The sequence below is a fragment of the Panthera leo genome, chromosome D2, assembly GCF_018350215.1.
Source record: "Panthera leo isolate Ple1 chromosome D2, P.leo_Ple1_pat1.1, whole genome shotgun sequence".
NCBI lineage: Eukaryota > Metazoa > Chordata > Mammalia > Carnivora > Felidae > Panthera > Panthera leo.
Window position 1 is genome coordinate 6,311,196 of NC_056689.1, and position 144,179 is coordinate 6,455,374.

At 43.5% G+C, this 144,179-nt stretch overlaps 1 protein-coding gene and 1 non-coding gene across 2 annotated transcripts; both read left to right on the forward strand.

Annotated features, from left to right (window-relative positions):
• Positions 1–36,842: 36,842 nt before the first annotated feature.
• On the forward strand, positions 36,843–113,749 carry A1CF (APOBEC1 complementation factor). The gene is given in 13 exon segments (XM_042908198.1): positions 36,843–36,875; positions 62,572–62,715; positions 78,717–78,851; positions 80,736–80,866; positions 86,208–86,266; positions 86,269–86,445; positions 91,583–91,747; positions 98,665–98,762; positions 104,304–104,577; positions 106,522–106,727; positions 109,109–109,245; positions 110,201–110,343; positions 113,527–113,749. Coding segments are annotated over 12 exon segments (1,776 nt in total). The 5' UTR covers positions 36,843–36,875; positions 62,572–62,616; the 3' UTR covers positions 113,679–113,749.
• LOC122202852 lies at positions 103,850–103,956 on the forward strand. Its single transcript, XR_006194908.1, has one exon. It is a non-coding gene; the product is annotated as a U6 spliceosomal RNA (small nuclear RNA).
• Positions 113,750–144,179: the final 30,430 nt, after the last annotated feature.

Sequence of the window (144,179 nt, forward strand, 5' to 3'; positions counted from 1 at the left end):
GGGCATCTTTGGGGCCATTATTCAAAGCCTACCACAAAGTGGTCGTGCGTGACTTCTTCGAGGGGTGGGTAGTTTAGTTAATAGTATTGTAGCAGCATCTATTTCCCCATTTTGATGATTACATTAAGACTATGTAGGGGTGCCTGTGTGGCTCAGTGGGTTAAGCATCCAACACTCGGTTTCAGCTTAGGTCATGATCTCATGGTTCGTGGGATGGAGCCCCGTGTCGGGCTCTGCACTGACAGCATGGAGCCTGCTTGGGATTCTCTCTCTCTCCCTCTCTCTCTCTCTCTCAAAATAAATAAACTTAAAAAAAAGATTATGTAAACTGTTAGCATCAGGAGAAGCTGGATGAGGGGTACACGGGAACTCTGGTTCGGGTAACATCTCTGTAAATCTAAAATTAGTGGGAAAACCGAAAAGTATCATGCAGGATATAAACAACAACGGCAACAACAAAGATTTTCCTATGAACAACAAAGATCCTCAGGTCCCTCCCATGGGGACGGAATCCCATCTCCAAAGGCAGAGCCTAAGAATCTGTGACTGAGACCATCGTCTGATCCTGCTTCACAGCCAAGTCTGAGAAGTGCTTGTTTGAGACGCAGCCAGTAGGACTCCAAAGGCGGTTCACTGTCAGCTACGTCACCTGCCATCTTTCAGGAGTGTAAATTCTCAGGCCAGCCCCAGACCGACTAGTCAGAACCTCTCCTGGGCACGGGGTCTGGGAATCTTGTGTTTCAACACAGGCCCCAGGTGATTCTTTCCCATGGTAGGCATGCTTTGATAGGCACCTGATTGCACACTCTTTTTTTAAATTTTTTAATGTTTATTTTTTGAGAGACAGAGAGACAGAGCAGGACTGGGGGAGGAGCAGAGAGAGAGACCCAGAATCCGAAACAGGCTCCAGGCTCTGAACTGTCAGCGCAGAGCCTGACGCGGGGCTCAAACCCACGATCCGTGAGAGATCATGAGCTGAGCCGAAGTCGGCCGCTCAACGGACTGAGCCATCCAGGCGGAGGCCCCCTGACTGCACACTTTGAAACGGCGGAACGAAACTGTTATTATTATCGCCAGTCACTTCTAGCCTGAGATAACTGAGGATCGGTTCAACAAAATACCGAATGTAAGAGAGCAAACTATGCCAAAACCGGAACAAAAGTTCCAGGCTCAACTGAAACCCTCATCAAATTGTCTTTTAAATCTGATAGTTTAAGTTTAGAGCATTAAAGCCTTTCCCAAAATGAAAATATGTTACTCTGCATGAATAAGTCATTAAGATGAGCCAGTTACGTTCATTAATTAAACATGAATGAGGTCACCTGTTGGAACCAGACTTGAAGAAATGAGACTCCGAATAGTAGGTCTGACAGCCAGAGGGAAATTGGACACCACAGGCAGGGGATATACTGACCCAACCAGGTATTTCTAAACTATCAATCCGAACACACCTTCCTTCAAGTATTTATTCTATTGTCTGTATAAGCATACGCACACTTCTCAGATATAACTTCCCAAGAATGAGATCCAGACAACACGATAATCCTACTTACGGAGGAAGAGACAAGGAGCAGTTCATACGTGCACCGGAAGGAAGAGCCTATTCCCACTCCAAATCCTCTGCCGACTTCTGGGGCCCAACGCAACCAAAGAGCAAGAGACTAAAAGGATATTGGTGGGGGCGCCTGGACGACTCGATGGGTTAAGCGTCCCACTCTTGATTTCCACTGGGGTCATGGTGGCACGGCTTGTGAGATCGAGCCCTGTGTCGGGCTCTGCACAGACAGCATGGAACCTGCTTGGGACTCTCTCTCCCGCTCTCTCTCTGCCCCTCCCCTGCTCACGGCCCTCTTTCTCCCTCAAAATAAATAAATCAATTAAAAAAATTTTTCTTTACAGGGCATTTGGTAATGCAACTGGAAGCAAAGAAATAACACGCCACAAAAAAAGCGCTCCGAGAGGTTGACTCTGGCGGCAGGAGGCCGGGTCCAGTGGCCACGCCAGCGGGGCACCTGCGGGCTCTGAGCACCTCCCTCAGGACCGCCACCCACCTTGGTCCTCCCTGGGAGATATAGATGGATCAGCAAGATAGGCGGCCAACCCCAGAAGGAGGCAGGGCCCCAGGAAAGCAGACGCAGACACTTAAAAAGCACCCGCAGGAAGACAGACTTTTCCGCCAGGTCCTGGGTCAGAGTCGTTACTGCGGAGTGGGGGGGATCGAGAGGCCCACGCCCGCCGGGAGTTGGAGGGCCAGCGCATGAGCCACTCACACCCGCCACCTGCCTGCAGACTCCACACGAGGTAAAATGTACCCGTGGAGCCTCAGTCATGTTTTCCCAGACCCGGCAGCGCGGGTCCAGCTGCCCAGGCTGTGCACTGATGAGCCGAACCCCCCTCCTCCCCCCACAGGCCAAGACAGAACTCCCAGCAATAAGGCAGGTGCAGGTGCTGGCGGGGAGCCCTGAGCCAGACTGGGTGGGGGAAGAAAATCACCTGTTCCGGAGCCTCCGGAGGCTCTGTGGGAGAGCCCAGAGCCTCCGTGCCAAGCCATCCTCTTTCTCCGGACCCCAGAACTTGGCTCTGTGTGTGCTGGCCGGCCGGCCGGCTCTCCACCCGGAGCACTTGCAAATACTAGGGATCTTTCAAAAGCTTGCTGACTTCAGATCCTCCTTTTTCCAGCGCCTAAAACCCCAGGCTCTAGAGAAAATCTATTGATTTTTGAAGGAACAAAGGTGAGGGAAATACATTCTAGAAATCGTTCTGGGGCCTGTCTGATGCCAGTTCAACAGCTTCCATTACAACCAGCAACGGCCTGATCTGAATTAATTTGAAAGTGCTTTGTAAACCACGCAAGTGCTTAGCAACCCCGGCTGAGGCGTTGGGGCTAAAAGCCTACAGGCAGCAGGCTAGGAGAGAGGAACACGCTCTCTCTGCTATCTGAGCTGTCCTGCGTCCTGGCTGGCTGCCAGACTACCTGATGAAATCAGGACCTAAATTTGTCACTGACCTGTTTTCCCATCTCTGGTGTCGTCCACCAATGTGAGCCCAGGGCTCTGGAGTTATTTTGGGGTGAAACTCAGGTTTAACCTCTTCTGCTTTTCCTATCTGAATTTTGCACACAGTAGCCGGTACGGCTACGTATCGTGAGAAGTGGGGAGGGACCCCCAAAGGTGGGGGGGACACGAAAAGCCCAGGAGAGATCCAAGCAAAGAAGACAAGCTGTCCCTCCATGAATGAGCTCATCCACGTGCTATTTCCAGATCCCTGCTGAGGACACAAAAGGCTAAGGAGAAATCAGGAAATCGCTGAGCTGACCCGATTCCATTCAACGTTTTTGGAAGCCATAGCTCTTCACTGATGAAGAGCAGATCTCACCGCAGCACCGTCCCAGCCCCTGTGATCGAGAGCTCTTTGGTGAGGTGTTCAATGCCGAGAATTCTAGAACAGGGCATGGAAAAACAAAATACACAGCTCCTGGCCCCCAAGAATGCACCAGCCAGCAGAGGAAAGACAAGTACACATTTAAGAGGGAGCGCGGGAAGTCCCATGACAGAGGGGGCAGAGAAGAAGGGCAGACAACCCAGAACGACGGCCACTGGCTCAAGAGCTGACAGGAAGCTCAGGGACAGGACCCTCAGAGGGAGTGAAGAGAGAAAAGAGGAGGAATCCTGAAGCCATAAGTGATGGTTGCCAGGCTCTAGTGAGCAAAAGAATCACCAGCGAGTGCTTGTCAAAATGCAGATCCCCAGGCCTGACCTCCTTCTGGAGTTTGTTGTTCACTGGTGCCTCAGTGGATCCCAGGAATCTGATTCCTCAGCGAATTCCTGGGTGATTCTCTCTCCCGTGGTCCTAGTCCCCGTTCTGAGTAACACTTTACCGAAGCCAACCCTGTAGAAGGATTCTCACACAGCGAGACGGGACACCGAGGCTTTTCTGTCCAGGAGGCAACTTTATTCATCATGCCGGCCCCGGATCAGTGGGTTCATACCCCAAAAACTAAGCCCCAAGTGCAGCAGGGGGATAGCCTTTGATGCAATTTCTACTTCTCTGTCTCCCCTCTGTGGTGACACACGGTCTGATGGGACACAGTCCCAGTTACAGAAGCATGGAGACACGTTCCCCAGAAAGGACACCCTCGGCCTCCCAACGTGAGCGAGAGTCTTGAGTTACCACAACCGGGATGAATTCACTCTTCATCCCGACCTCCAAAGAATAAAAACCCTGGTCTTTAACTAAAAGATTTGGGGCACCTTGGTTGAGCCTCTCTGACTCTTGATGTCGGCTCAGGTCATGATCTCTGGGCTGTGGGATCACTCGACCCCCACGTTGGGCTCCGGGCTGAGCGTGGAGCCCGAGTTGCTCTCTCTCCCTCTAAAAAGTGAAAAGAATTTGAAACCTCCTCAGGAAGGCAGGATCACTTGCCAAGGGTGAGGGAACTGTTCCTAGGGAGAAGATCCCGCCTTACAGGTGCCGTTTATTCAACTTCTGGGAGGAGCTCCCCAGAGCCCTGAGAGCGGCCTGCTCCCCACACCCCGTTCCCACCTCCGTTCCTACCTCCCTGGGGTGCACAACGAACTTCACCTCCGTGTGGCCCAATGAGCCCTATGCTTCCCTTCCTATTTCCAGGAGCTAAGGTGTGAGAACCTCTGATGAGGCCCCAGGTTTCTCACCAGAGCCAGAGCTCCCGAGAAGACTTTTCCTTCCCCAGGGCATCGGGAGAAGAGGGAAGAAGTTGTGACGGGCTGATGGCGACAGGAGCCTCCCCACATGGGTAAAGCTTTAGTAAGAGAACTCACGCATACCGCCAACCCTCTGATGAAAACCTCTCAGAACGCACCCCTGGGCACTTCTCTTCCTTTCTATGCCGGCCTTATTTCCTCAGTCCCTTGGGGTCCTTTTCTGCATCACGCTTCCCTCCAGAGCTAATGCGCCCCCTGACTCACAGGACTCCCTCTTTCCGTCTCTGCCACTCTGCCCTTTCTGCCTGTCCTCTTGCTCGCAAATCACTGCCGAGACGCTCGCCGTAGGCCTCCTGGGAGTCCACAGTGACCGCGGGCTCAGAACTGGCCTCCTGACTCCAATCCATCCCACCAGCACTGCCAGAGGAGTATCTGCAAAACACAGTTACTTTCGGGGGGTGGGGGGCGGTGTCCTCAGTGATGTGGCCCCCAGCGCCCCCGTGAAAGAGCTTCTTCAACAGCGGGACCCACCTTCACCCCCTACAAGGGCCAAACAGATCTTCATGCTGGTTCCTTTCAAGGCCTGACTAAAATGATGAGGTTTTTGGGGGGTGACAGTGGGGTCTGTGGGGTCCAGAGCCAAAGGCCAAGAAGAAATTCTCGAAGACGTCTTTGGTGCAAAAAGGTGATTTTACTGAAGCACGGGGACAGGACCCGTGGCCAGGAAGATCTACCCAGGGACCGTGAGGAGAGACTGGGGGAGGTAAAGTCCAGGGGAAGTTTCCAGTGAGATTTTCATATGCTAAAGAAGATTCCCAGGACAGTGGAGGCCACAAGCTAGGGTGGTTTTCTTTCCAGCAAAGCATTAGCATTGAGACAGCAGGGGTTTCCCGGAGAAATGTTTGCTCTACCGGCCTCAAGCGTTAGTCAGTGGGCTGCAGGGTATAAGGAAACTTAGTTCTATCTGCCATTTTCTCCTGCCCCTGTCCCCACATCACTACGGAGGGGTGATGGAGACTCAGGTCCTGCAGGACTGTGATCTCTATCAGTTAACCATCTGTTTTCCCCCTTTCCTTTGTTCTTGGGCAGCCAGGAGTGCCCGAGGAGTATCACACATGTCCCCACCCACTTGCGGGAGGGGGGCAGCGTGTTTGTGGCCTGTCGGCTTGCCTGATGCTCCCTCATCACAAATACTCTTTTTTCTCTTTAATGTTTATTTATCTTTGAGAGAGACAGAGCGTAAGTGGGGGAGGGGCAGAGAGAGGGGGACACAGAATCCGAAGCAGGTTCCAGGCTCCACGCTGTAGGTACAGAGCCTGAGGTGGGGCTCCAACTCCTGAACCATGAGATCACAACCGGACCAAAGTCGGACGCGTGACCGACTGAGCCACCAGGTGCCCCAGACTCAAATGCTCTTGTTTTAGTTGTTATAGCTGCTTTTAACTTTCATTTTCAAACATGTTACAAGTACCTGTGGTAAATGATGTGGAAAATGTTGGGGTTTGGAGCCACCAGCCAAGAGAGAATTTTTGAGATGTCTTCGGGGCAAAAAGGTGGTTTTATTAAAGCCCAGGGACAGGACCCATCCGCAGAAAGAGCTGTCCAGGGGTTGTGAGGAGAGGTTGGTTATACACACGGGAGTTAGGGGAGGTGAAGAAAAAGGGAGGTTTCTTTCCAAGAGGACTTTCGTGTGCTAGAGAGGACTCCCAGGATCCTGGAGGCCTGACCATTGCCCCACTAAGGTTGTTTCTCCTTCTAGCCAAGTGTTAACATTAAAACAGTGGGAAGTTCCTAGAGGAATGTTCTGCTCTGCCTGCATAGAGTATCGGTCAATGGGCTGCAGGTTGTAAGGAAATTCAATTTTATCTGCCATTTCCTTCTGCCTTTGTTTCCCACATGAGTAAACCTTCAAACGATGCAAAAGGATGTGAGGGAAAAGTACCTCTCCTTGTGCCATCAACTCCCCTCCATGCAACCCTTCCCAGAGGCAACAACACTGCCAGTTCTGGAGCTATTCACTGTGTGTAGATCTATGTATGTACATGTCCTCCCTTTTTAAAATAAATAACAGCAGATAGGGAGAGGAAAGATGGCGGCGTAGGAGGGCGAACTCACCTCGTTCTGCCGATCACTTAGATTCCACCCACAGCTGCCTAAATCACCCAGAAAACCGCCAGAAGACTAGCAGAATGGATTCTCCAGAGCCAAGCATAGAGGCCACGGAAGAGGGTAGGAAGGGCAGAGAGATGGTGGGTGCTCCACGGACTGGCGGGAGGGAGCCAGGGTGGAGGGGCAGCCCGCCCGGCAAAGCAGAGCCCCTGAGTCTGGCTTGCAAAAGTGGAGGGGCTGGACGGAGTTCTGAAAGCCAGCGGGACTTAACATCTGGAATGTTAAAAGTCAGCGGCTCTGCTTGGAGAGCGGGAGGGCGAGAGGACGCTGGGAGGGAAAGGTGTTGAGCCCCGGAAGACAGAGCTCAGCTTAGCGGGGAACAAAGGCGCTGGCCAGCGCTGCCTCCCTCGCCCATCCCCCAGCCGGAACCCCAAAGGGAACCAGTCCCCATCACAGAACTTGCTTGCACCAGGCACACACCCAACGCTGCGCTTCTGTGGATCCATCCCTCTGATGGGTCTACCTCCCTCCCGGTGCCGCAGGGCCCCTCCCACAGGGGACCACCAAGGGCAAAGCAAGCCTAGCCTGCCCCTCCCGCCCCTGTGCACCTTGCGGATCCACCCCGTCTAATACGCCAGATCCCACAGAAGCAGCACCACAAGCCTGGCAGTGTGCAAGCAGCCCAGACAGGGGCCACACCACTCCACAGTGAGTCCTGCCCCTGGGAGAGGGGAAGATAAGGTACACACCAGCCTGACTGTGGCCCCAGCGGTGGGCTGAGGACAGACATTGGGTCTGAATATGGCCCCGCCCACCAATACAAGTTACTCCGGACAGCACAGGAAAAGTGCCCCACAGTTCTGCGCCACTCCAGGGACTAACCAAAATGACGAAACAGAAGAACTCTCCTCAAAAGAAACTCCAGGAAGTAGCGACAGCTAACAAATTGATCAAAAACGATTTAAACAATATACAGAACAAGAATTTAGAATAATAGTCATAAAATTAATCACTGGGCATAGAGGACAGCAGAGAATCTATTGCTACAGAGATCAATGGACTAAGAAATAGTCATAAGGAGCTAAAAAATGCTATAAATGAGCTGCAACGTAAAGGGAGGCGACCACAGCTGGGATTGAAGAGGCAGAGGAGAGAATGGGTGAATTAGAAGATAAAATTATGGAAAAAGAGGAAGCTGAGGAAAAGAGAGATAAAAAAAAAATCCAGGAGTATGAGGGGAGAATTAGAGAACTAAGTGATGCAAACAGAACAATATCTGTATCATAGGAATTCCAGAAAAGGAAGAGAGAGAGAAAGGGGCTGAAGGTGCATTTGAACAAATCATAGCTGAGAACTTCCCTGATCTGGGGAAGGAAAAAGGCATTGAAATCCAAGAGGCACAGAGAACTCCCTTCAGATGTAATTTGAATCGATCTTCTGCACAACATATCATAGTGAAACTGGCAAAATACAGGGATAAAGAAAAAATTCCGAAAGCAGCTAGGGATAAACAGGCTCTAACTTACAAAGGGAGACCCATATGACTAGTGGCAGACCTATCTACTGAAACTTGGCAGGCCGGAAAGGAATGGCAGGAAATCTTCAATGTGATGAACAGAAAAAATATGCAGCTGAGAATCCTTTACCCAGCAAGTCTGACATTCAGAGTAGAAGGAGAGATAAAGGTTTTACCAAACAAACAAAAACTGAAGGAATTCATCATCACTAAACCAGCCCTACAAGAGATCCTAAGGGGGACTCTGTGAGTGAAGTGTTGCAAGGACCACAAAGGACCAGAGACATCACTACAAGCATGAAACCTACAGACATCATAATGACTCTAAACCCATTTCTTTCAGTAATAACACTGAATGTAAATGGACTAAATGCTCCAACCAAAAGACATAGGGTATCAGAATGGATTAAAAAAAAAACACAAAACAAAACAAGACCCATCTATTTTCTGTCTATAAGAGACTCATTTTAGATCTGAGGACACCTTCAGATTGAAAGTGAGGGGATGGAGAACTACCATTCTACTAGAAGTCAAAAGAAAGCTGGAGTAGCCATACTTATATCAGACAAACTAGACTTTAAATGAAAGACTGTAACAAGAGATGAAGAAGGGCATTATGTAATAATTATAGGGTCTATCCATCAGGGAGAGCTATCGATTATAAATGTCTATGCACCTAATACAGGAGCCCCCAAATATATACAACAATTACTCACAAACATAAGCAACCTTATTGACAAGAATGTGGTAATTGCAGGGAATTTTAATACACCACTTACAACAATGGATAGATCATCTAGACACAGGATCAATAAAAAAACAAGGGCCCCAAATGATACATTGGATCAGATGGACTTGACAGATATATTTAGAACTCTGCATCCCAAAGCAACAGAACATACTTTCTTCTTGAGTGCCCATGGAACATTCTCCAAGGTAGATCACATACTGGGTCACAAAACAGCCCTTCATAAGTATACAAGGATTGAGATCATACCATGCATATTTTCAGACCACAATGCTATGAAGCTTGAAAGCAACCACAGGAAAAAGTCTGGAAAATCTCCAAAAGTATGGAGGTTAAAGAACACCCTACTAAATAATGAATGGGTCAACCAAGCAATTAGAGAAGAAATTTAAAAATATATGAAAACAAATTAAAATGAAAATACAACAATCCAAACACTTTGGGATGTATTTCCTGAGAGGAAAATACATTGCAATCCAGGCCTATCTCAAGGAACCAGAAAAATCCCAAATACAAAATCTAACAGCACACCTAAAGGAAATAGAGGCAGAACAGAAAAGAAACCTCAAACCCAGCAGAAGAAGAGATATAATAAAGATCAGAGCAGAAATAAACAGTATAGAATCTCAAAAAATCTGTAGAGCAGATCAATGAAACCAAGAGTTGGTTTTTTGAAAAAATAAACAAAATTGATAAACCTCTAGCCAGGCTTCTCAAAAAGAAAAGGGAGATGACCCAAAAAGATAAAACCATGAATGAAAATGGAATTATTACAACCAATCCCTCAGAAATACAAGCAATTACCAGGGAATACTATGAAAAATTATATGCCAAAAAACTGGACAACCTGGAAGAAATGGACAAATTCCTAAGCATCCACACACTCCCAAAACTCAAACAGGAAGAAAAAGAAACCTTGAACAGACCCATAATCCGCAGAGAAGTTGAATCATTTATCAAAAATCTCCCAACAAATAAGAGTCCAGGACCAGATGGCTTCTCTGGGGAACTCTACCAGACATTTAAAGCAGAGATAATACCTATCCTTCTCAAGCTGTTCCAAAAAATAGAAAGGGAAGGAAAACTTCCAGACTCATTCTATGAAGCCAGCATTACTTTGATTCCTAAATCAGACAGAGACCCAGCAAAGAAAGAGAACTACAGGCCAATATCCCTGATGAATATGGATGCAAAAATTCTCAATAAGATACTAGCAAATTGAATTCAACAGCTTATAAAAAGAATTATTCACCATGATCAAGTGGGATTCATTCCTGAGATGCAGGGCTGGTTCAACATTCGCAAATCAATCAACATGATACATCACATTAATAAAAGAAAAGAACCATATGATCCTGTCAATCGATGCAGAAAAAGCATTTGACAAAATTCAGCATCCTTTCTTAATAAAAATCCTCAAGAAAGTCGGGATAGAAGGAACATACTTAAAACATCATAAAAGCCATTTATGAAAAGCCCACAGCTAATATCATCCTCAATGGGGAAAAACTGAGAGCCTTCCCCCTGAGATCAGGAACATGACAGGGATGTCCATGCTCACCGCTGTTGTTTAACAGTGTTAGAAGTTCTAGCATCAGCAATCAGACAACAAAAAGAAGTCAAAGGCATCAAAATTGGCAATGATGAAGTCAAGCTTTCACTTTTTGCAGATGACATGGTATTACACATGGAAAACCCGACAGACTCCACCAAAAGTCTGCTAGAACTGATCCATGAATTCAGCAAAGTCGCAGGATACAAAATTAATGTACAGAAATGAATTGCATTCTTATACACCAATAATGAAGCAACAGAGAGAGAAATAAAGAAACTGATCCCATTCACAATTGCACCAAAAAGCATAAAATACCTAGGAATAAACCTAACCAAAGATGCAAGAGATCTGTATGCTGAAAACTATAGAAAGCTTATGAAGGAAATTGAAGAAGATATAAAGAAATGGAAAACATTCCATGCTCATGGATTGGAAGAATAAATATTGTTAAAATGTCAATACTACCCAAAGCTATCTGTACATTCAATGCAATCCCAATCAAAATTGCACCAGCATTCTTCTCGAAGCTAGAACAAGCAATCCTAAAATTCATATGGAACCACAAAAGGCCCCGAATAGCCAAAGTAATATTGAAGAAGAAGACCAAAGTGGGAGGCATCACAATCCCAGACTTTAGCCTCTACTACAAAGCTGTAATCATCAAGACAGCATGGTATTGGCACAAAAATAGACACATAGACCAATGGAATAGAATAGAGACTCCAGAATTGGACCCACAAATGTATGGCCAACTAATCTTTGACAAAGCAGGAAAGAATACCCAGTGGAAAAAAGACAGTCTCTTTAACAAATGGTGCTGGGAGAACAGGACAGCAACATGCAGAAGGATGAAACTAGACCACTTTCTTACACCATTCACAAAAATAAACTCAAAATGGATACAGGACCTGAATGTGAGACAGGAACCCATCAAAACCCTAGAGGGGAAAGCAGGAAAAAACCTCTCTGACCTCAGCTGCAACAATTTCTTACTTGACACATCCCCAAAGGCAAGGGAATTCAAAGCAAAAAGGAACTATTGGGACCTCATGAAGATAAAAAGCTTCTGCACTGCAAAGGAAACAATCAACAAAACTAAAAGGCAACCAATGGAATGGGAAAAGATATTTGCAAATGACATATTGGACAAGGGGCTATTATCCAAAATCTATAAAGAACTCACCAAACTCCACACCCGAAAAGCAAATAATCCAGTGAAGTAATGGGCAGAAAACATGAATAGACACTTATCTAAAGAAGACATCCTGGGGCACCTGGGTGGCTCAGTCGGTTAAGCGGCCGACTTCAGCTGAGGTCATTGATCTCGCGGTCCGTGAGTTCGAGCCCCACGTCGGGCTCTGGGCTGACGGCTCGGAGCCTGGAGCCTGTTTCAGATTCTGTGTCTCTCTCTCTCTCTCTGCCCCTCCCCTGCTCACACTCTGTCTGTCTCTCAAAAGTAAATAAACATTAAACATTAAAAAAAAAAAAAAAAAGAAGACATCCAGATGGCCAACAGGCACATGAAAAGATGTCCAACGTCCCTCCTCATCAGGGAAATACAAATCAAAACCACACTGAGATACTACCTCATGCCAGTCAGAGTGGCCAAAATGAACAAATCAGGAGAGTATAGATGCTGGAGAGGATGTGGAGAAACGGGAACCCTCTTGCACTGTTGGTGGGAATGCATACTGGCGTAGCTGCTCTGGAAAACAGTGTGGAGGTTCCTCAAAAAAATTAAAAATACATCTGCCCTATGACCCAGCAGTAGCACTGCTAGGAATTTACCAAAGGGATAAAGGAGTGCTGAAGCATAGGGGCACTTGCACCCCAATGTCTATAGCAGTGCTTTCAACAGTAGCTAAATTATGGAAAGAGCCTAAATGTCCATCAACTGATGAATGGATAAAGAAATTGTGGTTTATATACACAATGGACTACTACATGGCAATGAGAAAGAATGAAATATGGCCTTTTGTAGCAACGTGGATGGAACTGGAGAGTGTTACGCTAAGTGAAGTAAGTCAGTCAGAGAAAGACAGATACCATATGTTTTCACTCTTATGTGGATCCTGAGAAACTTAACAGAAGACCAGGGGGGAGGGAAAGAGGGGGGAAAAAGTTACAGAGAGGGAAGGAGGCAAACCATAAGAGACTCTTAAATACTGAGAACAAACTGAGGGTGGATGGGGTGTGGGGGAGAAGGGAAAGTGGGTGATGGGCATTGAGGAGGACATCTGTTGGGATGAGCAGTGTGTATTGTATGGAAACCAATTTGACAATAAATTTCATATTAAAAAATAAATAAATAACAGCACACTATACACACCATTCTGCACTTGGCTTTTGTCACCTAATAGTGTCTTAGAGATTGTGCTCTATCAGTACATATAGACAGATCACCTTTGTCCTTTTCAGCAGCTGGAGAATATTGCATTATAAAATTTATCATCATTTCTTTAGCCAGCACTCCAATAAACAATTTGATTAGTGCAGTCTTTTGCTATGAACAGTTGTGCTAATGAACACACCCAGCTCTAAGCCGAGGCATGTTTACAATGAAGCTATTGAAACTCCAGTGTCTGTGTCCCTCCCCTGCCTGGGTCCTTCTGGTGTCGTTTTTCTTCCCCCCATAAAGAGGGAACCACAAAATTACACATGCTTCAAGACCCACAAGGCCTGGAGCAGCACCCGGGTAGTACACACCGTCTAGGAGACACGAGTCTAAGGGCATGTTTTACATTTTGCAGAGTGTTGCTGAATTCCACAATCAAGCCTGTAATTCATGTGCTCTCACCACCTCCCTACAAAGCCCCGGCTTCTGCTGACACTTTGGGTCGGATACAACCCTTTGTACCTTTCATCAGGTGCCTGGCTTTTCTTCTTCCTGGGGCTACAAGCACTTGAAGTCAACCCTTAAGTCTTATGTCTCCTCTGCCCAGTGCCCAGCACCCACCAGAGTATCTTTCCACGGCACTCAGGTATTTGTTCAATCTGCCAGAAGCCCTTTCAGATGTGATGGATATACAATCAGTCGATAAAGTTCTTATTAGGTGAATATTATTATTCCACAGAACCTTAAGTGCAATGTGATTTTAGATTCTGTCCATGAGATACCAGCTCTGCTGACTTTAGAGATTTAATGACTGTGCTCTCCTTCTCATCATTAAAGTCGTGTAAAAATAGTATGTAGCCATGGCCCACGGCCAAAGACCTACAAAATATTAATTACATGTTCCTTTCTCCTCTTCAATATTAATAGTAAGCCATCGATATTGCAGTCTAAATAGAACCTTGCAAAGAAATTTAATTTGCAAATATGAAAAAGAAAAGCTCATTGAAGCTAAAGCACAAGCTGGTTATCTCGTTCTCATCATCTTCAATAAGGGCCCTATGACTTCGCCACGGATGCAAATTCCATTTGTTAAACAGAGTCTGTCCTTCACAAAACAGTGCCAGGTGTTAGAACACTCTCCCACTTGTCTGCAGAATTTGCCAATAAGTTCAGAGGCGTTCGGGTTAAGGTGACCGGAAATATGCAGGCATTAAATTGGATGGGATATATAGTTCCTCATTTTAAGCAATCCAAAGTTTAGCCAGGTTGGAATCTGCTGAAGGCATCATTTTGTTCTCACTCTAATAAGAACTTATATGAGAGGATCCCAGAACTCCAGTTAAGCATTATTGTACATTAATCTTGGCCTCTTTGACTTGAGTCCAACCCAGCTGGTCCCTCTGGACTTCCTAAAATCTCTATCTTTCCTCTTTCATTAATCCCAGCATATTCTATAACTTTGATATGCCTCATAAGCATCTGGGAGGCTTACTAAAAATACAGGCCCCTGATTCCATCCCTATAGTGTCTGACTGAATAATTTCTCTAGAGCTTGACACGCAGAGTCTAGTCCCTACAGCGTAGCCTTGACATCACCAGGAAGTTTGTCAGAAATTCAGACTCTGAGGCCCCACCTCAGCCCCACTGAGTTAGCATCTGCCCTGTTGACAAGATTCCTACAACCCACACTTGTACGCACACTAAATTCACAAAAACACTGAGATACACCCCTCTTCCTTCCAGTCTTTTCCGTTTGTCTCCTTGAGTCCATCCCCTCTTGCCTATTCAGAACAGTATACCTGGGCCACCTGGGGGCTCAGTCAGTTAAGCGTCCAGCTTCTGGTGAAGTCATGATCTCACAGTTCACGAGTTCGAACCCCCGTCGGGCTCTGTGCTGACAGCTCAGAGCCTGGAGCCTGCTTTGGATTCTGTGTCTCCCTCTCCCTCTCTGCCCCTCCCCCACTAAAGCTCTCTCTCTCTCTCTCTCTCTCTCTCTCTCTCTCTCCAAAATAAATAAAACATTTAAAGAAAAATTTTAAAAAACAAGTGAATTGAAACCCAAGTCTAACACCAGAGTCTACTGTCTTGAGGACTCTGTCAATATGTCTTCCTGGAAAACCAGGTGGGATTCATTCACATCCCCTTTTGGGTCACCAGTGAGATTTTGCTCTTATTTTCCTGGCATTTCTGATACCTCTGCTCCCAACTCTACAGTGGGGAACAAAAACGTCTAACCCATCACCCAGACCCCAGAAGTTCCAACTGTCCCTTCCAGGGATGAATAAGGAAATTGACAATTTTGTCCACAAATTTAAGATTCTATCGTCTCGGGGGCGGAAAAAAAAAACCCTGCTTCTCTCTACCTACAAATCACCAACAGTGTCTCCTTGAATCATTTTCCAGAAGCAAAACAGATAATAAGTGAAAACACACACCTCAGGTATAGAAGAGATCCCATCTCTTTTCTCCAATCCAGAAAATGGCAACTCTTCTCTCTCCCAGGTTAGAAAAACACTTGTCTGAGACCAGTCAACTTTAAGCAAACACCTTCCTAAAGAAGTGTTTCATTTTCCCAGGTACTAAGCTAAAATATCCTCACCCAACTCTGATTCTCTGAAATGCTGGTATCATTCGTGACACTATGGGAACATTCACATACTGGAATATTTTAAGAAACAAATCACAAATACCCTACGTGTTTGCTCCAAGAAAGCATTTTACAACTTTGCCACTATTTAAACATGGTGACTACAAATAGACTTCATTGTGTACAGATACTTACCGAACATTTGATGCTTGTTGAATCAGGTAATGGGAAGAGATTTTGGTTTCCACAATAATATTTAACTTTAAAAGTGCACCTTGACAAAAAAAAAAAAAAAAAAAAAAAAAAAAGTGTGTCAGTGCTGTTGGTTTAACACAACTTGCAAGAAAAGCCTTGCAGTGGCCGCCATAGCTGGCTTTCTACATTTTTCCACCTTTCCCCCATTGTGAGTGGTCCCATGTGATTTTCAGATGGGACCCTGATTGCTCTTAATTGTGAGAATGTAATTCTCCTTTGCCAATAATTGGCTTATGAAGCCAGACTTAAGCCAAGCATGGCTTTTCCCTACAGACAACGGTTGACTGAAGAATAGAGCTATGAAGATCTTTCTCTTCCTCTGGATTTTGCTCTGTAGGGATGTGAGGCCTGAGTCAACCTTACAATAATGAGGCTGACGTAATATACCGGGAGTGTGGGCTGAAAATGGAGCCAGAAGTTCTAAAACAAACCAAAAGCCTATGCTACCTGAGGACATCCAGCTGCCATATTTTATCAAACCTAATACACCAGCCATTGTAAGATATGCCACTATTTTATGCACTGTTAAGAAAAACCTCTATCCCCATGATATAATGCTTTCTTACATTTGGATTTAAGTTTCTTTACTTGAGAGAGAGAGAGAGAGAGAGCGCATAGGCAGGGGAGTGGCAGAGAAAGAGAGGGAGAGAATGAGAATCTCAAACAGGCTCCACACTGTCAGTGCAGAGCCCAATGCGGGGCTCAATCTGATAACCCCAATGGTGAGATCATGACCTGAACTGAGATCAAGAGTCGGATGCTTAACCGACTGAGCAACTCAGGGGCCTCACGTTTAGATTTTTTTGAAACTCTGTTATTGAAATAGGTCTTTTAGACTTATTTGGGCATAGATTTTTATTAGATATCTTTTTTATACATAATAAAAGGGTGCAGGGAAGACAATTCAAGGTCATCTCAAAACTTCACCCTTAGTCTGGCTTTCCTTGGATCTAGTTTTTTCCATATATTATCTTCTATTGTACCATTAAGGCCACTGGTGATGGTGTTTTGTTTTGTTTTTTTTTAAAGGAATGGTCCACGACTACCTTCAGGACTTTCCTCCAGCCCCGTGACACCATTCTTCAAATACTGATACGCATGTACAGGCAATGACCACATCACCCTTACTGCCTGGCCAATAGTGATTGTTTAAGGCATGTTGAAGTATTAAAATGTAGAAATAGGTGTCTTAGAATCGCTGCAATACAGTGTATGGGCCGACACATGTCCCTATTGTTACAGTGTACCGCCCCAGCCTCAACTTGTGAACATGACCGTGGGGAGGCCACCCTCCGTCCTGCTGTCACAGAATCATGTCAAACAACTGGAGCGGTAGGGCCAAGAACAGGATTCTGTAAGGCAACCGTGATTTACTGCTTGGATGATGGACCATTGGCGACACTTTACACGGTACCAGAAAGCAATTCTTGAAGGACACAGAAACTGGTGGCAACAGGCATTATAGTCACATTATAATTCCCTCTCCAACACACCCAACCTGACTGAAGAGCGTTTTCATTGTCTGCCACCATACAAAGAGGAGTTTGATATCACTGGTTTAAAATACCATGTTCTTCTTCCCCCCCCCCAAAAAACACTTATTTTCTTATATTTTTTTTCCTTTCAAATTTTTATTTAAACTCTAGTTAGTTAACATACAGTGCCATATTGGTTTCAGGAGTTCAGTGGTTCACCACTAACACACAACGCCCAGTGCTCATCCCGACAGGTGTCCTCCTTAATACCGATCACCCATCTAGTCCATCCCCCATCACATCCTTCCATCAACTCTCCGTTTGTTCTCTGTCCCTTAAAAGGATTTTTATGGTTTTCTTCCCTCTTTTTCCCCCCTCCCTTGTGTTCATTCTGTTTTTTTTTTCCCTTGAATTCCTGGCTGGTTCAGTTGGTAGAGCATAAGACTCTTGATCTCAGGGTTGTGAGTTCAAGCCCCCCCCACCTTGAGTATAGAATACAATGTTCTTAAGTAAGTGCAGTAAAGGATGGTCTATGTTCAGGGTCACTTAAAAAGGCATGGGATGTGTTTATCACATAGTGTGAGGGGTGCCAGTTGAACAGAGCCTAGAAGCAATCTTTATAATTCAGATTACAATTTGAGAATAAATATATTCAAGCTAACAATATATTTTCAAGAAAAATAGAGGCTTATCTTGAAATTACACATCCTCCAAAATCAGTTGTGTGCAGTTAATGAGTCCTCAGCTTGTCTCTCTATATTCCCTACTCTGACATATACTCTGATCTCCTGAGAAGAAAGAGAACAATAATAATGACAAAACAAAAAAACAAAAAAACAAAAAAATAGTGATCATGTGCTGAGTTCCCTGTGACAGGCACTGTATTATGCCCTTAATACCCAATGCCCCACTTAATCTTCACTTATGAGGTGACTACTTTAAATATCATTGGTTTATGAAAGGGAAAACTAAGGCTTGCAAGTGTTAGGGAACTTACATGAGGTCTCTGGCGGGACGATGGCAGAGCCATGTGTCAAACCTGGTCTTTCCATCCCCTAAGCCTATTTACTTTCCGTGATACCTCACTGCCCACTGTCACTAACTTACAAAGTGATAAAATAAAGCCCAGGGTCCCAACTGAGCCTTTCCGTGAAGGTCAGAAGGGTGCTTTATTCAACTCTCACCAGTATATCAGAGTCACTGGCATTGATTTACATATGTCGCTTAGTCAAAATTTGGAATTTCTCATGCAGACTGGGATATGTGAGAAATGGTTGGAGGATGCATCGTTTACACACTGAAGCAAGGATTGAAAAAATTTAAATACTTTCTTGAGATTTATACCAATTCTTTGGGTTCCATTGACAATAACAGACAGTACCTGGTTGTATATAAATATAAAGGAAGAGAAAGAGACAAGGAAAGAAATAATGATAATGATAACAGACACATGAATATAACCTTGTAATTTGACTTTTTGGAGAGCCTTGACATTTTTCTCAGCAGCAATATTCAGGGCTGCCTATGTAAATAAAATGGGGCAATCTTGGGTTCAAGCTCTTGCTTATGCGACCTTGGGCGTACTTATAAAATAGGGAATAATGCCTTCTCTTCAGAATTACTTTGAAGTTTAGGAATGGTGCATGTGATGTGCCTTGCACAGTGTCTGACACATTCTTTGACCCATTCATCGTTGTATCTCTCCACTCCATATCCATTGAGCACACTCTATATTTCAGAAACATAGTATTCCTCTAAGTCCTAGGTATATAGCGGTAAACAATCAAAATTAGACACATACCCTGCCCTCAACAAGTTTCTAGTTTTGTGCAGAAAACTACATTAGATTAAAGAATTAACTGTGAAAACTATACTTCGAAAGAGCAACTGACTCTTTGGAAAGGGTTTCCAACAGCCAAACCTGGAACAATTATGAGCAAGAAAATAGTATCAGATGATAACCCAAAGTTTAAATAAATATTCACGAGTCCATACGGATATAAATGAATGAATGAGTAAGTGAAAAGGGGAGCAGAGACAAATCTCCTATGCAGGATTCCAAACAAAGTAACCCTGAAGGAGAGGGAACATAATTCCTGATCCTTGAGTGTGGACTGTGTGTGGAGACCCTTCCGGAGGGTGCAATTTACAAAGGAGAAAATAAAGAGTAATTTACAGGGACCCCTGGGGGGCTCAGTCGGTAAGCATCTGAACTCTTGATTTCCACTCAGTCATGATCTCCTGGTTCATGAGTTTGAGCCCCTCATTAGGTTCTGAGCTGACCTCAGGAGCCTGCTTGGGATTCTCTCTCTCTCTGCCCCTCGCCCTGCTCGTGCTATCTGTCTGTCTGTCTCTCTTAAAATAAATTAAAACAAAAAGAGTAACTTTACAGTACAGAAAACCTGTTGAACACACTTCAGCCAGGGAACCAACGTTAACACCCACAGTTGGAAATCATGCCGACAGCATGTATTCCTGAAACAACGCAATTCAAACAGCACGGTACCTCTGAGATCTTCCCCAAATCCATCACCCCGGTCTAATCATGAGAAAAACTTGAGATAAATTTTAACGAAAAGACATTCTACAAAATTCTTGATCCATACGCCTCAAGACTACCAAGGTCATCAAAAAACAAGGGAAGTCTGAGAAAATGTCCTAGCCAAGCACTGTAGGAGACATAATGAGTAAACGCAATATAGTATCCCCTGATGGGCCCCTGGCACGGACAGATCATTGGGTAAAATTTAAGGTCCGAATGAAGTACTGATTTTCATTAGAAACAACCTATCAATACTGGTTCATTAATTGTAATACATGTGCTAGATGAATAGATGTTAATAATAAGAAAACTGGGTGCCGGATATCTAGGAACATACTGTCTTCACAACCTTTCTGTACCTTTAAAACTGTTCTAAAAATAAAGTTTAAGGACACGTTTGTAAAAAAAAATTCTGGAATGCACCCATTCTAAACTTTAATAAGTGTTCTTTTAAAAGCGTTTTATTTTCTTTTTTAAATTTTTTTTTAACGTTTATTTACTTTTGAGACAGAGAGACAGAGCATGAACAGGGGAGGGGCGGGGAGGGGCAGAGAGAGAGGGAGACACAGAATCTGAAACAGGCTCCAGGCTCTGAGCTGTCAGCACAGAGCCCGAGGCGGGGCTCGAACTCACGGACCATGAGATCATGACCTGAGCTGAAGTCGGCCGCTTAACCGACTGAGCCACCCAGGCGCCCCTCTTTTTTTTTTTTTTTAAAGGATCTCCTTCCTTAGCGAAAAATCTGTACCACTCATTACTGGAGCCACTCATCTGAGTCAGGCTTGCCAAGGGCCATTGCCTGGGGGAGGGGATCATGTCCCACCCCGAGCATGACTGCTTCCTCCAAAATGCCACCCTTAGCCCATCAGCCTATGAAAGAAACTCACATGCATTAAATGCTAGTGTGTGCAGCATGGCGGTAAGGTCCTCAGACAAAATCCTTACTCCTTATAGCACTTCTGAAGGTAAGTATGCAAACTCCCACTTTACATATGAAGAAACTAAGGTTCAAAGATTCTGTAGCACACCTGCCAGAGCTGGCTCCTTGCTTTTTCTATCTAACCGAGAATCATTGTTTATTTTCTATGACACAGGATATTTCCTAACGGGTTGGAATCATTTTTAAAGGCCTCTACAGACACCTGCCTAAATAACCCAGAAAACCACCAGAAGACTAGCAGAACAGAGTCTCCGGAGCCAAGCGCAGACGAGAGGCCCACGGAAGAGGGTAGGAAGGGCGGCAAGGCGGTGAGCGCTCCACGGACTGGCGGGAGGGAGCTGGGGCGGAGGGGCGGCTCGCCGGCCAAGCAGAGCCCGAGTCTGGCTGGCAAAAGCGGAGGGGCCGGACGGACTGTGTTCCGACAGCAAGCGCGACTTAGCGTCTGGGAGGTCGTAAGTGAACAGCTCTGCTAGGCAAGCGGGAAGGCTGGAGGACAAAAAGGGAGAGAGAGTCGTTGAGCCCGGACGACAGAGCTCAGCTTGGCGGGGAACAAAGGCGCTCGCCAGTGCCATCTCCCTCGCCCATCCCCCAGCCAAAATCCCAAAGGGAACCGGTTCCTGCCAGGGAACTTGCTTGCACTGTGCAAACACCCAATGCTGTGCTTCTGCGGAGCCATCTCTCCAGAGGGTCTGACTCCCTCCTGGTGCCACAGGGCCCCTCCTGAAGTGGATCACCTAAGGAGAAGCGAGCTAAGCCTGCCCCTCCTGCCCCCGTGCACCTTGCCTACACACCCCAGCTAATACGCCAGATCCCCAGCACCACAAGCCTGGCAGTGTGCAAGTAGCCCAGATGGGCCACGCCACCCCACAGTGAATCCCGCCCCTAGGAGAGGGGAAGAGAAGGCACACACCAGTCTGACTGTGGCCCCAGCGGTGGGCTGGGGGCAGACATCAGGTCTGACTGCGGCCCCGCCCACCAACTCCAGTTATACACCACAGCACAGGGGAAGTGCCCTGCAGTCCCGCACCACTCCAGGGACTATCCAAAATGATGAAATGGAAGAATTCCCCTCAAAAGAACCTCCAGGAAATAACAACAGCTAATGAACTGATCAAAAAGGATTTAAACAATATAACAGAAAGTGAATTTAGAATAATAGTCATAAAATTAATCGCTGGGCTTGAAAACAGTATAAAGGACAGCAGAGAATCTATTGCTACAGAGATCAAGGGACTAAGGAACAGCCAGGAGGAGCTTTAAAAAATGCTATTAATGAGCTGCAAAATAAAATGGAGACGACCACGGCTCGGATTGAAGAGGCAGAGAAGAGAATACGTGAACTAGAAGATAAAATTATGGAAAAAGAAGAAGCTGAGAAAAAGAGAGATAAAAAAATCCAGGAGTATGAGGGGAAAATTAGAGAACTAAGTGATGCACTAAAGAGAAATAATCTACACATAATTGGTATTCCAGAGGAGGAAGAGAGAGGGAAAGGTACTGAAGGTGTACTTGAAGAAATAATAGCTGAGAACTTCCCTGATCTGGGGAAGGAAAAAGGCATTGAAATCCAAGAGGCACAGAGAACTCCCTTCAGACGTAACTTGAATTGATCTGCACGACATATCATAATGAAACTGGCAAAATACAAGGATAAAGAGAAAATTCTGAAAGCAGCCAGGGATAAACGTGCTCTAACATATAAAGGGAGACCGATAAGACTCGTGATGGATCTCTCTACTGAAACTTGACAGGCCAGAAAGGAATGGCAGGAAATCTTCAATGTGATGAACAGAAAAAATATGCAGCTGAGAATCCTCTATCCAGCAAATCTGTCATTTAGAATAGAAGGAGAGATAAAAGTCTTCCCACACAAACAAAAACTGAAATAATTCACCACCACTAAACCAGCCCTACAAGAGATCCTAAGGGGGATCCTGTGAGACAAAGTACCAGAGACATCGCTACAAGCATGAAACCTACAGACATCACAATGACTCTAAACCCCTATCTTTCTATAACACTGAATGGAAATGGACTAAATGCACCAACCAAAAGACATAGGGTATCATAATGGATAAAAAAAACAAGACCCATCTATTTGCTATCTACAAGAGACTCATTTTAGACCTGCGGACACTTTCAGACTGAAAGTGAGGGGATGGAGAAGTACCTATCATGCTACTGGAAGTCAAAAGAAAGTTGGAATAGCCATACTTATATCAGACACACTAGACTTTAAATTAAAGGCTGTAACAAGAGATAAAGAAGGGCATTATATAATAATTACAGGGTCTATCCATCAAGAAGAACTAACAATTATAAATGTCTATGCACCGAATACGGAAGCACCCAAATATATAAAACAATTCATCACAAACATAAGCAACCTTATTGACAAGAATGTGGTAATTGCAGGGGACTTGAATACCCCACTTACAACAATGTGATCATCTAGACACATGGTCAATAAAGAAACAAGGGCCCTGAATGATACATTGGATCAGATGGATTTGACAGATACATTTAGAACTCTGCATCCCAAAGCAACAGAATATACTTTCTTCTTGAGTGCACACGGAACATTCTCCAAGATAGATCACATACTGCGTCACAAAACAGCCCTTCATAAGTATACAATAATTGAGATCATACCATGCATACTTTCAGAACACAACGCTAGGAAGCTTGAAATCAACCAAAGAACAAGTCTGGAAAACCTCCAAAAGCACGGAGGGAATACCTTACTGAAGAATGAATGGGTCAACCAGGCAATCAGAGAAGAAATTAAAAAATATATGGAAACAAATGAAAATGAAAATACAATAATCCAAATGCTTTGGGATGCAGTGAAGGCACTCCTGAGAGGAAAATACATTGCAATCCAGGCCTATCTCAAGAAACCAGAAAAATCCCAAATACAAAATCTAACAGCATACCTAAAGGAAATAGAAGCAGAGCAGCAAAGACACCCCAAACCCAGCAGAAGAAGAGAAATAATAAAGATCAGAGTGGAAATAAACAATATAGAATCTAAAAAAAACTGTAGAGCAGATCAATGAAACCAAGAGTTGGTTTTTGAAAAATAAACAAAATTGATAAACCTCTAGCCAGGCTTCTCAAATAGAAAAGGGAGATGACCCAAAAAGATAAAACCATGAATGAAAATTGAATTATAACAACCAATCCCTCAGAAATACAAGCAATTATCAGGGAATACTATGAAAAATTATATGCCAAAAAACTGGACAACCTGGAAGAAATGGGCAAATTCCTAAGCATCCACACACTTCCAAAAGTCAAACAGGAGGAAATAGAAAGCTTGAACAGACCCATAACCAGCGAAGAAATTGAATCAGTTATCAAAAATCTCCCAACAAATAAGAGTCCAGGACCAGATGGCTTCCCAGGGGAATTCTACCAGATATTTAAAGCAGAGATAATACCTATCCTTCTCAAGCTATTCCAAAAAATAGAAAGGGAAGGAAAACTTCCAGACTCATTCTATGAAGCCAGCATTACTTTGATTCCTAAACCAGACAGAGACCCAGCAAAGAAAGAGAACTACAGGCCAATATCCCTGATGAATATGGATGCAAAAATTCTCAATAAGATACTAGCAAATTGAATTCAACAGCTTATAAAAAGAATTATTCACCATGATCAAGTGGGATTCATTCCTGGGATGCAGGGCTGGTTCAACATTTGCAAATCAATCAACGTGATACATCACATGAATACAAGAAAAGATAAGAACCATATGATCCTGTCAATCGATGCAGAAAAAGCATTTGACAAAATTCAGCATCCTTTCTTAATAAAAACCCTCAAGAAAGTCGGGATAGAAGGAAGATACTTAAACATCATAAAAGCCATTTATGAAAAGCCCACAGCTAATATCATCCTCAATGGGGAAAAACTGAGAGCTTTCTCCCTGAGATCAGGAACACGACAGAGATGACCACTCTCACCACTGTTGTTTAACACAGTGTGGGAAGTGCTAGCATCAGCAATCAGACAACAAAAGGAAATCAAAGGCATCAAAATTGGCAATGATGAAGTCAAGCTTTTACTTTTTGCAGATGACATGATATTATACATGGAAAACCCGATAGACTCCACCAAAAGTCTGCTAGAACTGATCCATGAATTCAGCAAAGTCGCAGGATACAAAATTAATGTACAGAAATCAGTCGCATTTTTATACACTAATAATGAAGCAACAGAAAGAAAAATAAAGAAACTGATCCCATTCACAATTGCACCAAGAATCATAAAATACCTAGGAATAAACCTAACCAAAGATGTAAGAGATCTGTATGCTAAAAACTATGGAAAGCTTATGAAGGAAATTGAAGAAGATACAAAGAAATGGAAAAACATTCCATGCTCATGGGTTGGAAGAATAAATATTGTTAAAATGTCAATACTACCCAAAGCTATCTGCACATTCAATGCAATCCCAATAAAAATTGCACCAGCATTCTTCTCGAAGCTAGAACAAGCAATCCTAAAATTCATATGGAACCACAAAAGGCCCCGAATAGCCAAAGTAATATTGAAGAAGAAGACCAAAGTGGGAGGCATCACAATCCCAGACTTTAGCCTCTACTACAAAGCTGTAATCATCAAGACAGCATGGTATTGGCACAAAAACAGACACATAGACCAATGGAATAGAATAGAAACCCCAGAACTAGACCCACAAAAGTATGGCCAACTAATCTTTGACAAAGCAGGAAAGAATACCCAATGGAAAAAAGACAGTCTCTTTAACAAATGGTGCTGGGAGAACTGGACAGCAACATGCAGAAGGATGAAACTAGACCACTTTCTTACACCATTCACAAAAATAAACTCAAAATGGATACAGGACCTGAATGTGAGACAGGAAACCATCAAAACACTAGAGGAGAAAGCAGGAAAAGACCTCTCTGACCTCAGCCGCAGCAATTTCTTACTTGACACATCCCCAAAGGCAAGGGAATTAAAAGCAAAAATGAACTGTTGGGTCCTCATGAAGATAAAAAGCTTCTGCACTGCAAAGGAAACAATCAACAAAACTAAAAGACAACCAATGGAATGGGAAAATATATTTGCAAATGACATATCGGACAAAGGGCTAGTATCCAAAATCTATAAAGACCTCACCAAACTCCACACCCAAGAAACAAATAATCCAGTCAAGAAATGGGCAGAAAACATGAATAGACACTTCTCTAAAGAAGACATCTGGATGGCCAACAGGCATATGAGAAGATGCTCAATGTCACTCCTCATCAGGGAAATTCAAATCAAAACCACACTGAGTTATCACCTCACACCAGTCAGAGTGGCCAAAATGAACAAATCAGAAGACTACAGATGCTGGCGAGGATGTGGAGAAACAGGAACCCTCTTGCACTGTTGGTGGGAATGCAAATTGGTGCAGCCACTCTGGAAAACAGTGTGGAGGTTCCTCAAAAAAATTAAAAATAGACCTACCCTATGACCCAGCAATAGCACTGCTAGGAATTTACCCAAGGGATACAGGAGTGCTGATGCATAGGAACACTTGTACCCCAATGTTTATAGCAGCACTCTCAACAATAGCCAAATTGTGGGAAAAGCCTAAATGTCCATCAACTGATGAATGGATAAAGAAATGGTGGTTTATATACACAATGGAGTACTACGTGGCCATGAGAAAGAATGAAATATGGCCCTTTGTAGCAACGTGGATGGAACTGGAGAGTGTGATGCTAAGTGAAATAAGCCATACAGAGAAAGACAGATGCCATATGTTTTTACTCTTATGTGGATCCTGAGAAACCTAACAGAAACCCCTGGGGGAGGGGAAGGAAAAAATAAAAGAGGTTAGAGTGGGAGAGAGAGCCAAAGCATAAGAGACTCTTAAAAACTGAGAACAAACTGAGGGTTGACAGGGGGTGGGAGGGAGGGGAGGGTAGGCGATGGGCATTGAAGAGGGCATCTTTTGGGATGAGCACTGGGTGTTGTATGGAAACTAATTTCACAATAAATTTCATATATTAAAAAAAAAATCTTAATAAAGGCCTGTACTAGCCAGTTATAGGAGAATGTAAAAAGTTCACAGGATGGTAAAAATGTCAATCTACTTTCCTTCTAAAAATTAAGAAAGAAAGAAAAAAAGAAAGAAGGAAGGAAGGAGAAAGGAAGGAGAAAGAAAAGAAAGGAAAAGAAAGGAAAGGATGAGAAAAGAAAGAAAGAGAGAAAGAAAGGAGGGAAGTAGGGTGGGAAAGAAGGAAGGAAGGAAAAGAAAGGAAAGGAAGAAAAAATTAAAACAACTCTCAGGCACAGTTAGCAGTCAGATGTTTGAACTCAAAGGAACTCAGCAAAGTAGGTCTTTTACAAATTAAATGTGCCTTTAACTGGTGTTTTGGTTGAATGTCTCTTTTGCAGCAAACAAATCCAAAGTAACTGCCATTAACATGGAGCTCGTTTTCCAACTGAGTGAACAGTATTGGGGGAGGTTGTAAAATTTGGTCGTTCTATTTTCAGTGGTGCTCCGATGTGTGAAGTTAATGGGTTAGAAGTAATTTGTGTGGACAGGCCAAAATTTTTCCAGCAACAAAATCCCAAAATATTCTCGCTGGCCAAAGCAAACACAACCTGTTCTGCATTTTATACCACAAGGCGCCTTCTCTCACGCCAGGGCTCAGGCATAATAGCAACTTCTTGAACACCAGGCACACTCTGTGTTTTGACACAAACTGTATACACCATGAGCCCTGACAGTGTCTCTTTTATATTTCTGTCAAACAACAGTATAAAGGAACCCTTCCCTTCCTGCTTCACTAGTAAACCTTTCTGGAGGATGAATTAAATCAATGGAGCTCACGTTGTACTTGAATGATCTAAAGCTAACATCCACTGAATACTTCAGAGTATGCCCGACGACGGTTAAACACTTTATATAATTTTTCTCAAAATGACCCATTTCAGAGAGAAGGAAATTAAGCATCAAGAACTTATGTAATTTCACCAAGATTTCACAGCTAGTGAGTGAGAGAGCTAGATTTTACGGAGGCAGGACATCTGGCTCAGGAACTAGACCACCCTACCAGACATCAACAGTCTGCCATGTCATTCCCATGAGTCCCACCCAGACCCCCCAGCTGAAACCCAGAACCCGCTAGGTTCTGAAATAGGAATTCAAGTGTGGGAGTCATTTTTTCTTCTACCAGCCTCCCCAGTCGCCTCTTTCTCAATTTCCTCAGTTGTAAAAGGAGAGTTTCAGATTAAAGACTCTCCAGATTTCATGGCCTCTTTCATCTTCCCGTGGATGGGGGCTTCTGACTCTGAGCTCCACCTGGAAGCCTACTCAGAGCTCCCCACTTGCCATGGCTTCAGCCCCACCTGCACGCTTGGCCTTCAGGAACTCAGATTACGAAGAATCACAGAGTTCTGCTGCTGGAAGGGAAGTTACCACTTTAATGGTATGATGACCACCCAGGTGGTAAAGGGGAATACCCTTCTTCCAGGCTCAGTAGAGACACTGCCATTCCTGGGACCGGAACAAAATTTAAAGTAAGCACGACTGGGTGGTTCAGTAGGTCAAGTGTCTGACTCTTGATTTGGGCCCAGATCATGATCCCAGAGTCATGGGATGGAGCCTTCCTCAGGCTCTGTACAGAGCGTGGAGTCTCCTTAGGATTCCCTCTCTCCCTCTCCCTCTGCCCCTCCCCTACTCATATTCTCTCTCTCTCACCCTCTCTCTCTCTCTCTTCCCTCCCCCCGCTCTCTTTCTCTCTGTCTCTCAAAAATAAATACATAAAGTAAGCACTCCTGTCCTTCTCTTTTCTTGACCCAATTCCATTCCAACACAACAAGTTCACTTTTAGTATTTCTTCAGCAATCTATTTAGTGAACACTTTACCCAGAGCAGTATGTAGATTTTGCTTTAAAACTAATTACTAAGTAATGCCTAAATACATTCTTATTATCAGAATGCAAGCAGTACTGAAATATTTCTAGCTGCCCATCATTTCTTTTTTTCATGGGAACCTATTTTCTCTGGTGAGTGCTAATTTCTGTCAAGTACGTCTGAGGGTAATAATTCTTGGAAATTCTGTATTCAAAATGTGGCTGCTTCAGCACGGAGTTGTCGCTTTTCAGATGCTTTTGGACCTCAGTTGTTTAATTTTTAACTTTATCGTCTCTGTTTTATTATGATCAAATTTCTAAGGTAAGTTTTATATTAGCCTGCCTCTGGTGTGTGTGTGTATGTGCATGAGTGTGGACATGTGAGCGTGTGGGTGTGCATGCACACAAGTGGGGGCGTTGTGTGAGGACGGGCTGGTGGTGCTTACCTAGCTTGTCCCCTGGATGCTGGGTTTCCTCACTCTCTAGTAATAAGGTGCCTGGCCCAGTTCCCTACTTTTCCAGTGCCTGCTCACACTTGGTGAGGCTTCAGAGAACAGTGTGCATAGCTTTATCACTTCACCTTCTCTACCTCCGTACAACAGGATCTAGACCTCCTCTCACCTTGTGTATTCCATGATCTATAAAACTGTATCAGTCATGGTTCTGTTTCAGAGCCAATAAGATTGTGTGTGTGTGTGTGTGTGTATAAACATAATTAGAATTACATGTATATAATATACGTGTATACATGTATGTGTGTGTGCCCAAATATACATATACACAGAGAGAGAGATTTTAAGGAATTGGCTCATGTGATCTTGGAGCCATGGCAAGTCCATAGTCTGCAGGGGAAACCAGCAGGCAGGAGCCCCAGGGAGGAGCCTGAGGGAGGAGCCCCAGTGGGAGCCCACAAGCAGGCTGCATTATGGAGAGTGATCTGCTTTCCTCAAAGTCTACTGATTCAAATGCTCCTCTCACCTAAAGATATCCTCACAGTGACATCTAGAATAACGTTTGACCAAATACCTGGGGACCATAGCCTAGCCAAGTTGACATACGAAATTAACCATCACAACAGTCCCTAGGTGGATGCAGAGAAGAAAACGGAGACTCAGAGACATGAAACGTCTCCCTAGAGATGAAGTTATTATGTGTATGACAATATATCCCTTGGGATTAAAGTCCCACAAGAGCAGAGACCACGCCCGCCAGCTCCAATGACCCCAGTATCAAGTGTGATATAAGTATTCAATGAAAATCGTTCCTAGAGCCACAATCCTGTAGGCAGACATCTTGAGAAACTTCTCATTATGGAAAAGACTGGTTGTCCACCTCGACTCGGTCCTCGTCGTAAAAGAACCTTGTCTTACTTGGGGCAGCCTCAGAAGAAGAGTCCCCCCACATACAATCTGGGAGACCAGAAGACCAAATTTTGACCAGTGGGACGTGGCCAGAATTGTCGAGTGGGACTTTGAGGAGAGTCTCCCTTAAGAGAGGGACACGACCTCTAACCCCTCTCTTGACCCTACCCTCTGGATTTCATCTGTCCTGATGAGCTCAAGCAGGACCCCAGTGTATGAAAATGAGGGTCACATTGCAGCTGAGGACAGGAAGGAGTCCCTGATAAAATCCCATAGGCCCCCTGCTACCTCTCATTGCCTCCTTTGACTTATTTTACATAATGGGGCACCTGGGTGTCTCAGTTTGTTAAGCTTCTGACTCCTGATTTTGGCCCAGATCATGATCTCATGCGTTCGAGTCCAGCACTGGGCTCTGTGCTGATGGTATAGAGCCTGCTTGAGATTCTCTGTCTCCCTCTCTCTCTGCCTCTCCCCCATTCTCTCTCTCTCTCTCTCTCAAAATAAACATTTTTTTAAAATATATGTATATAGGGGCACCTAGGTGGCTCAGTCAGTTAAGTGTCTGACTTTGGCTCAGGTCATGATCTCACAGCTCAGGAGATCGAGCCCCGTGTCAGCTCTGTGCTGACAGCTCGGAGCCTGGAACCTGCTTCAGATTCTGTGTCTCCCTCTCTCTCTGCTCCTCCCCTACCTGCACTCTGTCTCTTCATCTCAAAAATAAACAAACATTTTTAAAAAGAAATAAAAATTTATCCTGTTTATATCATTGCTATTTGGGGCTTCCTATTATAAGAATCAAAACTTAATTCAAATGAATTAATATATTCAAATTAATATAATTGCCACTAAAAGATGTGGAGATGCGGATAGAAAATAGTATGTTCACGTAAATGCCTAGCTGAACTCACAGGAAGGAATGTAAATTTAAGGAGCGTTAAAAAAAAAAAAAAAAAAAAAAAGTAAGGGAGCCAGGACTCTTAAATGAGCTGTACCACCCAAAATGAAATGTAAACTGGAAAATGTTTGCCCCCTGGCGAAGGGAAATGAAAATGGAATTTGTCTGTCTCAATCTTCCCTCTGAATGAGATCAAATTTCTCCTGTTTTTCACCACTGCCCTTTCCTTATGCCCATCTTAAGATAGCTATAAGGTGTATCTACATCTCTTTATAAAATATATATACTTACATACGAACACACACACACATCCACATGTCTCATCTATACCCTGCAGTCTCAGAAATCCCGAGGTAAGAAAGTCAAGACAGCAATGTGTCCCAGAGAAAGCCCACGTAGAGCCTCTCTGGAGTGACGCTCCCTCACCACCCAGCTGGCAAGCTCAGATCCAGGATTCCTACATATAAAAAGCTTCTATTGCACATAACCCCACGACCTAAAGTGGCAAACTATGTGGACATGTGGCATCTTCAGAGAGGGTCCACAGAAACAACAAAGAGAAGAATTCGACTGCTAATCGCTTCCTAGACTGTAATGATCACATACGGGCTATAAAAGAAATATGATCATCATGTTTATGAAATAAAAAATGGAACTTAAGACGAAGAAAAGTAACAAAACGGAAACAAAACGGAACTTCTATGGAGCGTCTGGGTGGCTCAGTCAGTTGAGCATTCGACTTCGGCTCAGGTCATGATCTCACAGCTCGTGGGTTCAAGCCCCGCGTTGGGCTCTGTGCTGACAGCTCAGAGCTGACAGCTCAGAGCCTGGAACCTGCTTCAGATTCTGTGTCTCCCTCTCTCTCTGCCTCTCCCCTGCTCACTCATGTGTGAGCCAATCACCAATGATTGGTGTTTTCTGATATTAATAAAGAAAATCACCAGATTGGTGATCAAATTGTTTCTAAAATTGTTCTTTTACAAAAATTAATATTTGCTTTTGCTTTGGGGATGAACTCAACATTGCTTTAAAAAAAAAACACAATGAGACATTTGGAAACTCTAATTTCAAGATCATTCATGAAACCTAAGACCGACTATGAGAAGAAACAGGGACTGACATGAGGAGGATACTCATGTTAATTTATTTTTTTAATGTTTATTTATTTATTTGGGGGGGGAGGGGCTGAGAGAGAGAAAGAGAGAGAGAGATGGAGAGAGAAAAACCCAAGCAGTCTCTGCACTGTCAGCACAGAGCCCAACACAGGGCTCAAACCCACGAACCATGAGATCATGACCTGAACTGAAATCAAGAGCCATCGCTTACCTGACTGGGTTGCCCAGGCGCCCCTCCACTCACGTGGAAAAGACAGAGTATGGAGTATCCCACTTGCTTCCATGATTTTTAGAGAGAACCTAGACTTCAGATACTTTCTCGAGTCATTTCATCCTACAACTAGGGCACAGTGAAAATACCGTTCAAAGGTGTCAGGAGAACCAAAAGCAATTTCCTAGAGCCCAAAACAAAGGAGTGTGAGTGTGTGTGTGTGTGTGTGTGTGTGTGTGTGCGCGCGCGCGCACCTCCATTCATGTGTGTGTATGTCCGCGAGCATGTGCATGTTTTAATCAATCAACACTAGATGGCTGTAGTTACAAAACCAATACGTTTCACAAGGTCTAAAATCCTGAGATGGGACGCTAGAGAACAGACGGATTCTAACCTTGTGAATTCAGTGCCGCCCTCTTCCCGTCTTGCAGGCAGTAAGAATAAGCATCGAGCTTTTAGGTTCAAAGTGCCGTGCATCTCTGAAGGAGCAGGCTTACATTCTAGAAGTCCTTATTTCACAGATGAAGACGTTCCCCTGACACAGCCTTGAGGATGCAGGTTTAATTTGCTCCGTAATGATTCCACTCTGCTCTGACGGCACCCTGTTATTTTCAAATCAGTTTCACGCATGCCAACTCATCTGACCCTCTCCATAATCCTGAGGGAGATGCTGTCCTCATCAAAGGCGAGGACACGGAGACCCACACAAGGGGCAGAAGCTTGCTCAAGGTGACAGAGCTCCCGAGGGATGACGTTAGCACTGGTTTCCCCAAGTACCAGCTCCTTGCTCAGAGCTCTTCCCACACATTGGACCAGAAAAGAGAATAAGACACTTGCCCTGTGGAGTGTGTCTGGCATGGCCCTTTCATTTTCTAGAACACTCCATTCCAGTTCATTAAATACCCCCTTTCAAAATGTACTTGGAGTTCCTAGAAAGTTGACAACAGTAAAGAAATCTTTCACTGAGGTAGGAGAGGGAGGGGTTGTGGCCAGAAGAGAAACTTCTAGGTCTTGGTAATCTTTGGCTTTGAAGTTTTTGACAATTTTATGTTTTACCTACACCATCAATAAACAATCAGTGATTTTTACCTAAATATGCCAGCTCTGCTGGGTGGCCAAGACAGTTGGATATTACAGGCAAGATCAGTTAGAATCCACAAGCCAAGAAATTCACATGCAAATGATAACTACCGTTTAATGAGCACCTACTACGGACCGATCGCAGACAGCTATGCACGTCTCTTCCTTCCTCTGTCCATTCTTGCTCTATTGCCCGCACCTTGATCAACCCCCATCACCTGCCACCTTCTCTCCAAATGCTCTGTCAAATGCTTCTCCTGCCTCGAATCCAAATCTCTCTTATTTGTATATATGAGTATTTATATTTATTATGTATGTAATTTATACAAATATATATATGTATGAATAATTCTAAGACAAACATATTTTGACTTAAAAAAAGGAGAGAGGCAGGCACTGTTGTCCCCCAACAATTTGCTCTCAACTCTACACCCCAAATACACAAATCGATCACATGGTTCACTTTCTTAAAACCCTTCTAGGGACTGCCCCTTGCCCGGGGGTAGCACTGAAGGTCCCCGGTGCCACTTACTGGGCTCCAGGCTCTTCCTCCCCCTCACACCTGGCCTCTATCAGTTATTTGTGCCAAAGTTATTCAAACTCATGGCATCCACTGTGTTGCTTCCACCTGCTCTAATGCCCACCTTCGTGCCCTCCCCCTTCTGGTCTCAGACATTCTGGAAGACTTTCCTCAGTCCCCCCTCCCCAGTTCCACCCGTGTCTAATGCTGCGTTTAGCATCCTGTACTCCTCCTTTGTAATACTTGTTCCAAGTATCCTTTAGTGGAATGTTGTGGGGAGTATTTGCTTAATGAGTATACTCTAGGGGCGCCTGGGTGGCTCAGTCGGTTGAGCGGCCGACTTCGGCTCAGGTCATGATCTCTCGGTCCGTGAGTTCGAGCCCCGCGTCGGGCTCTGTGCTGACGGCTCAGAGCCTGGAGCCTGTTTCGGATTCTGTGTCTCCCTCTCTCTGACCCTCCCCTGTTCATGCTCTGTCTCTCCCTGTCTCAAAAATAAATAAAACGTTAAAAAAAAAAACATTTTAATGAGTATACTCTACATCTGGTTGGTCAACCACTGAACCCCTGAAAACTAACATATTATTTTGAAGCTCTGAAAACTGTGCCTTAGTGTAAATTTTTCATCACAAGCAATACACACATGCCCATAAACACACGCACCTGAAACCAAAGTTTCATGAACGTACCCCTTCTGCGCACAATTCACCTGACAGTTTCTCTTCTGCTTTAGTGTTGGCCACAGCCCAGGTTGATGATTTGACAGCCTGCTAAGGGACTCAACCTACATTTTAAATAACCACCCATGTAACACGATGCTTAGTAGGTCCTAGGTGACTGTAGAAGAGACAGATGACCAACTATTCACCAGCCACTACTGAAACCTATTTGCTTTTTGCTAACACCGTGTAACGGTTTATTTGCTTATGGCTTTGTCCCTCCTAGGAGAACGAGGGCCCAGAAGGGCTAACCCCCGCCATTCCGGGTACAGTTATTTCCCTTGGTTGCGCTGATGGGATCAGGGTCACAAATGTGGCTTCCCTTGGTCCCAGGGCCACAGACTGTCCCCTTAAGTACCCTCCAGAAAGAGATTTTCTATGATTTCCCTCTTTGCTACAGACCGCGATATCCCTATCACAGCAAGGAGATAGGATTTAGGAAATACAAAAGGAAAAACTTTCCAGCAACATCCTAATGCCACCCAATTCATTACTGCCTTTGGTCTTCTGGCTAATATGTCAATTGGCCAATCTAATTATCAGATTTTAGGGCTCTTTTAACTGATTTTTCAAACCCTTTGGTCTCACATGAGCACAGCCCTGTCCTGTTGAATGCCAGGACCCCTCACATGAGAAGCCAATTTTTTTTTTATAACTAGTTCATCAATGCCATCTTTTACCTGCTGTGTTTTTCTGTTTCCACGAGATACCTGAAACCCCAGGGCTCTTCCCTCCACGTCTCCATTTTTCACCTACCTCTGGCACCTGCCACACAAAACAGTGAAGGAAACTGTCCCTGGACTGACATCTCCCCCACAGTTCTCCGCAAACGCATGGTAAGGATCCCCCACTCGCTCGGGAACCGTGCAAACCCGGACTGAGCTTTCCCCGGGAAACCCCAGGGACACGGCTCGGAGGGGGTCCACCCCTAGGGTTGTCCAGGGATGTGTCCCTCGTGCAGCTGTGTGGCTTCCTGGAGCATGAGTACTTCCCCCAGAGCCCAGTCCCAGGGCACAACTCCAGGGCAAAACTTGTGCTGTCACCCCAGAAAATTAGACTCCTCTTACTTGAACTGAAGCCAAGCGAGGGTAGCCTCTAAATCTGGTTTGGAGGTCTGTGGCTTATAAGCCAAATTTTACTCAAAATTCGGAGGGCTTTGGTTTTGTGGTGTTTTTGATTTTAATTGTTTTTTAAGTTTATTTATTTTGAGAGAGAGAAAAAGAGGGGGAGGGGCAGAGAGAGGGAGAGAGGGAGAGAGAGAGAGAGAGAGAGAGAGAATCCCAAGCAGGCTCTGCTCTGTCAGCGCAGAGTCTGATATGGGGCTCGAACTCCTGAACCGTGAGACCATGACCTGAGCCAAAATCAAGAGTTAGATGCTTGGGGCACCCGGGTGGCTCAGTTGATTAAGCATCTGACTTCGGCTCAGGTCACGATGCCACGGTTCATCGGTTCGAGCCCCACATCCGCCTCCACGCTGGCAGCTGGGAGCCTGGAGCCTGCTTCAGATTCTGTGTCTCCCTCTCTCTCTCTCTGCCCCTCCCCGCTCATGCTTTGACCTTCTCTCAAAGAGAAAGAAACATTAAACAACTTTTTTTAATAAAAAAATTTCTTCAGAAAAGAAATGCAGTTACCACTGAGATTTCAAGCCATGAATAACAGCTTCAGATCCCATAGGACCCAGTACACGGCTCATCGCTGTGCGTCCGCAGTAACCGTGCCCTCTTAAGGTGGAGATGAGCAGCTATTGTAAAAAAAAGCGTGTTTCCCCAACCCATCGGACCCTACTTGCTTGGTTATACAAACGCTTTGTGTAGATTCTCCTTGTAAGCCAACATGTATCTACATGCTTGACCCGAAACACCACACTTTACTCCGTGTACCACAGTGGTATAAAAAGTGTAAAAAAAAAAAAAAAAAAGTTTCTCCCAAATGTACCTTAGACTTAATGTCATTTTGATGCAACAGAAAGCAAGGGAGCTAATGTAAATAAAAGCCCCGTTACACACACTGCAGAGATTTCCACTCTTTTCAATACGCAACTCACGAAAACGGCCTCAAAATCATATTCACGCCACTGGTGTTTCGCGCAAAACGTATCTTGATGCTGTGAACAAATGCTCACGGTCATGTTGTCGACTCTGCTGGGCTGCGGTGACCCAATTATCCGGTCAAAGGGCTGCATGGATGCGAGGGACAGGGCGGGTTAAAGTTTAACTCCCAGCAATTGTAAACCAAACCTAAAGCCACTGAACCTTTGGAGTTTGATATGATGATTAGGGCATAACCAGAGTGACACGTTGAACTCGCCATAATCAAGGAAACCTTTTCCGGGTGGGGATCTCTGAAATCGCTCAGGTACGGTGCATGTGTTTTGCTTTTTCTGCTTCGGCTCTGGGAAACTGTGCAGGGTGGCTCCGTGGGAATGCAGTGAGAACAGCTTCTGCCCTCTTCGACCCTAGAGCCTAATTCAGGGTGCTTTCTGGCTGTTTTCATATGAATGGAGCAACCCGAAAACCAAAGAACAGATTGGGACCATCATATGATCTCAGAATGAAATGGCAGCCATCTTCCACTACTTGGTTTAATCAAATTCTGAAGCTGCAAAGTAGATTTACCACTTTAGGTTCAAGTGCAGGGCTGATGTGTCGGAGAAGTATATTTAGCAGTAGCCAGACAGCTGGGAGAACTGTGGTTGGCTGTCCTGATCCTAGGACCCCCGGAAACATTAAAAAAAAAATGTAATTACAGGAGAAATGGCATTAATATCACCAGCAGATTCTGAGTTCTCTGTGTAGGTCACAATCCCTACTATACTTGAGATTTTGTATGTTCAAGTCTCTCCTTCCCTCTCTCTTATCCTTCACAACCACCGAAAACCAAAATCTAAAACGCGAAACTCCACAGAAAAGAAACCCACACAAAATCACCTTGGTCAATTCTCGCCGTGTCCTTTGCCAGGATCCTACCTCTCACCAAAGGAACAGCCTAAGCTATTTGCTTTTCATTCTAGCAAAACAGAAAAAACAAAAAACAAAACAAAAACAGTCATGGAAAATGATTGGCTTTGAGTGTGTTAAACCTCAGCCTTGGGGATAGCCGATTATTAGAGCTTTTCCTTTGAGGAAGGTTTGGGCAAGTGCCACAGCAGATATATTTTCACATGATCATTCTGTTCACCCCAAAAAGATGATTCACAACCAAAATATGATGCAATTTTCTCTAAAGAAAGATGGCAGTCAGAGCACTTACCAGGAATATCCATTCCTACCAGAAATCTCTTAAACTCTGATGGAATTACTCTTGTGCCATGATGGTTAAAATAAATGCGAAGGAGAAATGGGGCTCCAAGTTAAACAGATGTATTTGCAGTAGGACTTGTCAGATGTGCATTGGGTATCTCCCAGGAGGTGAGGAACAGAACATTTTTGTGCATGGTGCCCGATGAGTGTTTCGCAAAACACACATTGACGGACTCAGCTTTCGTTATGATTTCGAAGCTCCAAAGATGTGTTGGTCTGGTCTGAAGCATCCTTGGTAATATGTGCTGAGGTATAAACAGTAGGAATGTAGATCTGGAGATAACGAGAGGGCTTACTTGTTGGGGAGCTGAGGCCTTCCCCTGCCAAATACAGGCTAATAGACATGAGTGACTAGATGATTTTCAGGGCCATCTTTTCCAGAATCATGTTAATACTGCCCATTGGAGACCATTCTCATGTTTTACTGTTCCAACTTACTATTTATCAGGTGTAAGGGAAGGGGGAAGAGAATTGTCAAAAAGAAAGGAAAAGAAAGAAAAACAGTGGGCAAATATGAACTGACATGATGGATAGGGAAACACTGAATAGTTGTTGTTGTTGTTTGTTGTTATTATTGAATATTTAGTTACTATTTTTCAGTGGGCAAATCCCAAGTTGACTCTGTGTTGTCTCAAATACAACATGTCCTACGCTGTATTCAGTGGATGTTAATAAATGTGCCCTCCCCCAGAAGTAGCCCCAATGTCAAGTTGAGGAAAGGTGGTTAGGTTAAAGCAGGTGAATGTTATCACATGAATGTTTGCAGTAATAATAATCGCAGACGTTTCTTAAGCACCGTATCACCCAGTCCACTGTTTATCTACATTATTTTCAGAACAGCCATGGAAGGTAAGACACTATTATAACATTTTACTAATGAGAAAATTGAGCACAGATTAGTTACCTACCAGGCTTGACATCACCCAGTTAGTAAACCATTGTAATTGTACTTGCCGGGGGGCTAGGCATTTACTGCGCGTGTCAACGTATCCGTTTCTGGTGAGCATCTAGGGGTGGGTGGTATTTTGCTTCCTGAGCTTCATCTATAACAGAACATCACTCGGGAACATCTACTCACATATCTCAGCAATGGTATTCTTGAGAACACAGATTGAGAAAGAACAAACATTTTTGCAGCCCCTAAACCCAGAACCAGCTGAAACCATCCGAGGGACCTGAGAGCCTAGCAATATCCCAACAAACAAGACCATGCCTCTCTTCGAGATTTTCCAAATTCATTACAGAAAGAACACCAGACTCTTCCTCTGACAGAGCTCGCTCGGAAGGCCTGTTCCCAAGCTCCCCTCGCTGTGTGGCCTCGGGCCCACTACTTAACTTCCCTGGGCTCAGATTCCTCAAGTGTGCAAGGAGAGTAGGACCCACCCCAGAGAATTTAGCGAGGGTTTAACAAGATGACATAGCAAAACGGTTCAGGCGCCATCCGGGGCACACGGTAGGAATTCAGCAAAACGCGGTCCTCTTCCCGTGTCTCTGTTTGTGACAACCTCCAGCAAAATTTCCTGAAACTCGCCCCACTTACTGCTCTTTGTTTAGACTGTACTGATACGCTTTCGATCGAAAACCGTGCACAAACGATAAAGTTCTGATCAGCCACCAATGGTAACCATATTCTATCTATTCAGACAAAAAGACAAAAACAAAAAAACAAACAAACAAAAAAAACTTCTGGCTTTCTTTTATTCTACACAGACAGCAGCAACGGCAACAGAGCAGAGTATCCTTTTGTTTTAGAGAAGGTTGCTCAAGGAAACGCTCAGCTAAAAGCCCAGGGCCCTTGGCAGAGCAACCCACAGGGCATCCAGTCCCAAGCGGGTGTTCGTTTCACCACACAGCCAGTCGGTGTGACACGTCGGTTTCGGGAACCGGCTCTTAAAATACTGTCATCCCTCGGCAAGCGGGGTAGGATGCTGGGTACCATTGCGCAATCGTTTTCATTACCTTATGTGTCTCTAAGTGACTCAATCCGTTCAAACAAGACGGTATTGATCGACGGAGGGTAAACACCATTTGATCTTACTCATGGAAACAGTAACCAGGCTCCTCTAAAGTGCAGTTCTAACAGTCCCCACCCCCCCTGGAAAGCATCCGGAGAAGGAGAAGCGTCACTGTAGGGTCCAGGCAGCTGTAAAATGTCCTGCTGATGGGATCAGGAGAGCTCATTTAATCAGTTTAGCCCATCCACCCCAGTCCAACGAGGACCTCAGCTTTAAGAACTATGTAGAAGTCTTAATTTAACAAATTAAGGTTTTATGTGGAGTATTTTTGATTCACCCAAACCGAAAATTTAGAGATCTCCTTTTATAAAAATGGCTGCCTTGACAAAAACATGCTGGTATCTTGAGTTTGTTAATTTGATGTTTTTTTTAAGTTTATCTATCTATTTTGGGGGAAGGGGGCAGGCCAGAGAGGGATTGAGAGAGAGAAAGAGAGAGAGAGAGAGAAAATCTCAACAAGCCTCCCCACCACCAGTGCAGAGCCCGACATGGGGCTTGAACTCACGAACCATGAGATCATGACCTGCGTGAAAATCAAGAGTCGTATGCTCAACCGACTGAGCCACCCTGGCACCCCTTTAATTTGATTTTTTTTAAGATATATAAACTTACCTTTTTTTTTTCCTTACACAGATAGGTACCTGGAATTTTATATGTGTAGGTATTAACAATCATATGGAAAGTATTTTCCAGGTTTGTTTATTCCAGTAGGGTTCCATCCCTGGTAATATTAAGAGGAAGGCAAGAATAAGGACTAACTTAACCCCCTCCAGTTTGCAAGGTTAGGTATAGGGCTGCACCCCCGGCAATAACATGGCTAAGAGAATTAGCACACGACAATTTGGCTGCATGGAACAACAGAGTGGCCAAACTGGTTTGCCATTCAGTAAAAGCCCCGCCTTCAGTGATACAGTGATTCCTCCTCTTCTTCCAGCGGTTAAAAAATGATCATTGTTTTGGGATGCCCAAATGATTCAAAGAACACTTACATGGCAGAATTACCTACTGTAATACCTTATTTCTATAGAATATTCTAGTTTACAAAACACTTTATACAGAAGCATTTGGCCTTTTTCTAGTGCCACATCTCTTCACCGTCAATTCAGCATGCCTGCTTTCTTCCAGGTCACCGAGTCATTGCTCATTTTTCCAGTTGTACAGAGCGAGGAGGCTGCAACATGGCCACTAGAGTTTAGCAGCCGAGCTGGGCTCCCGCAGCAGAGGGCAGATTACGTATGGAGGCTTCACCTCCGTACTGGACGTAACTGACCCAGTGCTGAGTTAACTAAGAGCCTAGATGAAACTAGGCAGAAAAGATAAGAATCCCCATGGAAAGGTGGCACCTGGGTGGCTCAGTCAGTTAGGCATCCGACTTCGACTCAGGTCCTATCTCATGGTTGTGGGTTCGAGCCCCATGTCGGGCTCTGTGCTGACAGCTCAGTTCTGGAGCCTGCTTCGGATTCTGTGTCTCCCTCTCTCTCTCTCTGCCCCTCCTCTGCTTGTGCTCTCCCTCTCTCTCAAAAACAAATAAATAGGGCGCCTGGGTGGCTCAGTCAGTTACGCATCTGACTTCGGCTTAGGTCACGATCTCGCAGTTCGTGGGTTTGAACCCCGTGTCGGGCTCGGTGCCGACAGCTCCGTTCTGGAGCCTGCTGCGGATTCTGTGTCTCCCTCTCTCTCTGCCCCTCCCCCACTCGTGCTCTGGTTCTGTCTCAAAGATAAATAAACATAAAAAAAAGTAAAGAGAATCCCCGTGGAAGGTGAGAGGAATAACGGACATTGGCAGGACACTGGCAGGACATCATGCGTCAAGGTGACCGGCTTTCATTCCCCTCAACTCATCTTCAGCACTCTTCCATCCAGCTTTGATGCTGGGACTGAGTTGACTGCTCATCTTTCTAGCTGGGACCTTCTGCATGAAGCAGATTGGCTTCTTGGATTTATTTAAACCTAATAGTTTTGATTACTTGCCGTGGAAGTCAGAGAACAGACCCTGATACCATGGAGGGGGGACGTCGGCCCATCGAAGTGACTGTGTCGGGAACCCTCTTTCCTGAAGATCCCCAGCAGTGCCTCCCAAGGCGGGCATTTATGGCCAACCAGTCAGGACCGGCACCCTATCATGATGGTAACAATGATATGAATAATAGCTCTTAGCTCCTGCCATGTGGGCTCCTGCCATGTGCCGGGCACATACACTAACTCATTTGACCCTGTGGAATTCTGTGCAATAGGTGCTATTGCTATGCGGTTCATCCAATAAAGAAGCCAAGGCTTAGGAACGTGGAGAAACATACCCAAGGCTGCACAAGGCTAAAAAGCGGTGGAGGGGCACCTGGGGGGCTCAGTCGGTTGAGTGTCTGACTTCGGTTCAGGTCATGATCTCACGGTTCGTGGGTTCCAGCCCCAGGTCGGGCTCCACACTGACAGCTCAGAGCCTGGAGCCTGCTTCGGATTCTGTGTCTCCTTCTCTCTCTGTCCCAACCCTGCTTGCTCTCTCTCTCTCTCTAAAACAAAATAAAAACATTAAAAAAATAAGTAAAATAAAATAAAACAAAACAAAAAGCGGTGGAAACAGGCGTAAGCTCCAACCGGCCGGCACGGAGCGCTCTGAAAACAGAGCATGAAGGGAGCACCGAGAATCGCTGAATCTTGGAACTACAACTAAATTTTGGAGGTCCGTTATTGGACAGAGAAAAGCTAAAGGAGTTTCCCAAGGGTAAAAGACATTTTTCTGTTAGGGTAAGAACCCAAGTGCAGACCCCCAACCCTCAGGCAGGCCCTGCGCCTTATAGGAGCCCTCGCTGCACCGCCCCTGTATTCAGCCTGAGTCTCTCCACGAATCCTGGGAGGCAGACTAACAGGCCCCCGTGGTTGGGAGGAAAATGGCCTTCTCTCTGAGTCCCACCCTCCTCTCGAGGCCCAGACTCCCAGACGGACGCAGCCAGAGACTCAGTTGAAGGAGACCCCTTTCGTGACCTAGTGAGAGGGCCAGGCCCAGACCGCAGAAGAAATGCGCAGGCACAGGCACCAGGAGCGCAGCGAGAGGTTTGCGTTACTACAGGGTAATTGTCCTAATGACATGCCTGCCCGAGGCCCACATTCTGCTTGTGTCTCAAGACGGGCGCCTCCCAGCTGGGGGACACACTCTTCTCCCCAGGGACAGAATAACTGGGCTGCTAGGTCTGTAAATGCTAAGGGAGTCCCATATTTAAACTGACCTAGTTTGGAGCTTTAAATTGAGACCAAATGTTCCCAAATAGCAGGCCCACCAGCCTCAATAGAATTATTCATTTAGGATAATAAGAGTATGTTTCCATAGTAGAATACAAATTACTCAGGATACAGGGTATGAATGATAGGGACACTTGGAGGTGTTCACATTCAGGAACACGTTAGCCTAAAATCACTTAGCAAATTAACTAGCCCGGTAAAGCCTTGCAGGAACGGCATTTAGGACAAGCAGGTTGTGACGGTAGGAAAGGAGACATGTAGGTGAGAAATGGCCAAGTATGGAAGTGTCCTAGGGAACCAGAGGAGAACGTAAGTATTTGTAGGGCAGCTATTTGATCTTTGAGGAAGCATTTGTTTATTAATGTTGAATTATTATTACAGACATTTGAGCATCACGCTTACCAGATAGGAATTTCCCCCACGTCTCTCCCTCACTACAGAACAGATACGTAATACAGGGGCATTGACTAGAATTGGAACCTTCCAAGAATTGCTATTATGTGGCCCTTTAGGGTATTTTAAGGTAGGAGAAAAACCTATCCTGTCTAGAAACTCTTATTTTCACTTGCCTTTCAAAACAAGCTGCAAAGCCAACTACTTCCTGTAATGATAATTTAGAACGTCAGTATTTCAAAGGATTCCCCGAAGCACGGTGGTCTAATGGACAGATTCGTGCACGGCATAGAGCAAAGAGAAGACAGTGGCACTGCTAAAGCCAGAGGCTGGAGACCCAGAGTGGCTGGGCTTGAATACTGGCCCCACCATTTCCCAGCAACGTGACCTGCAGCAAATGATTTAACTTCCCTGTGCCTGTTTCCTCTTCCTGTAAAATCACGGTTACCTTCGGGATGAGATCAGAAATTACACACGAAGTGCTTAGTACGATAGCAAACAGGTGCGCACAAACCTGGGCTGTGTCATCTATAATAATCATCTCATTCCTGGGTTGATGACGCAGCGCTTTCCTAGAACAAAATGACTAGAGAGAGAGAGAGAGAGAGATGGGCCCTGGGGTCAACCTGTAGAGAGTTATTTAGACCAGAGGTCAGGCAGCTCAGAAATAACTCTCCTCGCCACTGGCCTATGGAGCAAATTAGGGACAATTTCTCCCTGACACTGTTGCTGCTTCTCCAAGGCAGAGATGTTCTCCATCACGGGCAGGGGCTCCTAATTAAGTCAGTATAAAATGATTTGAAGGAACCTGGCTAATTATCAAGGAAGCAGAATAGAAATGTGGACTTCACACCAGAGTGCGAGCCTCTCAGCCTGTTTTATTTGCATCCTTACAACCAAGAACCCATCAGTGCTCAAAGCCACTCATGACGATGCAGATTGAAGAATAGCGTGGTTATTAATGTGACAAAAATGAAGGCCTGAAAGAAGACAACCTGTTCCCAAATCAGTCACCCCACCCACTGGCATAGGCAGGGCAACAGAGAAAATTATGGGGGCAGGGGCCAAATGGAGCATCGGGACTAGTAAGGAGGGGGTTAGGGATTAGCATCTACCTTAAGAGGAATGGTGGGTTGGGGTGCGTGGGTGGTTCAGTCAGTTGAGCGTCCGACTTCAGCTCAGGTCATGATCTCACAGTTCACGAGTTCGATCCCTGCGTCAGGCTCTGTGCTGACAGCACAGAGCCTAGAGCCCGCTTCGAGTTCTGTGTCTCTCCCTCTCTCTCTGCCCCTCCCCTGCCCCTGCTCACACACACACACTCTTTCTCTCTCTCTCTCTCTCTCCCAAAAATAAATAAACATTAAAAAAATTAAAAATAAGTAAAAAATAAAGAGGAATGGTGGGTAGAGGGTCAGGAAGAGGTAATCCCTTGGGATTACTGTGTTACTCTGTCCACTGGGGCTGACTGGTTGACCCCTTGCTTGCTTGAGCTCAGCATTCTTCTAGATGCTGTGCTGGACACAAAGAAGTACTATTGTCCTTATCACTTCAAGGGACCCATGAAGGGTTTCCCTAGAGCTCCCATCCCAGGCCCCAGATTATTAATCTCTCCCTTCCCCACAGTCTCTCACTTTGCTGGAAAAATGAATACTATTTACTAGGGGGTCCTGAAAGGCAAGAAAGGTATCCTATTTATTTTTCAATTTGCAGACCAAACACATTGCTATGCACATAACAGATTCATAATATTGCCTGTGGAATAAAAGAGGCACCTGACTGGGGAGAGCAAGACAGTAGAAGAGGTAAAGAAAAACATCATGGAGCGCCATGTACCAAAGTCTGTGCCGTGTACTTGTCCTAGCTTTTTGCCTCACTATAGCTACACGATGAGGTAGGCATCATGATCCCCAATTTCAAAATGAAGAAACTGGGTTCTGGTTAAACAACTTGACCAAAGTTTACAAAGCTCTTAAGGGTAGAGCTCCCAACATTGGAAACTGAGCTGGTCCAAACCCATGATCCCTTGGTTTGCCGACTATGCCACCCTCCAACCTGGGAATCGATAATAAACAACAAAGGGCAAAATACTGTGTATTTTGTCATCATGTGGTGAAACTAGAAAGTTAGGACAGAGAGAACAAAGTCTGGAGTAGTCGGAGAGGCTATAGGAAGTTTCCGTTCAGCTCAGCAGATATGTGTGATGAAGTGTCTACTAAGCGTCAGGCTCGGTGCTCGGGCCTGGAGCTGAAAGATGTGTGTCCGTCCCTGGGAAGGCTCTGGTTCTCCATCTCTTCATCCTCACTGCCGGCCATAGCTGGACACTTCTTTTTTCCCCCCAGGTCCCCAGACTACTCTTTCTGCCTCTAATACATTGTCCGCAACACTGGCTGAATCATCTTCCTAAAGTACACAGGGACCTGTTGGAATTCTTCCATGCAGAATTCATAAGAAGCCCAGAAAACTCCATCATGCCAGTATTGGTTTCATTCTTGCCTGCCTCACTGGCCATACCTGTTGTCACTACCAAACCTGATCCCCTCCACACCACTTGCATTCAACGTTCCAACTACACTCAACTTTCAACATTCCAGCTACACTCAACTTTCAACATTCCAGCTACACTCAACTTTCAACATTCCAACTACACTCAACTTTCAACATTCCAGCTACACTCAACTTTCAACATTCCAGCTACACTCAACTTCTCCACCATCCGTGCTGTTTTCATGTATACCTCTGTCCCCTAGAGTCCCTGCCTCCATTCTTCTCCTGACTCCTAAGCTTCTGGGCTGGTCTGAGTAGAGAGAAGCTATACACTGGAAATATGAAGTTGGGTGCATTTGACAGGTGATGACATAGGTTGATAGAGTTGTAGAATAGGGACCATGGAAAGTGTTTTAGTAGGAAAATGTCATAACAAAATGGTTGAGAACATTAACGAGTGCTATGCAGAGGATGTTAGAGTTAGAAAAAAGGCCAGAGGTCATGGTAAGACAAAATCCAGGTATGAAATTGTGGTTGCATACATGCTAATTAATAGCCATGGGAATTAATCAATTAATTAATTAAGAGACAGAAAAATGTCAGACCTCAGTGGTTGAATAGAAATAAGGACAAAGAACTTAGTACAGACAATTTATACCATGGCATGTAAGTTGCATAAAATCACAACTTCCATAATCTAATTTTTTGAAAGGAAACATAAGGCTATCTTTCATTACAAGCATCAGATTGCCTCAGGGTTACTGCCATATAGAGCTTTAGATAGTTGGATTTTTGTAAGCTTCACTCAAGGACCAAACATATTTTATTAATCAGTGCTTGGCAGTCATGGTGAGAATTAAGTGTTCGACCTAATTGTTCCAAATTGGTCCGAGGAAACCAGATGCAGCAATTAAGTTCAAAAGGACAATCTCAACTGGAAAGAAGAGACATCATAACACGAGTCCAAGAATGAATGAAATATAGTGTTCACAGCTTGTCAGGCCCATATAATCTGCCGCACAAATAACTGGTCCCAGAGCTATTGAATAAACATCCGCTTTTAGGCTGAAAAACATCTACATCGCATGCTGTGATTACCACTTTCCCAATGTGGACATTAACTTAGAAATTAAACATATGGGCAAAGAAATTCTATTCTTCTAAGGCCACTCTAGAATTTCTAAAGTCTGCCTGTCGTCTTTCCTGGGGATCTTTAAGAGGGTCAGGCATGGTGGGAAGAGTTGGGTATCATTACTGAGTGAAGAGGACACAACAGCCATCTGCAGCCTAATCTTACGGTTACTAGAAATGTGACAGCACTGAAACCATACGTGTATGTGCATTAGCCAGTGTTCTCTGGAGAAACAGAGCTGGCATTCTGATTGGAATCTCAGTGCATATACAAAAATGGTTTTGTTCTTGTCATTATTCTGGTACCTTAAGATCCTAGTACTAGTTACTAGCACCTCTAAGATGTATCTATCTTCCACTTACTTGTAAGTGGTTGACTCGCATGATTATGGAGGCGGAGAAGCCCCAAGCCCTGAAGTTGGCAAGCTGGAGACCCAGGACAGATGATGTGTACTTCCAGTCTGAAAGCCGTCAGGCATGAGACACAAGAGCCAGGGTTTCAGCTCAAGTCTGAAGTCCAGAAAAGATTGATGTCCCGGGAAGGTGGGGTTCCCTCTCTCTTAAGCTTTCTGTTCAATTCTGGTCTTCAACTGATTGGATGAGACCCACCACCAAATGGGGAGGGGCTTTACTCAGTCTACCATTTAAACTTAATCTCAACCAGAAAGACCTTTACAGACACACCCGGAATAATATTTGGCCAAATGTCAGGGCGCCCTATGGCCCCGTCCTGTTGGCGCGTAAAATCAGCCAATACAGTAGAAACTTAATGGCATCAAGAGTTCCTATGTTGTCTGATTGCAAAGCTCTCCATTTCTTCCCCCATCACCCCCTCCATCCTCTTGCACATGCAATTCCCACCTACTATTCAAGTTTTCTCAGATCATTTTTGGATTGAAAGACTTGTTCATCTCTCAGTCTTCAGCATTACCAACCAGAGGTCATGTTGGAAGCTCTCTCTCAGAGTTTCTGATATTCTCATCCAAGCTGAGCCAAGACTGAAGGATCTGTAAAGAAGTGGTGGGCCCATGGGGTACCTGGGGGGGCTCAGTCAGTTACGCATCCATCTTCGGCTCAGGTCATGATCTCGTGGTCCGTGGGTTCGAGCCCGGCATCGGGCTCTGTGCTGACAGCTCAGAGCCTGGAGCTGCTTCGGATTCTGTGTCTCCTTCTCTCTCTCTGCCCCTCCCCCACTTGTTCTCTCTCTCCCTCTCTGTCTCTCTATCTCTCTCTCTAAAATAAATAAAAAACAATAAAACAAAATGATGGGGTCAGAGTCAGTTACAAAAGGAAAGGGGCGTACGGAGAAGTCTCCTGTGCAATGCCACACTACCAACACTGGCAGCCAGGAGTTGAGTCACACTTGTGTGTATGTACACACCCATGTCTACACACACACATTTGTGCATTCATACACATATACCCATATAACGGCACACACTCAGAGGGAGCTTGGGTTTGTCTCGGCCAGGAAGACTGTGAAAGGAAGTGGGGAACTAGGCGCAAGGCAAATGGCAAAGAGGAACAAAGAACCTAAGAAGCAACTGGCGTGTGTGGGAGAAGCACAGAATAGATACTCTGGACTTGCCCTGGAACACGACCAGGAAAGTAGACTTAGGGCCAGGTTATAGCAGGCACAGAAGTCAGGCTGGGGGAATGGATTCTCCCTCTGTAGTCCGCGATGAGGCCAATGAGGGCTTTTGAGCAGGAGAATATTGCAAGGGATCTTTCAAGAAGACTGAGGCAGCCAGAAAGAGGCGGGGCCTCGTGCATTGTACATCATGAGCTCAGGTTGAGTCCAGTAACAGAACAAGGGGTGGGAGATGAGGGGAGGAGTACAAGATGAGCAACAGGTGAGAATATACATGTACTCAAGGCAGGAAAAAAGCCAAGATCAGATTTCCTGTTCCAGAGAAAGAGGCTTTCAGGGTATCAGCAGGAGTGATTCTGGACCCGCGGAGGGGGTTCCGCTGTTACCCTGGCTCAGCGCCTCCCTCCTCTGGTCTCCTCCCAGCCTCTTTCCTCATTGCCTACTCTCCATCCGTTTGGTCTCACTTCTGCTTCCTCTCCACATGTGAGCCACAGTGGGAATATAAGTACCTCATTGGCCAGTCCTCATGGAAACAGTTGAAAGCAAACCACTTGAGCCAGAATCTAGTAAGAACATAGTTTGGGGGAGGGGGGCATTTCAAAGGTTTTATTTCTAAATACTAGCTTAGGAAAAGATTTATTCATCAGAAAGGATGCAAATGTCAATAATTATTAGAGAAAATTTGGAACCATCCCCCTTTTTTCTCCTATGATCTACTCTCTACCTTTCTTTTATAGGCTTTTTCTTCTCTTTAATACAATTGTCTTGATGTGATGTCTATCCCGTCTATTTGCCAGGTGGGATAAATTCCATTGCTGCCCATGTTTTTGTTTTGACATTTAACATGGATGGACTAGAGCTTAATGCAACAGTTTCAAACTCAGAGGCCAATCAGTGTCACTTTGGAGGCTTACATCATCCCATTTCCGGGGCCCTGCTCCAGACCGGGTGAATCTGGTCCCTCCAGGGTGAGGAGGATGCATCCCAGGTACACGTGATTATAACGTCAAGCCAGAGGCAGGGAGTCCGTCTGTCCCTCCCCCAGCATGCCTTCTCTGTTGTCAGCTCAACCTGGCTAGAGCAATTCTCAAATGACTTTCTCTGGGCCAGTTTGGGGTATGTTGTATCACGGTACAGTATTTTAAGTCTGGGGCCCTCCTTCTCCAGTCACGATGAAGGAATTCATTCAAACCAGACACTTCCTCTGAGAAGATTACAGAGAAGCTGTTTCTCAGAGCATGATAAAAAATTGAGGAGGGCGAGATTTAAGGGAGCAAATAGGACTTGCTAAAATTCAGGAAAGTTGCAGTTCAATCTCAAAGTCCTATTTTGACAAAACATGCATAGGTTAATGCTTCCTCACCTGCATTTCCTTGTGTAATTTACAGTCTCAGGCTAAAGCCCGGGGATTTGATGGCTTCTTGTTGGTACTTGAAGGGCATCGTAAGCAAAGAAATGGGTAATGTGTTTTCAAGCAGATCAAATGTACCTCTATTATATCTCCTTAAGAATATGCTTTAAAAAAAAAAAAACAAAACAAAACAGGAGGTGTTTCCATTGGAGCACAAATTATGCAATTTCAAATGTACTTTTTAAGTGAAAATATATTGTCTATGTGCAATTACTTTTCCCTCAAACAAAACAAAAAAGAATATCTAGATGTCAGGACCGGTTTGGCAAGAATGATCAGCTGTGGACCAGATGGACGCGCTTAACTTTCCCAAGAGTTTAGGGAACTTGTTCTTCTCAACTGAGATTGTGTCTGATTCCTGGTTTCGAATTAGTGCTTAAAAAAATAAAAAGAAGTGAGGCACCTGGGTGGCCCAGTCGGTTACGCATCTGACTCTTGGTTTTGGCTCCGCTCATGGTCTCGCGGTTACTGAGTTTGAGACCCGCATCAGGTTCCATACTGACAGTGTGGAGCCTGCTTAGGATTCTCTCTCTTGCTCTCTCTCTCTGCCCCTCCCCTGTTCTCTCTCTCTCTCAAAAATAAAAAACTTTTTAAAAAAATTGAAAAAAAAACATACCTTCTCACCCCATGCATATTTATAATGCTGAAATTCAGTCCAGGTGTGTATGTGTATAGATACATATCTATATACATATCTGTATAGACAAGGAACACACATAAATCACAATATAATCATTTGACTATTGTACATCTCCTTATTGATTTTCTCTGATAATTTTAAATCACTCGTTCCAATTGAACTTTTTCTAGTATCGTTTCATTTTCCCCGTAAATATTTTTATGACAGTATAATTTCCCCCCGTATCTTAGGTTTTGCTGCTTTAAGTTACTCTATCTAGTATTTCAAATGACTCCAAATAAGATGATGGATAGATTTAAACATCAACAAACAATCATCAAAGTATCAGTTGGCCCGAAGCATCTTTGCAAAAATAACCGTCTCTTGACAAAGTAGCCTCCACCAGCACTGCCTCTCTACAGCTGTTAACACCTTGTCTTAAAAGCAGGATATACCTGGGGTGCCTGGGGGGCTCAGTCAGTTGAGCATCTGACTCTTGATTTCGGCTCAGGTCTTTATCTCACAGTTTGTGGGATCACAAACCCATGCCGGGTCTGTGCTGACAGTGTGAGCCTGCTTGGGATCCTCTCTCTCTGCCCTTCCCCTGCTTACTTTCCATCCCTCTCTCTCTCAAAATAAATAAATAAAAACATTTTTTTTTTAAAAGTAGGATGTACCTTCCAGGTGGAATCAGCAGTTTCTTTGGCCAGGGTTGTCACCAAAGAAGGAGAGAGAACAAAATAAAGGGATTAAAGAGAGAGTAAGGGATAGGAAAAGGAAAAGAGGACCCAGGTGGACATTTGAAGATGGAGACAGAGGGACAGAGAGGAGACCCTGCTCCCAAAATAGTTGTACTTGTGTCTGTTAACTATCGCCGGGCTACGTCAGACATGTGGCTTATAGCCGACTCCCTCTGGCGGTCTACAACCCAGAAGAGTAAAGGTCAATGGGAAGAAGGAACCCACACTTTAAGAAGGGAAATTAACATGGAATTCACGTCACATTCTGCCAAGTGATACATCACCTGGTCATCTATGAAGGCTCCACGTTCTGCCCAGAAGTGTGAGGGATGAGGTTTCGGGGCAGGTATGTGTGACCAAGTGCATAGCAGAGAGCTGGCAATGACCATGTATCCATTTTGGACCATGTCCAAAGGAGATCGGATCCTGCATGTATCTAAGTGAATCATCACACAGTCTACCCACAGCACTACTTAGATGATAAAAGCTCCTTTTCTTTTCAGCAAACAGGCCAAGTTACCCTGGTGCTTTAGGTGACCAAAACCATCTGTCCCTGTGGAAGCAGAAGAAGACATAACCCCACAGTATCTGCCTCATCAGTTGCATTGTGGTGTCACCAGGTTTCTTACAAAGACTCTTAAGGAGAAGCTGGAGAGGTTTTATAATCTCCCTCCTCCTTCTGCACCATTCACCTATTTTTTTTAAGGTGAATATAGTGATAAAGAGCCCAGACTCTGGCCCCAGAATATTCAAATGATGGGTCTGTCCCTTGTCACCTGGGTGACCCCGGATACATTAACTGATCTCTCTAACTTGGTTTATTACCCATCATAGGAATGATACTACCTACCCCACTGAGTTTTTATGAGGAGTAAATGAATTAAGTTTAAAGTTTTTGAAACTTAGAAGTGCTCGATACATGTTAGCTCTATTCATTATTTAAAATCTTTTCAAATTTTGCTACATAATAGGCAAAAAAAGGTATCTTGTGTTTTTGTTTTATTTTATCAGCTCTGATGAGTATTTAAATAAGTTTACAAACGATTTTTCTTTTTTCTGTGAATTAACTGCTCCTGCCCTTTGCTCATTTGCCCACTGATGCGGGACTCTCTTTATTATTGAACTAAAAGCACTCTTTGTATATTAAAGATACTGATTCTCGGTCTATTGTATAAAAATAGCAATCATTTTCTTCCTGTCTATGGCTTTTTAGCTTTCTCATACCGTTACAGATATTTGTAATTTTTACATAGCCAAATCTGTTAGTCTTTTCATTTATGGCTGTTGATATGCCTGATTCAGAAGCCCTTCTGCATCACAAGAGTATAAAAATGTTCCATCTTGTCGTCTAGTAGTTATACAGTGCTTTTAAAAGTTTTTTCATTAATCCACTTAAAATTTGGCTATATGCTGTTAGATGGTAAGCCAACTTCACTTTTTTCTCCAAGTGTCTACGATCTAGCTTTTGAAATAACATCTAGTGGCAAATTCAAATATAAAAAAAACCAAAGGTCTAGACTTTTTCTGCCACTCCATTCATCCATTTGTCTATTCCTGTGCCCGCTTTAATTTTAACTGTTAATTAAGGCTGGTTCCCAGGAATACTACACATTTAGTACATGTTGTGGTACTTCCTGAATGGTTTTCCTGCCCGATCAATGTTAGACTCAATGTGGCATATTTAAAAATAATTTTATTGGGTCTTAAATTGGTATCGCACTACACTAATAATTTGGGGAGAATGGATATCTTTCGAGAATAACACTTTCGTGTGTCCAGGCGTTAGATCCTTCAATGTAATTTTGTCATTTTCTTCATAACGATTGTGGATAGTCCACATTATATTTTTACAAATTTTGTTTATATGGTTCAGATTCTCTCATTTCACTTGCCATCTCTGCTTCATTGAGGAACTCGTTTTTGTAACTGTTCTTGTAGTATGCCTTTGTTCTAACCGCCCTGCATAGTCAATTCACTTACTTTTGATGAGGGTGAATGATTGCGGGGTTTCTCATGCTCTCATGCTCTCCATCAATTTAAGTATGTTTTATTTTACAGCTAACTTGAAGAGTTGGGTCATTTTTCTAAACCAATAGTGGGTGTTGAATTTAAGGGAGTGCTAGTTTTACATTTATTGGGATGATCATGTTTTTTTCTTCATCACTGATGTGGATCAAGCTAATAGAATCCATGAAGTTGAACAGTCTTTGTGTTTTTGTAAGAAATCCATTGTGTCTATGGTATATTAGTATTTTGATGCTCTGCTCTTTGTAGTCCGTGTTTAGATTTATACGTGATGTTGGGGTCTAGAGCTTTCTATTTTGTGATATTTCTGTCTGGCTTTGTATCAGAGATATGAAATTATTGATGGATTTAGTATCAGTTTTGCATTATTTTCTGTTTTATAAGGCTTTATATAGTTAAAGAATTACTTGTTTCTTAAATGAGTTCTAAAACTTGCCCAAGAAAACCATCTGGATCTTGTGTTATTTAGGAGGAAGACAGTGAATTTTTTCATTATAGCGTGTGGTTATCAGCCTATTCAAATTTTTATTTTACCCTTGAGTTTACTAGGTAATCGGCTACTTTACCATATTTGTCAGTGTATTGATAAAAACATTTTCTTCTTTAAAAGTCTCTCTGCCTGTGATTCTATCCATTTTTCCCTCCTGTTTTTAAAATATGGTTCTCCCTTTCACTTCATCAAGGTTGGCCAGAGGTGCTAATTTACCAACCTTTTTGATCAGCTCTTACATTTATCAAGTCTACAGATTTTTCTGTCTCACTGATTTCCTTTTACTTGGATTCCTTCTGATTTCATAAAGTCTACTTCGTTCTTTCTCTGGTCTCTTTAGTTGGACGCTTGTAGTAATTTCCAGTATTTTTTTTTCTAAATAATGATCACCAGTTTCCTCAGAATAGAATCTTGACTGCATCTTTATTTTTGATGATTTGTTTCCATTGACCTTCATTTATTAGTGTCATTTATTTTTTAATTATTAGAGTAAGAGCTATATATTGTAGAAAGTTAAAAATAGTCAAATGAGAACGCTAAACCAATCTGTTAACCTACCACCCAAGCATAACCAGTTAGCCTTTTATAATTCCTTATGAATATGAAAGTTAGCACAAATGAAATCAGACTACACCTGCTGTTTTGTAGACTACTCAATTCTATTTCACAAATATCTGTCTAAAGTAAATATTGTACTAGAACATCAGTTTTATTAGCTGCACTGCACTATTTATTCAAATATTTCTTAATCACTGATATTTAAGTTGTGTCAAATTTTCATTATAACACTAACAAGCTGTATGACCACACACACACACACACACACACACTGAATACCTTAAGGATTTTTCCTACTGAGAAGTGACAATAAACACATGAAATAAGTAGATCAATTATTGGGACACCTGGGTGGCTCATCAGTTAAGCATCCGACTTCAGCTCAGGTCATGATCTTGTGGTCCATGAGTTCAAGCCCCATGTCGGGCTCCGTGCTGACAGCTCAGAGCCTGGAGCTTGTTTCGGATTCTGTGTCTCCCTCTCTCTGTGCCCCTCCACAACTTGTGTGCTCGCTCTCTCTCTCTCTCTCTCTCTGTCTCAAGTAAACATTAAAAAAAAAAGATCAACTACGAAAGCAACATGAAAGAGGTCAAGATAACACATTCAATACTGCATTCTCTTTACCTTGGACAATTTCTAGAGGGAGACTAGCCATGCAGAGGACCACAGATGATGCTGAGATAAGTCACCCAGAGCAGCAGAGAAGGAACGAGAAGGAAATATTCAGTGAGCATTTCCTGTATCCCCAGCACTCTACTAGGTGCCCCATATCCAATCTCTGAGATGTTTAAGCCTTTGCTAAAAGACAACTTTTAACTTCAAGTTAGGTATCCGTGCTCCTGCTCTTAGAACAGGAACCAGGGCCTTAGAAAAGTTAAAATCATTGGTGGCAGGACAGCAATTGCCATGCATGCTTGTCTTTCTCTGAAGACGTGTAACCTAATACATGAGGAGGACTTTTTCGATAATTCTAAGCTAATGTATCTATTATGAACAACTTTTATTTTTCTCTACTTTAAGCCTTGCCTCGGCCCAAATTGGCCAGGCCCAAATTAATGCATGATTCATTACTAATGCCTTAATAACCTAGAAGGGGTTCTGGTTTAATTTTTTAGCTGGTTTTTATTTTTATTGATTCTTAAAAATAAGACGCCACATCTTGGGACTTGGCGGGATGTTTTTGTGGCTACATTTTGGAATTTGACATTTGCGCGTTCTCTATTAATTTTGCTCTGGTTTGGGATGCGTGGCCGACTAATGAGCTCTCACCTGAATCCACTTCCCAGTAAACCTAAGACCGATTGTAAGTATTTCCAAGGAGAATATGAGAACTAGTTTCTGTTTCGTTGTCAAGTAATGCACGGTAACCTTAACGTAGCGTCATTAAGCAAATACATCAACTTTGGTCATCCCTCCGGCACAAACCATTTCGATACAGTCTGGGACTCCTTCTGTGTAAAATTCCCAGGAGATACTGAATGGCTGAAACTCACGATAAAACCACGTGTCCAACTTGCATGCTGCGTAAGGGTCACGTCCAGCCTATGTCATGCGACCCGGGTGCGCAACCAAACGCTGGGGAGGCCTGGCGTGGGTCTGGAGAGGTCCCAGGGGAACCCACTGGCAGGAAATGCACATGGGGCACGTTGCTCGCACAGGTCCCAAGGAACACCTCTGACTCTGCTTACCAGGTCAGAAAGCGTCTGTCCTTCCACACAGTGTCCTTCTTCCTCCTCTTTGGAAAAAGTCCATGACATGCGTCCAGAAACTAGACCATTACCCAAACTACTCCATTTCCTGAGTAAACCGTCTAGCGTAGTGCCTGGCGTGAAGCGGATATGACGTTCATACCTGTTGCCCTTTTGGTTGAAATGGAGGATAATGACTTCGTTTAGTTTGCAAACCAAGAAACCCACTCACTTTAACCCCTGTCTTTATCCTTCCTCTCCATTTTGTTCTTCTCGGCCTCTAACTACTCTACCATGGCTGCTTTTGCCTTTCCAAGCTACCCTTCCTGCACGCTCAGTGCTCTCCACCATGCACTTCTTACCTTTGTCTTGCCTAACTTACTATTTCAAAAAACAAACTTGTTTTCCCCCTTTCTCTGTTGCCATAGCTGCCAACTCATGTTCCAAGAGGGTGCTTACCTCCAACACTGCGGGACCTTTGGGCTAATCGGACAACTGTCACCTCAAATCCCTTCGTGCTTTTTCCTTCCACAATTTGGTTCTCCATGTGAGCCGGATTGACATGTTCAATCTTTACAGAGGCTTTTCTTCTTGAGAGGTGAGGGTTATATAGAAAGGGCAGCCTGCTGTGTATGCCCCTCACAGCTGTAGATGCAGAAAAGTCAGATTTTGCTTCCCAACCTGCTTCTCTCATGCCTCTTTCTCATCTTTGTCTCCTTGCCACCTTCCCTGAGCCAGGACCCACTGGCACCTGAGGCCACCAGGGTCAAGAGCCAGGGACAGCAAGCTCTGACCTTGCCCAACGGTGCACTCTGGAAATTTCTATTGAAAAATCTCAACCAAGTGAAGAGGGGAGGTGTTCATTGCAATCAACCTGTGACTTTCGGGAAGGCAGAAATCTTGAACCCTCAATAACTTCTAGGCCCTTCTTGTCTGGATCAAATCGTCACCAATGTTGCAATTATAAAACCAGAAAGGCATTGAAAAGAAGAAAAGTGAATTGAAATGTCAACTGTTTTTCAATCCCTTTGTACTCTTCTTCAGTTTTACTCTTCTGGTCTCTCTCCCAAAGATGATAACGTGTTCATAAATGCAGTGAAAACACTGGCATCAATTTCTCACAAAAAGCAAATTTAGCCCAGGGTAGAACTTTCTGGAAGTGATGGGAACCAGAAGAATAATAAGTGGTAGGAGATTTGAGGCAGATTCATTTTACTTCAGATCAAGTGTAGGTCATTGCCATTTACAAAATGCTCACCCAAGGTCTTCCGTTGGTTCTACAAGTTATTTATTGAGCACTTAGCAAAGTGCCAGGCTGAGCCTTCTGGGCACAGAAAGGTGAATACAGCACAGTCTTTATGCTCAGGGCACTCACAATGTGGTGAGCAAGACAGCCATGTAAGTAGATAATTGCCGGATTATGTGCAACAGTACAGGGATATAGAGACTTTCTTGAGAGCATTAAGGGGGTGGTACTGAATGTTACCCAAAAGAGGGTATCAAAGGAAGGATCACATCAGACATTTCAATCCAGTCTGGAAGGATAACAGGGCCGATGCAGTGAAGCTTAGATGTGGGAAGGCAAGGGAAAGGAATGGCATTCCAAGCAGGGAGCGAGCAAATGTGAGAAAACATGGCAGCCCTGGTGGCAGGTACATTAGGATGCCAGAAGGGAATCTAGTCCTGGAGGGACCATTAATCATGCTGAAGACCCAGGACTATATCTTCCCAGAAAGCGATTTTGAAATGCTACCCTGTAGAATTAGAGATAAATGATAATAACAATTAAAATAACATAATAGATAACTTATTGGGTGCTCTGCTGCTCTCCTCCAGCAGGAGTCATGGGTGGTAATTGCAAGTCGTGTCGGAGCACTTGCCCCAGGCCAGGTGTAAACCAAGCCCTGGGCTGGCGTGTTCTCCCCTCGTGCTCCCTACCACACTGAGGCAGTGATGGGGACCCCCCCCCCATTCTTGCCTGTAATGGTGATGGTGACCTCTCTCCATCTGACTTCCATCCATTGCCCCGTTCTTCTCTCAGCTGTTAACATCTAGGTAACAATGCTTTTCCAAGAAACTGTGGAATGTCTTACTGCAGATCCTGAGAAGTTGAAGTGCCTGGTGACTATGCCATCTCTCCCTTTCTCATTTTTTAAAATCATAGATATCTGTGTCTGACGCTAATCTCATTCTCACTATGTGCCAGGAACTCTTCCAAAGCTCTTTCAACTTAATTACTCATGTAATACAACAACCCTGAGAGAAATACTATTGCTTTCTGAGTTGAGAACACATGGACATCAAGAGGTTAAAGAATTTTCCAGTTCTTTTCTTCCTCTCATAGTGAGAGGCAGAATGAGGATTTGACTCCAGATGTCTAGCTCCAGGGTCTACATCCCTATTTGGGCTTCACCCTACTTGACTTGGTAGGACGCAGACACCTCGTCACTCATCTGTTCTCAAAATCTTTTCTTTTTTTGGCTTTCCATCCACCTCCTTCATCTGGCTCCCCTTCTGCCATTCTCTGTTCCAGGTCATTCTCCTTTGCAGGTTACTCCTGGTCTTCCTGACTTCCAAAAGTTGGAGTGCTCTAGAGATCAGTCCTTGGACCTACTTTCTACACTTAGCTTGTACATGATCTCACTCAACTTCACAGCTTCAGTATCACCTCTAGGGAGGCAGCTTCCCAGCTGACATCTCCTGCCTGGAACTCTCCCAGAAAATTCTGGCTCATGTATCTGACTGTCCACTCAGCCTCTCCATGGGGCTGTCTAACGGGCATCTCCAGATGGGCATGCCTATGATGGAGCTCCTGCCCTTCCGCAGATCTGTTCTTCCCCATCTGAGCTGAGAACAGTTCTATTCTTCCGGTTGCCCAAGCCAGAACACTGGATGGCATCCTTGACTCATCTTGTTTTTCTCCCATGATGCATCCAATGCACCTGTAAAATATATCCAAGACCTGGCCCCTCCTCACCACTCTTGGCTGAAGCCATGACTCCCTCTTGCCCTGAAGGTACAATGGTTTCTGACTGGTCTCCCTCCTCCTCCCCATGAGCCTTCTGCTGACAAGCGCGAGGTGATTCAGGCACTACCTCACATGCAACGTCAGAAAAACTCACGTGTCAGACCAAGTGATGTTTTAATGCAAGATCTTTTAAAATCAGAATCCGTGCCAAAAGCATCACAATGAACAAAACCACAAACACATTCATAAAAACAGGACTAACATGTTTGCATTACCCAGCTCAGTCCCAGCCCTGCCCGACTCCCTTCCATGTTGGAATGACCCTGTTAAACATCTTGTTGATCCTCTGGCTTCACATCTTAGAGCAAAAGCCAAAGTCCTCCCTGTGACCTACAAAATCCTTTGTGGCCTGGGCCACCATCGTCTCTCTCATAACTCCCATTTCTGCTCTCATTCACTCAGCCCCAGCCTCTCCTCTTCTCCTCCAACAAGCTCCCACCTCAGGGTCCTTATGCTCACAGGCCTTCCGCCTGGAATGGTCTCCCCCAAACACATCCCTCACGTCACCAGGTCTCTCCCCAAATTCCCCCCGTCGGGATCACGCTAACATTTCACCTTCTCCACCAACACACACACACTTTGTATCCCTTTTCCCTTTTTTTTTTTCTCCTCAGAAATTAGCACCAGCACACTGTGTGTGTTACTTGTTTATGACCTCTCTCACCCTCTAGAAAACTCTGTGAAGTTTTGAGGGGAGATGGGTTTGTTTTGTTCTCTACTATTTTCCTAGTGTCTCGAAAAATGCTTGCATGATAGTAGGTATTCAGTAAACATTTTAATAAATAAGCAATTCTTATTTATTGAGAAGTATATTCATATACTTAGTACTCATGAGTGCTCTCCTTTACTGCAATGTTCCTCATGCCTGCCATGTATAGGTTTTAATCCTCTCGCATCTGTAAATTACTTGGGGAACTACTCTTTCAAAATTCAGTGGTCTCAAATTGGAACAGTTACAAGATGTTAATTAGAAAATGCACTGTGCCATCTCTCTTCCAAATTGACCAGATTTAACAGAAGTTTGACTTGCTTAAAGAAGTATTTATCTGGGCTCCAAGTTCAGCCTTCAGGTTAGGTCAGTGTTGGGAAAGGGGATTGTTTTTGGGAAATAAACATGGAAGACTGGATGTCTCTTGTAGCAAATTCTGAATTCTATTTCTGCGCCCTGACCTGACTTCCAAAGTCGTGACACTGTATTGCGATGTTCTACAGATTTTCTCAATCATGTCAGAGTGAGTTCACGTGACCAAAAGACCTTTGTGACAGAAAAGTGTCTTCAATTATCTTGACTAATAATTAACCAAACTAAAGGTAGGCTTTGCAAATAAAACTTGTCATTTCACCACAAACTGTTATTTTTTGCTGGAAAACATGAAGGTCGGCAAAGAGCAAATCTACAAATCCACAAGACTGTAGGCTTGGCCTTCAGACATCCGTAAGATATGATGACAAATGTGGTTGACATCACCGGACCCCAGTCCACCCGTGGGCCTCTCTGCTTTTGTGGGTTCAATCCAGCACAGGGGGGCAGTTGTGGGGGGGGGTTGTTGAGAGTATCCTGAAGAAAATACAGTTAACATAACTGTAGTCAGCATTCAGGTAGAATTATAAAGCAAATACCGGTCTCCTTTTATCCCCACCGTGTAGCATCCCTAGAACGGTTATTTATATGATAAAAGTGTCAGGAAAGCTACACGTCCCAAATCACCACTATTAGAAAACTAGTTGCTAATTTGTCTTTGCCATGATACAAAGTTAGGACTGCAGGGGTCGGCGGGGGGAGGGGGGAACACTGCCTTTCACGAAGGATCGCGACGGAAACTGGTACGTTAACTTAACGCACTTCACTAACACAAGGGCCCTTAAAGCTGGGCAGGGGGTGAAGCTGGTGTGCAGACAGAACTGACTAAATACTGCTTGAGAGAATGAAAAAGTAAAATTGGGGTTAACCCAGGTTAGACGCAAGCAAGAATTACTAGAAGAGTCCAGGGCAGCAATGGCCATGCTTTTATGTGAAGCATGAAATTGCTTTGTCCCTGTAATAGCTGATGAATAGTCGCTCTGGGATCTCATTTTTCCTTTGGCTTTCTACATTTTCTTGCAAGTATTGCTTTCTAGAAGCTGCTAGATGATGCCTGTCTATTAGTTATTACCTTAAGAGAATTCTGTGAATCTGTAGTTTATCGACATGATGCCTGCAGCTTCCCTTTTCACCCAATTTTGTACTCGTTCCATATGTTATCAACGGCGCCTTCATTCTGAACCCTTAAATGACCACCCAAAGTAGTGTAGGCAATCTCAGTGCATAGCACAGAAAAGTTTTTGAAGGGCCCATAGCAAAATGCATTCAGTCTGCATGTGATTCAAATCTCTGTAAAGCACACTTCTTCTGTCCCCGTTGGCAAAGCCCAGTAAGCAGAAGGAAAGCCCAGCGCGGAACCTTCACTGAGCCCTCACGCCAAGCCAGCAGATCAGCGTATGGCCCTCAGCACACGGGAGCCTCCAGGGCCTCCTGCTACCACAGCCTGGACCATTCGAGATGGCCACACCCTTACCCTGTGAACCTCTAACGATGAGCAATTATCATATTTGGAATGGAGTTCAAACTTGGTTCCCAAATAAAAAGTATAGACAATAAAAGTCTGAAATTCCACCTTCACACCTACATAAGCATGCACATACGTAGGCTTTCATAACCTCTTAGATTTTTCGCAAAGGGCTTCGTGTCCTCTCCCGGGTGGTCTAAGCGATAGATGATCTGCAAGGACCATTCTGCATATTTAATTTTTTAAATTGATTCATTCTTAAGAGACAAAGAGAGAGAGAGAGAGAGCATGAGGGGGGAAGGGGCAGAGAAAGAGGAGGAGACACAGAATCCAAAGCAGGCTCCAGGCTCCGAGCTGTCAGCACAGAGCCCAACGCGGGGCTTGAACCCACGAACTGTGAGATCATTACCTGAGCCGAAGTCGGACGTTTAACCCACTGAGTCACCCAGTCACCCAGGCACCCCCATTCTGCGTATTTTTAATTGACATAATAATTTGTTTTTGAGCATATGGTGACATTCTAAAATAATTGCATTGAGATCTACCGATCTGTGTTCTCATTGGAGACGGGGTATTACTCGTTTGAGACTTCTAAATTCCAACTAAAATTGAATATTTAAAAAAAAACAAAACTCTTTAAGGAGGACATCTAACCAGCCATGTTCGTGTGTGGCTGTTTGTGGCTCTAACCTTAATGGCTTATTTATAGAGAATGTTTCCTGAAAATGTCCTTCATGAGAAGGACAAGTTTGGACTTGGTAACAGTAATTTACTTAATTTATCTTAAATTTGGTTTCAGTGAGCAACCCTAATTAACCTGATTTTTTGCCGATAATCACTCTCAATGGAATCAAATCACAAATCCGGGGATGGATTGAGCGGAACCCAGAAGGAAGCAGCCCTTCGCGCATTGGTCCAGCGCACAGGATATAGCTTGGTCCAGGTAGGAGCTTCTCGTGATATCTGCTGAGACCTACAACTGAATCCACTGAATGGTGGGAATATCCGTGGTCCTAAGGTGTAAAATGTGAACGGTCAGTCATGTAACTGTTGACGGATATTCCTTCCTGTGGGGGAAGAAGCCACGTCATTTCAGGGTTGTAGGTGACCCTGGATGGTGATGGTCTTTTCTACTCTGGGTTATCAGCTTAACCTTCACCGGTCATTTGAAGGCAGAACCCGGGTTCACAGTCAGAGAGACTATCGCAGCTTTGAAAGATCACTTTGGTCTCTGAAAAGGCCATTGGTGTCTACCACCCAATGCTTTCTGTGAAGCAGACCCACACCAGTGATTCAAGAATCAGCAGAGAGCAAACTCTCCCAGGACTAGCCTGTTTCCAGAGAAGCTCCCTACTGGGGATGCGGGAAGATGTAGATGTGGGGTCCCAGGACTGACCGTTGGGTCATCCTAGCTGTTCCATGATGTTTTCTCATAACAGCTACCCAACCAAGTTCACGGTATGTAATAATTTCTCCCCATCTCCAGCAGAAGGAAAAACAAAAAAGTCCTAGAACTGGTTGTTTACAGACAGTGATCATTAAGAATTATCTATAGATCATGGTTTCTATGAAAGCCTCCTTCAGAGAGGTTATGACAGATTGAAAACTACTGTTAGGGATATTAATTATTTGAAGAAAAAACGTTGCCATTTTTACCATCAGACAACGCATTTTCATTCCCAGCTGTACTCTATCACCCACATGCTTTTCTAACTTAACCAAACCCACGTGCTTTCATGGAATACAAATTTCATATGGATAACAATTAAATATGCTGCGTCCTTTTATTACATATTCCTTTGTCAGATTGTTGCCAAGTGTACTACGTGTAGTTATGCTGAAATGTTACCAAAAATATTTAAGTTTTTCTTTTTACTTTCTTTGTATCTGGAATACTCATGCAAAGAGAGTGGTGGTACCCTTTTGAAAGCAAGTTCTTTTTTTGTAATGTTTATTTTTATTTTTGAGAGAGAGAGAGAGAGACAGTGTGAGCAGGGCAGGGGCAGAGAGAGAGAGAGGGAGACACAGAATCCGAAGCAGGCGCCAGGCTCCGAGTTGTCAGCACAGAGCCCGACGTGGGGCTCAAACTCATAAACCACAGAATCATGACCCGACCCAAAGTCTGACGCTTAACCAACTGAGCCCCCCAAGCACCCCAATTTCTTAATATTTATGTATAAGGATGTTCCTCTTCTGGAAGTGAATCTGTACAGGTCCAAATATAATGCTACGAATGTCTATAAACCTGTCGAGGGTGGCATTATTTACAACACCTCAACATCGTAAACCTAAATGCGTTGAAGAAAATTATTAAATAAAACGATGAATATATAATCATTACATTCAACAAGCAGAACTTGATGAGAACTGATCACAAAACAATGTACATCGTCTGTTCAATGTTATTCTAAGCCCTGGTCCATCCTTTTCCCCCAAGTGAAATTCAGGGCAAGCCTCATGACTTCTCCGGTAACTTGCAGGTAATAAAAAAAGTTCCACTCAATAATAATAGGTCTGGTGTAGTATGAGAGAAACTTCCAAGTTATAGCTACTTCCCTTCGCAAGCATGTCAGGGTACAGGGTGCTTCCCGTTTTCTTCCTCTGTGCATTCCGAAGCCTAACTTCCCATGCCAGTCTGAGAACTACACCTGCTGACTCCGAGCTGGAGCAGGAGGAAGGGATCGAAGCGGAGGGGAGGGGGCAGGTGGGTGCTTACAAAGACACTGTGATCATCTCTAGTGTCCAGATAAGGAAAACAAGGCACGATTGATTCTGTAGCTTGCCCACGATTTACAGGCTATAATTCTGTGGCTATTAGCCAGAATTTCTGGCAAGATTATACAGAACTAAGAGCTGTTATAATATTATCTTTATGATTGAGATTTTAGTGATTAGCATGCCAAGGCATGCAAACAATATTTGGTTGAGCCTAAACTTGGTAACATGATTCACTCTAGGTAATGCTATTTCTGTGTTAGCAGAATGACTCTTGGGTCAGAAATTCTTCCATAATGTAAAACCTAGAATTGCCAAGTCGAGCTCTCCCAATCAAAAGCCCCTGATCAGGGTCTAAATACGTACATGACAACTGTGTTGAGTGAATTGGAAGAGCTCTCCTGATTTTGGCTGCAAAGTGCAGGAAGTCACTCAAGACCTCAAGTTGGAAACCTATGGTTTAACCTATTCTTGGCCACATAGCAGGTATACGATCTTCCACACGTCCCTTAATTACTCTTGGCCTTAATTTCCAGAATACTGGCTAGGTCTTACCCCAAAGCTGCTGGTCACGATGCTGCAATCCTGGTATCTGTTCAATCCAGTCGCTGGTAAGCAGACTGGAGTAAGTGACTGGAAGAGGAGAACAGCACGTTGGAGGCACAGCCTCGGCGCTTTGGGACTTAGGCGAGACCCTCCAACCTTCTCCATACTTCCGCCTTCAAAAACAGAGGGCAACATCAGGTTTCTTTTTTTATTTTTTTAAGATGAAATTTATTGTCAAACTGGTTTCCATACAACGCCCAGTGCTCATCCCAACAGGTGCCCTCCTCAATGCCCATCACCCACCCATCTCTCCCTCCCACCCCCCATCATCCCTCAGTTTATTCTGTTTTTCAGAGTCTCTTATGGTTTGGCTCCCTCCCTATTTTTTTCCCTTCCCCTCCCCCATCGTCTTCTGTTAAGTTTCTCAGGATCCACACAAGAGTGAACAGGTTTCCTTTTTTAAGTCTCTGCACGGGGTGCCGTCTCTGGGTGGCTCAGTTGGTTAAGCATCTGACTTCGGCTCAGGCCATGATCTTGCAGTTTGCGGGTTTGAGCCCCCACGTCAGCCTCTTTGCTGTTAGCGTGGAGCCTGCTTTGGATCCTCTGCCCCCCTCTCTCACTCTGCCCCTCCCCCACTTACACTCTCTCACACACTCTCTCTCTCAAAAATAAATGTTTTAGAAAATAATAAAAAATGGCAATAAAAATCCCTGCACATGAACTTAAGATAAAGAAACATCTGACTACAATTCAGGGAGCATACCCACAAAAGGGCCATTTAAAATTTTATGGTGCCTGCCAGTTAGATTTTTGGAGGATTTCTTTTTGTTGGATCTTTGCAGCCTATGGGATGGAACGTTGAATACTTGCAAAACAAGAACTCAAAAGCCAGGGGGTGACTAATTGGTGCTCTCTTATCACTGGCAGGACAAATACAGCTGTCAAAAATAGAATTTTGCAGGTTACTTAATAACACGAGCCAGTCTTTTCTATCCCAACTGATACAACACCTTGCGCCTTTGAGGGTTTGAAAACACCCGCTTGTTTAAAACAAAAAAAGAGGGGCACCTGGGTGGCGCAGTCGGTTAAGCGTCCGACTTCAGCCAGGTCACGATCTCACGGTCCGTGAGTTCGAGCCCCGCGTCGGGCTTTGGGCTGATGGCTCGGAGCCTGGACCCTGTTTCCGATTCTGTGTCTCCCTCTCTCTCTGTCCCTCCCCCGTTCATGCTCTGTCTCTCTCTGTCCCAAAAATAAATAAAAAAACGTTGAAAAAAAAAATTTAAAACAAAAAAAGATATCGTAAAGCACATCTTTGGATATCAATAGCTGAAAATTTTATCAAAGTATCTCAGAGAATACAAGGAAGTTCACGCGGTCCCCTGCATTTAGTAGACGTTCAATAAGTGTGGCTAAAGTCTGTGTGATGGTGACGAGTTAAACTCTCAACTTCATACTTGCGTTAGGGCTGAGTGGAAATATTTTGAAGAAAGTATGCTGGCTGTTTCCTTGCAGGCACCCCGTGTCTCCAGACAATGGAATTACATGGGGTGCTTTCTACCCCCCTACTTTTTCATTCTTAACTGAACTTGCCAAATTTCCCAAAACAAATATGTTTTTGAGAGTCAAAGAAAAGAAATCAGATTATGATGACCCTTTCTTCAAGAATGCATTAATAATGTGGGTCATAAACTCTGGCATGTGATGGTCCTCCCACCTGGAATTTTCTCTATAACACCAGAAAGATATTGTGTTTTCATAGATGAGTGTTTGCAGAAAACTTCCTGCCCAAGTTGCAATCAGTTTACATCAATTTTAATTCTATTAAAACTAAAATAGATTTAATAAAGATTGCCCTCGAGTAGTCTGAATATTTTTTAATTTTTTTAAGTGTTTATTATTTTTGAGAGAAAGAGAGAGAGAGTGTGAGCGGGGGAGGGCAGAGAGAGAGGGGGTACACAGACTCCAAAGCAGGCTCCAGGCTCCGAGCCATCAGCACAGAGCCCCACGCAGGGCTCGAATTCACAAACCACACAATCATGACCTGAGCTAAAGCCTGACGCTTAACCCACTGAGACACCCAGGCACCCCTGAATATTTTTTAAAGTAGGATACTTGATATGATATTACTTATAAATACTTACATTTATCATGTATTCCCATACTTTCATATTATTTTTAAATAGTTCAAAATATGGTGTGGATTAGCACTGTTTGTTCAACTACCCTATTGATAATCTATTTTCTTTTTTTAATGTTTACTTATATTTGAGACAGAGAGTGCGCAGGAGGGGCAGAGAGAGAAAGAGACAGAGTGAGAGAGAGAGAGAGAGAGAGAGAGAGAGAGAGAGAGAGGAAGAGAGAGAATCTCAAGCAGGTTCCGCACCAGCAGTGCTGAACCCAACATGGGGCTTGAACCCCCAAACTGTGAGGTCATGACCTGAGTTGAAACCACAAATTGGATGCCTCACTGAGCCACTGGGCGTCCCCCCATCACATTCCTAATCTAATGGTTGTTTTTAGCACACATAAAGCATTTTATTTGTTGTTAGTTTTTGTTTCCTTAGTCCCTACTATTGAATACAATGTGCAAGTGGAAGGCCTTGGGGTTACAGAAGTATAAGATGTAGTGTCTGACCTAAAATGCGTAGAATGTTGTTGCAATGAAAGTTTATCCAAAATTAAAAATGCATTGAGTGAGGAATACAGCTGTGGGCATTACTTTTCTGTACAGAGCGATAAAACAGACCATCCCCTGACCTAATGAGTGAGGATCAATATTTACACATAGGGATGTTCCTCATAGTGAAATTTATAATGTTGAAAGTTAGATATATCCTAAATGTCCAATAAAATATTACCACTCACAGAAAATATGATCACCCTTCCATTTACCAGTTATATAGTCATGTAAAACTATGCTTTCAAAGAAAGTCTTGGAGAAATGTCCAAACATGAATGTTTACCTAAAAATCAGAATGCAAAACTGTATACATCTTCCAAATAATATTCTGAGAGATTATTTACACATGGTAAAAACCCTGAAAAGTAATAAAATGTAATCTCTGATTAGGGTAAATTTTTCTTGCCTGATGTTCTTCCCCTCCCCCCCCCAAACTTTCTATAGTGGGTATGGACTATTTTTATTATAAGGGGAAAAAATCTCATGAAGTGGGGAAATGTTCTAAGCAGCATTCCGTTAGCAGTAGAAAAATTGGGGAAATTTCATGGAGAAAACCTCATTATTAAAGGTGCAGGATAGTAGTACCTGGGTTCATCAGGCTGGTCTTTCAAATCTTTGTATGTTTGAAATTGGCTTAATATTGATATAGTCCAACCCTTTCATTTTGCAGTCAGAAAACAAGCCCCAGGGTTATACAATTCAGTAGAGACATGACCCAGAGGTCAGCAAACTGGACCCATGACTCAAATTTGGCTCCTGCCTGTTTTTGCCATAATCTCAGCCTACAAATGATTTTTCACATTTTTAAAGAGTTGTCTTTTAAAAAGCCAAAAATATCAACTATCTGGCCCTTGACAGAAAAAGTTTGCTGCCCCCGACTCTAATGCTTACTCTAGTACTTTTTTTTAGAGGCAAATCCGCTGTTTTTAAAGAAAATTCCCCGTAACACAGATGAGTGTCTAAACGTCCTGAAAGGAAGCAGGTGGCCCCTATTTCTCCTACCCAACCCCGCCAGCTCCAGCTTGAGCCCTCATTCGCTCATTGACTCCACAAAGAGGGACATGGGTCCTGCCTTCATAAAGGTTATTCTCAAGGGACAGGCAGAAAATAACTGAGAAACCAAATAATCACAGATCACGTTAAGAGCCACAGGTATCATAAACCGGTCGTGTGCCAGAGAATGGCAGGTGACCCTCTTCAAGCAAGAGGACACTGATGCCGGGACTTGGAAGACGTGTGCCAACAAAAACAAACCTTGCAAGGAACCAGAGAAAATAGCATCCTTGGCAGAGGGGACCACTTGGGCAGGACGACTGAACCAAAACATTTATAAAACGCACAGCACTTTTGAACAGCCAAGACATCAGTGCATCTTACTTTCGAAGACCCAGTAAGATTACACCAGATAAATTAGAGAAATGAGTGGACTCCATCCTTCCCCTCTGTTAATCAGCCATGAGCCTGGGTTCCTGGGAACAGGTCCCTCAGACTAGGGACAAAATACAGCTTAATTCCCACCCCTCGAACTTTGCTCGTGGTGCATATTCTCTTACATGAACTTTCAATACAGCCGTATATCTTAATTATAATTTGTTCACCTCCTCAACAAAACTCACGTAAATGTACAAGTCCTAACTTGGAAAGGATAGTGTTAGATCAAATATAAATAGGATTGGGATACCATCCCTCTCTAAGGGTGCCCCCAAAATAACTCCCTTCATCTCTCTGGTTTTGTATGATGTACTTTAGTCCTTTTACTTGGGTAGTTCTTAAGTTGCAATTTTTTTCTTATGAATAATGCAATGGAAATAAGCAACTCAGGATCCCAGTGTTTACAATTGGCTTCATCCAGATTAGCACCGAGAGGGGCAGCTGGGAAAACACAGTGGCATTGGCATTCCTTCCCAGCCACCACACAAAGTCCTGGGGACAGGAATAGGAATTTGACTTCATGGTAAAATATAGCTCCCAGGTCCTACTTTTTCCTTCCAGTGCCTGTGACCACCTGCTCATGTCCCGGCTATCCAAGGACATAAGTCATTCACCAAGTGTGTTAATACTAATTCTTGAAATAGGGAGACTAAGCCTGAGAACAGGATGGGGCCAGTTTATCATCACAGACACACATTTCCCTAAGCTTCTCACCCCAGCCACCCACAGACCAACTTTGAAACTCCTAAGAAGCTTTGCTTCTACGAGCCACAAGTGCCAGAGCATGGTATGGCAGACTCCAAATGACACAATAGTCCCATGAATCTTTCTGAGGAAAACGTATGCCTGACAGGTGACGGGAACCTCAGGATTCTGAGAAATAGAAATGCATTCCCGAAGCTGTTGGCAGACATCAATGAAATTCTCCTCAAATAGCTTCAAAGAGGATTGGTTATTTATGAGCTCTTCAATATAAGGTTCAAAATCTTTGGAAACTACGTCTGATGGTGTTTTTCCTTAAACTACAAGCACATGGGGTTTTCCATGTAAAAATAGGTGCGAACTTCATGACTCAAATATATAGAAGCATGGACAGCTCTTTGGGACTATGGACTTCGCTTATAGGCAACTTCAGGACTTCTCAAATTATTGTTTCTTTAATACTGATCAAAACAAGTATTAAGGGTTGTCAAAATAAATATTTTAAAATTATTTTTAATGTTTATTTATTTTTGAGAGAGAGAAAGAGACAGAGTGCAAGTAGGGAAGGGTAGAGAGAGAGGGAAACACAGAATCCGAAGTAAGCTCCAGGCTCCGAGGCATCAGCACAGAGCCTGATGCAGGGCTTGATCTCACACACCGTGAGATCGTGACCTGAGCCAAAGTCAGACACTTTGCCAACTGATCCACCCAGGTGCTCCTCAAAATAAGTATGTTTAATAGTGAACCAAAAATAAGTGACTCTTCACTTAAAGAAACTGAGAGTTTGTCATGAGATTCAAAGATAGCTTTCCAACATAGGCAACGACTAAAAAAGGCAGCTCACACAACATGCAGTCATGAATCTGTGTAGGATTTCATACTTGCGATTCTTTTTCAACATTGTTTCAGAGGTGCAGGGGAGAGAGCAGAGATGATGTTAAATGGAGCCTTGACACAGCATTACGCGACTGAATCTCAGAGTAGGAATTATTCTACAGCTGATGCTTGAACAGTGTGGGGGTTGAGTGCTGACCCTCGACACACAGTCAAAACTCTGTCTATAACTTTTAACTCCCCCAAACTTAATCACTAACAGCCTACTGCTGACCATAAAAGGTCAATTAACACTGATTAATATGATATATTATATATATATATATATACACACACACACACACACACAGTACTCTTACAATAAAGCTAGACAGAAGATGTTAAGAAAATCATAAGGAAGAGAACATATACTTACAGAACCATAAAAAATCTGCACCTAAGTGGACCGGCGCAGTTCAAACCCCCAGTGGTCCAAGGTCAACTGTAGTTTCCGTCCTCCTTCAGGCTTTCTGATAGGAAGAGTTAGTTATTGGAGGTACGTCTTAAACCCCTCCCCAGCCCCTGCTGATCTTTTCTTAAACACCGAGGACAGGACTCGGGCTCAGAGGTTTTAGACAACAAGCCGAGCGACACTGTGATCATGATTTCCCTCGTGTACGGTTGTTTTCATAATTACCTTCCAGTTGTGCGAAAGGATCTTGCTATTTCACTTATAAGAATGATTTAGGTTTTCTTTTTTGCCTAGAAAGACATTGGTTCTTTAAATTTCCACAGCATTCCCTTTAAGGGTCCTTTTGACTAACTCACAAAACATCCTCTGGACATTGTCCCACATTGAACTGTGGAGTCAGGGTAGCCTCCTTTCAGGAGCATTCTATCACCCTCCCAAGACTTTTGCCATCACCCAGTCAGCCCTGTTCTTTTATAAACAAAGACTTTAAAGTCAGGAAAGGCTACGTGTCTTCTCAAATCCCTCAGCTTGCCAGAAATTAAAATTCGTGGGGAATTTGGTAAGGAGGATAATTACTGTATAAAATTCCTCTCGTGCCAAAAAACAAATGCATTAGGTGACATTCTTGGCATACGTTGAACCAGGTAGGACAGGATAAGAGGTCGGTCACTCAAACCAACGTTCTTCACCTGCATGTGGACCAATGTCTTTATCTGTAATGTGGACAGCTTTGTATAATGTAACCAGATCTCCGTCTACTGGAATATTACTCAATTCAAAAAGGCGAACTGAATCTATAATTGGGCCTATTGAATAAATCACACGTTCTGAAAGGTAAAAGCCCAAAAAGGATAAAGGAATCACCAAAGCTGTCACCCAGTTATTTCTTGGATGGGATCAAGAGGTTCTTATAGATTTCAGCCGTGTGTCCACGCACGTGCCTGGAGCCAGATGAAGGCATGAGCACAGTGAATCTGGTGTCACACAAACAAATGCTGTGGGATCCATCATTAGGTGGATTTTGTTGCAAAATGTGAACGCAGGGTCTTAGAAGTGAGTTGGCATTTTACTTTTCCTCTTAGTAAAGGCAGACACACTCCAAAAAGTTTTTCTGATTTCGAAATTTTCATAAGGATGTTCTTGAATTGACTATTCCCACGAAATTGGCCAGAAACGTGTATTATAAAAAGCTTTACAAGATACAAGGTATGTTTAAAGGGCTGTTGGCTTTTGAATGCTTCAAATAGCGAGTTGCTGAATTCCAAAAGAATGGTTTGCCACACGTAATCCTTCAAGGGAAAAGGAAATTATTACAGGTTGTTAAATGCAGCACTTGATAATGTCAATTAGTTCTGCCTCCGTAAGACGACAAGTAACTTGAGATGACATTAGGAGTGTTTTGCTAGGCAACAGGCCTTCAAAAGTCAGCTTTCCAAAGTGAAACAAGAACGTGATTCCTAATTTGCTAAAAAAGTCATTTTCATGGGAGAACTGTAGCATATATATTTTTTTGTACGATCAAACATAAGGACTCTGTGGAGAGTGAAGTAAGTTTGCAAGAGCCAAAATCGATTTGTGATTCTTTTTGTGATCTTTGCCATGAATGCACACCACCAAGAATATTATTCAGAATTTATTGAATCAGCCATTTCTATTCAAGTTTAGAAGTAAACTTTCTCTCACTTACGTAAACAGAAAAGCCACAGGTTTCATATAATTACATGTTTTCTCACGTACAATAAAGTGCCTCCTGAGATAAAACATCAGCCTGTAAACTACGTAATATCCCACACACCACGTTTTCAGAAACACAAAGCTGTATGAGGAGAAAGTTCAATTTGTACTTGCTTATTATATCCCTGCTTTAGCTTTTCCTCTCGGTTTCCAGATGTGGTTTCGCTTTCTGTCAATTGCCACATCCCATTTATTCAGCCCTTACATCACAATTATTATTGCTCTATTTGTAGAAAAGTAATACCTGACATTCATATTGAGCATGCCTTTAAAAGGCTGTAAAAAATATAGCTAATAATTGGTGGGGGGCGGGGGGACACCTGGATAGCTCAGTCGGTGAAGCATCAACTCTTGATTTCTGCTCAGGTCATGACCTCATGGTCATGAGATAGAGCCCCAAATCGGGCTCTGTGCTAACAGCATGGAGCCTGCTTGGGATTCTCTCTCCCACTCTCTGCCCCTCCCCCATTCACACTCTTTCTCTCAAAAAAAAAAAAGTATTAAAAAATTAAGAACCAATATGTAACTAATAAGGGTCATGTCAAATTCAACAGTATATAAATTTAAAAAACTCTACTCCCTAAAATTTCTCAGCCTAAAATAGATTTTACCAACCTGAAGTCACTGATGTTAAGTTGTGAGAGTGAATAATTAAAACACAAACAGATGATTATCTTTATATAGAATCAACAAAATGAGTGCTCCCCACATCACCATCTGCTGTCCTCAGACAACAGAAAGGTCATAAGCAGACCAAAAGTGAAATCACATCTAAGAGGATCCTTGGGGTGCATCTCATTTAAGTACTCTTACATTTGCCTTGAACCCTATGACATAAGAGATATATAGGTGGTATATAGGTGGGAATAGAAATAATGCCTAATAACTTTATTCAATCTTACAAATAACTCGGAACACACGGTATTAAGTCATAAACTTCAAAAGACGCAGTCCCGAAAGATGTTCTTGATACACTGACATTGACTGTTGAGAACAGTCTACAAGAGTCTGGCCTCTGAACCAGTGCTCTGGCCGTGGCCCCGGTGACTGGCATGCTTGCAAAGGCTACAAATGCCACCAAGCCTGAGTGGACCATCCAGCACCTGAGCTAACAGGAACAGAAATAAATATAAACATCAGCAATTGGAAAATGGGCAAGAGAACATCTGAAAATAGTTTAGTAAGGGACCATACACAATTTCTTCCCCTTGGCAAGAAAAAACAAAGGACTAAAGGCAACCACGATGAGGATTACAGATCATTTCCAAAGAATCATTCAAGGAATTAAAATTACTGTTCAGGAAATTAAAAAGAAGAAGAAGGCTGTAAGAGGGTTTATTAATTAATCTCCCTCCAGTTTATAAATGGGCTCACTAAGAGGAGACAACAAACCATCTGGTCTCTAGGTCTGGTGAAGCTGAATGAAAAAAGTAGGCACAGTGCAACATGAAGAATTATGACAAAAAGGCTTTCGTGACTGTTAACAGTATATGTCCCATGAAATTCACCAGACTGAGAATTATTGGACCCTCAGACTAGTGTTTTCTGCAAGAAATTAAACCAGTGTGACTTTAGGTGAGCCCTGTAATATCTCTGGTCTCAATTTCCTCATCTGTAAAATGAGCATATTGGGTTAATATAAAAACCAAAGAAAAATATCATCACAGGCATAGGGCTTAGGATTCAAATTTTGTCTTTGTAACTTACAGCTTGAGTGACTTGGGACACAGTCTGTGCCTTGGATTTTTCATCTCTAAGATGAATGCTATCATCCTGTTGGGTTTGTTGAGATTAAGAGAGTTAATACATGGAAAGCCCATACTTAGCACAGTAACTCAATTAGGGTTAAGTGTTGTGGGATTTTTTTTTCCTGCTACTATTGTGTGTAAATAACAGAAGTCAACTCCTGCCGATTATGCAGGAAAGAAGTTTACTAAAAGAGTGTTTGTTTATAAATTTGGAGAACTAGATTTAAGAGTAAGCTTTCGGGGGGGGGGGGGTGTTAAGGTTTTTAGGAAGTATGGTTTTAGGAAACCACAACACAAATCTGGAATAATAAGAAAATATATCATGGGTGCTCGACATTATAAGTTTGCACCAGTATGATTCCTACACCAGAATTCAAGTTCACTTTATTGTAACCATGACTGTCCCAGCTGCAAAAGAATTTAGAATGACAAGTATCTGGCCTTTCTTAACTCTTGTAGGAAAATGCAATTTTGCTCAGATTCCCCAGATGTACGAAAAGAGCAGATGCCAGGTGGTCAAAATGAACTCAGCCCATTTGACCTCATGCTAAGATTGATTGCCTACAATCATTTATGAAAGTGTGAGTGGTTTCACTCAAGATAGTATACATCATTTCTTAAAGACTCTATGGTTCCATAATGAAAGATTTAAAATCTGTGACAGAGGAACTTTCAAATACTCTTGATATACAAACTGAATGACTAGGTAGGCTCAGCATCCAATATGTGAATTCAACCCCCTGGATTTATAGTTAGAATTAGGTCTTCAATTTGTCATTTACCTAGTTGAAGGTTTCTATGTATGTATGCGTTATAACAGACAGTAAGTGGTTTCCAGATCTTCCATTAGAAACGTACAGGTTCCCAGAGTTTAATGAACATCCTCTCAAGAAAAACAAAAACCTATATTCTCTCTCTCGGAACTATTAATACTTTTGTGCTGAGGGAATGTGTCCCCTGAGAAGGACATCAGCCAGTCGGGGAAAGAGCCATTATAAGCGGGCTTTATCTATTTTAAACTCCTTAACTATAAAAACAGTGCCAAAAATACCGACAATACAGCTCCCAACTGTCCTTTCTGAGTAATGGACAGCTATTCTAATACCATGACTAACGCCCAGCGTGGTCTTAAATTGGTCTAGACTTCCAGCCTGGTGTAGTCCAAGTCCAGTGGGTGGTGGGTAGAACAGATCTCCCCCAGGCATGAACTTTGAGGTGTCTCTGAACCAGCCAGACTCTGTGATCCCCAAAAATATCCTTGGGGAATTTTTTTCAAGTGTTCATAGAAACCATAGAAAGACAATAAGCTCTCCTGTGCAGTCATCTTGGCTCATAAGCAGATGAAGCCTCCCATGCACGTGATGTCCACAAAATAGTTCAGTGATATTTTTAGCAATTATAGCAAGAAAGAAAGTTGAAGGGAAAATTTTAAAGGTCAATCTGTTGGTTGCCTATTTATTTTCCAACTGTCAGACAAAGCCTGCCAGATCAGAAATTCTGGAATCGCTACTTTAGTATTATGGGATAAAAGTTGGGTTTCTTCAACCTGAAGAATAAAAATACTACCAAATTTATGCTGTGTATTCCAATAATCCATCGACTAGACCTCTAGGCATTTAACATACACAGAAATCGCCCCCAAGGGATCATCATCAACCAAATGGTGAGGGCAAACCAAGAAGGTGGATTTTACTTTGGTGAAAGAAATATGCCTCCTTATAGGCAACAGATATTAGATATGTCCTTCCAAAATTTGTGTAATAAAATGATTGGAAGTTGGAAAGGATTTTAAATGCAGCAGAGAGCTTGCAATTTAACAGCATGCTGATTTTTTTTTCTTAAATGTGTGTTTAAAGGTATGGATCTGTTACAAATGATTAAGCTTCCATATAACAAGGCAAAATGTGGGGATAAGGCTGATGGTCTCTGAAACCAGACTGCCTGGGTTCGAATCCCAGCTTTGCCTCTTCCCAACCATGTGACCTCAGCAAATTACTTAATCTGCCTAGGCTTCAGTGTTTTGGGTAAAACGAGGAGAGCCATGGTCCTGAACCTGTGACGTTCTTTAAGGGTTACTACAGTGTCTGGTATATAGCAAGTGCCGTATAGGTTTCTGTTAGACAAGAAATAAATAGAAGTTTTTAATATATCTCTGAAAATATCAACTTCATATTTTTCAATAAATTCTTGGTTAAGATACAGCTCACTGAATTCTTAAGGAGTTTTTTCCCCCTATAAGTATAAAACATTTCATTTCTCAGTGATATAAATGTTTTGCTGCTAGATGATTCTGCAAAAATATAGGGGAAGGAAAAAAGGATAAGAACTCTTGAGGCAAATGTTTAAATACTTAGTAAAAGAAACACCCAGTTGTCGGAAGCATAAAATAATCAAGGCAAAGGTAGAACACCCATCCGATGCCCCTTTTTTTAATTGAAAGCAACATGATATAAATTAGGAATAAAAAAGTGATCACAACCAGAGACGTAATTTACGTTGTGATCCAAAAGCCTTTGTGCTAATACTTATAAAATAGTTGAGGAAGTCTCAAGTTGGGATACAGAAAGATTTAACGGTGAAACTAGCAGCCACTTTACTTTTGATTTTAAACAATCCTGTAAAACAAGGTCTTTAAACAACTAACATCTGACTTTTAAGAATCTACGTGGAAAAATATTTGGACACGCAAAAAACTTAACACTAACTGCCTCTATAGATGGGTAGGGTGATGCACTGGGAAATGTTTCTTTTCACCTTATATATTTACCGTGTTTTTCCTCTTCTACGTTACTGTTTTCTCCAACAACGTATGTCATTTTATAGCTTAAAACTTCTTATAGTTTAAAACTTCTTAAAGTATCACTTGTAGAAGTTAGCAATGAATACTGTCATTCCGTCCCCTATATTCACCTTTCTCCAAAAATCATAATAAGGTGTAAAGACAAAGATCTCTGGCTTTGCCTAAGTGGGAATAAGAAGACCCTCCCCAGCAAATACACTATCCCAGGTCAGCAGTGGTGGACCAGGCCCACACTTCACATGGGGCCCCTGAAGTTGCTTTCCAGTCTTTAACTTCTGGAAAAATAAAGACAGTAATGCTATCTTTAATATCTAATGTCTAGTAAAGAAAAGAACCAGAACTACTCCTTCCCAAAGAAGGCCAAGTGTTGGTTGGTTTCACCAAGGGTTAGTTAAGACAAAGCCAAAAGAAGGAGGAAGAGGAGGAGGAAGAGGAGGAGGAGGAGGAGGAGGAGGAGGGAGAGGAGGAGGGAGAGGAGGAGGGAGAGGAGGAGGGAGAGGAGGAGGAAGAGGAGGAGGAAGAGGAGGGAGGAGGAGGAGTAGTAAATTCTATTTGGACTGAGAACAGCACTGTTCCCCACAAAGAGATCCAACATTAGTAAACCCCTCTCACCATGCTGTCAGCTTTGAAAACAGATTTAAGTTTCTCACTAGCTACCCCCAAAATTAACCAATCCACACCTTCAAACGTTAATCCACAATGTTTCTATGTAGGGGCTCCCATGGCCTCCCTCCCTTGGCCCACGAGAGGGCCCGAATTCAGGGAGACGAGAAGAGAATTCATCACTATTGGCTATGAGATGCCGAGAACGGTGCCACGCATATTTGATGTATTATCTCCCTTAATCAAAAAGCCAATATTATCCCCCCTTTGTATATGAGAAAACTGAGGTTCCAAGAAGTTAAGCCATTTGCCCAAAGCCCTATAGCTAGTGAGTCATAGAGCCAGGCAGCCCAACTCCAGAACCCTTACCGCCACCCCACAGACTCCAGGTTACAGCAGAGCCTCAGATTGAAATTATTGTCCAATCCTCGATGGTCAGGCATTGGTGAGTGTGAATAGCAATAATAATATCTGTCCAGAGCTTGACACATTTTCATGACGCTTATTGCAAGCAAGTTGCTGAAGCACAGAGCATGGTATTAAAATCCACGTAAAGGACCTTGATTTTATCCTCTGACCAGCTATTACTTGTCAATGATAAATCTGTTCCTTATCATGACTTTGAAAATAACTGAGGCACTCAAACTAAAGGTCTTACTGTTTTCTTCTCTCCCTCGTATAATCCACCCTGGATTTGCAGGAAAACGGGCAAAGAAAATATGGTGGACCTCCACCTGGCTGGGATGCTGCACCCCCAGAAAGGGGCTGTGAGATTTTTATTGGGAAACTTCCACGAGACCTTTTTGAGGATGAACTTATACCATTATGTGAAAAAGTGAGTCCAAACTTAATTTTTTTTTTATCTTTCAAAGGGAAAATACTCCACACTTTGTTTCACACTTGTTCTTGGTCAGTGATGGTGTCTCTTCCAACTGCTGTTCCTCAACATGGACAAAGTTAAGACCTTCCTGTGAGTGGTTGTCCCCTTATTGCCACTGACTTGATGTAGCTCTTCCTTGACTGACAGCTTGAACTGCTGCTGCTAACTTTCAAATTCTGATCTTTGATCTGAAATGGCACAGACATATGGAGTTCACAGCAAGATAGCTATCAGTCTATAATAATACTACAACAACCTTCCAGAATAAGATACTTCTCCAACTTGACATTTTAATCCGGTTTTAAAAAGTATACCCTTTGCGTTTAAAGAATGCGTGCACTTGTCGTGGCTCAAAGGTGTATCCATACATAGGGATTCAGAACGAAATTTCCTCCTACAGGTTTGAATTTGTCTGCCCTAAGGCATCAACAAGATTAATAATGTAGTTTCTCAAAGTCATTATATAGTTAAGGAATACATTTCCTCAGTTTTAATTCCAAGCGATATGCTGTTACTAACCCCAAACTTACAGGGAGGACACAAAATTAAATTTTATTTTTATTATTTTACCAAGTGGTGTTTCAACAGCCCCATTCCTAGAAAAGTTAAAATTTTTTTAATGTTTGTTTATTTTTGAGAGGGAGAAGACAAAGTGCAAGTTGAGGAGGGGCAGAGAGAGGGGGAGACACAGAATCCGAAGCAGGCTCCAGGCTCTGAGCCGTCAGCACAGAGCCCGGCGTGGGGCTCAAACTCATGCTGTGAGATCATGACCCGAGCCAAAGTCGGACACTTAACTGACTGAGCCACCCAGGTGCCCCATAGAAAATTTAGAAAAAAATTTCTTTCTCTAAATACCAAAATTGCTTGGATGTATAAGTCAGCTACAGTTTCAGAACCATTCCTAATTTTGTACAAAAAATCTCATTTGGCATGTGCACAAACTATGGGGATTTAATCCGGTAAGAATCTTAGATACTGAACCTGAAAATGGGGAGGAGGCAGTTCCAAGGGGTAACCAACCACCAGGGTATTCGCACACATTTAATGACACCTCTTCTCCCTGTATATGCCTGACCTGTTAGGGTCACTCATCATACAGCGGCCAGCAATAATAAATTACTGAGCCTGGCTTGCCGGAGAAGATTTGTGGTAGCAAGAAGGAATAGTTTATAGGCAAAGCAAAAGATCTGAGACCAGAGGGATACGGTGAGTGTCCTCCTACTGTGGAGGTCCTGACGTTGGACCAGTCACATAAGACTAGCACCGACCTTCAGCCTACAGATGAAAAAAACAACAGGAATCCCCAGATCGTCCTCTAAATCACATCTTCCCTGTACATCTTGAGATCATGGTGGCAGAAAGACAGCTAAGAAATCAGCTCAGCAAGGTTTCAAATGAGCATCCGGGTTTTTGTTTTAAACATCAGTGGTGGAGTATGACAAAAGAAAGACAAAACTATGGAAACTTCAGAGGCAATGTAGAGGGCAAGGACAAATCTGTCAAGACATTGTCCTTCTGAGGACAAATGCATTTTCAGGTCCCTGGGATGGGGGATAGATCCACAGATAACTGAATGATGAAAGGCCATTTACTCCGTTGAAAACATACTCTGTTAAGTCAGGTTGAAATGCCATGTGTACACGTTTTCTTTATGTAACTTGACTTTGCCTGTGAGTCAGATAGCAGATCCGAACCCAGAATGAAACTATGCAAAGCGTTCCACACGGGATGCAAATGTCAAACATAGCAGAGGTAAGACTTCAGAAAACGTTGTGTGGGTGTGTTTTCACTTGGAAGGACAAATAGACAAACTGGACTCTCTCTCTCTTTTCCCTGCAGATGGGTAAAATTTATGAAATGCGGATGATGATGGATTTTAATGGCAACAATCGAGGGTATGCATTTGTAACTTTCTCAAATAGACAAGAAGCCAAGGACGCAATCAAACAACTTAACAACTACGAAATTAGGTAAGACCCGCCTCTCCTGATGGAAAATGAAACAGACAACGGATCTGCATAAATATGTGCTGGGCACTGTTCAACACATTGGAAATATCAGGATACCTTTCCCTGTAAGCAAATGGATACAGATTGTTTAAGAGTAGGACAGTCCTAAGTGGACTCTAAGAAAGCAAACGCAACAAACAAAAAGCAGAACCAGACCTACCAACACAGAGAGCAAAGTGATGGTTGCCGGGGTTGGGGGAGCTGAACAAAATGAGTGATAGGCGGGGGGAGACACAGGCTTCCAGTCATGGAGTGAATAAGTCACAGGGATGAAGGTCACAGCATAGGGTACGATGGTACTGTAACAGCGTCTTACGGTGACAGACGGTAGCTATGCTTGTGGTGAGCACGGCACTCTGGGCTTTCATAGCACTTGAATGCCATGTCACATTGTGTGTCAACTACACTTGAAAGATAAATTAAGAATGAAAAAATAAAGCCACCTGCGAGGAAATGGCTACTCTAACTTGGTGTCCTTAAGAACCTGCCCTCCGGGAAAAGTAAAACTGTACATGCAACTTGAATGCAAAGAGTCAGCCGTCACAGCCAGACTTGGAGGAAGATGATTCCAGAGAATAAGAACACCAAGGGCAACGTTTCCCAAGTGGGAACAAGCTCAGTGTGTTAGAGAACAGCACCGAGGAGGTGGAAACAGACGGGAGAGTTGAAGCTGATGCAGTTGGAGAGCCTTATACACCGCGATTCAAAATTTAGCTTTTATTCTAATAAAAAGGGGAAAACATTTCACTAGGTCCGTGCTTCTTAAACCAGAACTCTGGCTGTTGGGTGAAGTAACAGGTAGGCAAAGATGGAAAGGGGTAAGCTGCAGCGGGAGACTCATTTAGGTCTGGATGACAGATGATGGCAGGTGTACAGGGGCCGGCGGTGCAGGTGCTCAGAGAGGCCGAATCTGGGATACCTTCTGGAGGTTGCACAGACAAGACGGGCTCCATATTGGATTGAGAGTGCAAGCAATTTTCGAATTCAGGGAAGAAAGCTAAGATGTGGGTCCCAGTATCTGTGGATGAGATAGAGTCACTGAGATGGGAAAGAATGAGAGAATAGCCTGCTGGACACATGAAGAGCTGAGTTGGGGTGGATTTACATTCGAGATTCACGTGAGACGTCTCAGGGGAGCGGTTGAAGAGGTGATCGTCTGCATGATATCAGAGTCAGGACAGAGGTCGCAGAGCCAGCCAAACATAGGTGATGTTGCAAATCATGGGACCAGTGGAAGGTTCCAGGGCACAATCAGCCCTGTGCAATCAATAATTGGCTTTTATCGGCTGGAAATATGACTAGCGTCACGAAACGGAGTGCTAACACCTTCACATAGAGAGGGAACTGTCCTGAATCCTCTCATAAAGGAAGTCCTGGGCCACCTGGAAGAAAGATTAGTGGAACCGTTGAAAAGTGATAGCTTTGGGGTCAGACGGGCTTCGCCTGAGTTCCGGCAAGTGACATAACCTCTCCGAGCCTCAATGTCCTCCTCCCTAAAGTGGTGATATGAGTCCTCATTTCACAGGTGTTATTGTGGGGATGCTCTAAAGATTTTTCAATGTTTACCCCAGTGTGTGGAACTTGGTAATAGGTCAATAAATGACAGAACTCTTACATATTAGCACATTCATCAATTCCAAGATGCAGTTTTCATTGATTTCCTCTCTGCCTCTGAAAATTATTGTCATCCTAGATGTGAATAGAGAGTAGATTTCCTACAATTATCTTTTCCCTCACTTCCTTCCTCTACACCCCAAATAAGTCACGTATTATCCTCATAATTCTGTAAAATCAATCAATTACTGGGTCATTTTTCTTAAAACCCTCCAGCCATCGAGACATTGACTGGATTGGCAACTGTAACAGCCCAGCCACCCCATCCCAAGGTCAGAGCCTGGAACCGGGGTTTGGAGGAAGGTATCCAGGAAGTTCCACACATGCCTCCACGGATCCCAAAGAGTTCTGTCTGGAATGTGGAGGGTTGTCTGGCATGGGAACCAGGCGATCAGAACACAGGTGCCTTTGGAGAAATCCTGGAACCTCGTGCAGTGACAGTTTTACCATCGGCACATAATTACTCACGTGTTCTCGGCATCTGTTGCGGAAAATAATGCACCCCTGAACTGTTTTGGACAGGACCACAGCAAGCTCTATTTTAATGTAACTTTTAAATATTCCAGCCACAGGGATCTGGGGATCGGAAGAGTCCCCACTCCTTGGTCCTTCATGGAGCCTAGACACCTTAAGAGCAAGAGTTATCCCCAAAATAGCTTTGAAGTTGAGGCAGATGTCGACTCAGCTACGTAGGGAATCAGCACGGGTCTCAACACGTTGTTACACCCTGGGGCCTGTCCGTGCTTTGGGAAGAGAGAGAGGCTATGAATAATGAACACAATCGATCCATTACAGTCCCTGACCCATAACAGAATTCTCTGTGACTTTCAGGGCCTTCAACTATAAAAGAGGTAAAATGATACTTACCCCGTGGGGGCATCGTGAAACATAAATAGACCATGCAGCGATGCTCAGTGCCTGGCACAGATCACATGCTCTATGAGTGTTTGCTGATGATTACAGCAGACAGGAGGAGGAGGGAGAGGAGAGGGAGGAGGAGGGGGTGGAGGAGGGGGTGGAGGAAGGGGAGGAGGAAGAGGAATATTATAAAGCATCGGGAAAGAGAAAGCTGGTGAAAGTCAAAGTTCAGGTTGGATTCCAGAAGCAAGGGGAAGGCACAGAGGTACTTAAAAATCACGGTGTGGGATAAATAGAATATGAAGCCGAAGAATAGATACCCTAGAGTCGTCCTCACCTGCTCCCACTCTGCCTTGGATCAGTCCTGCCAGAGAGAGAACCTTTCTTGCAGAGAAGGATAAACTTCAACTGGCTCTTAGCCACCCTTTCTCAGGGGATCGATAAGGTTCTTTATGCGGAAAAGACCCACAATTGTCGTATCATCCTCCTCCTCAGCAAATATTCACGGAGATTTGTCTCATGCCTGGCTTCTAGAGACATGAAAGCCGTGCCCTCAGCTTGTGAGAGGTGGCTTTTCATCTCCAAGCAGCGCTGGGAAAGTGCAGGACAAACCACACAGATTTAAAACTAGGACACGGAGGCTCCAGGCTCCACCTGCTGGCCACTGACACCTGACTGGCCCTCCCTCAAAAAGAAGAGACTTTCTAAAGAAATAGTATCTTGGAATAGAGGGGGGTTGAAGGTAAGCAAGCAAAACAAAAACAAAAATCCCGAAGATTACTTTATCTACCCTTCCCTCCCCCCCCCACCCCCGGGAAAAACCACATTCCTGGGGCAATGTCCACCAGACTGTAATGGACCTGTCACACCTCTGATACTGGGTCCCCAGCTCTTCAGCAAAGCATGGAGGACAGCGGGGCAGGGCCCCCGTCCCGGTGACAGCACCTGCACAGGACTCGACACCACCAGCTCCCAGAGAGCAGAGCAACCCCCCTGCTCACCCAGCTGAGCACCTCTGCTCATGACGCACAAGTCATTTCTGTTAAAGGAACTTTACCCATTTTTAATAACTTCCTGTTATTAGAAAAGTCACACAGCCTGATATACAACAAATAGCAAAAGCCAAAATAAAAAAAAAAAAAACATTAACGTGCAAACCATTCCTCCATAACCCCGTTGCCCCGAGATAATCACTATGTTGGCTCTTTATTGCTTCCTAGGTTTTCAGCACCGTGTCCATCAAAATGGTCTCCTCATACATGTATTTTGCCATCTATTTTGAAGCCAGCAGCATATTGTGAGCCGTTTTTTTAACCAATAAATACCCTTCTACATTACTACCCATAATGACTTTCGAGCATTCTACGGTATAAATGCCCGTCTCTTGTTCACCAGTGATTCTCAGCCAGGAGCAGAAGCATTCACCCAAAGGGACATTTAGAAAGATGAAGAGGCATTTTTAGACAGCCTAACGGTGGTCATTAGGATTTAGTGAGGAAGAACCCAGGGTGACAAGCCTGTTATGGTGCACAAGGAGGAAACGTCCAACCTCAGATTCGATATCGTCTCAGCCAAGAGGCCTTACACTGGTCCTGGATGCTGGGATATTTTGATTATTTCTAATCTGGGGACTATTTTAAGTAATAGCAGTGAATATCCTTACACAAAAATGTTGGTGTTCAACTCTTCCCTAAAGACACTCCCAGAAGGAGCACTATGTGCCCCCAAATCATATACAAAAGATTTCTGACACATTTCCCCAAATGTCCCCCCAGAAAAGCTTAATCTGCACTCTGCCGGTGGAGATGAACATTAACTTGCTAATCAGCAACACCATAGAGAAGAAACAGGAACTGAACGGAGAGTCCGGAGGCCAATTTCCTCCCTTAAGATCTCTACCATCTTAAGCAAACCACTTAATTTCTTGGAGCCTCGAGTTTTTCATCTGGAAAATGGAAACAGCACCTGTTCTGCCCATATCACAGGTTTAGCGTAGGCCAAGTAAGATGCTATGTGAAAATTTCTAAAGCATGTCAGAATAGCTTCCCCGTTGGGCTGGCGAGGACAGGGAGCAGCCAGGTTTGCAATTTCATGACCGTCCCCACCCAGGCAGGCAGTGTGAGCAACGTGGGCCAAGGTGCAGCAGCCCCAGTATCGGGAATTATCCTGGGTGGTGAGAAAACACTATGAAGACCAAACATGTCACATCTGCAGGACTTATCAGGTTCACAGTCACGTGTCTTCAACTTCTTCTTTTTTTTTTTTTTTTTTGGAAAAAATTTGAATGATTATTTATTTTTGAGAGAGGGAGAGAGAGAGCGAGCACAAATGGGGGAAGGGAAGAGAGAGAGGGAGACACAGAATCGGAAGCAGTCTCCAGGCCCCGAGCCGTCAGCACAGAGCCCAATGCGGGGCTCGAACTCACGGACCACGAGATCGTGACCTGAGCTGAAGTCGGAGGCCCAACCGACTAAGCCACCCAGGCACCCCAAGGTGGACTTAGCTTTTAAAGAGCTATTTATATTTAAAAAAAATTTTTTTAACATTTATTTATTTTTGAGAGAGCATGAGCAGGAGAAGGGCAGAGAGAGAGAGAGAATGGGAGACACAGAATCCGACACAGGCTCCAGGCTCTGAGCTGTCAGCACAGAGCCCAACATGGGGCTTAAACCCACAAATCGTGAGATCATGACCTGAGCCGAAGTCGGATGCTTAACCGACTGAGCCACCCAGGGGCCCCTCGTGTCTTCAACTTCTTAAACCTCAATCACACAGGATTCTTGCCAAGCAGAATGCCATTCATTCATTCATTCATTCATTGTTTTTGCAGAAACGGGCGTCTCTTAGGGGTGTGCGCCAGTGTGGACAACTGCCGGTTGTTTGTCGGGGGATCCCCAAGACCAAAAAGCGAGAAGAGATCTTAGCGGAGATGAAAAAGGTCACCGAGGGAGTCGTCGATGTCATTGTCTACCCGAGCGCCGCAGATAAAACCAGAAACCGGGGCTTTGCCTTTGTGGAGTACGAGAGTCATCGGACAGCTGCCATGGCCCGAAGGAAGCTGCTGCCAGGTTGGCATCCCCTCCCCAAAGAGAAGGTTCCTCCGCTCTGCCTCAGGCTGCTGCAGAGGAGGAGGTACCTGCTGGGTGTGGTTGGCTTGCTCTGGAGCTTTGCTTCTGCGCTATCCTAACTCCCTTCCCCTTCTTATCTATGTTACCGTAGACTAAGCTCCCTGAAGTTTTCACAGAATGGGTTCTGGAAAACATGCCCTTAGTCTAATGTACTTGCCCTGGGGACCTCCAGACCTAGGAGCTGCAGCAGCCCTGTAACAAGGTGTTAAAGTGAGGAATCTTCTCAAAAGTGAATATATACATTATTTTTCTATACAGATGCTGTTGTCAGGATTACTAGAAATGGAGGAGGTTGTCCATTACAATGTAGAATAAGCCTGCAAGCGACACATTAGCCTGATGGCAATTAAGTGACATGAACTCATACCGTGACTCCTCAGTATCTAATGTGGGGCTGGGGGGCGGGGTAGAAATAACAGCCCTCCACAGAAAGGTAGCTAGTAGGTGCTACAACCACAGGGTGGGTCCTGTTTGGGCAACAGCCACCAATTCCAGAGATTAAAAGACTCCAACAAGGCCCTCCCTCAGTCAGATCAGCTTAGGGTAAATTGTTGAAAGTCCTCTGCTCATTCTAAAATAGTCACCAAAATTTACACAAAGTAAGGTATTAAGAGGAATCGATACTAAAATGAGAGGATTTCAAGAATGCCAGAGTGGACACATTGGAATCAACTCTTCTCTTGAACACCATGGAAAAGCCATGAGAATTAAAGACAAAACAACCACCACCTAGATTTACATTGTCCACATACACATCCTTACAAAAAAGCCATGATGAAGTCACAGGGATGGAAGGTACAGAGTCGGAATGTAGTCAATGGTACTGTAACGACGTTGTAGTCAACGGTATTGTATGGGGCCGTGATAGCGACACTTGTGGTGAGCGCAACGTCAACATGTAGAGTTGTCCGGTCACTATGTTTTGCCCCTGGCACTAGGGTAACGTGTATCAACTATACTTCAGAACATAAACAAGTGTTAACACAATGAGAGCATTCACCCTCTAGAAGTTTGCAAAATTGGAAGACGGCTTCTGATCTTGGGGAAGACTTTTTATCCATATTTTCATGGAGGCAGCTTATAAGGGAAAAGATAGGAAACAGCCCCCAAATTTGCTGAGTCCTTTAGAGAGCTGGGCATTTTTAATGTCGATGCTTCCTTTCACTACTCCGTCACCACCCGATGGTCAGACCTGGGCCACCCAGGCACAGAGAATCACGGGCCCTCCTCATGAGGCACCCTTAGCCTTTTGGTGACATGAACTTCATCTCTGGTGTCTTCTTCAACTCTTCTCTTTTCAACAGTTCTGCCACGAAAAAGTTCCTTGTATCCATACTGACCTCAGACTACCCATAGAGTCTCAAAACGTTTATTCCCAAACATAGACTGTTTTAAAACACTCACGATTATTCTTCCCACTCTGTTCTTCTCTGGACGTACCCCACCATCTGCCTACTCCATCCTGAACATTACCCTCAGGTCACTGTTTCCAAATATCAGATCATCTTTTCTACAATTCTTGTCAACAGTAGGAATTTGATCTCTATGTGTGGAGAGACTGAATGGTGCCACTCTGTCCCAAGGGGGTTGGGGAGCACAGCAGTGAAAGATGGTCCAAAATGGGAGAAAGATAGTTTTCAGGGGCCAGTGTTCCTAAAGAACTAGAATATCCCCTCAACTTCCTGTCTTCAAAGAAAAGAGCATATCGACCCATGAAAGTGCTTCTCTCTACCTGCGCAATCTACTGCCCCTTTGGACACTCTACCTATTACCTCACCATACAGTCAACAACAGAGGATTTCAGTCACTGACCGTCCTCTGTAGGGCCTACTCTGAAAGAAGGAGATCTTTACTAAACGTGATAAGCAAGGACCGCAAGAAGCTTTTCCTTCTTCGTTGATCCAGACTTGGAGACAGACAGAAAATTGTTGTCGAACACAATGTATTGCCTCCCAGCCACCTACCTTCCCAGGTGACAGCGGCAGCCCTCTCTGGACGTTGCATGTTTGCGGAGGCGTGTGTCGAACAAAGTCATTGCATCCAACTGAGAGGCCAACAGAACATTCAAAGGATACTCTGAAGAAAGCCCTAGTGTCAGCCTGCACGGGGACCACCTGGAGGGTTTGTCAAAGTGCAGCTAGCCAGGCCCCACCTCCAGGGTTCCGGAGTCAGAAGGTCAGGTATGGCGTCTGCCAATTTGCCTTCGTAACAAGTTCCCAAGATGCTATGCTTCTGAGACCATGAGTCTGAGAACCTGCAATCTAAGTCAATGACCGTCTCTCACCGGCCGCAGATCTGAATAACCTGAGGACACTTTTAAACAGTACCAGAAACCAAATCAATCTCTCCTCAGCTGAATCTGCTTCTCTGGGACACTGGTGTTTTCAGTTTTCCAGATGATCTTGTAGTGGAGCTAGTTTTGCGATCCACTGCTAAATCCTCCAACTAAGGGTTCTGGCCATCACCTGCATGGGAGGTCAACAAGTACACGTGGGGACCACTCAGCATGGGAGCATTTACTAAAACTCTACAATGTGCTTTGCTCTCTTCCAAAGGAAATTCTTAAAAAAAAAAAAATCAAGCCTAACTATTGCACTCAAAGAGTGCACACTCGGAGAAAACTAGACACACAAGAAAAGAGACCAAATAAAAAAGTCCCTTAGGTGTATCATCTTTTATTTTTGCAGCAGCACTGGGTAGTGACTTTTATTATCCCAATTTTATCAATGAGGAGATTGGTGGTTAGGAAGGTGGTGTCCTAGCCAGGATGGCGATCTGATATTCAAACTTGTCTGGCTTCAGAGGCCGTGTTTCCAAATCCCCCTGCAACACTGACTTTCAGGGGGATGTTTGAGATCACTGCTTACCATACCTCCTCTCATTTCTGTCCACTTCAGCCTTCTGCAGATTTTCAGGCCGGCTGAAGGCAGACTGTGGTTCCAGGCCAGGAAGGCTAGAGCAGTGTTCTCAACTTTGGCTGAATTAACTGAGATGATTTTAAGAATCCTGAAACCCGGACCACTCATATCAAATTTGGGAAGGAGAGTCCTGGGGTCAGTGATGAGCTAGTCAATCTTTTTTTTTTAACTTAAGTTTATTTATTTTGAGAGAGAGAGAAAGAGTGCAAGCAGAGGAGGGGCAGAGAGAGAGAGAGAGAGAGAGAGAGAGAGAGGGAGGGAGAGAGTCCCAAGCTAATAGCACTAACAGGGTGGAAGCCAATGTGGGGCTTGATCTCACGAATCATGAGATCATGACCCAAGCTGAAATCAAGAGTCAGATGCTCAACCAACTGAGCCACCCAGGCGCCCCTGAGCTGGTCAATCTTTAACAGGCAACTCCCAGAGAAAATCCAAAGTCCTGCCTTGTAGTATGTGCAGATTCCCATGGTATTGACAGTCCCGCTGTGGCTGATTTCAAACTACCAAGGTGGCATCCACTGGCTCACACAATTCTGAAAACTTAACAGTCCAGTGTTGCAAGTGGAAAGGAATTGGGTCCAGCTCAACAATGAGTGGGACTCAGGTTGGGTATTTCTCAAAGCTCTTACAGTCTGAGGCCAATGCTGAGAAGCCCTCAGCTACAGAAACCAGAGACATCTTGGGGATCTTGGGCTAGGACAGTCAGCAAGGACTATGTAAAGCACAGAAAAGAAAGGGAAGGAAAACAAAGCAAAAGAAGTGAAAGGAAAAGGAAGTGGAAGGAATAAAAGGGAGCAGGGGGAAGAAGAGGGAAGAGAGGGATGAAGAAAACTATCCCCTGGGATGCGGGGCAGGTAGCTAGCCACTGGGGTCCCACAAGAACCAGCCCCTCTGGGATTAGCTAACTCATGTAAACGTGCCTCTTTTTTGTTCGGGTTTCAGGGAGTCAGTGCAACAGATGGTTTCACTAACTGCTTTCCAAAGAATAAAAAGATGCCTTTTGATTGAAAATGATTGCCTCCCATGTGGAATAATACTTGAACAACTGAACCCTTACCAACACTGAGAATTTCTGATTGTGTTCTCTCAAGCTTTTTATTGCTTCCAGGCTGTAGCTTGTTCCAAAACAACTAATAAAAAACACACAAGACTTCCAATCAAATTTAGAAGTTGAGTTGACCCCCCATCACTTCAGCTGGTCTCTGCCCTGTGTAGGGGTCCAGGGCTGGGTAGTCCCAAAACACAAAGGAGCCATGAAGAAGTGAAGTGGGTCTGGGCAAGTTACTCATCCCTCTAAAGCTCATTTCCTCTTCCGTAAAATCGAGACAGTCACTCCCCTCCCCCAGAGAGTTACTGTGAGTGGGAACCAAGGTAGCATATGGAAAACACAGTATATAGTGCAAGACACTCAATAAATTGCAACTGTAGAAATACAAAAATATACGTAGTCATGGGGAACAACTACCCCTTTAAAAAGAGTTCAGTTTCTCATCATAGACCCTTCCATTACTCTTTGTCTTCTCAATCGGGATCAAGAATGTTTCTGCCAATTCCCAAGTTGCCCATGTGCAGCCAGAGAACTAGGCATGAACACAGCTGATTGGAGCCCTGACCAAGCATAAGGGACAGAGAACAAACCAGGGTTGCCTGAACCCTGCTCACTCCTGCCCACACACCACGGGTTTTTAGACTGCTCGGTGGTGGCACCTGGTCACGCAGATTCTAGAAGCAGCAGACATACTCCCTAATGACCTTAATGCTTCATGAAGTCAGACTCTATGTCCAAGCCCTAAATCCATTGTTTCCCTTCTCTCCTTCTGCCATCTCATTTTCAAAGACTTACTTTCCCTGTGAGAGCTGTTCAAAGACCCAAACCTGTCCATCGTGGCCTCATTTCTGCCCCATTTCAAACCACATCCCGGTTCCCTTTGTATGCAATTATCACTGTAAACCATCTGTCACACAGAAGTCCCTTCTAGTCAGCTCTTCCATTTATTTGGAATGTTTCTTGAAATCAGTATCCACCTCTTTTAATATTTGTCTTCGTGCTCAGTCAAGACCATAAGCATCCGCTGAAGTTAAAAGGCCATCTCAGTGAACCGAGATGGCATTGTCCTGGCTTCTATATAACTAATCATACCTGTGATCCTTTTGAACAGGAAGAATTCAGTTATGGGGACATCCTATCGCAGTAGACTGGGCAGAACCAGAAGTAGAAGTTGACGAAGACACAATGTCTTCGGTGAAAATCCTGTATGTGAGAAACCTGATGCTGTCTACTTCTGAAGAGATGATTGAGAAAGAATTCAACAATATTAAACCAGGTGGGACATACCATACAAGACGACTGTTTTTGAAATGTGCTCTGAAAACACTTAGGCTTGAGATGACTTCCCATAACTTTAAACAGGGCAGGCTTCGTGTGGCACTCTCATAACTGCATGAGGACTACGAACACCATATTTCAACCTTGGATCAGAAAATAGGGACATGTGGTCCATAACATTGATCAACATTATAATTTTACAATTATCTGTGTGATTCCTTAATTAACACACATTGCCTTCACTAAACTATAAATTCCAAGAGAGTTTTTTAGCTTCTATTGTATCCTCAGCCCTTATCTCTGTGCCAGGTCATAGTAGACACTCACTAAATATTGACTGTGTTGATGAATGCATGGCCATAACTCTGGATCTGAGGCAGGGCTTCTTGGCCTCAGTACTCTTGATGGTTTAGGCCATATAATTCTTGGTCATGGGACTCTGTCCTGCACATTATAGGAATTTTAACAGCATCCCACACCTCTATCCACTAGATGCCAGTCACAAGATGTAATAATCAAAAATGTCTCCAGACATGTACCCTGGAGGGAAAAATTGCCCCCAGTGGAGGACCACTGGTCTAATGCAACATGATTGTGACTTTAGGTACATAAGGAGGGAGGTAAGAATTAATTCTAGGAGACGCATTTGGGTGAAGAGGAGGAGGAAGGAACTGAACCATGAGATTCAGTCCTTATCACTTTTTTCTCATATGGGAACTATAACAGTGAGACAGTAAAACATCTCACCAAACAATGTCCAAATAATCATTTCCCAAAGCCAGCTCTGTGGAACATTAATTCTATGGACTGTTAGTAGATGCTACTGATAAAAGAGACCCATGGTCAAATAAATTTGTAAACAACAACTTCACCAACATAAAACAGATTTTTTTTTCATTGTGGGACTTATCAGAGTCCTTAACCTTCTAATATGCTTTGAAAGTATCCAAAAGAAGAGATATAGGATGCCTCATTTCCCAAATTTTTGGAGTACAGATCTCGTTTTTTTGGCTAATCATCTTGTGGAATTAGCATGTTTTGGGACATGCTCTGGCTAAGTTTATCACTGTGGGAACACCTTTCCATAAATTAAAATGTTTCTGTCTCCAGGTAGTAATTCTCTACTTTGTTGATAAGCATGAGCCATGGTGCCATCATGTTAAGTCGGCTGGGGAATGTTCCCCTCGTGTGTTCCTATTGCCAACTTTGGGTGCCATGTCAGGTGTAATAGAATAAGCTGATGATTTGTTCTGAAGATAATTAGTAAGGATGCCACTTCTCGCTTTTGAAATATTCACCAGATTCTTCGTTTGCCAGCCTTCGGGAATTCTGCCAACTTCCTACCAATCTAGTATAATGGTGTGGCCCCATACCACCAGCTGTGAGTCCATTACTAACATAGAGACTGCAAGTGGTTGGCTACTGACTGCTCACTTATGCTCCAGGCATTGCCACGGGCACTTTCCCAGCACGTGTCATTTATTTGGCACCATGACTCCAGGATATAGTGACTCTGTCACTCCCATCGTAAAAATGAGAAAACCAGAACCCAGAGCTGTTAAGTAGCATGCTCAGGGTCATACAACTAGCAAGGGGCAAATCCCAGATTAGAGTCCAGGTCTGGCCAAGACCATGTTCTTCGCAACTCTGTGACCTCCATGCCCCATCCTTACTGCATTCATTCACTCATTCATTCAACTGTCATTACTTCAGTAGCTCCTATGTGCCAGGCACTGTGGGAGGAGTGAACAGGTGTGAGGTGTGTGTGGGAGGAATTCAAGATACTCCAGAAGAATAACAGCAATGACAGCCCGCCCTTGTGGCACAGAGAGATTCGTGTTTAAGAGGAGTAAAGCGTGAGCTGAGATACGAAAGTTGACGCATTTGTGGGCAGAGGAATGAGACGTGCGTGTGTAGATGCTGCTCCCGCTTTGTGTTGACTTCCGACCTTCTTTTTATTCAATACTTTTTTTCCCAATCTTTTCAATAAATTGTATTGAGAGAATGGCACGTCCACATGCAAATAACACAGTTGAACTGGATTGATATGAGGTATAAAGTTAAATCAAAAGGGATCAGAGACTGATCAAAACAAAGCTAGTATAAAAACACTAGAGGAACATACAGAGCAAAGCTTCATGGACATTGGATTTGGCAATAAATTCTTGGATGGTATTAAAAGTAGAGGCGACAAAGAAAAATAGATTAAATGAACTATATACAAATTAAAAAGTACATCAAGGGACACTTTCAACACTGCAAAAGCAACCCACAGAATAAGAGAAGACACCTGCAAACAATATAGCCGATAAAGGATCGACATCCCAAGTATATCAAGTGCGCCAATAAGTCAACAGCTAAAAATTAAGACAAGTAAAACTTCAACTATATATTTGTCCACAAAACGCTATTGTCCAATTACCACATACACATAGCCCATAAGCCCATTAAAAGATGCTCAACATCCCTCGCTATGCACCGGGAAAATGTAATCCAAAGCCATTTCCTGCCTCCCAAGATAGCAAGAGTAGCAGTAGTAATCGAACAACAAGAAGAAGACACAGAAACGTCGGGGAGTTTGTGGGGCAATTAGAACCATGTGCCCTGTAGCTGGAAATATAAAACTGGTGCTGCCTCTGTGGAAAACTACACGCTGGGTACTAACGAACATACGATTACCAGCAGCGGAACAACACTCAGACCTAAACCATACGGGAGTGTTGAAACGCGCAACTTGAATGAACCTCGGAGACCTTATCCCAGTGAAACAAGACAGTCAAAAGGACAGTCTGATGCCAGTTATATGAGGTACCTAAAGTCGTCACATTCGTAGAGACAGAGTGCAGAATGGTGGTTACCCAGGGACAGGGGACAAAGGATTCAGAAATAACTATTTCATAGACACAGTGTTTCAGTCGGGGTTCATAAGACGGTTCTAGAAATGGACAGTGATGATAGCTGTACATGGTATTTTTTTATCTAATTAAAACACGACCTTTTTTTGTTTGCTTTTTTGTCCTACTAGTTATAATGAAGATAATAAATGCTAGCGCTCTCTCCCTCTCCACCTCTCTCCCTCTGATGGCACAACTCAGGGCTCTATAATGATGTGTGGCGGCTTCTTGGCACTCCATAAGAGAATATGAATTATACGGGATGGATAACTAGCAGACATCTGCTGTATTAGGAATAAAAAGTCAGAGCTGAACTGGTTTATTTTCCAGTGGAAAGGGTGTGTTTATACTTCTCTCGGAAAATGTATGGGGAGAAACAGGAAAATAACGCTTTAAAAATGCTATTTAAAGTTTGGGTCCCTCGGACAAGCTCGAATATTCCTGGCAAATATTCGACCGTCTTGTTTTAACCCTGATTAGCCTGGAAATATTGTACTGCCACTCAGAGAGATCAATGACAATCAGAACAGGAACTGGGGCTGAAAATGTATGTTCTTCCCCAGCGTAGCCTAAGGGTATGCACGGAAATTCCAATTATAGTCATTCTACAAAATCTGATTTCTCTAAAACAGTTTAGTGTCAGAATCCACAGGAGGGACTTGTGAAAACAGACTGCTGGCCACCTCACCCCATCCCCACTTCCGCCCCATGGTTCTGAGTTATGGGTCCAGGGTGGACCCAGGCTGATACTTGCTGGTCAGAAGACCACACTTGGAGAACCACACCCCTCTGATAATCTTCCTTGGGATCCCAGGTGTGTTTCTCTTCAGGTACTCAATGTGCTGCTCTTCAGAGTACTATTTTTCTAATTCCCCGTATTAGGACTTCAGAGTCTTTTCACCAGTGCTGACGATGACCACGGGCATTTTGTTTTCCTCCACCCTCTGCCAGATGATGATCAATCAGTAAACAAACTCCTCTACACTAAAGAAGGGGCATACGATAATAAGCCAGGTGGTCAATACCATTGTAGAGAAAACCAAGCTCACACGCTCAAATTTGTTTCATGGGGCTACATTTTCATACAGTAACATTTCCAAAATCAGGTGTAGCTGAACAGTATTGCTCAAAAATGCCAGTCTGTTTCCTTGTCTACGAACAGAATTTGAGGACATTTAGATCCATTGCCATCTGAAATGCCACCTAACTAATATGAACGATGGAAGTTGGCGTGCAAATTGACTGGTAATATTCATTCGTCCCATGTCTATTTATAGAGCAGCCTCTGTACACGAGGGAGGAGGTAGGACCTAGGTGAAGACAGTACCGAGATGGCCCCAAAGGAGATCTTGTTCTCGGGGGGCTACCAGTCTAGTGGAGCCCAGATGAAGGACAGCACTGGAGAACGCACAGAGCAAAGACTGGAAAGACACAAGTCCTTATCGGCCCACCTTTGACTTCTCAGTCACCAGGACAAGCCATGGGGTTACATCATGAAAATTACCCTCCCTGACCCTGGAGGAATGAAGACAGTGTGCTGGAAATTCAGGGAATTACGTGTCCCATGCTTCGTGGTCTCAACTGCCTTTATGTACGTACTCCGCCGAGCCGGACAATTCTGCTCTCTACACCCTTTGCCAGAAGAAGTCAAGTGCTGGATGCAGAGGGAAGAGAGAGGGCCACGATGGTTTTACATCATCCTGACAATACAGCCCTACCATTGTTCCAAAAGAAGATAACATATAGCCGTTGAACCACGTGGCAGAGTAAAACGTCTAACTGTCTTTGTGACCTTGAATCTGATAGGATAGATGACTGAGCTTTGATAGGGAGGCGACAAAAGGAGAGCCCTCGTGTCCTCTTCTGGACCCCCCTGGGAAAGTGTCCCATCCTTTGTGATGTCTGGGAACTTAGGGAGAGGAGAAGAAACCGCATCTCTCAAGACACACCCACGTGAGTGTCACTGAAAGAGGACAGTCGTCACGCTAAACTACTAACAAGTTAATGTCAAAGAAGTTTCCATTTTACCTTCACTCTAGGTGAAACTTCTATTTAAAATTTTTTTTAATGTTTATTTGTTTTTGAGAGACAGAGTGCAAGTGGGGAAGGGGCAGAGAGAGGGAGACACAGACTCTGAAGCGGGCTCCAGACTCCGAGCTGTCAGCATGGAGCCCGACACGGGGCTCAAACTCACGAACCGCAAGATCATGGCCTGAGCCGAAGTCACACGCTTAACTGACTGAGCCACCCAGGCGCCCCGAAACTTCTATTTTTTTGCCATTAGCATCTGCAGCAGTCTCTCTATATTAAAATAGGTCAGGTCGATTTGTTATTTTTTTATTATACAAACAATAGAAATAAACATTGCACATGTTTGTAAAATACCAAAGAATATAAATTAACGTGTGAAAGTCCCCTTTATTCTCTGCAAATTTTCTCCCCATTCCTTACATAACCTGTATTAACAGTTTGGTCTCTATGTTTCCAGCTCTCTTTCTGTGTGTGTGTGTGTGTGTGTGTGTGTGTATCCATATTTCTCTGTACATATATATGGGTTGGGATTTTGAAAACAAATGTTACAAAATTATACTCACTATTTTACAAATTTTTGAATTTCACAATAGGTCTTAAATCTTTCTGTGTAAGCATACATAGGTCTATCTTTTCTCTTTGAAGACTCATTTCTTTTTTTTTTTATTTGTTTGAGAGAGAAGGTTGGGGGAGGGGCAGAGAGAAAGGGAGAGACAGAGAATCCCAAGCAGCCTCCACACCGTCAGCACAGACAGTGGGATGCGGGCTCCGTCCTGCAAACTGTGGGATCACGACCTGAGCCGAAACCAAGAGCTGGACGCTTAACCAACTGAGCCGCCCAGGCGCCCCTAAAGACTTATTTCATTTGATATGAATGTACCAGATTTAATCACTCTCAGGAGAATGGACTTTAAGTTGTTTTATTTTTGCTACCACAACAGTGAGAGCTAACGTCCTCATATATGATCCTTTTGCATATAGGAGTGCTTCTGTAAAAGATGTTCCTCAAGGGAGAATTCTTGGATATCTACATTGTTTCCAACATGTAGATATTATGAACAGCAGGGAAAGAACTATCTTGGTTTTCAAATGTTCTTTCAGAAACTACCTTTTTTTTAATCAAAAGACTATCAGAGAAGCAGTTAAGAGATCTGAGTTCCAGTTCCTAGCTGTGTGAACCCTTACAAGCTCACCTTCCTTGTTAGAACCTTAGTTTCCTAATCTTTAAGTTAAAAATAAATTAAGGTCAAGTGAATTTTTATTTTTTTTAATTTTTTTAAGTTTATTTATTTTGAGAGACAGAGAGCAAGGGCGGAAGGGAAGAGAGAGACAGAGAGAGAGAATCCCAAGCAGGCTCAACACTGTCAGCACAAAGCCTGATGCGGGGCTCGAACCCACAAACTGCAAGATCGTGATCTGAGCCGAAACCAAGAGTTGGACACTTAACCGACTGAGCCACCCAGGCACCCAAGGTCAAGTGAATCTCTAAAAGCTTAAAGTAAAGCATTGCTAAAGTCTCTCCTAATTCTAAAGTTGTACTACATAAATCAAAAGAAATAAAATATTTGTCTGGGGGAAAAGCCATAAAATTTTATAAGGTAATCGCCTAAATATATATTTATAGGATGACCAATACTTCAATACAATTGAAAAAATATTTTACCAAGTATAAGTTACTATTGTTTACATTATATAGAGACAAAATAAGATAATGCTTCTACTCTTAAAGGTCTTATAATCTAGGAAGTGGAAAACACAAATCTATAATAATATGGAAGAATATAGGGGATATAAAAAAATTACAAACAAAAGCTTCTACTGAATGTGTACAATTGCAAACCTGGACATAGCAAACATTCTCAAGGAGAACTTAACCTAAATAGTAAGTCTGAAAAAAAAATCAAATACTCTCGGAAGCCAAATGCTAAAATGTGCCATTCTCGGTGTTGTCTCAAGGTTGCTAATGGGGCTACTTTCTCTCTGTTTACAGGTGCTGTGGAGAGGGTAAAGAAAATCCGCGACTATGCTTTTGTGCATTTCAGCAGTCGAGAGGATGCAGTTGAGGCAATGAAAGCTTTAAATGGAAAGGTAATATAGGACAATGCGCGTACACACACACACACACACACACACACACACACACACACAAGTTCCACCCAAGTTTGGCGTGGAAATTTTATTCAAAAGAACGATCCTGCAAGTCTGTGTCACTCAGGCTTTCTCTACCTCTAACATGACTGTCTCGATCCATTGAAGATGAACAGAAGAGTCAGCGACAGAAAACACCATGGAGATGTGGCTCCTGTGTCCGGCCCTGTCTCTAATTTGGGCTGATTTGAACAAGTCACTGCCCCTCAACTTCCTTCCCAAGTGGGGGATTGGAGTATTGGCGTAGGTTATTTCAAGGTGTTTTTCTCAGGTGCAACTTTCTGTCATTACTTTGAGAGATTATCACCTCAGTAGTGCTGATGACCAGAAAAGATGTCAAGGTCACTGCTGTCAGTCCACCCTCAGAGTTTTGATCTCCCTACTCTGGAAGGCTTTGGGTCTCTTCACCTGGCCAAGAATAAGGTCCAGGAAAAAGCTAGTTTCTAAGTCCTTTCTCCTGACTTGTAAATAGAAACCAATATAATATTTACTTATCAATGCAAAAAACATTAAAACCCTTTGGGGCACCTGGGTGGCTCAGCCAGTTGAGCGTCCGACTCCAGCTCAGGTCATGATCTCGCAGTTTGTGAGTTCAAGCCCCACGTCGGGCTCTGTGCTGACAGCTCAGTGCCTGGAGCCTGCTTTGGATTCTGTGTCTCCCCTTCTCTCTTTCCCTCCCCTGCTCACACTCTCTCTCTCTCTCTCTCAAAAATAAATAAAATTTTAAAAATATTAAAAAAAAACACTAAAACGTTTCTATAGACCACTTATCTTGCTAAATAATGTCTAGGATACAAAAAAAACCCAAAGATACTTGTCAGCAAGCTAAAAGTCTACCAGAGGAATAAGTACACACACATCTTTCATAGTTCAGCCAAATAAGTTTCATATATATATTATATATGTGTATATATGTGTATATGTGTATATATGTATGTGTATGTGTATATGTATATGTGTATATATGTATATGTATATGTGTATACATATATATGTATATATGTATACACATGCATGTATACACATGTATGTGTATATATATGTATATGTATATGTATATAAGATAAGTACACACACATCTTTCATAGTTCAGCCAAATAAGTTTCATATATATAGTATATATATATGTGTATATATGTGTATATATATGTATATGTGTATATATATGTATATGTGTATATATGTATATGTGTATATATATGTATATGTATATATATGTATACACATATATGTATACACATGTATGTGTATGCATATGTATATAAGTACACACACATCCTTCATAGTTCAGCCAAATAAGTTTCATATATATATTATATATGTGTGTATATGTATATGTGTATATATATGTATATGTGTGTATGTATATGTGTATATGTGTATATATGTATATGTGTATATATGTATATGTGTATATATGTATACACATATATGTATACACATGTATGTGTATGTATATGTATATAAGATAAGTACACACACATCTTTCATAGTTCAGCCAAATAAGTTTCATATATATATTATATATATGTGTATATATGCGTATATACATGTATATGTGTATATATGTGTATATATGTATGTGTATATGTGTATATATATGTGTGTATATATATGTATGTGTATATATGTATATATACGTATACACACACACACACACACACACACACATATATATATACACATAAAAAGTGGTGAGTATATCCAAAGGAAGGAGGAATGAGCCATTCAGAATCAGAAAATCTTCGTGGAGATGAGAAGATGGTAACTATAAGAAGCCATAAAAATTGGGCAGATTTCCCAAATCAAAACACATGGAAATGGAGAGGCGGTTTCCGAGGCACAGAATTTGGAAAGCGCAAGAAGTGACTAAGGAAGGTGAAAGCAGAGCGATTCAGTTAGAACATGATGCACGCAGGGCTGTGTAGCCTGTCGGGCTTTGCACCAGTCAGTCCTCACAGCAGCCAGCTGGCAAAGGGGCTAAGTACAGAAGTGTGAGTGCAGGGAAGGGGAAGCAAAAGAGTGGAGGAGCTGAGGGTCACCGCACCCCTGGGGTCAAGGCAACAAGGGGCGGGAGACATCACAGGAAACCTCAGAGAGAGAGGACTGGACAGAGCAGTTCTCCTTGGGAGAAAGAAGCAGGGGTGTTTGGCCGAAGGACATGGCCAGCAGCTAAGGGAGTACCTCCCAGAGCAGGTTCATCAGTCACAGGGGGCTGGGCTTAGGGGACGATCTGGGGTCCACAGACATGCTTGAGTCCTGGAGGAGAGAAAGTACTGACTCCGAAATGCAAAAACTGCAAAGCAGAAATTCGTGCAGATTTAAATACACGTCCATGAAGCAAATCACCACTTCATCTTTATCGACGATCACATTTAGTGCCATAAAGCTGTTATTACTCTGAAAACAATTCACAGGTCAGTTTCTCCATTTGAGAACATTCCTGAGGATACATGATGAATGCTGAGAAGAGACGGTCATAAATTAAACGCTAATAATTACATTGAAATAATTACGATGGAAAAATGCTCAAATTGTTCCCAAATTTTACAGCTAGGTAAGCTAGGTATATTTTTTAAAGATGTTATGTTTGGGGCCCCTGGGTGGCTCAATCAGTTGAGCATCCAACTCTTGATTTCAGCTCAGGTCATGATCCCGGGGTCATGGGATCAAGTCCCACATTGGGCTCCACGCTGACAATGGAGCCTGCTGAAGGTTCTCTCTCTCTCTCTCTCTCTCTCTCTCTCTCTCTCTCTCCTTTCGCTGCCCTTCCCTCTCTCATTCTCTCTCTCTCATTTTGAATAAGGGCTTGAAGGAGGGCGGGAAAGGAAAGTAGTAGAAATCTCTATGTAGGGCTATGGGGCACGAATTGAAAACATCCAGGAACTGACTGGATGTCGGAGTGAGCAGGAGCCATTGGCTGGTTTTCAATATGGGGGATCAGGATGATACTGTGGGGGAAGCCAGGAAAGGAAACCTATTTAGAGAGAAAGGGGATGAACTGAGCTTTGCATGTGGTTCTCTATTCTAGAAATACTTGTGGGTGTCTGTGATGTGTAAGGAATTTTTCGGGGCTTGGGAATATACCAATGAATAATATATCACCCTAGCTCTTGAAACGTCTAGAGCAAATCACTAAAAGACAGTACTGAGTTTAAAACACTCAAGGGGCGCCTGGGTGGCTCAGTCGGTTAAGTGTCTCCCTTTGGCTCAGGCCATGATCTCACAGTGCAGGAGTTCAAGCCCCACATCAGGCTCTGTGCTGACAGCTCAGAGCCTGGAGCCTGCTTCAGATAATCTGTCCTCCTCTCTCTGTTCCCCTCCCCCACTCATGCTCTCTCTCTTTCTCTCTCAAAAATAAATAAGTGTTAAAAAAATTTTTTAAAACGACTCCTACGGGGACAATGAAGCACAAATTCTATTACAATATGGAACCTGACTTTGCAGTAAAGAATCATTCCATTAAAAATGTCTCTTGAGGGGCGCCTGGGTGGCTCAGTCGGTTGAGCGTCCAACTTCAGCTCAGGTCACGATCTCACAGTCCGTGAGTTCGAGCCCCGCGTCGGGCTCTGTGCTGACGGCTCGGAGCCTGGAGCCTGCTTCCGATTCTGTGTCTCCCTCTCTCTCTGCCCCTCCCCCATTCATGCTCTGTCTCTCTCTGTCTCAAAAATAAATAAACATTAAAAAAAAATTAAAAATGTCTCTTGATAGGAAGGTCTATAAGCAGAGACCTATTTGGGTCTCTCTCACCTTCCTCAAGACAGGACTGAAGATAAAGAATCTTATTACCAAGACCACCCCCTTCCTTTGATACTCTGATCTGTTGCTTCTCATTACATCGACACCATTGTAAAGATAGGTGAATATCATCAGGATTCTCTCTCAGTATATTCCAACTAACATACTCGAGACTGGCTCTTGCTGCTAAAAAGTAGGGCAGATATCGGAAACTAAGAACAAGTTGCCCCAAGGCTGACTAAAATGGTCACAACAACCATGAAGCACAACTTTGTCCAGCCAACCTCAATGACCCCAGAATGGACTGAGGCTCTCACCAAATGGCGAGCTGCTATGACAGAGAATCCTTGCAGGAACACTTCGTATCATTCCTTTCCTGTATAAAAAATAGAGGCTCACAACATTCTTATTCGGAGGAAGCTACAAATGCTTCCTCGCAACACCTTGTCCCATTGATAAGAAATACGTCAATCCGTCAAGCATTTGTTGAGAGCCATCTTTGTCTCGTGTTGGCAAGCAAGAGAGAAAAGCGAGTGGCACACATAGATCTACACACATCCATTATCTTCCACGTCGGGATCTGTTTGCAAAATGTTAGAAACTTGCGGCAGAAGCAAACGCCACTCCAATAATTCTTGAGGACACATTTTAAGAAGTGCGTGACTTGAGAAATCACGGGGCTTCCCCTGGCTTCTCTGCCAGTTCCCAGCTGTGCAACAGATCAAAAGGTTGCTTCACGGGTACCTGGGGGGAAAGTACAGTGGCCTCCTTGATCCCTCTTCCCTGAGTAAGGCCCCATTTTTAAGTCTCTTTTCTTTTCTAGTAAAAACTTACCTATTGTGTAGCCGCTCTACGAAGTAAGCCATTTAGGGGCACCTGGGTGGCTCAGTCATTTGAGCGTCCGACTTCAGCTCAGGTCATGATCTCACGTTTCGTGAGTTCAAGCCCCACGTCAGGCTCACTATGATCAGCGTGTCAGCGCAGAGCCCGCTTTGGATCCTCTGTCCCCCTTTCTCTGCCCCTCCCCAGGTCAGGCTCTCACTGTCTCTCTCTCTCTCAAAAATAAACAAAACGTTAAAAAAATAAGAAGTAAGCTATTTAACTGGCTGGCAGCTGGAACGACCTGACTAGGCTACCCATGCCAACGTGCTAACAAGCGATAAGATTTCTTTATTGGTGTCCTTTCACCTTCTTTGTGCTGTGCTAAGTAGTAAAGATTACGTTCCACCCATTATTAACCTAAAATGTCTTAGAATTACATAACGTGTAATTTAAAACATATATATCTCGTGCTCGCTTCGGCAGCACATATACTAAAATTGGAACGATACAGAGAAGATTAGCATGGCCCCTGCGCAAGGATGACACGCAAATTCGTGAAGCGTTCCATATAAAAAATTAAAAAAAAATAAAACAAAAAAATAAAACGTATATATCTCATAAAAATATCACATAACTCTCTGTTGCAATGACTGTATTCGCATAATTTATAACCCGTATGTCAGCAGACAGTAGTCAGTTTGTCACTGTGAAACCTGGTGCATATTATGGGCAATGTACCAACAAAATGACTCAGGAAAACTCAACTGACCCACAAACGTGAACCGATAAAGAGACAAGATATGTGTAAGCGAAACAGCAAACAGAGCAGCAAATTGACTAACGCTCAGGAGACTAGGGCTCAGCCACACTGGGTTGCCTTCATATCTTCTGATGTTGTTTCTTCTTTGCTCTCTACAACAGGTGCTAGATGGTTCCCCCATTGAAGTGACCCTAGCCAAACCAGTGGACAAGGACAGTTACGTTAGGTACACCCGAGGCACGGGCGGAAGGGGCGCCATGCTGCAAGGAGATTACACCTACTCTTTGGGCCATGTTTACGATCCCACCACAACCTACCTTGGAGCTCCTGTCTTCTATGCCCCTCAGGCCTATACAGCAATTCCCAGCCTTCATTTCCCAGCCACTAAAGGACATCTTGGCAACAGGGCCATTATCCGAGCCCCTTCTGTTAGAGGTAATGCTCATCAGCTCTTGCCCTGGAATAACTCTACAATTTCAAATGATTTGTATTTCAATAGCCTTAGACAAATTGGATGGGTCCACCGGGAGAAAAGGACTGGAAAATTGTTCATGAAAAATCAAATATTATTATATCAATAGTTGTCCTTTCATAAAAATCTTTTTTCACATTACAACTGGTTATTGGAAAAACTTGGTCAGGACATAGCACAAAGGAGTCTAATGCATACATTTGGTCTTCGCATGGGTGCATAAAGTTTGTACAGACTAAATAGTTAGCTTCTCCCTTATCATTGGACCACCACCATATTGCAGTCATTTGTGACTCATTAGAAAATTTACAAATGAAAGCAAGGATGGGCCAATGAAAACCAGTTATGTCAAATAGCAAAAACACGTCAAGGCACATGTGCCTTTGAGGGCGACTCAGGGGCCTATTCGTATATAAATCAAATTATCATAAACATGTTCTAAGAGACACATGACATGCTTTCATTTGACCTCCTCCCAGGATTATGCGCTATGCCTTGTAAAAAGCCACACTAGTGAGGAAATAAATTTATTTCTCCAGGATATGGGGAACTAAATAGTAAAGTCCAAATAGAAAAAAGACTAACTACTAAATGATAAATCTTTCCTATGTAATCCTATAAGAGTTCCAAATGTTCAAGCAGTGTTCTGGGCTCCGTTCAAGCAAGATAGATGAAAAGGAAAGCATTTTTTTTTAATTTCTAGTAAACTAGTTTGTCTCTGCCTAATGGGATCCTTCAGAATGGTCCTGCTAGGATGTAGTTAATGCCAAAAGAATCCCAGTTCTGTCTTCCAAATATAAAACCATTCTGGGCAACTTGACAACAAACTGTGTATTTAAATCCCATCCTTGGGTTTTAGTTAGAAGCAAAGGGGCATGTCAGATTACTGTGGAAACTATCCTCTTACTGTGTTTTACTATTTTTCAGGAAAACTGAGTTGGCCATCCTAAGATCTCTAGTCTTCAACAGCCTTAAAATTTCCATAATCATCATAAAATCACTCTACCCAAGATTATAATGCTAAAGAAATCATCAGGTTTTCCTCTGGTATAATCTATCTATGTGGTGGCAAATTATGTCATTAAAATATTACACATTTGTAATCTGAAATCATATTATTAAATAATGCATACGTTAAATATAAATTGGCAACCAGTTGTAATGTAGGAAAAAAACAAACTCCACTCCAAGGGGAAAAAAATACCTTATAACAAGAAAGGAAATCAATGAATGAGATTCATGGATGAAGGGTAATCAATTTAATTTTTTTATCAACTTTATGCCATCAGTAGGAAATCAAAGTGGCAACACAGCAAAGCAAAAAATCAAAAGGAATCTATTAATGAAACTCAATGGGAATTTAAGCCTCACATTGACAGGCCATGAAACAGAAAATAGTGAACTTAAAAACCTGTATTCTCAATGTTCCATTTCCCGACTGATCACTGGGGACGGAACTATTGGGGAAGCTAGAATTCATTTCTGATTTCCTGATCGAAGATAAAAATGCAACTCTTATTTTAATGCATGTGGTCATAACACGCTGGGATCTTGAAATAAATGCCTTCCCAACATTTATTAGCCTATAGAAAAATATCAACAAAAGGTTAACTGCAGACAGAAGTTGCAAAATTTTTCTCTGTACCAAAGTTTTAAAGTTGCTCGTGTACTTAGTGATGATGGCTTTGATAGGATTGCTTTCTTCCCCAGTCAAAAAGAAAACACACAAAAACACACCTGTGGCGACCCCTACCTTTTGTTGAGTTTCATTACATCAGAATCCTAGAGTTTTCTGTGCATCGTCAGGGCGGTAATCAATGGGACTTGGGCTAACTTTTCCATTTCAGTAAGATTCAGGGTGATTTTCTGGTGGTTTGATTCAGTTTAATGCCTTCTTACATTCCTAGAAATTTACATGAATGTACCTGTAGGGGCTGCGGGAGTAAGAAGACTAGGTGGCCGTGGCTATTTGACCTACACAGGCCTGGGTCGTGGATACCAGGTCAAGGGAGACAAGAGAGAAGACAAACTCTACGACCTTTTACCTGGGATGGAGCTCACCCCAATGAATCCTGTCACTTTAAAACCCCAGGGAATTAAACTTGCTCCCCAGGTAGGTAATGTTATTCCGGAGATAGTTTCCTTAAGTTAGGCCAAAGACCTTGGTACACCTTTCGTCAAATGATTTGACTTGATCCCTACTCGGGCCACTGCTCGTTTTGTTTTGTTTACATAGATAAAGTGGCCAATCGACACAATGAGAGAATGCCCCACCATTGAGTGTCACTGTCCCATTTCACTCTTCTTCTTAAAAATGAAGTTTGACACCCTAAATAATCTGAACTGGAAAACGAAGATCCTACTAAGAATTATTAACCAATACCTTAAATGCAAATAAAGTGCAGCAAAGACCCTGACTCAAAATAAATGCCTACCGTGTGGGAGTAGGCTAATGGAGAGTATTCATGACAGGGAATGAATAGACCACTCTTATGTGCCAATAAAGGACATCCTTTATTGGAAACACTGTGGGGTTCTTTAATGTTTATTTATTTTTGAGACAGAGAGAGAGAGAGAGAGGTGAGTGGGAGAGGGGCAGGGAGAAAAGGAGACACAGAATCCAAAGCAGGCTCCAAGCTCTGAGCTGTCAGCACAGAGCCCGATGCGGGCTTGAACCCACAAACCGTGAGATCGTGACCTGAGCCAAAGTTGGACACTTAACCTACTGAGCCACCCAGACACCCCAGAAACACTATGTTTAAGAGATAAAAACCATGCTACCGATGGTGATATCATTACCCATATTAACTATGAGATGCCATCACTCTTATCCAATTAAGTCTTCTACAATAATTATAGTTGGGCAGTGATGATGGGGAATTTTTAATGCTCTCATTCCACAGCTCCATGTTTCTGCTTGAGGCTGTGGTTTTTATTATTGGAAAATTAAAAGTTATAAAAGCTGTTCCAGTATGGAAAATGAATTAACAGGGGTAAAAATAAAACAAAACAGGATGCGTTAACCCTTAGCCTGTGGGTGTGCAGTACCTCTGATGGCCTCCCTGTAGAGACACTGGCTAAAGAACCAGTAACCGGTCGTTCAGAGGTACAGTCTGTGGACCCTAAAGGAAACATTCCTACTCCAGGCCCAAAGGTATAAGCCCCCAGGTTTATGGAAGTAGGCCTTATGATTGCAAGCAAATAGAAAACTTGGTTTTCTAACAGCTCATCCTGAGTACTATTTTTGCAGGATTGATGGTTGTCTTACACATACACATTAGTTCATCTAAGGTTGCTGCTATCCTTACCCAGGCAATTAAAAATAAAGATGCCTATCAGAGTGGTAAACAGCAAACATTTGTTTATTCAAAAACCATTTATTGGCCATGTATCACACACCACGTATTGCGTTAGGTGCTGGGGATGGAAAAGAGAATATAATACGGTCTTTGCCATCAAAACTCATATGGCAATCCAGTAAGAGACAGCTGACACATAAGCCAATTAATTGTAATAAAATTAATTGTAATAAAATCATGATGAAGCCTTGCTCAGAAAGCACTAAAGCTTGTCATCCAATCTATCTTGGGTTAAAATTTAAAATAAGGCACCTTATTAAAGAACTAAGATACTTGGAAATCTTTTAAGAAAATAAAAAATAGTAATTGTTATAAATTCCATGTCATAGTTCTATGAGCTGCCATAGCGTGAGGGACAATCTCTCCTTCTTGTATTCAACCCAGATCAGAAGTTGGTCGTGGTTTATAGTAATATGTAAGGAACCATCTCTAGCAACTATTGAAAGTTCTTTAATTTGTCTCTGAATCTCTACAACTACAGCTTAGACACTGAAGGCTGTGCCAACCCAAACCAACAGAGTTGGAGCCTTAACAGTTCCGCGGTGGAGTCACAAACGCCCACCAGGAGCAGAGAGACAAGGACTGTCCCGTACAGTCAGCAGTTGTAACCCCAGTAACTAGTAACCCATTAAACTTTTTACCTTGATTTTTACGAAAATGTAAAGTTAAAACCCTATGACAAACGACATGAAGTAGGACTATATTCTTAGGTTATTTTCTCTAAACCACTGTAGACAGAAGGATTGAGGGTAATGAGGAAATCCAGCCACACAGTGCTGAAATGTCAGTTTTTCTTTAATGGAATAAATACATCCAACAAATCATAGAATTAAGCTATGGGTAAAAAAAAAAGAAGAAGAAGAAAAAGTTACGGCTAATGGACTGAACTAAAAACATATGAGAATAAATGGCGTGAAAACGATTTTTGTGAATTAATAGATGTAACATTTTAAATGGAGTTCAAGTTGAGTTCGTCTTAAAATTGTATGAGTCATTAAACCATGTGGCGTTTTATATTTTCTTACATTAGCTTCAACACTGAAGATTAGAGTTTAAAACCCTGAAAGCTGATGAAATAGTGCAAATACGACAATTGGAAGGAAAATCACTTTTTTTTTTGTTTTAACTCTCATAGATATTAGAAGAAATTTGTCAGAAAAATAACTGGGGACAACCGGTATATCAGCTGCACTCGGCCATTGGACAAGATCAACGGCAACTATTCCTATACAAAATAACCATTCCTGCCCTGGCCAGCCAGAATCCTGCCATGTGCGTAACATCTCCAAATTCCTAATTTTCTAAGATTTTTAGAGTAAGAGTCTCCAGTAAATTGAGTGTATTTTGTCACTATCTTTTTTTGAAAATGTTTATTTTGAGAGAGACAGAAGGTGTGCGTGAGCAGGAGAGGGGCAGAAAGAGAGGGAGGGAGAGAGAGAGAGAGAGAGAGAGAGAGAATCCCAAGCAGGCTCCGTGCGGTCAGCGCAGAGCCTGACACGGGGCTTGATCCCACGAACTGTGAGATCATGACCTGAGCCAATGTCAAGATTTGGACGCTGAACCCACTAGGCAACTCAGGTGCCCCTACGTTGTCACTATCTATACAAGCTAAATGTTTCAGTCTACTGCCTACTCAATTTTCATTAAACGCAAACGTCCAGTCATGTAGCGGGATAGAGGTGCCAACCTCTCAAAGGCCCCATGTTTCAAACAGACGATGAAGACCGCATAGCATCATCCACCAATGAAGAACTTCAGATGTAAAATGTAACGGAAATGAAAACTGTCGCCCGTCTTTTACCTGTGCAGCATTCAGGCTGAACCACAGGAAATCACCACGTTGTACAGCATGACACCGTGCGCAGTCACTTAAATTTTGGATCAAAGATCCTCTCTGGGAGTGGGTATCCCCGCCTCAAGCCCGCGTCTCTGCACGTTTTAGGAACTTTCCTGGTTCACGTGCACAGTAGAACAGCCATGCGGTGCGTTAGGCATGTGCCCCAGGAATGTTGTATCCACCGCTGAGGTCCTGGGTCAGGTCACAAATCTCCCTGCACACACACACACACACACGTACAAGTCTTAAATGCAAAGAGAAGGAAAACCACGCACACAAAACCCCACTACCCGCTCATCTGCAAACACTAAGAGCAACGGAGCTTTGCTCCCATCTCAGCCCTCAGCACCCCAAATTTAAATGCCTGCCCTGACTGGATATGTCTTGCAGCCACCCCTTCACGCCTCCGAAGCTAAGTGCCTACGTGGACGAAGCCAAGACCTACGCGGCAGAGCACACCCTCCACACCCTGGGCATCCCCACCGACGGGGCCGAGGCCCCCACCGCCCCCGCAGCCGCCGCTGCTTTCCCAGGTACGAAAATTGTGCCGGACACGGCAGCCCACCCAGCGTGTTTGGGAAACCCTCCCTTGGGACCATGGACCCTTAGAGCTCTTTATGACCCCCACCCACAAGAAATCTGACTTACACCATCTGTGACCAAAGACGCTCCCCAGGTGAGTGGACCATCCAGGTAGGACAGAGAGGAGTGAGGGGGGAGGGTGGGAGGAGCGGGGGGGCCAGGCTCGGCTCAGCTTGAGTAGCAGCGTGATCTCGAAAGAGCCAGCCTCTGCATCTGGTCGGCTTGGGTTTTCACTTTTAATGAGAGAGGTTGGAACTGCCTATTAAGAGTTGATGTTCACTCGAATGCTCAGGGCATGCCAGGTGCTCGCCTAAATGCTCCGCATGCTTTATGCTACATCAGTGACGGTCAGGACCCCGCAAGAGGTAGGTTGTGGCATACTGCCCATTGTGAGCTGAAGGAACCAAGGACAGGGATGAAGTAATTTGGCCAAGGTCAACTGGCTTTTAAGGAGCCCTTGGAGTATCTGCACTTTTCTCATCTTCAACTCAACTTGACTTTCATTGCTTTGCTTTCTGGAAGAATTGTGTAGACCACGCATTTCTTAAGTTATTTTAAGTCAAAAACTCTGTGTGTAAGAGAGAGTCAGAGACAGATCAAGATCCTTTCAATATGTGGATAATCAGCCCTCATTTTATCTGCTCTATAATTTTGGTCTGGAGCGCACTGTTTGCTCAGAATAAAGCCTGTCTGTAGATCGACACGCCTCCAGGGTCACATTTAAAAGACTTTTCCCCATTTATTATGTACCTACAACCAATGCTAACAATTAAAAAGTGAACCCTCTAGAGATTCAAAGAAACCAGATGACAAATTTGTTCTGGAAATGTTTCCTTAACAGTTAGGTTAAGTAACTCCGTTCAGTTTTAGCAAATAAAAGTTCATTTCTTTTGAAGAAATTGGTCATGAGTCACTGCATTGGCATACCTCCCTTAAGACAAATTAAGAGATCTGACTGGACCCAGAAATAGGGCATTTCTGTCAACCCATGCATTCATTCGTATATTGGGCACATACAGGCGTGAGAACTGTCTGTTGCTCACAAACATAACACCTGGGCCCATTCTGATTTTCTTTTGTTTCTCAAAAGTTGCGAATGTGTTTTCCATTCTGGCAAGCAAGGTTGCAACCGGTGAATGTGACCTCAATGCCAGCTTTGTTCTGTAGAACATGGAGAGGATGTGTGGCGTGCCCCCATGAGGTTGCCAAGACCACAGCTGCCAATGCACAGGGCAGGTCCCCTGGGCTGTGCTGGGGCCATCACAGTGAGCTGTGTGCGAGCTGTGTGCTCGCTTCCCACACAACAGGGTGTTGACATGTCAGTCTCCTGGGGGTCCTGTGCCACGGCTTCTCGGTTCTGGGAGAAGTTTCAGCCCCTGTCTTGTGGACAGCTGCACCCCAAAGCCACTTAAATAATGTACTGTAAAAACAAATGAGCCACTGTCAGAATTTTCCAGTTGCACATTGCAAAGGATTTGCTTTTACCTAAGAACGTTTGCTCTTGTCCTCACTTCTGTTTGCTCCCACAAGAAGTAAAAAATATTTAGGGCATGAGAGTTGTCTTGGGGATGCCTGAGAATCTGAGAGCCTCTCTTATAACTTTGCTGTGGAGTCAAGCAAAGAATAATGGGTCACAAGGGAAGAATCTGTTTAAATTCCAAATACTCTTGCACTTGGGAAATTAGCCAAGTTGAAGAAGAAAATTCAAAATCCCTAAAATAGAAATACACCACACACACACATGCACACGCTCTCTTCACACATGTGTATTTCTTATTCACTTATTTAGAAATACTATTTCCAAAGTCAGGGAAGTAATCGGTAACACATTTCTCATCTCGTTGGAAAACAGACTGAACTTCAGTCGTGCCTTAGTCAGCATTACTGGCCAAAGTGTTCAAGCCAAGGAGTGGATTTAATTTTTAAAAAAACAGTCCAGCCAGTTTCCTGCCACCACTTCCTGAGAAGCCACCAGAAAGAAATCAATGTGTCTGGGGTTGGGATGATGGCCACGGCACATAAACAAAATGGGCTTTTTCTTTTCTTTTTTTTTTTTTTTTCAGGTCCCTGTTTGTTGCTTAAGTATATTTTTCCTTTTTTCTTGTCACCTGCACACTTTTTGGGTCGTCTCAGAAACGGTTTAATTCTGATCTAAAACGTTAACAGAGAAACATTGCTTTTAGGTAATAGCTGTTTTCTCTAAACGTGGATGTCAATCAGCCAGACGTGATATTAATGTGACTGCCCGTGATGGCCTCCTCACCACTCAAACCCCTTAGTTGTCTGAGGGTGAGGACAAGCATCGTGGCCTCCAGACAGCTTGCTGGTGAGGCAAGATGATCTTTGCCCTTCACGGTCGGGTCTAAATGTAAACAGCCCACATATTTGCTTTCACGGTGCTACGTAGAAATACACGAAAACGCTCAGTATTTTTTCTACCGGTCTACCTACTCCCTATACGTCCTTCTTGGACAAAAGCAATGAGTTTTTAACATTTCACTCAGATGGGGGTGGGGGCACAAAATCAGACCCACAGAGCCCCCACTCCTCCAGCCCTGCCAACCTCTCAATCACCTCTCCTCCTTTGTAAATTTTGCGACCCTCTGATAAAGACCCAAGTCTCAAGTGTAATTAACTCAGCATCCTGTTAAGTTTCTGTTTCTCGGACTCGATCTCTGGTGTTTCTGATTCTGCAAGCATGAAGTGGATAGGGCACACATAGTTGACCTCACTTTGAGGAACACTGTCCCCTAAGTCACTGAGTCTAGATATTATGTCTCCTGAGTTCCCTTTTTAATTTCTTTTTATGTGGATTTGTGAGAGAGAGAGAGAGAGAGAGTGGGGGAGGGGCAGAGGGAAGGGGGACAGAGGATCCAAAGCAGGCTCTGAGCTGACAGCAGACAGCCTGGCGCGGGACTTGAGCTCACACACCGCGAGGTCAAGACCGGAGCCCAAGTCGGACGCGTAACCGACTGAGCCACCCGGGTGCCCCAGGAGTTCACTTTTTTAGAGGGACGTATTAAACTTTTGGCTTTAAGCGACGTCAAACTTTCATATCCCAAAAAGAAGACAGTTAACCAAAAGGGAGGACACCCGGATGCCTCTGCTGAAGCTCTCTCTGCCTCCTTCTCCAGGATACGCTGTCCCTAACGCAAGTGCACCTGTGTCCGCGGCCCAGCTCAAGCAAGCGGTGACCCTTGGACAAGACTTAGCAGCATATACGACGTATGAGGTCTACCCCACTTTTGCAGTGACTGCCCGAGGGGATGGATATGGAGCCTTCTGAAGATATCTTTCTTTTAATTTAAGAATAAGACACACACAACTCTATCCGGAAGAAATAAACCTCTCACTCAGTTTCCTTACGATCACAAGTAATACTTTTCCTAAAGCGATGCCTTGCCCGAGACTGGTTAGTGTATACTAATTGTAGAATCATGATAGGAGGCTGTATTCCCAGTGAAATCAAATGTCGAGCAGGCTTTTGTCTAACAGAAAGCTAAAGAACCATTGCCCCAACAGTCGTTTCTCCCAGGCTCCTGAGGGACCTGGTGACGGGTTTCTGAACCCTGACAGTGTAAAGAGAGACCTGTTAACCAGCAAGCGTTCAGGGGTCAGCAGACCTGGGCCAGAAACAACAAAGAGAGCCATGTGAATTCCAGAGTCTTAACCTGGGCTCACAGCTGCTTCTGTGACACAGAGAGTCACAAACAGGCAGGGTGGGGGCCGGGGAGGACGCTCTTTGAAAGGCGTTCGCATTGCCCGCCGCATGGGGTATGTCCTCAGGCTGGGGTCCGTGAAAGACTGCCCAAGGTCTGATGGGGTCAGCATCACTTCCGTCCAAAAAATGCCCCAGGTCAGTCTGTCCTAGGTCAGCATCTTTGTGGCCCCCGTGACCCCTGGGGACCTCCTGGAAGTCAGCGTGATGTGCTGCAGGTAACGATAAAATGAACCCGGGCCCACTGTTTACTAAACTCATCGGCCCGCACCTCTCCTTCCCTGGAACCCCCATCCTTGCCAATGGTCCCCCAACACAGTAATCACCCCGGCGTAAAAGGACTTCTCCTTGTAAACTTTTCGCTTGTTCACATTGATTTGTTTTCATATCTGTCTCACGTGGCTCGTGCCTAATACCATAAAAAGGCGCATCAGATCTACCGATCATCACTTGTGACGCTTTTTCCTACTCAGCAAAGGGGCTGTGAAGTCTTTTCAAACAGAGGAGTGAAGATCCACTCTCATTTCTTTGGACTTTTTGCAGCATCCGGTCCACCGTCCGGCATTCAGAGACTGTTATATTGACGTGGGGTCAGCCTTGGACTGTCTCACCCACTCGCATGAAATCTGCCCACAAATCCTCTACCTTTCCTCCCTTCTGTTTTCAACAAGTATCGGACAGCTTTACCGTGTCTGAGCCCTTTGGTCTTGAACTGAGCACAGAAACCTTACACCCACCACTGCCGATTGATCAGAAGCTGATTCTTAGACACCCAGCCAGGGTGCTGTTTACCAAAATCCTCGAGGGCTTCAGGCCTCTCTCCAGGAACATCTTCTAGGGATACGGGTGCTACAAAAAAACAGGATGGAGGGAGCAGAAAGCTCTACTTTCTTGCCATACATGTAAATGACTACGTCTGTATCAAAATAGAAATAACCCAGGTCTGAACTCCAAACACCTATCACTACTGTTTCAGTCTCATTAGTGGTTTAAGACCTACAGTACCAGAATTTCCATTTAAAAAAATCCTTTGGCCCTGGTAAAAATTCTACAGGACTCAAAGGAAGACATACACATGAAAACATAGAACCATTGGTCAACTCTTGAATGGGATCCCGGGATCCAAAATCAGCCCAGATTCCAATCAAAATCAGCTAAATTCCAATAAGAGTTAAAAGTCCTTGTAACCTTTCAGTTCTGTTAATTCTAATCAGGTATCAAAGGCCTCAAGGCTAAGCTCACTCTGAAAGACCCGGTGCTTTCAGCTTTACATTTTGATCCTCATATTCCCTAGGATAGTGGCTCCCAAACTTAACTGCACATCAGAAACACCCGGAAGGCTTTTCAGAATGCCTTTACCAAGATGGCGCCTCATATGGATTACATTAGAATACCACAGGGTGATATTCTCGGTACTTTTTAAAAATCTCAGGTGATTTCAATGTGCAACTAACTTTGGGAATGGCCATAATCTTTCCATTTCAACCCTGTCTTCAACCCTTAATGTCTTCCTTTTTTATTTCTTTCTCATTAAATAGAAAAACGCAAGAAAAATTTCTCTAAATAGCCAAATCATATTTTTACACATATTCATCTCATAAAAAGTACAAATTTGAATATAATTCATACTGGCTTCAAACTAACTTTTGGACCAAACTAGTTTTAAAAATGAGGAAGTGAAAAATTCCTCCATAAGCAATTTTGAGGTCCAAATCTACATTCCTGGACAGACCTGCTTTTATACTCAAAAAGAGTAATTACATTGAGGCAGGCAAATTCCCACTGAGTCCAAAAAAGCATTCCAAACTCCAAGAGCAAAAGCTTTAATGTTCTTTAAAATCTCCGGAAATAGAAAAGATTCCTTCTACATGCCTCGTCAATGCAAAATAGAAGGTTTCATCCAGAGGAGTTTTAAATTTAATCAAAATGAACAGTTAGTTAACCACAGGAATCTTTTTATGAGAAAAATCATTATTCTGGGTGAAATCATAATGAGTTTTTTAAAGGCTAAGAAGAGAAGCCTAAACATACAAAAATAGCAAAGTATCGAGAATTGCCACTTCAACACCAAGGAAACACAGGTATTTGTACATTTACCTCGTAAGGATGGACTGTATTCAAGCAAGTAACTATGGTTTTACTTTTTGCTGAAATTTTACTATATTCTAGTAAAATCGAGAGAATACTTTGAATTCCATTAGAACCTATTCGTAGAAAGTATCAATGTGTCTGTAGTGCCATATGTATTGACTTTGCCCAAATTGAGTCATGTAGAACAGCTCCAGCTATAATGAGTTTGGAACTTTAAAAAAATGAGATGTTTAAAAATCAAGTGTGGGACCACAGGTTTACTTCACATGATGTTGATGTTTTTGGACGTCAGAAACTAGCACCTGTTTAATACCTATCGTACCTTATGCATCAAATCTATTTTTTGTCACTTCTTGCTTTCTTATTTCCTAGAAAAGACTCTTCACAGAAGAAACTAACATGAGTAAACCAACCAAATGATAACAGAGTGCCAAACCAATCATTTAGGAGCATCTAGTAAATTAGAATTGAGTTTCTAAGTTTTGGTACTTAATAGCTTAGTGAAAATTAAAATTAACCACTGTTACTCACGAGAAATGGTACAGTAGTGAGATTAGATATCTATTCTCTTACCCGTAAGAGTGCTGCTTATTCTCCAGTTGCTATATTTCTCTCCCACCCCATTTACTGTAACAAGAAGACCATCTTCACCTGTAGTAAGATACAGTTTTCCTACAGAGCCAGTTCTTGCCTCCCACCTGTGCCCAAACCTGGTATCATGCCAGACCACACTGTGTTGGCGTAAAAGCACCCAAAATGCTGCTAGAAAGCTACCTCATGTTAAAAAAAACATTGACTTCAAAAAATATCTAACAAACCACAGGTCCTGGACTTTTTAATGGTGAATGGAGATCAAATTATAGCTATGTATTAATAGCTATGTAATTTAATAGCTATTATGGCTATGTAATCCTTATGCAGGAAATTAGGTTTAGTTTTACTTAAAAGTTTTTGTAAACACAACCTCCCATTCACATTGATTAGCTTTTCATAAATATTGCCTCAATGTAATTTTTGATTTATGTCCATTTTCACGATATGTTTTAAATGACTGTTTTCTAGTTCTGCCTTGGACAACTGGGTCACAGTTTGAATCCATGGGGACAGGGAGATTCTCCAGGGTGGCTTTTCAAGAAGAAGAGTCAGTAAAGACAGTATTTGGAGTAAATTGTTTTTGTATCCAAAGCTACAGAGTTTGATAAAATATAGTAATGTTGCGTAGCTCCAGGACAAGCCAAGATTTCCCCCAAATAACTTACAACTCACAGTGAGCAGTGTGCCCCAGGGTTCACACAAGGCCATGGTCATTCATCGCCTCCTTGACTTCATTCGTACAGAAATACCCAGGAGACGAAACAACTTATATCTTTTTACATCTTGGGGATACATTTTTACCTATATATAAATACCTCTGTCCAAGACAAAACCAAGCTTCAAGTATGACACTTACAGTAAACTTTGTGGTAAATACTTTTACAAGAAAACATTAACGGCAAAATTTGGGAATTTCAATGTACTTCTTGGAAGACAGAGAAACTAGGGACCCAATATTCCTACCTGACATGGAATAGTTACCTACTGCTTTTTGTTGAACTGATCACCAAATATGATGTTGAAATTCTACTTCATTCTAGTGATGTCTTGAAAATGCTTCAAGCTTTACAAGAACATAGTCATAGAAAATGTCATGTATCCACCAGGATCGATGTTTGCCTTTGCCAATGTTAGGACTAAGCCAAGCATGTCCTGCTCTAATGAGTTAAAAACCATCAGAGAAATGAGACTTTCTGACCTCCATGCCAGATCACTTTGCTTATGGACTAGAACATACAAAAACTTTTTTCAACAGAAAATTCATACAGAATATTCTACCGAATTCTACAGAAAATTCTACAGAGAATGTCCATTTTACAAGCCAGGTTTTTCTTACAATATTTCTACAGGAAATAGAATGTGTGAGTTTAATAGGGAGAACAGTGCATATCTTGAACACATACACTCACTGATGGGAGAATGTGAACTTTAGGCATTCCCAGGTCACCTCAGTTTTGTAGAAAAGAGAAAAAGAAAGCCTTATACTTCAGCTAATAGTGAAAAGAAACTGGTGAACAATCTGGAAGTGAAAAATAATTCACTCATTTGCCTAGAAACCAGAAGCCCCCATTCATTCGAACATGCCTGGAATGAGATCTAGAACCCTTCTACACCTCCCTCCTCCCACTGTTCTCCCGTTTGGGGAGAGAAATCAGGAAGAATATTCCTTGCATTTTCCTTACTTTGTCTAATGGAAGGGGAGGTGCCAAGAAACAGCACTTTAAAGAAAATAAGCTGCCTTCAGAGACTTCTTGGAGACTGAAGAACATCAACCCCACTCGGGGTTAACTATGTCCCTCTGGGATGACAGTATGTTCTGTTTGCCGGGACAGCCCTGTTTATCAATATTAACAATAACCCTTCAGACTCACAAATGTGTCCCAGTTTAGACAACAAATTATACAGTGACCTCATCTTGTTGGCTCCTTTTCTTTTCTTGTCGTTCCTTTTTTTTTTTTTTTTTAATCTTATAGAATTGGCTTTATCCTCTCCAGAACAGGTGCACGTTAAAGGAAAATGCCCAACTGACTTCTTTCTGACGGAGATAGGAGCAGAGAGAAACCAAGAGAAATGTGTCGTCCTCTCATTTATGATTACCCTCAATCTCCTCCCCACCCAGTGACCCCACCACCAACCCCTTTCTGGTCCTGGTCGTCCTCCCCAAGCCCCTGGGCTCCGGGTCCTGAGCTCTGCCACTGGGGCCAGATGGGACAGGGAACAAGATGAAAGGTAGGGCATTGGGAGGGTTTTGGAGGATTTGGCGGTTCCTTTCTTCCTTAAACCAAGCTCCTTATGCTGCAAACCAGGAAGGACTTCGAACATCAGCCTTCCTCGTAAAAGGGACGCTGCTTTTTCCCTTCCGTGTTTTACAGATTTGCTCAAATATCTGCCTCTCACGTCGACATTACTGTTGCTCATGAACTATCCTCATATAATCTCATATAAAGTGTTGAATATTTCTTAATGGAGAAGAATATTGACAGATACTTTCCTTTTTATAGAACTTCCTTTTACTCTCTCATTATTTTCTTCGCTGATAGTAAGAATTAAACAAATTATAATCTCTATTGCTATAAACCAGAGGCCTCTATTTCATAGAATGGATGATTCGTCTGTATTTATTATGCACCTTCTCCTCTGCCGGAAACTATGAACGGGTGTGTGTGTATTTCCACAGCACAGTACACGGTCCTGTGACGCAGCCTCTGCATTTTTGCAAACTGAGTGCAATTGCACTGAAGTTCACCAGTTCGTAGCTTTTTTCACTTAGTCAGAATCCCCCAAATTAAATCAACCCTGTTCTCAATTTTAAGTTTCAGCCATTACTGTCAAATACAAGGTGGGTGCTGTAAGCCTTGGCAAAGATGACTTTCACCCTTGACCTGTTATTATTGCGATTTAAGTAAAATGAGTTTTCAAAGCTCTTTCCCAGGAGAAATAGCAAAGATAGTGCAAAAAACAAGAGGAAACAATCTTCGTTAGCAGTGCAGATTTAAAACAGACGTCAGCAAGGGCACCTGGCTATCTTAGTCAGTGAAACACATGATTCTTGATCTCAGGGTTGTGAGTTCAAGCCCCACTTTGGGTGTAGAAATTACTTAAAAATAGAATCTTAAAAAAAAAAAAAAAAAAAAAAGAGTTCTAGTTGCTGTACATCCTCACCAGCACATGACACAGGCAGTCTTATAAAACACAAAACAAAACAAAAACACATGCTTTGAAACGTGGAATTGCCAAGTTCACCCACTGATTTATGATGTTAAAGAACAGGTAGCCAGACTTTGTTATTCACTTGAAAACAGTTTGTTATTAAGTATTTCTGGATTCTAAACATACTCGTGTTTAGACAATTCAAAAACCTTTTGAACAAGCCTGAGCTACACCTATATGGTTTGCAAGAAATGATTTGCAATGCAGGATACATGCTCTTTTCAAATGGCACTTTTATTTTGAAATTTGGCACTTTTTCCTGTAATTCCTAAGAGATTTGGGGGATCTTGGGACAAGAGCCGCAGATGAGTCTCTTTACATCAATCCATCATTATCACTGGTTTAAATATTTAGTGTAATTGTTGGTATTTTTGTTTCTATTCCTTCCCGAGTTCTTGCTTTCTCATTTCTCTGACTGCATTACAGCCAGATATCGTTACCTCCTCCCAACAAAGAGAATGCCATCAGCAAACTGTGTTTCTAGTTTCCAGGTGTTACACAATCTCTTGCTTCTTTTCCTTTTTGGTACTATCGACCTGATTTATGTGACGTTAGTTAGCTGAGGCACCAAAGAAAAGGAGAAACAGAAACAGTATTAAAGAATGTGCATAGAGCGCTTGTTTTTGTACTTTGAGTACCATATCCTATAGGACCCGGGTCTATCTGAATATACTAAGTAAAATGACAACATCCATTCATCAGGACAGTGATCATTGGCTTCGAAGATGTAAATGCAATGGAGCCGGTGCCTTACAATCATGAACGACAGGAACTAAGAAGTAATGCAGTATTGTGATGACTAGTGTACCTTCAAGATGACAAGATGATTTCGATTGAATTTTCATGTAACCTCATAAAGTTTTAATAAGTACCAGCCTGAGTCGCCGATTTATTTTCTCTTTCCTGAAAACTACAGCTTTACTCTTTTTGAGTCAATACCTAAACAGTAATGACCTATAAAAGCAGGTATCCTTTTGGTGATTTCCTTACATTTGCATCTCTGATAAAAGTTCCCTCTGCTGCATCTTCTGAGGGTAAAGGGAACTTTCAACAATTAAGTGCATTATTTTCCGATCAATAAAGAAAACAAGAGAAATACCCAGAAACTACAAATGATAAGAAAACGTGACTCCAGAAAGGTCAGTGGGCTCTGAGGTCAACATTTGCCCTGGGGGCAGGTGCTGATCCCTAATGGAAAAGAACAGAGGTCACAAACTATCCTTCAAAGGCCAGATCCAGCTACCTGGTTTTTTTTTTTGTTGTTGTTGGTCCTTGAGCTAAGAACGGTTGTTATCTTTTTAAAGGACTGAGCCAAGACATTTTTTACACTTTAAAAGGTTGCTTAAATATAAAGGGAAAATCTGTGACAAGACCCTAGGTGGCCCACTGAGCCTAAAATAGTTACCATCTGTCCCTTTATGACAAGTTTGCCAACCCTGCCCTAAGCCAACACCGCGTATTTTGACTTTTGTTACAGGTAGCACCCCGCTTCTAAGTACGAAATTCCAAATTAGCTGGGACTGGGTTTGGCTGCCAGTGACAGTATCCAAAATGGCAGCGATTTAAATAAGGCAACAACTTGTTGTCACTGGCCCCAAAAGTCCCAAAAGTAGTACAAAGCTGGCAGAAGGCTTCACAGGGTTATGAACAGAAAGTCTTTCTTCTTGTCTCCTTACTTGTAGGATCTCCATCTCATGGTCTAAGATGATGGCACGTACATCCCGGTAGAAGGAAAGAAGAAGATAGAAACAAGGAGAGGAAAGGACAGCTAAGCAGCTTTCCCTTAAGGAGATGCACTGGAAGTTGCCACGCTTCACGCTGGCTTACATCCCATTGGGCAGAGCTTAGGCACATGAGAGGATGTGAAATGTAGTCCTTATCTGGGCCACCATAAAGAGGTATTTTGCTATGAAAGAATGGAATGATGAACGCTGAGGAGAACCAACAGAGCTTGCCACAAGTATTTACAACACAGGAAAGGTGTGAGGGTGAAACGAAGTATGGCACATGAGATCATCTGGCACTGGGCTTGGAACCCCTCCCTTCCCAAATGAAAGCGGAACTGTTCGTTTAGCTCAGAATTTCTCAAAGTCTCGTAACCCGTTGAAGGTACATCTGTGGTGGGGATGGTTCCACGGGTCCCATCTTCACACCATTGTATAATCTTCTTCTGTAAAGACAGGCCGGAGCTGGCCGTGACTGCCTCTAGTGACTAGAATGCGGGACATCTCTTCTAAGATCAGGTTGTAACAGATGATGCTCCCCATCTCACTGGCCTCTCTCTGGGTCTCGCTCACTCACTCTGGTCAAGCCAGCTGCCACGCCAGGAGCCGTGCTATGGAAAGGGCCGTGGGGCAGGAACTGGAAGCAGCCTGCAGCCGACAGGCTGTGAACCAAGGGCTGCCCACAACTGCATGACTGGGCTTTGGAAGCAGGTATTTTAAATTTGCTAAGCTTCAGGATAATCTGCTGTGAACAGCAGATAATGGCTACAACAGCAAAAAAGCTATAAAGTTACAGCAAATGCCAATGTGTTTATCAGCAGAGTCACCGAGGCTCTTATGCAAAGTCAGAGGAACCAACCCAATTTTTTTAAGTTTTTATTTTAATTCCAGTTAGTTAAGATACAGTGTTAGACTAGTTTCAGGTGTATAATAGAGTCGTCCAACGTTGGCATGCATCACCCTGCGAAACCAACCCAATTTTTGAGCTTATGAATAACTTGCTGTTGTCAGTATGCAGGAGCATATGCTCGATGCTGAGGAGAATAAAAGCTAAGGAAGTTGTACATACCTCTCAGGAGGTGCTCACAAATGCTGATGGGGTGGGAAGAAGAAAGGAAGGGAGGGAGGGATGAAGCGAGAGAGTGAAGGACCCAGGGAAGCAGAAGAGGAGGGAGGGATGGGAAGAGGGAGAAAAGGGAGGGAGAGAAGGGAGGGAGGGAAGGAGGGAGAGAGGAAATGAAGAAGGGGAAGGGAAGGCATGGAAAGAGAAAGAAAGATATCAACTTACTTCTATTCTCACTGTATTTTCCTCTTTCCTCAGCAAGCCCATCTATCACTGCTTCAATGAAAGTATCTGGCCAAACATCAAACAGAGTCCACACAAGCCTTTCTGGCTCTGGTCTTCCAAATGCCTTAGCAATTCAAAGAATTTACAGGGTTTGGGGAGGAAGCGAAAGACTGGGAGAAAGTGATTTATGGTAGAGACAGAGTACCGTGGAAAAGCGAGGGGAAGAAGGCATGCCCTCATCCCCCAAATAGAATGCGGACAGGGAGAGAGAGAAGAAGGAGATCTGAAAAACTAAGAACGCAGGGAATCTCGATTCATCCCCACCAGTCTGTAGGACACCAATGATTGTTGCACAATCTCAACAATGGAAGGACGAATGTGGGCGAGTTTTTGCTTGGACCTGCCCCCCCGGAGATGGGAGCTCAGGAAAAAATCAAGTTAGGTTACAGAAAAATAATTTTTTTTCTTTCATGCTTGCATTTGTGTACTGAGACCTGCTGCTCTGCCGTTCAGAGTCCAGGTTCACATAGTTCCAATTGTTCTTTTTAATCCCATGCAAACTTGCAGAATGGCTAAGAGCACAGGCTTTGGAGCCAGTCAAAATGGAGTCTGCTCTGCCAACTACCAACTGTTGGGAACATGGGAAAAACTTAATCTACTTGATTCTCTTTCCTCATCCATTAAAGAGAAGCTACAATATCTCTTTCATAGGGTTAGGATACGAATTTTTTGAGATAATGTACATTAGGATACTCATCACAGTGTTTGACATGGTAAGAACCAAATAAATAGAAGTCATTATCATTACAAAACTCTACACATAGGACATAGGATTCTGATGGAAATGTCTGGGTTCCCTTCTCTAAGGAACAAGTAAAAATCAGGCTCACAGACTTCTGGTGCTGTACAAACAAGCAATCCAACTGCAGTTGATTTCTCCCACTGATGACAACAGAAAATTCTAGCAGGCAGCTTGAGGTGAAAAGTCAAAACTTGAAGAGCAATCCATAATGATAGTGAGCTTTCCTGGTGGGTTTTTTTTTCTCCTTTATCTCTTAGGATTTAACCTCAGGGTAATGAAATTTTACAAGTATGAACACTAAAACGTGTAAGAGAAATCTCCTTTTCTGGCCAGAGGCCCAGGAAAGGAAGAACCCAGCAGGGCGGGGGAGGGTGGAGGACTGTCTTTATTTTTTCCTTTTTTAGCCTCCTTTTCTCTCTCCCTGTCTTGCCCACCCCTGACCTCCTTACAAGGGGGCAGTGGCAGTGGCAACAGCAGCACAGAGACCCCCAGAGAAGATTCTAGTATCCAGGCAGAAGAGGAAGAGTGTGGAAAGAATCCTCATTTTCACTCTTTTCCCTTGCCACTTCACCCAGAGAGCAGACCCAGCCATGCAGAGCTGCATGAGAACACAGGAAGACAGAACTCTGAGAGAAACACATCCTGTTAGCCAAAGAGACCAGGCAAAGGAGTCCCAGGAGACAGAACATAAGAGAAATCTCAGAAAGTAGAGCGGGGAAGGGAAATTGCTAAATGTGTGTATTAATGGACATAAATTCCACTTTCACCTCAGGCTGCACGTACTCAGAAAACAACAACAACAACAACAACAACTACAATAAAACTCAAAAAGACATGTTAAAGATCATGGCCAGGAATAAAGAAGTCTATTTCCTAATGATAAAGGAGCTAATTTGAAGAAGACAGAACAATCTTAAACGTTTGTACACTTAATAATAGAACTTCAAAACACATGAAGCAAAAACTGAGGGAATTAAAAGGAGAATTAAAAAAATGCCTGATTATGGCTGGAGATTGGAATACTATTCTCAATAATTTATGAAGCAAATATTCCTTTCAAATGTACAAAGAATACTTACCAAGATAGACCTTATTTGGGGCCGTAAAAGAAATCTCAGAGAATTTAAAAGAATCCTAGCCATACAGAGTATATTCTGATCACAATAGAATCAAACTGAAAACCAGTAACAGAAAGACTATCTGGAAAAGGGTGCCTGGTTGGCTCAGTCAAAAAAAAATTTAGAACATATGTTGAACTGAACGTAAAGGAAAACTCAGTATATCAAAATATCCAGGATACCACAAAGGAGTACTTATAGCACTAAATATATATATTAGAAAGAAAGTCTCAAATCTTTTTTTAATATAGAAAAAGAGAGCAAATGAAAACATGCAGAAGAAAAGAAATAATAAAGATAAGCATGAAAATCAATGAAATAAAACTCAGGAAAACAACAAAGAAAATCAATGAAACCAAAAGTAATTTCTTTGATAAATCAAAGATTAGTAAGATTAGTAAGCCTCGAGCCAAACTGATCAGAAAAAGAGGAGAAAAGACAAGTTACTAATACACCACACATTATATAGATATTAAAAAGATAACAAAGGAAAATTATGAACAAATATATTAAAAGAAATAGAGCAGTTTACAAAATGGGTAAGTTCCTTGAAAGACACAAATTGTCAAAGTCTAATCAAGAAGAAATAGATAGCATCAATAGTCCAATGGCTTTTAAACAAATTAAGCTTGTAGATAAAAACATCCCCACAAAGAAAACATCATGTCTCAATGGCTATACTGATGAATTCTACCAGATATTTAAGGAAGAAATATCAATTCTATATAAACTCGTCTAGAAAATTGAAAAGGAAGGAATATTTTTAGACAAAGAAACTTTAAAACCTTATGCTCATGGGGCACCTGGGTGGCTCAGTTAGCGAAACGTCCGACTTTGGCTCAGGTCACGATCTCGCACTCTGCGAGTTCAAGCCCTACATCAGGCTCTGTGCTGACAGCTCAGACCCTGGAGCCTGCTTCAAGTTCTGTGTCTCCCTCTCTCTCAGCTCTTCCCTGCTTGTGCTCTGGCTCTGTCTCAAAAATAAGTAGACAGTAAAAAATAAAAATATTTATGGCAATAAATAAATTAGTAAGGGAAAAATTTTGTGACCCTAGGATAAGCAAATATTTCTTAGATACAATACCAAAAGCATAGTCCATAAAAGAACAAATTGATAAATTGAATCTCAAAATCAAAAACTTCTGGTCTACAAGAGAAGGTGAAATAAGCCACAGACAAGGAGAAAATCTTTGCAAAGCAGGTATCTTACAAAGGACATGTGTCCCAGAATATGTAAAGAATTCTCAAAACTTAACACAAAGAAAACAATCCGATAAAAAATAAGCAAAAGACGTTAATGGACACTTGACCAAAGCATGTACAGATGGCAAATAAACACATTTAAAAATACCCAATATCATTATCGATACTCAATATCATTTCCCCATCAGGGAAATGCAAAGACCATGAGAGAGAGCTCCGTACACATAGGAGAATAGCTGAGATTAAGGACAGACCATCCCGGGGCGCCTGGGTGGCTCAGTCGGTTAATCGTCCGACTTCAGCTCAGGTCATGATCTCACGGTCCGTGAGTTCGAGCCCCGTGTTGGGCTCTGTGCTGCCACCTCAGAGCCTGGAGCTTGCTTTGGATTCTGTGTCTCCCTCTTTCTCTGCCCCTCCCCTGCTCATGCTCTGTCTCTGTCTCAAAGATAAATAAAAACATTAAAAAAAAATTAAAAAAAAAAAAAAGACAGACCATACCAAGTGTGGAAAGCATGTGCACGAGTTGCAACACACTCACCAAATGACCCGCCAGAGATAAATGAAAGCTTCTTTTCATACAAAAACTTGTACATGACTGTTCCTACCAGCTTTCTCTGTCACAGCCAAAAACCCACCCATTTAATGGAATGCGACTTATCAAGAAAGAGGAATGATGGGGCACCCAGGTGGCTCAGTCTGCTAAGCCACCCAACTCTGGATTTTTGCTCAGGCCATGGTCTCACGGTTTGTAAGCCCCGCATCGGGTTCTGTGCTGACAAGGCAGAGCCTGCGTGGGATTCTCTCTCCCTCCCTCTCTATCCCTCCCCTGCTCACTCTCTCGCTCTCTCAAAATATTTTTTTTTTAAAAAGGAATGAACTATTTATTTGCTACAACATGGGTGAATTTAAAAATAATTATATTGGATGAAAGATGCCAAACACAGAATAGCACACACTATATTACTCCATTTTCTAAAATTCTAGAAAATACAAACTACTCTCTTTTGACAGAAAACAGGTCAGAGGTTGCCTGGGTTTGAGGTTGGGAAGGGAAGGAGGATTACAAAGGAGCACCAGGAAATGTTTCTGAGTGATCAATACGTTTACTATCTTAAATGTGGTGATGCTTTCACAGGTACATAAATACGCTGAAACTTATCGAACTTTGTCATTTAAATATGCCCAGTGTACTATATATCCAATATAACTCCATAAAGCTGTTTTTTTTTTTAAGTTAAATACATGCCTATCATATGATCTAGCTATTCTATACCTAGGTATTTCTTTAACGTTTATTTGTTTATTGTGAGAGAGAAAGAGAGCACAAGCAGGGGAGGGGCAGAGAGAAAGGGAGAGAGAGAATCCCAAGCAGGCTCCACACTGTCAGCACAGTGCCTGACATGGGATTCAAACTCAAACTGTGAGATCATGACCTGAGCAGAAATCAGGAGTTGGGACACTTAACGGACTGAGCCACCCAGGCGCCCCTCTCTCCCCCAGTATTGACCCAAGAGAAACAAAAGCCTATACCCATAGGAAGACCTAAACGTGAATGTTCATAGCAGCTTTATTTGTAGTAGCTGATAACTGGAAAAAGCCCATTTATTAACAAGGTGAATAAACGGATAAAGAAATTATGGCTCATTTATACAAGGAATGTTGCCCAGCAGTAAGTAGGATGAATTATTGATAAGTGTTAAGACAGAGGCATCTCGAAGGAAGTATGCCATGTGAAGGAAGCCAAACGAAAAGAGAGTACACACTGTGTGCTTCCATTTATGTAAGGTTCCAGAATATGGAGACCCTTGTACAGTGAGAGAAAGCAGATCCGTGGCTGCCTGGGGGAGAGAAGACGGATGGATGGCCAGACAGCAGCAGAAAATGTTGAAGGGGGATGGCTGTGTTCATCATCTTGGCTGCAGTGGTTGGCTTTGTGAGTATGATCTGTGATCTGAAGTGATTGGACGTGACGCTCTTTAATATTTGTTCCCCTTCTAAAGGCTACACTATGCTCTTTACTCCTTGACATCGAGATTCTGCAAACCAGACTTTAAAGAGACTGCCAGCGTGCTTTCTTGTGAACCTTCAAAATTCCCACCAACTGAAGACACAGGCATGGCCCACCGTCCGTATTTCTGGTCCCCACAGAAGGGACCATAACCTCCCCACACTTAGCAGAATCGAGGGACAGGTGCCCTGGGCGGTGAAACATTTTCAGGGCAAGCCTGATTTACTCTTATGTCAATAGTCCTGCAGGCTTGCAGTTCTGCTGAGATAATCCCAGAAATAACCTTCTGCTCTTCTAACGAGAACACGACCGGGGAAGTCGAACTTTGAGGGATCGTGACCCTCTCTGGCCTGCTCTTTCCAAAGGCAATTGGTAAAATGTGAGCAACATTAGCCTACCCTCCTTCTGGTAGTTATGAAAATCTAAACGTGTGTGTGCGGTTACATTGTAACTTATTAGTACTCAGAGTGAGGTCTGTTGGCTTGCTTTTTCCGATAAGAGCTGGGATAAATCGTGACCCTTGACTTGTCTTACTGGTTTCCTGTTAGGGGCTGTGGACTTTATTGTTAGCCTGACGTATCTCTGCTAAGTGCCCTGGGAAACACATTCCAATGTCCAACCACAGCCCCAACCCCCAATAAAATGCACGAGAGAAAACATCCGATAGAGTGCCAATGTGACAGCCAAAGTTTTCTGAAGCTTGTGGATTGGACGGAGGTTAGGAGAGAGCTTCAGCTACATAATGATCTCATCTGCTTCTGCACTATAAAAATATCCTAAAGGTGCATAATCTTGATATATCTCTCAAGCGCCAGGCTCAATGCCAGAGGCCAACCTGGGAGTCGAGTGACAGCAGTTCCCGTCCCACGTTTACTATGAACTTAACCTGTGTCCTCGGTCAAACTGTGAAGGTGTCTTGGGGGTCAGTCGCCTTCCCTGTAAAGTGAGACCGGGTGCTCCCCCCTTTATTGCCTTGAGGAACCTGCTGGGTAATAACCAAGTGAGTTTAGGGCCCAAGGAGGACTCTGGAGAATAGGACAGAGTCTTAACGAATTCAAGTTCCATTGAAGCTGAAAAACAATAAAGCATACTCGAAATAAAACTTGCCAGCCGCCGGCCACTGACTCTGGTTTCAAAGATCACTAAGGTCTACTCAACTCCTAAAAGCCTGAGAGTGTCTAAGCCGACGTGCACGGGACGTTGTGTGTGTGGCAACTTAGATCAAGTGTGACATCCAGTGGTCACCTTGGCTAATGACACTTAGACACTTTGGACCAGCCTGGGGAATTCTGACCTGGAGGCCCTTTGTCTTGCTGAACAGACTTCAATTGAAGAAAGGGAATCGGAAGTAACAAGTGTTGTCCATTGGGTGGAAATTAGGGTGAGGAAGTTGCATGATGCCAAAAATAAAATAACTATTTGGGGGCAGGGCTGAGGCTAGAAGCCACATCTTACAGAAGATCCATCAATTAATCTTTCCATAATTAACTGACCATAATAGAAATGCCCTTTATCAAGAGTCGGCAGCAGAAAGGAGGCAAAAGAAGAATTAATAATATTAATTTGCGGGGGGGGGGGGGGGGTGCACCTGTCTCAGTCGGGTGAGCATCCGACTTCGGCTCCGGTCATGATCTCGTGGTCCGTGAGTTCAAGCCCCGCGTCGGGCTCTGTGCTGACAGCTCGGAGCCTGGAGCCTGCTTAGGAGCCAAAAATCAAGAGTCAGACGCTTAACTCTGATGGAGCCACCCAAGCGACCCAGTCTGACGCACTTTAAACTCTAAATGTTTTACTCCATACAGCCCAGCATCATAATTAATGCCTGCCATGACGATCCTGAGGCATTAACGATTAAATTATTCTTACAGTCCTATGCTTAACCAAGTAAAGAAGTGTGGAATCTAATTTAGCAAGATTTAACATCGAAAATGAGGACAGTGAACATTTTCTGTGCAGTAAGATAGCTTATCTTGAAGACCGGCTTGGGTTTGCCACATCCTAAACCCATGAACATAGTCCATCGGAGGAGGCGGATGGCATCTCCCATCTGGCAGGGATTCTCCCACCTTCCATCTGTAGTTTATGCTACAAACGGGGGAACCGTTTCCAGACAAGAACTATGTCCAGCACCCCCTTGCCTGTTCTTCCCTGATAAAACCCAACTCTTCAATTCACTCTCACAGCCATTCAAGAAACAGCTTCTAAAGAATTCATTTGTTGTATCTCCCCAGTGACTTTGAAGGGCATTCAAATAGAAAGTCCACAGTGATCTTGGCAAAAGGTGTCTTCTGTCCTATTTTCTTTGCTCCCACGCTGCACCTGCTCTAGGACTCACCTCTTCAAAACCCCCAGGACAAGCTTCTTCTGCTTCTCCACCAGCCACATCTTCTGGCTCGAGTGTCTCCCCCACGTCTACCTCCCTTCCCATCCCTCTTATCTTTTTAGCTATTCCCACTTTTCGAAAGTTACGTCCCGCTTTAGGGTGCAACTCAAATATAGTAAAGTCTCCCCTTTAAAGGACTCCCTGATCCCATCATTGGGAGAATGCCTTCCTCTTACTACCTCGGCATGTTTCATTCCCCCTTTGCTCATTCTCTCCATCTTGCCTTGCACTGTGATTATTCTTCCTACGGTTGTGTGTCCCCATTAGAATCCGAGTTCCCGGTCACAAGGGGAATGCGGTGAAAGGGACCGTGCGGTAACCACACCTGTCAAGCTTGCGAGGCTTGCAAAGAATTCACAGAACACTCCTGAGTGAAGGTGGCATCCCAAGGTCAGCCAAGTGTTATGGGGGTGCCTAGGGGCCTCTTACTAATCATTTGTCACGTGTATCAAGAGGAAAAGGTGCACACCCTACAGCATTTCCTAGTGCAATAGGTAGGCTCGAACGGGAAAACAGGTTCTCCAGCCACCGTCCTGGTTTGTTGATTTGTTCACCTACCGTTTCTGATGTCCCTTCTGTGTGCCCACTGGTGTGCGACCCATTTCACACGTAGTCACCCACTCCAGCCTCACAGCTCGCCCATGAGATAGTTGTTATGAACTCACGATTTCGGACATGACAACGAGGGCTTACGGAAAGTGATCCCATAGCTAATAAGCGACTCTGTCAAGTTTCAAACGTTCGCAGCTTCACTCAGGAACTGACGTTATCGACCGTTCCAAGGCCACGGAGGGGTGCCACTCACACCTCCTTTAAGGGAGGACCCGCCACAGTTGGGTCTACCACACAGTTCACGGCAAGCCACACTTTCTCTGGGTGTCACCCTCACAGTGAGCACAGCAGGGGCACTGGGACAGGACCGTCCCTGCCCAGCGTGGATGTCACCTATCAAGCAAGCTTTGCTCAGAGATCCCCCATCAGCCCTACCTAGACTTTCTCAGGAAGGCACTAGGTCTGTGAATCCTCAGCTGCTCTCCCTTCACCAATGCCAGATCCGCCCTGCAGCCTGAAGCTTCTCCAACCTGCTTCCGAGCCCTCCCTGCATCCTCAAGCGATGATCTCTTGCCTGTCTAATCTTTGGCCATCTGCCTCTCGGATGACACAGGAGACACCAGAAGTGTCTGAGAAAAGAGGCTATGTGGTCAGGTTTCAGGACGGCTCTCTCATGATCCCGCCGGCAGGAACGACCCCATCCTTAATGCAACGGAGTCCTTTGCACCGCCGGCAGCCTAATCCCTAAAGATGCCACCAGGGTTAAGCGTGGGGGGGGGGGGGGGGGAAGCCCTGGCGGAAGGGAATGCCTTCAACATACAAGGACTCGGGTGTTTGGGGCAAAACTCTTGCAAAGACTAGGGGAGTGGCTTGGTCATTCCCAGGCTGTATTAAGGCCTCACGGGTGGTGTGAAAGGGCTCCAGGCTCAGTGAGAGAACCCGAGGGCCTCTGCAGGTGGCTTTTATCTTGCAGCGGAAAAGCCAAACAGCAGAGGGCCATATTCAGAACCTGATAGCGAAAGCTGCAGGACTCCAGCCGCCTCTCCATACTCACATTTAAATACTCAGCCAAGGGGCGCCTGGGTGGCTCAGTCGGTTGAGCGTCCGACTTCGGTTCACGTCATGATCCCGCGGTTCATGAGTTCGAGCCCCACATCAGGCTCTGTGCTGATGGCTCAGAGCCTGGAGCCTGCTTCGGATTCTATGTCTCCCTCTCTCTCTGCCCCTCCCCTGTTCATGCTCTGTCTCTCTCTGTCTCAAAATAAATAAAAACATTAAGAAAAAAAATAAATACTCAGCCAAAATAGGGCAGTTAAGCTAAAACCATGGCTCTGGCTGGGAAAACACGGGACCCTGGAATAAGGAATGGATCCCCCCAAGGATCTTGGCTCTGCAGACACCCCACCACCCCCACCAAAAGCTTGCTGAAGCGGCCCGCCCCTCTGCAGGAGAACTAGCATCTCCCCAGGATGGGAAGATGCTGGGGAAGTTTCTCCACAAGATAACAGATGTCCCCCTAAGGCAGTGCTCCACCCCCTCTCCTGACTGCCTGGCCAACAGGGATGTCCACTCCAGCATAACTCATGCTTCACGCATGCTGGGGCTGATAAGAGAGGAAAGAAGTTATATCCCCAGCAGGCATGGCAAAAATGACCCGGCAGACAGAGGCAGACACGAAGGGGGACCCGTGGGGTTGGATTGATCCCTCAGGAAGGGGCACACTCACCGGCATGGGCTGTATTCATTCTCTGCTGCTACAAATTATCACGAGCTCTAGTGGCTTAAAACAACACACATTTCGGGTCTTGCAGCTGTGGAGGTCAGGAGGCCAAAACGGATCTTGCTAAAATCCAGACGTTGGCAAAGCTGTGTTCCTTCTGGAGACAGGGCGGAAATCTTCTTCCTCGTCTTCTCCAGCTTCTAGAGGCTGCTGGCCTTCTTTGGCTTGTGGCCTCCCCCCCTCCTCGTACGGTACCTTGAGTCTCGCTCCCTGACCGCCCCCTTCCGTCTTTCCCTAATAGGGACCCTTGTGATTACACGGAGGTACACCTGGATAGCTGAGGACCGCTCCCCCCCATCCTTGATCTTAATTACATTAAGGTCCTTGGTCACAGCTGCCAAGTTCCTTTTGCAGAGTAAGGTAACATACTTGCGGGTTCCAGGGATGAGGACACAGCCATCTGTGGGGCTGGGGCGGGGCATTATTCTGCCTGATTCCGACGACATTTTTCTTGACACGCCACATTGCATTACTTTAAGGCCCACGCCACGAATTGACGCTTGTTCACATCGTGACAGGATCACACGGGAAGCCTGGTTTCACATCCATCGCCTCCCATCCTTCCAATGTTTTTCTCGCAGCGAGAACCTTGAAGATCAAACCTCTTGGCAACTTTGAAATCTGCGACACGGTGTGGCTAACCAGGGTCACCATGCTGCGCTCGACGCTTACCTCTCTCCCGAGTGGAACTCTGTGCCCTTCCACCACATCCACTCATTCAGCCCAGCCCCCTCCCTCCAGCCCTCGCAACCGCCAGTCTGCTCTCTGTGTCTGTAAGGCCCTTTCTGTGTGTGTGTGGATTCCATATAGAAATGAGATCTAGCAGCGTTTGTCTTTCTCTTGTCTGGCTCATCTCGCTTAGCATAAAACCCTCCAGCTCCATCCAGGTTGTGGCAAAGAACGGGATTCTCTGCTTTTTTTTTTTTTTTTTTTTTTTGGTTTTTTGACTGGATAATATCCCCGTGCACGTAACAGGTGACTCTTGAGGGCCTGGAGAAAATGATGGCCCGCTCTGATTGAAGCAGAAATGCCTGAGTTGCCCTGAAAAATGGTAGAGGAAATTAAAAGGTACAGACAGGCAGCATGCCCGCTGGAGAGACTGTGCGTCCAAAAGCCCCGGCAGTGGATGGCCCAGAGCACATGCCGTAAAGAATGTACTCGTGGCTCTCCCCCACAGGCCAGGGCTGACATAGGAGAGGCGGTCACAGAGCTGCACGTGCTAGGATATGCGAGGGTGACAGGTCCCAGAGCGACAGAGGCCAACGGACTGCGCTCACACACCAGAAGCCAGGGAGCTGCGTTTACCTTAGTAACCAGCAACGTCGGGGGCAGCCAAGGAGTCCTGAACCACACGGAGTCATGGAATGGTTACTAGAATATTCTCTCTACTACTCAAATATTTTATTGCGTCTCTACAAGCAGAGTAAGGAGGAGGCTTAGGTTTGGTGTTTCAATGACTCCCCTGGGGCGCCTGGGTGGCTCAGCCGGTTGAGCATCCGACTTCAGCTCAGGTCATGGTCTCGAGGTTTGTGAGTTCGAGCCCCACATCAGGCCCTGGGCCTCCCTCTCTCTCTGCCCCTCCCCTGCTCGTGCTCTGTCTCTCTCAAAAATAAACGTTAAAAAACATTACATGGCTCCCCTAAAACTGAGAGGGGTCCTGTGGAGAAGCCAAATTCCAAGAGTTAATTTTCTCTTCCTCTGAGCTCCTGGTCTCCTCACGCAAAGAGACCTGGGCAGGCTTGCCCTCCAGCCCTGGAGCTTTGACCTTGGTTTGGGGGCTCCCGGGGCAGTTCACTACTCTGCCGTCCAATGTATGGACGTCCAATGCAGTGATCATATTTCTTTTTTTTTTTTATGTTTTTATTTATTTTTGAGAGAGAGAGAGAGAGACAGAGCATGAGTGGTGAAGGGGCAGAGAGCGAGGGAGACACAGAACCCGAAGCAGGCTCCAGGCTCCGAGCTGTCAGCACAGAGCCCAACGCGGGGCTCGAACCCACAAACCATGAGATCACGACCCGAGCCGAAGTCGGACACTCAACCGACTGAGCCACCCAGGCGCCCCATGTCGTAATCATATTTCTGATCCACGTAAAAAGTCTGAGATTTCCCCCTGTGTCCTCAAACTTCCTAAATTCGCCTTCTTTTGAATCCACCATTTGTAGTCAGGGGGAGGGGATCCAAAATATTTTCTAAAACATGGGTCAGACACAGAGGTTTCCTCTACCACGTCGACAAACGGTCAGCTGTGTTTTATGCGGTGGTGTTTGTTGAGTATCACGGGCTGACAACAATTTGGAATGAGAGAATGAAGGCCTTTGAGATCCCCTTTGGGACTCAGTCCAGCCTGAGGAACGAGGTACGTTTGCTTCCTCTGCACGTGTGAGGACACAGAGATCGAAAGGCCTGCTCTCATTCAACTTTCATATATAAAGCACCCAAAATAGTCTGCCTCAAAATAGCTTCTGGACAGGTGACCTTCTGGAACTGTCTGTTCTCTCCCAACCGCGCCTTGTTGGTAATGTACAAAATCCATGATCCCCGCAGGAGATGTCTTTGAACTCTGAATCTCAGAGAATTCAGCTATAAATTCTTCTTTCAGGGCTACGAAACCCAAGCCCAGTACAGCCCTGGGAAGGAACCAGAGCCGATGCATGGTGTGCAAACTACCAATCCCCTAGAGACATCCTTTCTCACCAGATATCCTGCAAAATGAGGCCAGCTTTGGAAAGAGCCGGCTGAGTTCGTGAGGAGTGACAAAGCACGTTTGTCACAGGCAGGCTGCGATGTCTAATGTCCAGGAGAAGCAAATCATTTGCTTCTCCAAGAGGACCATTTCAAGTGCTCACCCCAGAGAAAGGCCAGCTGAAAATGGGGGCTCTTGTGACCACCCCACCCCTTGCCAAGCAGAAGAGCCTGCCCTCGGCCATGTGAAACCACAATGTTGTGTCAGGAGGCCATGTGGCAACGTTGGGGACAGCCTCCGCTCAGGTGTCAGGCAGGCCTGGGTTTCAGTTCCTGCACTGCCGCTAAAAATGTGCACTGCAAAAGTCCCCTCGGCCCTCAGCATCTTCCTCTCTGTCAAATCACAGGCTGTAATGAGATGTAAATCAGCTAATGTATACCAAGCACCTAGCACTGTATCTGGCACGTGAGAGCCCCAAATCGGAAATGCTTTAAAATAAAGAAGTCATGGTCTACTAAGTTTAGGAAACATTGAATTAGTGTTAAACAGAGTTCTTGCCTTCAGAGAATCTAAAAACCTCTACTATTCTAATGTGCCCTGTGAGTCAGTGAGAAAGGGATTAGTACACAGTAGTTCCCAAACTTACCAGATCATGGGACTCTTTCCTGACACTGATAGAAACAGTCCTGGGAACAGCACTTTGGAGCAAAACCCAATAGACCCTTGACAAACGTCGCTTGCCTTTTTCTTCTCCCTCCCAGACTTGCTTACCTCCTAAAACCAACATCCTTGTGATTAGAAGGGCATCAGAAGTACACTTTGGGGTTGGGGGTTTGGGTTCTTAATCTTCAACTCTATCACTTAAAATAATAATTTACAAAAATGAAACCATGATTCAACATGTATTGACAACCTACTCATGATTCTTGTTCATATTAGATTAAAAATGGTGTAAGAGCTTCTCAAAAGGCTTCACCTATTAAAATATCATAAGGTAAGGGGCATCTGGGTGGCTCAGTCAATTGAGTGTCTGACTCTTGATTTCGGCCTAGGTCACCATCTCACGTTTCATGAGTTCGAGCCCCGCATCAGGGCAGTGAAGAGCCTGCTTGGGATTCTCTCTCTCTCTGCCCTTGTCTCTCTGCCCCTCCTCCACTAGTGATTTCTCTCACACAAAAAAAATATATATCATCAGGTAAGTGCAGCTAAATTATGCAGTTAAATTATGTGGTCTTAAGTAAAAAGCAAAAGATTTCCTCCGTGTGTCATGGGACATACTTTTACGGGCTTTGCACTGTTTCCTGTCTTCCCCAGTAGGTGGCACTGCGGACCTACTGTCCAGGAAATCCTGCTTTGTTGGCCCAGAATGGCCCAGTCTTCCAGATGCTCTTGCCCCAAAGCCATTACCTGCACGTGCCAAGGCTTTTTACCCCTTGGCTTTGAAGACAATCAGGTACCAATTTCTAGTTCAATGGCAGGTCCCGTCATTAATATTGCTTTTTCGGGAATTTTCTATGGTTTTTCTGTGTTCTTCCCCCCACCCCCAACCCCTGGGTTTTTCAGCTTCTAATTTGTCACTCTAAAAGTGCTTCAGGAAAAGCTGAGGTGAAACCCTTAAACAACATCCTGCTACTTTTCTTCTCCAAACTACCGATAATGTCAGAATGAGCATTTCCAGTGGGCTTTGGGGCACCTGTAGATGAAACCCAGCCAGAATTTTAAATATCATGCGCTCAACGGGGCACCTGGGTGGTTCAGTCTGTTGAGGATCCGGCTCTTGATTTCAGCTCGGGTCATGATCCCTGGGTCTTGGGATCGAGCCCCACGTTGGGCTTGGCACTGAGCGCGGAGCCCGGTTGAGATTCTCTCTGCCTCTCCCCCACTCGTATGCTGTCTTACTCTCTCTCTCTCTTTCTTGCTCTCAAATAAAAAATAAATAAATAAATATTATGGACCCAGAAGTGCTGCTGTCATCCACCAGCTCATCCCTGATTCTCACGTGGCAAGTGCACTGTCACCCAAATCTGAAGTCTTACTTTGAGTCCCTCCTTCCCTCCCCCCATCCTCACGGTCACGCTAACCTCCGCCTGTTGCGCTCTTCTTACAAATGTCAGTGAAGTACCGCAAACATCTAGAAAAAATCAAAACAATAATAACATAATGGATACCTATGTATCCAGCATTAACCACCAGCGGATGTTTGTGTTTTCCCATAATTACTTCATGGGTCTTTTTTTTTTTTAAATTCCAGTTAACATACAGTGTAATAGTAGTTTCAGGTGTACAAAATAGTGATTCAACACTTCCCTACATCACCCGGTGCTCATCACGACAGGTGCCCTCCTTCATCCCCATCACCTGTTTCCCCCACCCCCCTGAACTCTGGTAGCCTGGTTCCTGGAATCTGGTAACTATCAGTTTCTTCTCTGTAGTTGAGAGTCTGTTTTGTGGTTTGCCCCTCTCTTTTGTTCCCTGTGCTCATTTGTTTTATTTCTTCAATTCCACGTATGAGTGAAATCATATGGTATTTGTCTTTCTCTGACTTAATTCGCTTAGCGTAATACGCCCTAGGTCCATCCATGTTGTTGCAAATGGCAAGATTTCATTCGTTTTGATGGCTGAATAATGTTCCCTTGTGTATATACACCACATCTTCTTTATCCATTCTCAATTGATGGACACTTGGGCTGCTTCCATATCTTGGCTATTGTAAATAATGCTACTATAAACATCAGGGTGCATGTATGCCTTTGAATTAGTGTTTTGTATTTTTTGGATAAATACCTAGTAGTGCAATTGCTGGATTGTAGGGTAGGTTCTATTTTTAACTGTTTGAGGAACCGCCATCCTGTTTTCCAGAGTGGCTACACCAGTTTGCCTTCCCACCGACAGTGCATGAGGGTTCCTTTTCCTCTCCATCCTCACCAACACCTGTTTTTTCTTGTGTTGTTGACTTTAGCCATTCTGACAGGTGTGAGGTGATATGTCATTGTGGTTTTGATTTGCATTTCCCTGAGGGTAAGTGACAATGAACATCTTGTCACGTATCTGTTGCCCATCTGAATGCCTTCTTTGGAGAAATGACTGTTCATGTCTTCTGCCCTTTTTTAATTGGATTATTCACTTGGGGAGGTGTTCTGTTTTATAGGTTGTTTATATATTTTGGGTACTAACCCTTTATCAGATACGTCATTTGAAAGCCCTTCTCCCATTCCTCAGGTGGCCTTTGAGTGTTGTTGATTATTTCTTTCACTGTGCAAAAGCTTTTTATTTTGACGAAGCTCCAGTAGTTTCTTTTCGCTTTTACTTCCCTTGCCCGAGGAGACCTATCTAGAAAGAAGTTGCTATGGCCAATGTCAAAGAAGTTACTGCTTGGGTTCTTTCCTAGGATTTTTATGGTTTTAGGTCTCACATTCAGGTCTTTAATCCATTTTGGTTTTGTTTTGTGTTTGGTGTAAGAAAGGGGTCCAGTTTCATTCTTCTGCATTCTTCAACCATTTGTTGAAGAGGTTATCCTCTTCCCACTGCTTTCCTGCTTTGTTGAAGATTAATTGACCATATAGTTGTGGGACCATTTCTGGGTTTTCTATTCTATTCCATTGATCTATGTGTCTATTTTTGTGCCAGTACCATACTGTTTCAATCACTATAGATTTGTAGTATAACTTGAAGTCTGGAATTGTGATGTCTCTAACCTAGCTTTTCTTTTTCAGGATTTCTTTGGCTATTCATGCTCTTTTGTGGTTTCACACAAATTTTAGAATGGCTTGCTCTAGTTCTGTGAAAAACGCTGGTGGTATTTTGATAGGGATTGCATTAAATGTGTAGATTGTTTTGAGTAGTACAGACATTTTAACAATATTTGTTCTAAGCCATGAGCATGGGATTTTTTTCCATTTCTTTGTGTTATCTTCAATTTCTTTCATCAGTGTTTTATATTTTTCAGAGCATACATCTTTCACCTCTTTGGTTATGTTTATTCCTAGGTATCGTATTATTTTTGGTGCAATTGTAAATGGGATTATTTTCTTAAATTTTCTTTCTACTGCTTCATTATTGGTGTATAAAAATGCAACATATTGGCAACAAGCTCTTTGACATCAGTCTTGGCAATGATTTTTTTGGATCTGAACCCAAATGCAAAGGCACAAAAATGAGAATAAATATGTGGAATTGCATCAAACTGCTCCTACACAGCAAAAGAAACTATCAAGAAAATGAAAGGGCAACATACTGAATGGGAGAAAATATTTACAAACCATATATCTGATGAAGGGTTAATAATCCAAAATATATAAACACTTATGCAACTTATCAACAACAACAAAAAAGAAAACAATTTAATTTAAAAATGGGTAGAGGAATTGAGTCGATTTTTTTTTCCAAAGAAGACATGTAAATGGCCAACAGGTACATGAAAAGAGGTTCAACATCACTAATTATCAAGGAAATGCAAATCAAAACCACAAAAAGATATCACCTCACACCAGTCAGAATGGCTAGCCTCAAAAAGACAAGAGAGAACGTGGTAACAAGGATGTGCGGAAAAGGGAATCCTTACACACTCGTAGTGGGAATGTAAACTAGTGGGGCCACTATGGAAAACAGTATGGAAGTTCCTCAGCAAATCAAACATGGACCTACCGTGTGATCCAGCAATCATGCTTCTGAGTATATATCTAAAAGAAATGAAAACGTGATATCACAAAGATAGGTGACCTCTCATATTTATTGTCTTATTCACAACAGCCAAGATATGGAAGAATATTGAAGTGTCCATCAATGGATGAATGGATGAAAAGATGTGGTTTAAATATACAGTGGGATATTGTTCAACCATGAGAAAGAAGGAAATCCTGCCATTGACGACAACATGAATGGACCTGGAGGGCATTATTTTAAGTGAAATAGGCCAAAGACAAATACCACACGGTATCACTTCTACATGGAATCTTTTCTTTTTTTAATTTGTAATGTTTATTCATTTTTGAGAGACAGAGAGACAGGGTGCAAGTGGGGGGAGGGGCAGAGAGAGAGAGACACAGAATCTGAAGCAGGCTCCAGGCTCTGAGCCATAAGCACAGAACCCTACGTGGGGCTCAAACCTACGAACCATGAGATCATGACCTGAGTCAAAGTTGGACACTTAACCGACTGAGCCACCTGGGCGCCCCAACATGGAGTCTTAAAAAAAAAAAAAAGTCAAACACAGAAACAGGGAGTAGAATGGTGATTATAAGTTATATACAAGGATCCAGTGAAAAACACGGTGACTATAGTTGATGGTACTGTGTGGCATAGTCGAAATTTGCTAAGAGCAGAACTTGTGTCCTCACCAAAAAAGAAAAAAAAAGTACATATGTGAGGTGATGTGTGTTAATGAACTCAATCCTGGGGATCTTTTCAGAATATATACATACACCAAATCATCACGTTAGACATTTTTAATATATTACAAGTTTACTTGTCAATTATATCTCAATAAAGTTATCAAAAAAAAAAGAAAACTACTATTTTGTAATCCCTAAAGAAATAATGGATCTGATTAACAATGATTTTTGCCTGTGGAAACCCAAAGCTCAAAGGTTGACAGGGACTTTTATAATGAATGGATCAGCCTGACGACTCCTGAAAGTCAGGTCAATCCTAACTTGAACGAGACACCCAGACATTATATATCTCCTGTTTTAGGAACTAGGAAATAAAGAGCCCACCCAACAAACTATTCTTGCCTAAAGAAAAAAAAATTAATTTGAATCTAGTCAAGCATTTAGAGCTAATGTTTCCAGGAAACAGTAAGGGTAGAGGAATAAGTTAAAACACATCATAAAGATGCAAAAGGTCATAATGTAGGAAAATCTATTAGATACCATGGTTTCTTAAACAGCTCTTAAAGAGGATGGTATGAAGAGAGATGTTATATATTAAGTGTGACTGAAGAGATTAATAAATGCTATGTGCAGAACTTGCTTGGGCCCTGATTAAACAAACCCACCATAAAAAGGGATTTTTTATTCCTTTTTATAATGTTTATTTTTGAGGGAGAGAGAGCACGCAGGCAAGGGAGGGGCAGAGAGAGAGGGAGAGAACAGAATCCAAAGCAGGCTCCAGGCTCTGAGCTGTCAGCATAGAGCCCGACACAGGGTTTGAACCCACAAACCATGAGATCATGACCTGAGCTGAAGTCTGCTGCTTAACTGACTGGCACCCTTAAAAGGGTATTTTTTAGACAGGAACATTTGACCACGGATTATTAGCTGAAATTAAGAGGTTATTGTCAACTTTGTTAAGATAGGAGAGTGACCTTCTGGTTAAGTAAATGAAAAAAATATATTTGTTGGAGAAATATGCTAAAATTTTATAAGGAAAATAGTCCAGCTCGACCCCAGTCCCACCCAGCAAAATGTGAAGGGAGAAATAAAACACAAAGAGCAAGCTGTTTATAATTTCTGAAGCCAAATGCTGAAATATATGGGATATTAATGTACTATTCTCTGTATTTGTACGTTTCAAATTTTCCATAATATTTTGTCCTAAGGTCTCAAAAAGTTCAATGACAGTCTAACATTTTTATTTTAATTTTTAATGTTTATTTTTGAGAGAGAGAGAGAGACAGTGCAAATGCGGGAAGGGGAGAGAGAGAGGGAAAGACAGAATCCGAAGCAGGTTCCAGGCTCTGAGCTGTCAGCATAGAGTCCGATGCGGGGCCTGAATCCATGAACCGTGAGATCATGACCTGAGCCGAAGTCAGATGCTTAACCACCTGAGCCACCCAGGCGCCCCATGACAGTCTGAGCTTGTAATCATGACGGCATTCTCACGATGTTCCTACCATGGCGGAGATTATCAGACTCCTATGGGTGGGTTTCATGGCACCCAACCAGGAGGAAACTTCCCAACGGGTCCCAGTTGATTTTATGTAAAACATGGATATTGAGATACTACTTTGTTAAGTCCAAGAAAATAAGATCCCTCCAAACATGAGATTTCTCTTCAGTAATCTTCAAAGCATTCTCTCGTTTATAAAAGCATTTCTTAAAAGAGGAAATATTTACGTAAACATTAAGTCAATTATTCATTGAGAATAAAAATTCACGGCTGCTACTTTTTGCAACACCTCTCTAATACATGGTAAAGATTATCTTCTGCCTTGATTTAAAACTAGCACTGCCAAATTCCTAAAGTATGTTATGATTCCTTGCTAGCTTTGCCACCATGTAAACAGAAAGATCCTCTACTGACATGTCCTTCATTTGCTTCAGAGCTAATAACACTTGCATGATAAATTGGAGAGGGGAAAAAACCAATGTAATTCAATAAGAAGTGAGAATAAACATGCGTAATTATATTTGTCCTGATTCTGTCATCTTATATAATAGATATTCATGGTCTCATCCACAACCCATAAAAGATCAATTTCCAAAAATATGGAATGTTTATTCTCCATCAAATTTTAGTTAGAGCTGCATCATAGCTGAGTCATTTGGCTTTTTATGATATGTAAATTAGTTTCAGAATTTACTATATAGTCTTTGATGGTGACGGTGACAGGTGATACTCGCAGGCAACCAATGAGAGATGAGACCAGTTGCCATAAAATGACCATATTGTCCCAAAGAGTAAAGAACAGACATAATGACTATGTCCTCTAAACTGGAAGGCACCCAAGGATCTCATCTGACAGGTGTCTATAGGGTGCAAACTAATCCATTGGCCAGTGCACTCGTCTCCTAGGACTGACATAACAAAACGCCAGGTGTTGGGTGGTTTAAACAACACTAATTTGTTGGCTCACTGTTCTGGAGGCTAGAAGTCCAAGATCAAAGTGTCAGCAGGTTGATTTGTTCTGAGGGATGTGAGGGGGAATCTGCTTCATGCCTCTCAACTGGATTCTGGCGGTTTACTTGCAATCTTCTGGGATTCCTTGGCTTGTAGACACAACACTCAAATCTCTGCCTTCACGTTCATGCTGCGTTCTCCTGTGTGTATCCCTTTATGTGGCATATTTTTTTAAAGATACACATTGTTTGGGGGGCCATGATTCAACCCATAACAGAGAGTCAAAAAATAGAAAGAGGTCACCATACCATGTCCCCCAGGCCAGCCAGTAAAGATCTGCTTTCTGATTTTACACAAATATGTTGATATTTATCTTTTTTTTTTTTAATTTTTTTTTTCAACGTTTTTTATTTATTTTTGGGACAGAGAGAGACAGAGCATGAACGGGGGAGGGGCAGAGAGAGGGAGACACAGAATCTGAAACAGGCTCCAGGCTCCGAGCCATCAGCCCAGAGCCTGACGCGGGGCTCGAACTCACGGACCGCGAGATCGTGACCTGGCTGAAGTCGGACGCTTAACCGACTGCGCCACCCAGGCGCCCCTGTTGATATTTATCTTAGCCACAGTAGAACAAAGTGTCTAAATCACAGCCTTTGTGGAGTCTATCATCAGTATAGTAGTTAGAATACAGGTTTCTGCTGTTCTAACAATGACATGAATAGTAAACATGAGGTGGGAATTTATTTCCCCCTCAATCATCTGAAATGAAGGAGTCAAGGGATGATTTGACTATCAAGGACTATCAAGGACCCAATGTCTTTTATAAGATTGCCATCTTTGACATGGAGCTTCAGTCT